This window comes from Ursus americanus, chromosome 18, assembly GCF_024610735.1.
Source record: "Ursus americanus isolate L20-20 chromosome 18, mUrsAme1.1.p, whole genome shotgun sequence".
Classification (NCBI taxonomy): Eukaryota; Metazoa; Chordata; class Mammalia; order Carnivora; family Ursidae; genus Ursus; species Ursus americanus.
In genome coordinates, this window is record NC_142144.1 from 2732557 (window position 1) to 2864206 (window position 131650).

The 131650-nt window shown below is 64.3% G+C and overlaps 1 protein-coding gene across 2 annotated transcripts; it reads right to left on the minus strand.

Annotated features, from left to right (window-relative positions):
* Positions 1-22040: 22040 nt before the first annotated feature.
* On the minus strand, positions 22041-121560 carry RXRA (retinoid X receptor alpha). 2 transcript variants are annotated; one of them, XM_045771285.2, is made up of 10 exons: positions 121408-121560; positions 49708-49952; positions 44057-44207; positions 43722-43901; positions 35517-35686; positions 32696-32825; positions 30923-31055; positions 29080-29171; positions 27365-27470; positions 22041-25740 (listed from the first exon to the last, which is right to left on the minus strand). In XM_045771285.2, the coding sequence occupies exons 1-10, from the start codon at positions 121433-121435 to the stop codon at positions 25593-25595; spliced, it is 1383 nt and encodes a 460-aa protein (XP_045627241.1). In that variant the 5' UTR covers positions 121436-121560; the 3' UTR covers positions 22041-25592. The 2 variants fall into 2 exon arrangements, with proteins under 2 accessions (XP_045627241.1, XP_087725345.1); XM_087869219.1 differs by lacking the exon at positions 121408-121560 and adding an exon at positions 64423-64555.
* Between the last annotated feature and the right edge of the window lie 10090 nt (positions 121561-131650).

Sequence of the window (131650 nt, forward strand, 5' to 3'; positions counted from 1 at the left end):
GCCCATGCTCAGGAGGCCTGTGCTTGGGTTCCTACTCTGCGGTTGCCCTCTTGAAATTCTTACTAATTTTTGGATGAGGAGCCCTAGGCCCCCCCTAATTCTGCAGCTGGTGCAGCTCCCGGCGTTCACGCTGAGTGCGTCAGAATCAGCCACACCCCCACCCCGGGCCTTGACGGCCCGTCTGTGAAGTGGGTTTATGCCCAGTCCCCAGGGCGGCCCGGGGAGGGGAAGGGAACAGACGAAGCTCCGGAGCCCGGGGGTGGATGGTGAGGGGTGCCCAGAGAGATGGAGCGGGGGGGCGGAGAGAGGCAAAGCTCTCTCTTTTCCACCTGGTGCCCCCCTTCCTTCTGCTGTGCCCAGTCCCACCTCACCCAAGGAGCTGGGAGGATCGGGTATGAGTCCCGTGGAAAAGAAGAGGCTGCACATTTTCCGAGACGTTTTAAACGTTGTTTTGGCAACACCGCCTCCTCCGTGGCCCGAGTCATCCTGACATAAAACAAGTCTGACCCGCGTCCCGGCCCCAGGCTCCAGCTCCCCACGCTCCCGCCAGCCCGGCCAGGAGAGGCCAGTCTGCCCTCTCCCAATGGCCTCTTTTTGGGGCCAAAATACACGTCTTGGTGCGCGGGCTCTGCGTGGCTAAGTGGCAATGCCGCGTCAGTGTGGGTGGCCCCAGGCCCCGTGTAGACGCCCGAGGCCAGAAAGGGGCCCAGCGCAACTGGTGTGACTGGGCCAGAGGCCCTCACGCTGCAGGAGGAGAAATTGAGGCCCAGAGAGGCAGGGGAGCTCTCCCAGACCTCCGAGCAAATGGCTGAACCGGAGCGGGTCCCAGGTGATGTCCCTGACAGGGAGTGTGGGTCATCGAAGGGCGTGGGCCTGGGGAGCGCGGGGCAGGCATCAGCTGGGGGTTCGCTGAGCCTCGCCTCCCCACCTGCCAGTGAGAATGTGGGCTGCTAACCCTGAGAGACCTCAGTGAGCCCCAAGTGCCTGGCCCAGGGCCTGACCCGCACAGGGCACTAGGAGCTCGGAGCTCGTGCGGGAACGGAGGTGCCTGTGAAGGGCTTGGACGGCTGACAGCTGGGGTTCGGGGACTCAGGCCACCGGTAGGCAGCAGAAGGGAGGCCAGCCGACCCCGCGCGGGGCAGGAGCAGGCCCGCCTCCCCTCCCCTCATCCCAGCTCCTCTCCACAGGTGGGGGCTCCAGGGACATCTTCAGTGCGGGAAGTAAAACTCCCCCATACCCTCTTAGGTTCAGAACTGGAGGGCTGCAAATTAAACTAACAAAAGTCAGATCTGTGAGAGAAAAGACTGATTTTTATCCACGTACGTACGTACTTAGGGGCTCACAAAACTATGATTCAAGGGGGCAGCTCCAGTTTGGGGCTTATGTACCATCTTAGGGGCTCTGAGAGGAGAAGAGGAGAGGAGAGAGGCGCTTACAAGGAAACAAGGGACTTTTGGGGAAGATAAATGGGCCTTAGGAGAATCAGGGGGGCCATGACAGTGTCGCGGTCTGTCAGGTGTGGGCGGGGCCTTCCCCCCTCATGGTCTGTCTTCCCTGGTAGCTCCAAGGAGGGGATTTATGACCAAGGTTCGGGCTTGCTCAGGTCACATGCCGGCTGAAGGCCACACTTGGCAGCACGGGCCGGCAGGAGGGGCTGGGCCCCGCGAGGATGGGCCAGGCCTTGGTGCTGAGACAGCAGGGCTGCAGGGGGTGGGGCCTCCAGGAGGGTGGAGCCATCACGGGGGGGGGGGGGGGGCAGTCCCCTGCCCCACCGGAATGACAAGCAACTGAACTCCTGGAGTGCATGAGTGCCCTGTCATCAGGGGGCAACGCCGGCTGCTGGCAACGGGGTTCCGGCACTTTCCTCACAGGTCGCATCTGGGCTCTGGGTCATGTCCCTGCATGCAAGTGGGGGTGGCAGAGTCCACATCCTCCTTTGGGGCCAGGGAGAGTGGAAGGTCAAGGGCTGCCAGTGATCCCCAGAGCTGGACTCCACTCCTGCCCCAGCCCCAGCTCAGCCCCTGCAGGGAGAGGCCTCAAGGTGGCCAGCACTGGTGACCCCTCCTGCCAGTTCCAGACCTGAAATGATGTGTGAGCCGAGGCCAGCAAGCCCGTCAGGACCGAAGCCAGGGACACAGGCTGGAGGTGATCGGAGTGCCCAGTGGCCCCAGCCTGGGCGTGCGGGAGGCCAGTCGAGTAAAGTGAGCAGAGTGTCAGGGAGACGCGGCTACGGCTCAGGGGCCTGGAGAGAGGCAACGGCTCTGACCTTCCAGCTCTTTCCCCCAGAGGCCCGCGGGACTCTCTTCCTGCCCAGGAAGCTCCAAGATGGCCCATCCGAGCTCTAGGCGCTGATGCCCTCCACACAGGTCAGGGCCTCATGAGCATGCGACAGAGCTGGGCCCCCCCACCACTGTGGTGTCCTCCTGCCTCCCCCCGAGGGGCCCAGAGGGGCACACAGTGTCACGAGCTATCCTCAGCTTCGCCCCGCGTTTCCCCCAGGAGGACTCAAACTTCCAACGCAGGACGGACGCTCTGCCAGGGGCCACCTAAGCCCCACGTGGGCCAGGCCAAGACCACCGGGAGAGGCCGTCCGCTCCTCCGAGTAAACTCTGGGTAGGCTGGATCGTGGAAATCAGCCCAACTTACTTCCCCTCACGCGTCCGAGCTGCCCCCCAGCCCCACCAGAGAGACCCCCAAACCCCACTGAGCTGTGGACACGACCTCAGCACAGGCGACCCGCTTACACCTACGCTGGCCAAGCCTGGGGACCAAGGCTGGAAGTAGACATTGTCACTGGCGCTCCGAGGGGAGGGGGACAGGGGAGGGGGCGTGTGGGGCTTGGGACACCTGCACCTTCCAAAGTGGAAGCAGGTGGCGCACAGGCTTTGAGCCCAGCCCTTCTGCTATCCTTCTGACCCTCTTTTCCTGCTTTGTCGTGAACAGAGGTGTCAAGGAACGAAAGCGATCGCTACGGAAATGTTTGGGAGACACTCACCAGCGACCTGCACAAATATGGAACCTTCTGGAACGTGGGGTGGGGCTGGGGCCCCACGCCCCTGGACGGCCCCAGGCGGCCCGGGGCAGGACCAGCGGAGGCCACCGTCTCTCCGCCGCTAGCATCCCCTCGTTCCAGCAACTCCGCAAGCCTGCGGCCAGGCCGGGCATTCTGCTGGCCAGGATTTTTATTGCCGAGTTGTTTTAAAGGTTTATTTTTTCACCTCACTGCACAAAACTGATGCCCACGCTCATCAGACTGCCGTCTGTCTTCAGGAAGGAAAATGCAACAGGGGAGCCCTGGGACGGTCTGGTTTGTCTCCGGGAGAGGAGAGAGTGCGAGCCGGCTGCCCTAAAGAGGCAGAAAACGCCCCAGCCACAAGCTCCGAGCGCTCACGAGCCGTCTGCCACGGCCCTGCCCCATTACAGAGGTGCCAGCCTCGCTCTCCCCCTCCCCCGTTGCCGAGCGCCGACCTGCCTCCAGCCCAGCAGCCGGCGTTACCCTAGCATCCCGGCAATGGGTCTGTTTCCCAGCTTTTCCCCAGCCACGGCCACTGACGTGGCCAGTAGCTGGGAAGTGAGTGCCCCTTCTCTGCCTCCGTCCTCCTGCCTGGTTCCCTCCAGGTCCTCCTCCACAGGCAGAGGCCAAGGGAACAGCCCTGGCTGGGAGCGAGCTGCCGTTGTAGCAATGCCCACGTGGGGGCTCCCGGCCAGGGGCCACGCTGGAGCCTCTGTGTGGCTTCTCACTGGCCGGGGTTCCTGATGGAACCCCATTTTACAGAGGACGGGTTCCATTAGGATCCTCATTTTACAGATGAAGCAACCAAGGCCCAGGGGAGCTCAGTAATGTGCCCGAAGCCACACAGCCAGGGTCGGAAAGCATGTGCCTCTTGACGGACACCACCATGTTCAACACCCCTCCCGAGCCGAAAGACGGCCCCCACTGGCCCTCTGGGACCCAGCTGCCCTGGCTGGGAGGCTCGGAGACCCAGTTTCATTGCATCACCGACCGAACGCACCCCGTCTGTTGGAGGCCGGCATCCCGTGGAGGAGAGGAGGCAGGCGTGTGAGAAAACAGGCCACGGGACGGTGCCACAAGAGCCATCGGGAGAACAACCACTGCTGGCACCCGGCTGAGCGGGAAGAGCCAGCGCGGCACAGCAGAACATGTGCAAGCCACGGTGTGCGGGGTGACCACGGGGCTCTGCCACTCTGCCCTGGCCGGCCACGGCGCCGTGAGGCCACTGAGTGGCGGGGGGGGGGGCCGCGTGCGGCTGGAAGCACCTCTCCCTGCCCTGGTGCGACATTCCGACCACACGGTGATTTTGGAACCCCTGCTTCCGAATCCCTGGCCCACGAGGGCTGTGGCAGCAGACCGCCGGTCCCATGGCCTCCAGCCACCAGGTGGTGGGTGGTCCTTACACAGGCCCCTCTTTCCTCCCTAGAGAAAGAAGGCGAAAGATCCTCCCCGGCGTCCCACCCCTGGGTGTCTGCACCTGCCCCAAGGCCTTTCCTCCCATTTGGCCCCCCCGTGGGCAGCCGGTGGGTCCCCACCGTCCCCGTGTGGGGTCAGGGAGGCAACAGGCACTTCCTCTGGCCTGACCAGGACCCAGAATGGCTTGGCCTGTGGGGAAGGGGGGCTGGCTCCCTGGAGGAGGCCACACCTGTGCCTGTCGGGCTCCCGCCTGACTCGGGGGGAGGACTCATTTCTTTAGGCCACGGGTTTTTAATGGGGGGGGTGGTTCTGTCCCCCAGGGGACATTTGGCAACGGCTGGAGACAGTTGAGGTTGTTGCTGCCAGGGGGAACGCCTGCTGGCGTCTGGCGGTAGAGGCCAGGTGCTCGAGCCTCCCCTGGCGCACCGGGAAGCCCGGCTCCGGACCGGCGAGGGGCGAGGGTACCTCCCCGCCCAGCAGGACGCTGCCCGCACGTGAAGAAGCAGCCGGTGGCCCGGGAGCCTGGAGGCAGGTGTTTGGTTGGGGGAGGCGGTGGCCCCGACTCCGGGAGCCCAGCGCCAGGGCTATCCACCGCAGGCGACGGGGGCCCCCACCACCCCAGAGGGGCTTCTCATTTTGGACTCAGGAAGCCCAGGGTGGGGGTCCGTGGCCAACTCGGGCACTACTTGAATCTCCTGAAGTAAGTTCTCAAAAACGGGGCCTTTGTTGTTTTTGGAAGTCCTGCCTCTGGGGACCTGAGTGTCTCCTCTGGACCCACTGCGTGCATGTCCCGCTGCCTGCTTTGTGCCCCGAGGCCCGGCTGCCCTCCTGCGTCCTGGGGCTCGGCCAGTCAGAGAGCCAGCGCGGGGTAGCCCAGCCCTTCCGCGTCCCCTGCCGGGCCGCACCCCATCCTTGACTCGGGCGCTGGTGACGGCGCCCCACGGCTCCTGGCCCGGCCTGCACGAGCCCTTGAGACGCCCCTACACCAACCCCCATCTTAGTGCATAGTGACCTCGTTAAACTTGCTTCAAATCACCCCAGTGCATGGAGGGTCCCTTTCCTGAAGGGACCCTACCATCTCCGGGTCCCCAAGGCCCCTCCTCAGAAGATGGGTTCTGCAGGCCTCGGTCCCCCCAGACTGCAGAGCGACAGCTCATTCTGGGGGACTATTTTTTGTTTGCTTTTAAAGAATTTATTAATTTTTTTGAGAGAGAACGAGGGCAGAAGCAGGGGGAGCGGCAGAGGCAGAAGCAGACTCCCCGATGAGCAGGGAGCCCGACATGCGGCTCGATCCCAGGACCCCGAGATCATGACCTGAGCCGAAGGCAGACGCTCAACCGACTGAGCCCCCCAAGCGCCCCTATTCTGGGGGATTCTGAAGGACTCTCCGCGCAAGCGCTTGTGGCCTTTGGGAAAGAGCAAAAGGGAGGTGGCTGCAGCTGAAGCCCTCACAGCCCAGAGAAGCAGGGCAGGTGCACGGCCTCAGAGCCACCACCGCCTCCGGCCACCCCTTCCTGGGCATCTCATGGCCTGGACCTGAGCGCGGTCACAGGCAGCAGCTCACGGATTCCTCGCCAGAACCCTCTGTGGTGGGCGCTGGCCCCATGGCACAGACGAGGAAAACTGAGGCTTGGGAAGGGTCTGTCATTGCCCAAGGTCAGAGAGTGGAGGACAGCACAGCTGGGTTCTTCCGGTCCAGGCCCAGAGCCCTTGTCCACCTGTCCTGACACCTGCTGCCCAGGACCTCCGCAGGGGGACAAAACAGACCCAGCCCGAAGCCCACGGTTAGCTCTCGGTGTGCTTAGTGACCACTGTGTGCAGGAGCCCCTGGACGCTAAAATTAACAGGCAAAAGGTCAAGAAACCAAGATATTTGCATTCCTAGGACACAGGTGAAGGGCTGAGGGCTGCACAGGGACGGAGGGCCTTCTGGGGGAGGGTGGGACCTGGATGGTCTGCAGGGCCCGGAGATCCATTACTGTTAAGTCCTTGCAATAACTCAGTGAGGCCAGTGTTGCTATGATCCCATCTCACAGAAGGGGAAACTGAGGCTCAGAGCAATGGGCAACTTGCTCAAGTCTTTGCAGGCTGTGGGTGGCATCTGTGTGCAACCCCAGCACCCTTTACAAGCCCACATGCCTGGCACCCACTCACCCCTCAGTCATCACAACCAGGGCTCATGGGGAGCCCTCCAGGAGCCAAGATCTCCAGACAGACAAGATTTCTATTCACAAAAACCTGGAACACATGAAGGTCAGACAGTGTGGTCTTTCTCCACAGGAGAAAGAAACTCAGACAGGCAGACATGGTTCAGGAGGGCTTCCTGGAGGAAGGAGCAGGGTCAGGGATGGTCACAGAGCTTCCCCGGTTGGAGCCACAGGGCCATGTTGTCAAGACTCCTTGGGATAATCCACTTGCGGTCTTCCCGAGGCCGAATCCACACCCAGCCAGGAGGCCAACCCCCCAGGCTGGACACCTGCTGCCTGTCTGCCTCCCTTCCCGCCTGTGCTACGGAGAGGACGAAGGAGATGGGGCTCCCAAGTTCAGCCACAACTGCTGCTCTCAGGTGACACCGAGCCACGGATCATCACTGCTGACCCACTGCCCCCTAGCTTGAGCTCCTCTGGCACCGAAAGCTCTGGGGCTCCTGGGGATGCCTGCCTTTCCCGGGGCGGGAGGAGGCCCTCAAGGGGCTTGAGGAGGGACTTCTGACTCACAGGTTCATGGCCAAGGCCCCCAGTGGAGAAGCGGCCGGGGTACCGCACAAAGCAGGCCGGTGTCTCTCCACCAGGGCTGCGGCGGGCGGGTTTCGGGCTGGTTGCTCTCGAATTCAGCAGCGTGGCAAATACTTACGGACCCACCAGCTTCACTCCCCCACACTCCGTCTTAGGACGGTCCACCTCCTGCCGCTCCCCTCCCACCCCACCGTCCCCTTGAAACGCCAACCAAGGAGTCAGGTCTGTCCCCTTCCAGCCAGACCCTTGACATTCATTGACCCACCTCGCCCCAAAGTGAGGTGCAAACAGAAAGCAAAGCAAAGGCTCAGAGGGCAGGCGCCCGCTGGAGGCTCACCCATGTCCAGAACCCGCCCGTCTGACCCCTGCCTGGCGCTCCCACCCCACCCCAGGCCCGTGGAAAGTCCGACAAAGAGAATCAGCCCAAGGACAGCCATAGCCCACGGCCAAGGCCCCCACAGGCGGTGGGAGGGGGACGGAGAGCTCCCTGCTTAGCAGAGAGCCAGCGGCTACTTTCCATGGAAAAAATGTCTTCAGACCCCCCCCCCAGAGGCCAGGAGGCCCCAGCCCATGACTCAAGGCTCTGCTACAGCCACCGCTGAATCGTGTCCCAGACAGACGGCGCCCCCCCGCCCCCCACACCCCATGTCCTGAGCCAGGCTCTGCCCCCCGCCCGGCCGGGCCCCCTCCAGGCCGAGCCCCACAGTCCTGCACAGGCCTGGAGCCCACCACCGGCACCCCACCGGCACCCCACCGGCGGCCCTCTGCCGCGCACCCCGCGTCCTCCGAGGCCTCAGCCTCCCACCTGTCGCGTGGAAGGAGAGCTGGGGGCAGTTTCTAGTTGGGCCCGAAGAGCCTGTGGGGATTTCTTCAGGGGGCGCCCTGCTGGGTGGGTTCCCAGGGCAGGACCCTGCTTCCAGGTCTGACGCGGGTCAGCTGGTTCCCTTGAACCTGAGTCGCTTCAGGCCCAAACGCGCCCGTCCTTGCTATGTCACTGGGCTTCTCCACGGGGTTTTATTTCAAGAATCGTTTCTGACGAAACATGGAGACGGCCCTAAGCTACCCCCTCCCGGGGCAGACTCCCGGCTATGAGGTCCTTGGGGATCGCAGGCCTGTCTGGGAGGGGTCCGCAGGTGGAGCTGTGGTCACCCTGGCTGGAGGCCTGGCCTCCATCAGGGTCTCCCCACCTTCAGGGGGGAAGACGTCTATGGAGAAGCCCTCAGATCATGAGGGCCGGCAGTTGGCACCCTTTCCCGTGCACCCATGCCCCTCCTGTCATGTTCCCAGACCCCTGGCTCTGGGCCCTGGTCCTCCGGAGACCCGTCTAGCGGTGCTGGGACAGGCCCGTCCTGACCCAGAGACTGGAACTGTCCCAGGGCGGGAGGCACCGAGGTTGGCTGCTACCCTCCCCCTACTCCAGGGCTGAAGGGCCAGGACCTGGGCACAGCATGAGGTCAGCGATCCTCGGACCCCCACCCCAGGGCACAATGAACTGGGGAGCCCTGAGCCCCGCATCCCAGGGCACCCTCCCGGGCCCAGGAGCCCTCCACACCAAAGGCATGGTGGGGAGAGCAGAGACGGCTCAGCCACGCCGGGGGTTCTGGGGCCCGTGGGCTCGCCGTGGGCCTGACGGAACCTGAACTTTGGCGGGGAGCCCCGTGGAGCGCTCCTCCTCCGTCCTCCCTCCCGCAGAGGGGCAGCCCGGCCCAGGAGGGCCCGGCCACGAGTTTGAGACCAGACGCCCCCGCAAGTCCAAGGCGAGGGCCCCTGTTCTGCTTTCCTCACTTCTGGAAAAGACCCCGCGTTTCATCAACTGTCCTGATTCGAAAGCCAGGAGCCGGCCTGGGACCCATTCTGTGTGTGTGTGTCACAAAAGCATCTCAAGCTTCATAGTTTCCCCCTGACGTCAGCGGCATGGTCTGAATCCGAGGTGGCTGGGAGGCCCACGGAGCATAATTGCAGTTGTCTTTGCAAAGTGAAATCAGATGGTTTTTCCAAACCTCCCCCAACCCCTGCCTCCTCCACTCCCTCTCTCTCTCTCTCTTTTTCATTATGTTCCTTGGACCACGTCCAGATGTTTCCTGCAAAAACAACCCTCCAAAAATTCACAAAAAGAGAGCAAGAGCGTGCAGCTTCCTGCCGGCCGGGTGGAAGTGGAGACGTGGCGGGGCGGGGGCGGCCAGCCACGTCTGCAGGCCAGGGAGGCGGCGGGCCCCAGTCCGGTCCGAGCCCTCTGCCGCCTCCACGCCCTGGGGCTGGACCCTGGGAGGACACCGTCTGGGGCCAAAGGCCTTAAGGACGGCCCCTCTCCCCAGATGCCAGGGTCCTGGCCACACTGGGGGCCCAGGGGAGGCCGTGGCCCGGGAAAGAGCAGGGCAGACCTTCAGGACCAGGCTTTGGGCTCAGACTGGCCTGCTGGGACTCCCAGCCCCGCGGCTGAGGCATGCGGCCACGGGGAAGCCACGTCTCCACGCGGAGCCTCTGCTTCCATGCAATAGAGCTCGTGTTGGGAGCTTTCGTTAAAAGCGGCCTCTGTCCAGTGCTGGCGCCAGGGAGCACCTCATCGAGACCGACTCACCTGGAGGCAGGTGTGGAGCTGAACAGGGAGGGCAGGGTGCAGGGCTCAGGGGAGAAGGGGCGTCTGTGCCCCGACGGGAGCCCAGGTCTTCCCCAGGCAGAGATGGGGGAGAGTGGTCAAGGCAGGGGAACCACGTTGAGCAACGGCCTGAAGGCCAGACAGACCCACGCCTGGGGCCTGACACCCCTCTGGGAGGGCTGGCACAGGAGGGCCCGTGGAGGGGCTGCACGATGAGGCCGGGCCATCCCAGCGCTGCTGACCTCCCCGAAGCCTTAGCGACACCAACGTGGAAGTATCCCCAGGGCCCGAGGAGAAAGACCCAGATGCTGCGGAAGCCCCCACCAGCCCCCAGCACCCCAGCTTCTGAGACGACACAAGTCTTTGTGTCCAAAGTTCTGCCACGCAGTGTCCTCTCCACCCTGTCCGCTTCCCTGTGCCCAGGAGGGTCAGAGCTGGGACGGGGCGGGGGACTTAGCACAGGCCTCCCCAGCCCATGGATGCCCCCCTCGCCTGGAGCACTGGGCTTCTCCCCGGGGACTCAGGGATGCAGAGGGGTGCCCTGGGGGGCCACAGCTGGAAAGAGGTGTCAAAGGCCCAGGGAAGCCTCAGCAAAACGTCCCAGGACTCCTGGGACAGGACTGCCCTCTGTGGGCTGGGACAGAAATGCGGGTGACCCTTCCCCACTCCCTTGCCTGCAGGGCCAACCAGCAGAGAGGCAGTTCTGGGGCCCCCCCGGCCCGACCTCAGGTTCGGAGATTCACTAGGACGCTCAGAGCTCAGCCAAGCAGCTGTGCGGTGGCCTCTAGTATGAACGGTGGTCAGGCCTCCCGAAACCCCGTGTAACAACACGCCTGGGGCCAAGCAGGGAAGCCATCTGAGCTGCGGTGTCCAGGTTCTCGCCAGGTGTCAGTCACATACATGCAGCTGAGTCTTCTGTCCCCCCAGAGCTGACCCCGTGCAGCCCAGGGGCCCCACAGATGCCATCGTCAGCAGAGACTCTCGGGCATGGGCCAAGGCCCCGGGGAACCAAGGCAGGACGTCTGAAAGGCTCAGAGGTTGTCTGCCAGGAGTTGGGCCAGGGCTGGACCTTTCTTTGGAAAGTACGGGCTGGGGGCACCCTGGCTCTGCCGCGTTAACCCTTTCCTGCACAGTGCCGCCACCCACCGTGTACTGTATTGGGGGGCACCGGCCCGAAGGAGCCCAGGCAGGGGAGAGTGGGCAAGAGAAGCGCCAGGCAGACGTCCAGCCCTGCCCGACACGGGGCCGACCCCGCGGGGGCCGGGATGCCTGCCGTTACCTCCACCTTACAGGTGATGTGTGGAGGCCAGACGGGGTCACGGAGCCCGAATCCACGCCCGATCTCACACCGTGCACCCACTCAGCCTCCCAAGTCAGGGATGCCCACGCTTCCTGTGGCTCGGACACAGGGCCGGGCGTGGCTGCGTGGGTGAGGCTTCCCCCCCAGTCACCCCTGGGCTGCTTCCTCGGCTTCAGGTGGAGTCTGGACTTGACAGGAGCACCGTTCACGTGGCCACGCTGCTGGGCCCTGCTCCAGCCTCCCCAGCCCCCCCACCCTGGAGGAATGCACGGGATCCCTTCCGCTGTGAAAGGTGCAGCAAGTGTCCGGGGGGGGGGCAAAGTTTATCCCCTGAATGAAGCCCCGGTGTGCACAGCAGAGGAAGGAGGTTTGGGGGAGGGAGAGGCCCGCTTGCTGCCCCCTCCCCACCACTCAGAACCACAAACCTCAATTCCAGAACAACCCCCCCCTTAACAGCAGGGAACGTGGACCCCTCCAGAGAGTGGAAGGGACGTGCCTCTGGTCACACAGAGCTGTCATCCCTCAGCCACCCCACGCTAGTCACCTATCCAGAGATGTCCCCAAAGCAGGCTTAATCTTTTGATTCTTTGTAGAAACATTTTGGAAGATCCGTATCTAAAGGTTTTTAGGTAGGCAGGCCACATCCGAGCAGCCTGGCCAAGCAGCCGGCCTGGGCCCCAGTGGCAAGGGAGATCTCAGCCAGACCTCAGGAAGACTCAACAGGCAGTGACTAGAGAATCCTGCCTGTTTACAGACATGCTTCCGGACTCCCCACCTGTAACACATAAACAAGGTTCTGGAAGGTTCTCAAGCACAGCAGTGGGACCAGGCCGTACTGTCCAGCACCCTGGCCAACACAGCTCGAGATTTGTGGGCGACCTGCCAGTAGCTGAGCTCCTAGACCATGGCGTTTGTACCTGGATGATGGGAACACATCAACACGAGCTCACGGGCAGAAATCAGAGGCTTTAAACCTGGGGTCCCTTCAGGACCGCCTGCTGGGGGCTCATCAAAGGTCCTCGATTTCTTCACACTGTGCTCAATCTTCGTGAGCCCTGCCCGGGGTACCAGGGATGAAATTAGATTTTGTGCCCCAAGAACTCCTATTCATCCTTCAGTGCCCATCTCAGAGGGGAAGCCATCCAGCCCCTCCCCCACCGGTTGCTGTCTCCTCTGTGTTCCCGCAGCACCTCGAACGTGCCCTCCTCCTGACACAGCTCAGCCCACATGTGCTGTCTGCATGCAGCCCTGTGAGAATGTTCTGGACTTTCACTGTCCAGTATGCCAGCTACGAGCCACATGTGACTTCGGGGAGCTTGGAACATGGCTCGCACAAATGGAGACGTGCTGCAAGTGTAAATATATACCATATCTCAAGGGCTGTGTGCCAACAACCAAATGAAAAATAGCTCATTAGTAATTTTTATATTGCTTGCATATTGAAGTCATTATCATTCACCATATTGGGTTAAATAAAAATCTATTATCAGAATTCACGTGGTTCTTGCTGCGACTGCTAGAACGTCTGTAATCCCATGTGTGGCCCGCGTCACGTTTCTGCCAACTGCTGAGCCAGCTCAGGTTTCGACCCAGTATTTGCTGAATGAATGAATGAATGAATGAATGAATGAACGAATGAATGAGCAAATGAATGAATGAATGGGTGAGTGCTCAGGCCGAGCGCCCCAGAGTCTCTGACTTGTCCCAGCAGGACTGTCCTGCCTTCATGCAGACGACCTGTGACGTTACCAAAGCACAACCCCCTCCTCTGGGATCTTCAGCCAACCCGCATGTCACGTACTCAGCCACGGGGCGCTGGGCCCTGTGCGGGGGTATCGGGGCACCCCAAGGAGAAGCCGGGGATCTTCAGGGAGGGAGGAGCCTCACAGGTTGCCTAGCATGCCCCTGACCAAGCCTAGAGGCTCCGAGTGGGCGGACGCAGGGGTACGGGGGGAGGCTCGGTGCTGGCCTTTCTCCCAGAGCCCGCAAGGAGGAGGGGAGGGGAGGCAGGAGGGGCAGGAGGAGGCAGTGGCAGGGACAGAGTGGGCCGAGCCTCCGGGCAGGACGGTCATGGAGGCTGGTAAGAGGCAGAGCCGTTTGGAAGGGGACTGAGAGGAGGCCGGTGGGGCTGTTGGGGTCTGGCTGGAGTGCGACAGCTTGGCCCTCGTGCCACCTGGCCCCGTACCGAACACACCCACGGCCCCACGCATCGGCTGCTTCTCTCCCCTGCTCTCACCTCCGAGCTGGTCCTTGAACACCTGTTGCACTACTGCCTCGGAGCCTTCACACCCGCTGTTCCCCCGCTGGGATGTCTTTCCCTGGGTCTTTGTGGGGAGGGTCTCCTCCTCATTGGGGCCTGCCCGGGGGTGCACCTGGACAGTCTTCCCACCTGCCGCACACCTTGACTCCTCAGAGTGCTTAGTTGGGACACACGGCCCGGCCCCCAGATGCAGCCCCGGGATGCCCAGCACAGGCTCCTGGCAGGTCCCACCTTTCCACAGCTGGAAATGTGCCCTCCTGGGGGCTTTCTGCAGGCTCTGGGGACAAGCTGGGGGTGTCACATTGGGGCCCAAGGGGGTCAAAATTCATAATCACTTCACATCTGACAAGGTCTGGCCACGGAGGGGGCCCCCATTGGGCCTCCCCTAGGACTGGCCCAGGCCCTGGATCCCCTGCGACCTGCATCCCTCTCCCCCAGCAGCCGGTGCGCCTGGCCCACCCCTCCCCACCCTCCAGTTGTAAGATGACCATCTGGGAGGGGCACGCAGGGGCTCTGCGGGGATGAGGCAGGTCACAGCGTTTCCACCACCTTCCTGCTGGGCTCTGAAAGCTCCCTCTCTGTTTTCCGTCCTGTGCTTCCAGGGTAGGATGTGGGAAAGACACGCATTTGAGGAAAGGGGGTCCCCTCAGACGAGGTGGAGCCAGAGAAGCTGGGACCGGGCCCCTCGACGCTTCCACGCTCCCAGGCGGGCAGCTCCTCGGCCCCGGCGTGGGGACCCGGTGCGGACCTCGGGCAGGCCCATCCCGCTGGCAGCGCGGGGCTCATGGGCGCGGGGCGAGGGCGGGCCGGAGACAGGGGCCAGGAAGACGGCAGGCTTAGCCAATCAGCAGGGGCCACCGCTGGGCGACGGGGAGCGCTCAGCGGGGCGACGCTGCCCTCTGGTGGCGGCGGCAGGTGCTGACAGCCGGGCTGTCGCGTCCCCAGCCGGGTGGGGGCACCTGCAGACGTGCGCCCTCATTCCAGGTGCATCACACCTGGCGCGCAGGGGTTTCTGCAGTTGTGGTGAGTTTCCCCACCATCCTGTACTCCACGGAGGTTACTTTTTGCCGGAGTCGGCCTCACCTGCAGCCCCACACGCCAAGGACAGTGGTTTGCAAGGAATAACAAGAGCTCATGAAACGAGCTTGACCCCGCCTCGGTTCGGTGTTGTAATCCGCAGAGCTCAGTGTGCAAATACAGGCTTTATTGAACTCGCTCGTTCTAGAGCTTATTTATAAACCCTAAAGCAGCAAAATCGAGGGATTTTCAGCTTGGAGTGGTTAGAGAGCGCCACCCACTGTCCAACCGGAGACTTGCAACCCAGCTTTACAAGGGGCTGTACCACCTCCTGCCCAAAGCCTCCCCCCCGCTGGTAGGGCGGGGTGCCAGGGACCCGGGGAATTTCCAGAGCCCTAAGAGGGCCAGACCAAAGTCACGGGGGTGGTCGCCGCAGGTGGCTAGCTCCAGAGCTTTAGGCAGGTTGCCCACTCACACCCTCACCCCCAGCCGGCCCCGAGAGCACACGGCTGCGGCCGGTCTGTCCCGCCGGCAAGCACGCCGCCCCCACCCGCCCGAAGCCCCGCAGACCCAGCCAAGCTGGCCTCCGTCTCCTGCGCCAGACGAGACCTCAGTGCTCCAGGCAGCCCTGCGGTTGGGTGGGACAAGAGCCTGGCCCCTCCATCCACACTGCGCTTCATGTAGCTCTTTACTTTTTTTGGAAGTTGCTTTTTTTCCTGAGTAAAGTATCACTTGTCACATCCAACATTCATTGGATGCGTCCTTACTGGCAACCCCCTGCACCCTTTCCTCCAAGCTGTCCCTGCCGCAGCCCTCTGGACCCCATGGCCCTCCCGCAACCCCGGTGTCTGGGTCCTCGGCCCCCTGGGCAGTTTTCACTGAGTCCCACCTTCCACTCCCGCATCGGGCTTAGACGCTGCCCATGGCCGGGAAAGCCCGGACCCGGGTCTGGGTGTCCCCCACCGGCCCGCATCACAGCACTGTGCTTCTGGGCGGACACACTCGGCGAGGATTCCCGGACGTCCCCTTGTCCTTGGTCAGGCACAGCTGCCCTCGCCGTGGGCTCCTTTGATGCCCGTGAGCACTGAGCTCAGCCCGGCTCGGCACATGCGGGAGTGCGAGGGTTGGCCCATTGTACGGATGCAGAAACTGAGGCTCGCCTGGAGAGCTGAGCGGGGGAGTTGACCGTGTGACTCCAGATCCCCAGGGTTAGGGCCTGGGCCTCCTGGTCCCCCAGACACTGAAGCCCAGCCACGAAGCTCCGCAGAGCCCACGTCTTCTGCTCCGTGTGGATGCCCTGCTCTGCCCTTCCATACCCACAGCTACCAACCCTGGACAAAGCACAACGCCCCGCCTCTCCAGTGGGAGGCTCCCTTCGGACCCCTGGCTCTGGGCCTCTGCACCCCCCCCCGCCCCCAGACTGGCTGGGCCCTGCCCCCTGAGGTCCCTGGGGTGTCCAGTGTCCACAAGCCTGTGCCTGGGAGCCAGGCCGCGGCCGCCAGGTGGGCCCCAACAGAGAGGGGCGGCTTCCCCCTGCAGCCCGGCCAACGTGCTCCTGGGCTGGCTGACCTCGGGGGTTTTCAGACTGCAGCTTCAAAGCTGCTCGGGGACCCGAACTTGCCACACGTGCTTCTGTGATTGGGCTCATACCCGTTCCCGCAGAGGTTTGCTCCTGGGGAAACTGGGGCTCGGGCACAAGGTGGGGTCCCTGTAGTGACCTAGTTAGTGACCCTAACCTTGGGGGCAGGAGGGAGCGAAAGAGGGCAGAGGGAGAGGTGCCGCGAGAGCCGTCAGCCTGGCAGCTGACTTCACACCCTTCCATCAGCAGCCCCCCACGTCCCCCCTACCTCCCTCCCTCCTCGCACCCCTCTCCCTTCCGCCACCTCTCTACCCCCTCCCTCCCCCCACCTTCCCCCCTTTCTTCTCTACATAGGAGATATTAATAAAGGCTTGATGTGGAATCTTTTCGGAAACACCAAGTCCTTATTTCCAAGAGCTGGACTATTCACAGTAAACATGGGGGTTTCCACAAGCAAATACTCAGACAGCAGTTTGCCACATTTTTTATGTATACACGCCGCTTCCATTTTCTAAATAAACGTTTGGATTTTAGGACAGTGTCAGACTGACCGCAGAGCACGGAGGTGGCGCCGCGCTCCCGCCCCCACGCCCCGCATTCCCCGCGGGCCTCCAGCGCCCTCGGGCACGTCTGTCCTGGCATGTCATGCCCACACTTCACGTGGGTTGTCTTTGTGGTCCCCCAATGCCCTTTCCTTGTCCTGGGGGCCCAACCAAGACCCCACGTGACCGGAGCCACCACGTCTCCTGGGGCTCCTCCGGACTGACGGTCCTTCTGTCTCATGACCTTGCCGGTTTCGAGGAGGCCTGGCCAGGCGTTCCGAGGACTGTCCCTCAGCGGACATCTGCCTGTGCTCCCTGCGCTTGGCCGGGTGGTGGGGCACAAGGTGGGGGGCCATGCTCATCGTGTGGCTTCAGGGGCACACGCTGACACCGTGGCTGCCCCCCGTGGTGATGGCGCTGGTCACTGGCCGAGATCATGCTGCCACGTTCCTCCACTGCGGAGTCACTCTGGTTCTCCCCTTGGACACTGTCCCCTTGATCAGGACGTCCCCCTTCACAGCCGCACTGGGGAGCGGGCCCAGGCACCCCGTCTTGGCAGCGCGGCATCTACGCGGACGACCGGGCGCCTTGCCCGACTCCGCATCACTTGCTCACAGGAGGACCCATGTTACACGGGCAGCGGTCCTCCAGCGCGACCTCATCCTGACCGGCCCGGCCTCGGGGACTGTCCCGTGTCCCTCCAGCACGCCCCAGGCTTGTGCTCTCGCTGCTCTGCGGACTCGCCCCCTTTCCCTCTCCAGCCCCACCGGAGGCCCCGGCTCCCCGACTCAGCCGCGGCCCGAGGAGCCGGGGTCAGAGACCAGGGTCTGGGCGCGGGGACTTCTGGCCCCCCCAGCCGGCGAAGCAGGCGGATCTGGGGCACGCTCGCCTGTACTGTGCGCGCCAGTTCCTCGCGTGGCCACACGCGGCCATCTGTAGGAAGGGACGGGGTGCACACAGACCTCCCCAGCTCCGCCCCGCCGGCCTGGCACCCCCACTCCGACAGGGACAAGCCCGGCCAGGGGAGCAGCTTCGTGGGCTAGAGAACCGCCTCTCCCACACTCACTCCCTCTGTCTTGACGTCTACAAACCCCACTCCTCTCCCTCCACCCCTTCAGGGAGGTTGCTGGTCTGCCGAGCTACACACAGGCGACTGTCGCGCACCCAGGCATCGGCCCTGGCCTTCTCCGGACCACCCGAGCTACTCAGTTTGCTCACAACGAGGCTCCATGTCTGCGTGGCCAAGGGCGGTGGGTTTGGACGAGTCCACGGTGTCCTGTCCCCACCGTCAGGGTGGCACACGGCATACAGCTCCCCCTGCTCCCCCCTGGGAAGCAGGCCTGCTCGCAGGCTCCATCTCTGGCCTTTCCCAGGACCTCCTGTGAGCGGAGTCACGCCCTGTCGCCCCCTCTCTAGGGCTCCTGTCACTCAGCGACCCGCGTTTATGACGCGCCCGTCTGTCTGCCGCTCAACAGCTCCTCTCTTCATGCGGCCGAGTTCCACGTCTGCGTACCCGTCACCTACTGGAGGGCGTCGGGGGGGCTCCACGCTCAGTGCCGAGGAGCGAGGCCGCCACCGATGTTCACGGGCAGGCTTGGGGTGGACGTGTTGTCAAAGCAGTTGTGTGAACACCGAGCAGAGTGACCGCTGGACTGCCTGTGCCCGTCAGAGCCGCGTGCCCCCCCCTCCGCCCCGCGGGGATCCAGAGCCTTCGGTGGGGCCAGGCAGCAGATGGGCAGGGGAGGTCGGCAGGCGTCGGGCCTGCCCTTCTCCTGGGGGCCGCCTGCAGGCTGAGGCCCGGGTTCCACTGCCGATCCGACCCTGAGCCGTCACCTGCCTTCCCGGCCTCAATTTCGGACCTGAGCACTGGCGAGATGACTCTCTGAGCCTTCACAGGGCACGCTCGCGACCGTGTTCACCCGGCCACGGACGGGAGACTGAGGCCAGGAGCTAAGTGTTGTGCCCAACACATCCCCAGCTGGGGTTGGACCCGGGGCCTGGCTTACCGACCCTCACGTCTCCCCGGACGGCCCAGGTCTGGTCTGGCGGCTGCTGGCATCAAAAAAACAGGAGGAAGTTCCAGAGCCAGAGCAGACTTCCCCAAGCTGCACCCCAGCCCTGCTGCGTCGGGACACCCTTGAGGGACAGGCGGCCTCGAGGAAGGCGCCATCAGACTGGTCCATTCTAGCCCCCGCCCCACGGTCCTTTCCGGGCAGCGGGCCGCACTGGCCTGGAAGCTGCCAGCCGCCCTCTGCTCATGGAGACAACCCCGTCCCTCCGTGGATGTGCCTTCCCAGCCCCAGTGTGTGCAGAGTGCCGGCTTCACGGGCTTTGGCCATGGATTCCACAGCCTTGCCAGGCTAGGTCAGGGCCAGCAGGTGTCAGGATAGGGCCTGAGGCTCAGGGTCAGGGACAGCCGTGCCCAGGCCGCCCTGCGGAGGCCGGGGTTGCGGGGTGCTACCCAGTGAATGAATGAAGTCCCCACCCTTCAGATTTCCCCCAAAGCAGCTCCAACCTGCCCTTGGATTTGTACCTTCAAGGGCACAGTGATGCCCCACCTCTGGGCCCACAGCCCGGGCCTTCTCGGGAAGTGGACCCCGGGGCTGATCTCTAAGGGCTCCAGCCCCCACCCCTGTCCGGGTCCGCACCCTGTGCTAGAGCCTCTTTGGAGCAAAACAAAACAGGAAGTGGTGACTTGAGAGCAGTTTTCTGGATTGAGGCCCCAGGCGGAGCAGACGGCGGCTTTGCTGCCCCCCCCCCCCCCGCACCGGGCACCTGCACAAGGGATGCAGATGGCAGCTCCACCCCAGACCTCCAAAGCTAATGGGCTGGGGGACGGCTCCCGGAGGTTCTAACACACCGGTAATTAGGACCCGGATTCTAGGGAGTAGGACTAGAAGGGACCAAGGGAGCAGGGAGGGCTGTGCCCCAGCATGTCCAGCAGAGGGCAGTGCGGCTCCACGTCCTGACACCCTGGCACTCGGGGAACAGTGGGGGGGGGGGGTACTGGGCTGGTCCCGACTGAGGACTCCCCAGGGGCTGTGTGCAGCGCGGAGGCTGACCTGGGCCTTCTGAGTTCTGTGGTCGGAGGTGGCTGGAAACGCAGGAATGGCTGGTACTCTGACCCTTGGAGAACACAAGGTCACCAATGTCACCAGCAGCCCCCATGTTTAGGGACAGATGGGACCTTTGGGGCACGAGGGGCTGAGCTCCTTACATGGCCCCCTTCACTGACTCACCCCTGCGCCAGCCCCTTCCTGCCTTCAGTCCCCCCAGCTTCCCTGAGCCCCTCCGTGGGTTCCTGTCACTCGGGGTGCTGCTGCCCTCATGCCCGGCGGTGCCACCAGCTCCCCTGTCCTGTGCGTCCGAGGCAGGGTGCCAGGGCCTCTCCCCAGTAGCTGCCCTCATTTCCCAAGCATGCCCATGTTCCCAGCACACTGCCCATCTGCTTGCTAATGGCAGGACCAGCCCCTTCCTGGCAATGGGCTCCCAGCAGCCAGGAAAGGACCTGCTACAGTGGGTGCTCAGCAATGTCCCATCCCAAGTCCCCCGGCTCCCACCCTCGCTTCTTGGGTTATAAACCCCAGCCCTGCTGGGCGGGCTGTCACCACCTGATCCTGCTGGTGACAGAGCTCTCAAACCCTGCATCTCTGGTCCAGCGGGATCACCCTGGGCAGGCGTCACCATGGCAGCCGGAGGCAGTGGGGAGGCCCGAGGCCAGATTACCATGCACGTTGTGTGCGCCCATGCGTCGCGTGGGGTCCCATTCCGGGGCGGGGGATGCCAGGGGCTCCACTCATCTCAGGAAGTTGGGGTTAGAGCCCCACCCAGCTGGAGTCACTCGCCCCTTGCGCACTGGCTCCGCGGCTCCCCCTCGCCGGGGTTAGCACACCTCCCCAGCTGTGCTCCCTGGAGCCTGCCTCCGGAGCATGCGGGGAGGACCCCGGGTTTGGGCAGGAGTGGCCCCCATGGAGGTCATCTCAGTCCCTGGCATGTTCTGGCCGAGGCCGCCCCTGACTGATTCAGACCAACAGACCGGGTCAAGCGGCTGAGCACTGCCGGCGCCCCCCCCCATGGCTCTTTAGGAAGACGGGGACCTGCCCTCCCAGCCCCAAGGCCAGGGCCCGGGCAGGGCCACACCCTGAAAACCCGTGAGGAACACTCCTTTCCTGGTATCCCCGCGAGACCCGAGCCGCCCCTCCTGGCTTTGCAGCTGTCCGAGCCTGCTCTCTGAAGGGGACACCCACACCTGGCACCCCCCAGCCCACCTGAGACGGCGGGGCACGTCCGGAGCACCGGGGAACCAGCGGCCCCACCCAGCGTGCTCAGCAGTGGCTTTGGTCATGCAGAAGGCAGGACAAGGGGCCCCTCAACGGGGAGGCAACCCTCCCAATTCCCCAGACCCCCAGGCCTGACCCTCTTTCCAGACCCAGGAAGCAGCCCTCGTGACTGGTGATACGTGCTTCTGACCGGAAAGCAGAGCCGGCCAGTCCGGGCCAGGCCCAGAGGCCAGGGGGCTTGCTGCGGGGAGAGGTGGGGCTCCCCGTGCCCACCCCCTTCCGGGGAGTCCAGGCTGAGTTCCTACAGGCAAGGACAAGGCCTGGACCCGGAGGAGCGCATGGCCCCCCATGAGCACCACCGGTGGGAGGCTGCTGCAGCCGCGGCCGGGGCCCCAGGGGTGTTGCGAGGCGTCCGGCCCAGCCTGCGAGGGGGGAGCACGGGGGGGGGGGAGTGTGCCGACCCCCCCAGGGGAGGCCCCCTGAGGTCCTTGCACACCGGGTGCGGACTGTGCTCCTGGGCGTACTGGTGTATGAACGGTACGGGTACTGCGTGTGCACACGTGTTCCCTGTACACGGACATTGTGAGCAAGTGTTGCAGGTGAGCGGGCCTGTCCTATGCCACACGCAAGTGGGGTGTGTGTGTGCACGTGTGGCCTGTGCGTGCACAAGTTGTGTGAGCACGCTCCGGGGAGGGGTGCGGGAGGGGAGCCGCTGGCCTACTACTATAGGGTCACCCACGCCGGCTGGGAGCGGCCCTCGCCCGCGGTCGGCCATCTGGTGCCACAGGGCAGGACCCCAGCCCTCAGGGCTCCCAGATCCAGGGCACCAAGAGCCTCCCTGCGAAGGTGCCCGCTGGATGGCGAGCACGAGAGGATACGGACACCATCACCAAACAGCGGCCGGGCCCGGCCAGCCCCCGGACGGCGTGGAGAGGACGAGCGTTTATCACCCGGGACGGAGCAGACAGAGTGTCACCACCTCATTAGGGACGGGGCGGCTGGATGACATCATTCACTCTGTGGCCCCATGCACGCCGCTTGTCTGTTTGGGCTCGGGCAGTGTGGGGCAGGGCGGGTGGCCGCGTGCCCAGTGCCCAAGGACGCGGGGGCCCACAGGGGCTCTGGGAGGGCTGTGGAGCCGAGCAGGCTGGGGAAGGAGCACGGCCGCGGGTCCGGCAGCAGCCGAGGTGCCCCCCCCCATGCCCACACCAGCCCGGGCAGCCCGCCAGCACCCCCGTGCGGCCAACTTCCAGACCCAGACAGGAAAGCCCCCGGCAGAACAAACGAGAACGGAATGGTCATCTATTTTTAAACGCTCATATTTTGTTTCTCCTCTCAGGTTTTTCTGTTTTTCTTTCCACGTTCTGACACCGTTGCTGGTCCGTGCCCGCACCTGCGGCGGCGATCGGAGAACAATCACGCGGGGAAGTAAGTTCACAGTCCGTCTCGGGAAGGCCGGCTGGCAACGCGGCAGAACAGAGCAAGGCTTTAAGAATCACTCAGAAGGGGAAGAAAACCCTTGACCGTCCGGGGCCACCCCTGCCCGAGGGGAAACGTCTACGCAGCGGTGCGTACAAAGCCCGTGCGCGGCGTCGGCGTCCGAGCGCTTCACGGAGACAGCGCTCTCCTCCATCTCTAGAAGCAGAAACAAAACAAGTCCCACCCCCCATCATCCAAGTATACATGAGGGATAAAATTACATTTGTACAAAAATAGATTTTTTTTTTTTTAACCTTTCCCGATGCTTTAGACATTTTCTCTCTACTCTCTGTGTACTCGTCGCCCTCTAAAGTGTTCGCTGCGCGTCCCGGCTAAGGCATTGCTAAGAACTGGGGACCGATAAAGCTGCTCGCTTCAAAGCATCTTAAAATAGATGCACTCCTTGCCTTGAGATATTCATTCGAACCCGGATTTCACCAAAGGAGGGGTCCTTACATACTTGCTTACACGAAGCAAATTTATAGGAAAACGGGGGAAAGTCTTGATTAAAAATAAAGACAGAATGTTGGTAACGGCCCCGTGTGTGCCGTGTGGACGGCGTGCAGCCTCACGCAGAGTCTCTGTACAGCATAGACGTGTGACGCCGCGCACCTGCGTGCACAGGGGGGGGCCACGTGCCCGAATTCCGTGATGGGGACAACATCAGCTGATTACCCACTGGCCACGCTTCCGGCCGGGCCCTGCTGCGGCCCCTGCAGACGAGGGGCTCCGGCGTGGTCGCCGCGCTTGCCACCAGCCCGAATCCTTCAGGAACACTGAGACTTGGAAAGACGGGGGCGCGGGGCCATCTCCGCTCGGGGACCGTGTGCCTCCAGGTGCCCAGGACAGGCCGGCTCCCAAGGAGATACGAGGCTTTGCCGCGCCCCTGCAGCCGCGGGCCTGGTCGTCTTCGCTCCCCTGCTGCAGGAGCCCCGTCCCCGCTGTCACGGCGGGAAGTGAGTCCGCGGAGCACGCACGGAGGCACAGCTCGCCCGGGCCCAGGCAGCACCCTGGCCGGGCCGAGGCGGGGACGGGCAAGAGGTGGCTAACGAGCTGATGTTAGTGCTATCTTTAGAAAATTAAAGATTGTCCCACCAAAATAATAATAATAATAAAAATAATTACAAAAATCACCTTAATTGAACCAGATTGATAACACTACTAACGGTCTGGTTAAATAAAACTCCTACCTCTCTACTGAGCCCCGTGCATCTCCCCACTTAACCACCTCCTCCAACAGCACTGAACGCGTGAGCGTGACAAGGACAGCAGACGGATGAAGAGACAAGGACAGCCCCACGCGCTCACAGTGCTATGCCCATGGGCCGGAGAGGCTGGGGGCTTCGGGCTTTCCAGGCCGTAGCCTGGGGGCCTCAGTGCTTTACGGACACGCATCCGGGGCCCCCGGGGCCCACAATGGGGAAGTTCTCAAGAAGAAGCCCACTCCCCAACAGACCCGGTCCTGGGCTTTTTCTACTGGAGGCCCCCACATTCCCAAGGACCCCAGGGAAATGGAGAGGGCTGGGCTGGGTGACGGGGTGCGTCCGGCTGCAGAAGGCACCAGGGGTGTTGGGTGTGGGGCAATCTACTGTGCCCACAACTGAGGGGCCCCGAGAGGGAGTTCCCAAGAGTGCCTGCATCACTGCCTGTCACAGCCGAGCCCCCAAAAGGCTGCCGAGACTTTCCGGAGAGTCTGGGTGCTGGGCAGGCCCTCCACGCCCGGCCTCTCCCGCCCACGTGGCAGGGACACCCCCGCACGTTACAGCGGCCAGGTGGCAGAGAAAGGCGGCTTTGCACAGTCTCTCGGCGCTGCCTGCTGCCTCACCTTCCGCTTGCCTGGGGTTCTGGAAGGCAAAGAAGGGACACCTGCCTGCCCACGGAGGCCTGGAGGCCCCTCCCTGCCTTGCCCCAGCTGGGGAACCATCTCTGGGGAAGGCACCCCCCCACCCGGGGCTGCTCGTGAGGGCCGCAGGAGGGAAGCCAGGGCTACAGGGCAACCCCTCGGGGGCCAAGAAGACGGGAGCTGCCTGCATCACCCCCACCTGCCATCCTTGCTCAGGCCCCCACCAGCGACAAACGCCGGGTTCATGGAGTATGAGGCGTAAGACCGGAAAGTACTCAGACCAAAGGGAGGGCATTACAGTGCAAAAGAAGCCGGTTCAACCTGAGAGAGCCCCTGCACGCCTGGAGCGCCCCGCCCCGCCCCCTCGGTGGAAAAGCTACAGGAGCAGCCGCTGGCCGGACTGGGGAGCCACAGCAGGCGCTTGACGGAGCCCCGCGTAAGGCTGCCCTCACACCACAGCCGGGCTGGATGTCCCGAGGCGCAGGCCCGAGGACACCAGCGTGCCACGGTCCCCGATTCCCAGTCTCCTACGCAGAACAGGCCGCCAGCGAAGGGGGCTCTCAGCCAACAGCTCCAGGAAGCAACCTGCCTGCCCCTTCCCGCCGGGCTGAGGGGCCCGCAAGCTGCTCTGGCTCTGGCTCTGCACGTCCCCCCCCCCGGGGGCCCACGGCCGCCTGAAGGCCCTCTCGGGAAAGCACCCTCCTCCCTCCATCCGTGCGGGCCTCCCAGGCCCAACCTCTGCCCACGACAGGTGAGCACGGCCCGGGACTTCAGGAAGGCCGGGAAGCGGGCTAGCCCTGCGGAGACGGGGGCCGGCCTGCCCCTCCACACAGACCGCAAGAGCAGACACAACTAGGGCGGGCCGTACCCGGGGTCTGCTTACCCTGGATCGCATGGGGCAGTGCAGGGGGAGAAGCTGAAGCCAGGGTGACGCGAAGAGAAAAGCAAGGTGGGGAGGTGGGTGACCCCAGCCCCTGCAGCCTTGAGGGGGCTCCGGAACCCTGCACGGAGGTCAGCTCCTGTCCTGCTTTGCTCGGGGGCGACATTGCAAGTCATCTTTGGAAAAGGGGCTGCTCACCCTTCACTGTGAGGGAAGGGAAGCCTACTGCCCCAGAAACCCCTCGTCTTCCCGGAGGTGGGTGGGGTCTTTTGCGCCCTGCCCCTGAGGCTGGGCAGGGTGCGCTGGCCGGGGTCGCCTGACAAGAGGTGATGGGGGTCACTCCAAACACAGGAGGGGAGCGTGGGATGTCCCAAACACCAGCGTGGCCAGGGGGCGGGGCCTGCGACCGGGTGAGCCGCCCCCACTGCCCAGGAGAGCCCGCAGGCCTGGCCGGGGCTCACAGCAGTTCCCGCCCCAGGAAAGCCACGGCCCGGCTTCGTGGACGAGGAGCACTGAAAACAGCGAGGTGGCAACGCTCTTAGGCTTAGCAGGCTGCGCCCCCACGTCTGCACAGATCAGCAGAGAAGGGGCGGGGGACGGGGCTCGCTGAGAAGAGCAGCTGGCGGCCAGGTGGGGCGGCCAGGCTGGTGGGCCTAAGTCATTTGGTGGGGGGCTTCCAGCATCTCCATGAGGAAGGTGTCGATGGGCGTGTCCCCGATGAGTTTGAAGAAGAAGAGGTGTTCCAGGCACTTGAGGCCGATGGAGCGCAGGGCCGGCAGGCGGAGAAGCAGCTTGGCGAACCTGCGGGAGGGCCGCGTGAGGCCGAGCCGGCCGTCCTCCCCGCCTGCCCCCTGGCGCCCGGCAGCCTCCTGCGCCCAGGACCGAGTCCCGAAGCCATAGCAGCAGGGCCCAGCCTGCACGGAGCCCGAGAGGGGGGCTGGGCCGCTCAGGCAGCGGAGACAGCAGGCTGGGGCCTGGGGGCAGGGGCGTGCGGGGTGACCCCAAAGGCAGGCCCACGGAGTAGAGACCTGGGATGAAGGACCAGGGGCAAGACAGTAGCAGGGCTGGTGCAGGCCCCGTAGGGCCTCGTGGGAAAGTTAAGACACGGGGGCTTTCTCCAAGGGCAACACAGAGCCACAGCAGGATTTTACGCAGTGGAGAGAGCTACGACAACGGATCTGAGTATCAGCAATGCCTCTGGCTGCAGCGGGGAGACCAAGGTGGAGCGGCTCCTGGGCCGGGGGGGCAGGTCTGTGCTCGAGCAAGCTCCGCTCCTAACACACTGGCATCCCACATGTGCCGGGCCAGCGCCCACCCCTTCCCCAGAAAGAGCTCTGCTGGAGCGGAGCCAGAGGCCCGATCCCCAGGCCCTGCCTGGCCCTGGGGGAGGAGACTGAATGGGGGAGGGCAACGGGAGGTGCTGGGGCTCTGGGAGGAGGGACGCCAGGCTCAGCGGCTCTGCCGCCAAGGACAGCACCCTGTGCCCCCCGGGGACGTCCACAGCCACCCCCTGCAATGGCGCGGACCCTTGAGGGGCTGGGGGACCTCGTTAATTATTCACGACGTCTGTATTTCAGGGGAGAAAGCCCTGTGGTTGGCCGCCATACAACCCAGGTTTTAAAGGCAAAAACGCAGCGTAGAGGCTGGACTGGGGCCAGAGAAAGCTGTTTTCTGCTGAGCTGGCGAGATGGGCTACGGCGGGGAGCCAGGAAAAACAAGCGGCCGGCCCTCCGTCCTCCTCGGCAAGTTTCACTTAAACCAAACCAGATGAGGGCTGAGGGAGCAGGGCACAGTCACCCGTGCGTGCAGCTGCACGTGCGCCCAGGGGTGGGGAGGGAGAGGGAGGTGCCCAGGGGTGGGGGCGCGCGCCCACCCGAGAGGGGCCCTTTGGAGGGAGGGGCCGGAATCAGGACAAGTCCTGCGATCGCACCAAGCCACCAACAGTTGCCCTTCTCACCTACCGTGTGCCCGGCACATGGCCCCGGAAATGAGTCCCCAGCCACTCCGGCACGCACACAGCTCTGCGCTCGCGCACAAAGCACCTACCGTGTGCCGGCGTCCGTCCCCGCTGGGGGTAAGCACGCCAAGGCCCTGTCTCTAGGGGCTCCCGTGCGGGGCAGAAGAAAGCCCTGGCTTCATTCCCGGGCTCTGCGAGGACAGGCACTTGCTGCCCGTGGGCCTGTGTTCTGGGCGGGCGGCAGGAGCGCCTGAGCGTGCACGCGTGCGCACGGGGGCCGGGGGAGCGCGCCCTCCCTGCCCCGTGCTCCCTGCCCCACACGGGCTCCCGACTGACAACCGAGGGAGGTGGGCGCCGCCTTCTAATTCACACAGAGGTGCCAGAAGGGCTGGGGGCAGTCTTGCCTGGGGCAGGGCGGTCACGAGACCCTGAGGCCTCCCAAAGGAGGGGGCCGGGCAGGGGGCTCACCTTCCCGGCTGCTCGGGGTACTTGTGTTTGCAGTACGCCTCCAGGGACGCGTAGACCTTCTCCCTCAGCGCCTCCACCTCGGCTGGGTTCGAGAGCCCCTTGGAGTCTGCAGGGGGAGGGGCCACAGGTCAGAGGCTGCGACCCAGAAAGCTGCACAGGGCACCCCCAGTGGCACTCAGGCCCGCCCCACACGTCCCCGCTCGGCTCGGGCCAGCAGCGGCCGGGCAGGCTCTGTCCCCGAGGAGGCCGCCCCGGACTTGAGTCCAGGCTTGCCACTCGCTGGCCACGGGAACTGCGGCCCGTTCCCGGACTTCCCAGCACTCAGCTTCCCCCTCTGGGGCCAAGAGCCACGGGCCGCCCTCACCCTCTCCTGGTTGAAGCTGGACCCTGGCTGCACTGGGGACTCAGTTCCTTTGAGAGGGAGGAAAGCTCAGAACCATCACCCCAAAGACAGCCAGCCCCACGCAGGGCAGTGGGGGAGAGGCCGACAGCCAGCTAGAGCCCTGGGACCCTGGGGCAGGAGCCCAGCCTGGAAGGGGCTCTGCCCGTGCACAGAGAGGCCTTGGACCTCAGCCACCAAAGCCTCCAGGGCCCAGTGGTGGGATCTCAGGAGGAAGGGACGGGCGTTCAAGGGCTCAAGCAGGTGAGCCATCACAGGGATTCCTGACCCAGTCAGAGCCCCCCGTGCCAGGCACTCCTCTCTGCTTGTCTCCTGAGGTTTCTCACGACCCAACAAGCTGACAGAGATGAACCCCTCTCTCTCCATAGCGGCCACCACATGGTGTCACACTAGGGCTCAAAGGCCCTGGGTCAGGCCCCAGCCAAATGTGGCCCAACCTGACGGCACAGGGGGCAGAGGCTGCCCACCTGCTGCCCTCTGAGGCCACCGGGCCCCACAGTGGCTCCGCGGTGGGACAGGCCTGCCATCAGGTCGCCTCTGAGCCAGAGACCGGGGGGCTCATGCCAGCATTGACCCCTGAGAGCCTGACATCCCAGCAGGTGTACCGGGGTCCAGTGCGAACGCTGCCAGGTGGCCCAGGGCCCTGGGCACCTTGGGAACGTGCCAAGCTTCTCCGTAGCTCCGCACCCCCAGGCCCTGCGGGGCCTCAGCGCCGGCCACGTCCTTCCAACAGCCCTACCCCCTCGGACAGCGAAGATATGCCAGCAGCCAAGCCACGCAAAACTGGAACGGGGATTCTAGCCAGCAGGGCTAAGACGCGCGGCCCCGCCTCCACGCCGGCAGGACCACAGGCTTGGAGCATAAACCCGGGGGACAAAACGCCCCCGGAAATGGGCTCCCCGCACGAGAAGACACTCATCTCTGCCACAGCCACATCCCTCAGTGCTGGAGCTGGTGGAAGGCAGGAGGTCAGGGCCCACCAGCCCTGGCACCATCCCGTCTTCCCCACTGGCTGGCCAGCTCCCCCCCCCAGAAACCCTCCACGCCCCCACCCACCGCCCGGGCTCCAGGACTCGCTCACTAGAAGTCACGAAGAGGCTGCCCCTTCTGTAGCCCAGGTTGCCGGGCAAGGTGGGGCCACACTGTGGACGCAGCGCCCAAACCATGAAGCGTGAGTGCGGCTGCCTGAGCCCCGCCGCGTGCAGCGCTCACAAGAGCCACGAGAAGTCGGTAGCCGGGCCGCCCTCGTGAGGAGCAGATGGAGTGCTCGGGCCGAGGCTAGAGGGCGGGCTGCGCGCCCGGGGGGAGGCCGTACCGGGGTTGAAGAGCACGATGGCGCGCAGGCAGCCCAGCTCAGTCTTGTCCATCTGCATGTCCCGCATCTTGGACACGAGCTCCGTCAACACCCTGCAGGGGAAGCAGGCCAACACCGCCGCCCGGTCAGACTGTGCTCCCCGCCCAGCCCGGGCTCCCCCCCACCCCAGGAGAGACCCCAGGGCCTCGCTTGGGAAGCCGGGCACGGACCTGGAGACGGCTGCAAGGGCGAGGCCACGCGGGGATGCTGCCGTCTCCCCGCCCGGCCTGGCCCGTCCCACCCAGAGAGGGGCTTGCTCTCCTGCCCTCAGGACGGTCTGCACGTGGGATCTACCAGCAGGGGGCCCTGTGACCACGGCATGGCAGGGGCGGGGGGAGCCAGCGACCCAGACACGGCGGGCAGAGTCCACGGCCGGGGCCCCCCCAGCCTGAGGCCGGGCCCTGGGGTGCTGCATCCACACTGCTCCCTGGGGGCCACGGGAAAGCCGTTCTCCCCAGGACGTGGCCCTCCTTCCTCCTTCCTAGCTGCTGGAGGGGGACACATTCTGCTTCTTGTCACCAGGCATTCGTGGCCAAGCAAGCCACAGCACTTTGTCAGAGGGCAGAACTCTGACCCAACCTCGGCTGGCCCAGCCCCTCCGGGAAGTGGTGTCCTGCCTCCCCGGCCTGTCTGCACACCCTGTGGCCTGAGCTCCCCAGCCTCCTCCGCCTGCTCACTGGCCCCCAAAACTCAACGGCCGTGCCCAGGGAGTGCTAAGTGGTCGGTGAGGCTGGACCAGAGGGGAACAAAGGATGGTGGCCTGGGGAGGGCCTGGACAGTCACCCTGAGAAGCCGGGGAGTCCCCGAGGGTCTGCAGGCTGCGGAGGGAACAGATCCCCAGGAGCCTGGAGGACAGAGTAACAGGGGATGGCTGCCCCAAGGAGTCCCCCATTCCATTCCCTCGGAGAGCAAGGAGGAGCTGGTTTTCTCTGACGTTGCTTGCTGGGGTCTAACCCCGCACCTCTGTCACCGTCACCTCTCTAGCCGCTGGACGCAGAACCAGAGCTCCGAGTGTGGTGGGGGCTGCGTTTCTAAACCAAAGCAGATCCAGAAGGCTGTACTCTCTAAAGGACACATCTGTGGACAGTAAAATGCCGCACTCCCTTTGGTGACATACCATTTGTTAGCCTGTTCAAGGCCCTGAAAAGTCCTGCAGCAAAGACACATCTATTCACTGTTCAGATCAGCATTTGCCAGGGGATGTGGCCACAACCCCCATTTGTACCCGGCAAGTCCCAGGGAGCTCAAGGGCCCTGCATTTACATTCGCGGGGCTGATGGCGGGGCGCTCTGCTCACCTCTGACTGCAGGGCCCCTCTACTCGGGGGTTCCCTGGAATTTCTGCCACCACCTTCTCCCCTTGGCGAAGGCAGACACCAGGCCCCTGGTGCTGGAGCGGGCAGGCGGGATGTGTTTTCTGGAGAGTGGCTAGCACGGAGACGCGGGGCCGACCCCCGCCCCAGCGCTGCCCCTCTGCGTGGGTGCTGGGAGCACAGGGGTGCGGCAGCACCCACGCAGCTCCGATGCCGTGGTCACAGCGCGAGAGACACGGTGGCCGACGCAAGACCTAACTATACTACAACCGCCTCCCGTTTGAACAGTGCAGCGCTCCTGCCCCCGTACGGGGTTCCAGAGAAAAGAGCCGGAGGAAACCAATCCGCATGAGCCGCTGTGCGTGGCCAGTGCCCCCAGCACACACTTGCAGAGACGTGAACCTCTGTCCTTGCACTCCCATTCCCACATCAACGGCCTCCGTGAACAGAGCCCGTGCAGAGCGGGCCGCGAATCCAGGCCGGGGGCCCCACCTGTCAAAGATGGCGCCCACCCCCGCGCTGTGGGCGCTGTTCCGGTGGACGTGCAGTCCGGTGGCCAGGAGGATCCCGTCCTTCACGGCGATGGACCGGTGGGAGAAGGAAGCGATGAGCAGCTCATTCCAGCCTGGAGGGAGGAGGGTGCACGGTCACGCGGCTGTGTCCCTTCCCCCAATGGGGCTGCCACCCAGCCCTCCACAGGCAGCGCGCTGTTGCAGAACACCCACAGCGGGCTCTGTGGGCCCCACCCCCACGAGCGTGTGTCGCAGAAACGAGGCTCCCGAGCACCTATGTTCAGGAAATGCCTCCTCCTTCTGGGTGCAGACTCGGGCAATAAAGGCCCTGAGAAGTCCTGCACATGAGCATCCTCTTCAGCTCTGTTTAATGCAGGTGCTCCCAAACCCCATGTGCCCAGGGAGGTGTCTTCCCACAAGGGCAGGACGCTCGTGCCACGGAGCGGCAGCGGCCAACCTGGTCCAAGCTGCAAACTCTCCAGTGATGGCATGCCACGTGGGGCGCCACAAAATAGTAAATTATTAAACCGAAATAAGGTGTGTCAGAGTCTCAGGCAAACTGGACAATCTCTCTACATGAGCTCCCCACAGACAAACCCGGAGCAGGCGTCAAAGGTTAAGAAAAAGTACAGAAGCAAAACTTGAAATAGAAGCGATTTCTGTGCTGGGTTCTCAACGACTCCTGTGCACGGGGAAGCCCCAGGCTACTTCCACAGAGACGGCCCTGGGCCCGGAGGCTCTGGGCTCGGGGCACACAGCATCACACCGGCTCTCCCACTTCATACTGACCACAATCCTAGAACAAGTAGGAGCCCTGTTTTCCAGAAGGGGAAACTGAGGCCTGGGGCAGGGCAGGGGTTACCCCATCACACGGTGAGTCAGGACCCCGGCCTCCGTCGCCTTCCCCTGATGCCTCTGGGTGTTGGGTGTTATGCCACCGCTGGAGTGAAGCTCTTCCAGGAGGCGCCCCCGCCCGCCCCCACCAGGCCCCCAAGGTCGGGAACGAGAGTTCTGCTGGGGGCAGAGCCGGCCCCAAGTGCATCTGTTCCCTCCACAGTGGGAGCACTCTCCCTGCCGTCCCCCACCGGGGCCTGCCCAGCCCCCCCGCCTCCGGGCCGGCCACCACCTCCCCCACTGCCCCAAGCACACCCAGGGCCCGGCAGGCGTGGGGCTGGGCTGCCCTCGGACATTCCCGCAGAGCCCAGCACATGCAGATGGCCCGGCGGGGCAGGGGTGCTCCTTGCCGGCGCCCCGTCTGAAGGCCCAGCACCAGCACAGCTGGCACACCCGTCCCTCCTGTCCCTCCGACAGGAACCTGCACTGAGGACCCCGGTCTCTGCAAAAACCCGTACTTGGCAAGCCTGGCACACGTCGGAGCCGGGCATGACCCGAACCCCAGAGCCTGTGCTCCCACCCTCCTTGCCAGCACTGCAGTCCCCACACAGAGCAGCGGAGGCCTTGGTGTGGGGAGAGGGTAGAGCACAAAGCCTCTGGGGCGGCCCGTGTTGGGCTCGCTCCCCTGTGCTCTCCAGAGGTCCCCAGACAGCCCTTGATCCCTCCAAAGGCCACGTGGAGACCCAAAACCAATGACCTCCTTATGGGTGGAGGGAGCAAGGCCAGAGGGGGGCAGGGGGAGGGCTCCCCGCACGGCAGGAGAAAGGGGCGTCCCCGGGTCCAGCCCATCCTAAAGCCCCCAGGCCCCTGGCCTCTCCCTCCTGTACCTTCCCCGGCCCAGGGCCACCCAGCCACTTACCTGCCCTCAGCAGGATGACCTGGTCATCCAGGGGCAGCTCCGAGAAGTGCGGAATCCGCTTGGCCCACTCGACCAGCGTGAAGAGCTGCTTGTCCGCTGCCTGGCAGATGTTGGTGACAGGGTCGTTGGGCTGGGGGGTGGGGAGAGGCACGCGGTGAGCGCCCAGCCAAGAACACGGCCCAGACCAGGCCCCCCGCCCCGCGTCCTGCACCTGCCCCGGGCTGATCAGCCCTAGAGACTGTGCCCTAATCCCCGGAGCCCGTGGCTGGCGAGCCTGCGGCTGGTGCTGCTTCACGCTTCCCTTTGCGGGCGTGATCGAGGGAGGGGTTCTGAGGTGGGAGGGACTCTGGCCAGGTGGGCCCAGTGTCCTGACGGGGTCCCTGCCGAGGGAGGCAGGGGTCAGAGACGGAACCCGTGAGCAGGAGAGAAGCTGCTGGCCTGGCGCTGGAGGGCCCGGGCCCGGGACGTGGTGCCACCAGCACCGGGAAGGGCCAGGGGGCGTCCTCCCCAGAAGAAACCGGCCCTGCCGACACCGCGACTCTGGTCCCTTGAGGCTGACGGTGGACTCCAGACCTCCGGGACCATAAGAGACTAAAATTGATGCTGTTGGAAGCCCTCAGCGTGGGGCCGAGTGACCCCTGGGCGCAGTCGGGGAAACCAAGGCACAGGCGTGAGGGCCAAGCTAGGGTGGAACTCTGAGGGTGGCGGTCAGTGCTGGCCCCTCCGGGCCACTTCTTCCTACTGGGTACGGAAATGGCACACAGATGGGGACATCAGAGGCCCTTCCAGAAGGTTCTAGCCAGAAGAGACTCTCCCCTCACCGTCACAGATGAGGAAACCTCATCAGGCCTCAGTGGAGCCCCCTCCCCGGCTCCTGGCCGGCGGACGCTCTGGGGCCTGAGCGAGGGGAAGGACGACAGCACACATGGTGGCAGGGCTGTCCGCGGAAGAGCTCCCCGCGACAGAAACCATCGGCCCTAAAGGGAGGTGCAGTCTGAGAGAAGGGCCCACCGAGGGCGCCCATGGGAAGCCCGGTGACAAACTGACACAGAGGCCACCGGGTTGGAAGGGGATGGGGTGTGCAGATGGGGACACGGAGCTGCAAGGAGAGGCGTCAGCCAGGGCTTCTGCGGCACACGGGACCCCAGCCCTGTGTGCCAGCACCCAGAATGCCCCCATCCTGGCCGTCACCCCGAAGTTCCTCCTCTGTCCCCTGGTGCAGACTCTGTGCAAGTACCACCCAGAAGCCTGGGGCCACGTGCCCCAGCCCAGCACCCCCCCACCCTACGATTAACGCGGGCACAGAAGCTGGCCTGCACGGGGCCCCCCCAGCAGCTAGCACGTCAGAGGCCAGGGCCGGTTCCAGCAGGCGCCACCCTGGCCGGGCTCTGCTCCTCAGAAGCTTGGGGCAGTCCCTTGAGGGGAGAGTCCAGGCCCAGACGGGTGGAGAGGGTCCCGGGGAAGCCATGCATGGGGGAGGCAGGGGATGCAGGGGAAATCTGGAAGAAGCCTCCAAGCTCTGCCACAAGCTGAAGCCCAGGGAACGAGCCTCCCTGGCCACTGGCTGTTGGCCCCCCAGGAGCCCACAAGGGGCCCAAAGCAGTGTCCGAGCCACTCCCGGGCAGGCTGGCCTCTGCAGCCAGGCACACAGGTCAACGCGTCCTGACAAACCATAGCGGGACCCCCGGCAGAGGCCCAGCTACCCTCCCAATGCCGAGTGAGCCACGCTGCCATCTGAGGGACGCAGAGGGAGCTGCGGCAGGTGCGGACACAGAAAGGCAGGCACGTGCTCACGAGATGACCCGTGCTCCCCCTCAGCCGGCCCCTCTGTGTCATCCAAACCCGGGGAGCAGAGGGCAGCTCTGGCTTTTCCTAACAACGCCCTTACGTGACATCTCCCGATTCTCATTCTGAAGTTTCTGTTCAATGGTGGAAGCCTCAAAGCTGGCCTCCCCTCCCCTCGTGGGGACCAGAGGGCGGGCAGGAAGGGTCGGGCCCGCAAGCACCTTCTCCCTGACGTCACACCGTGCGGGACTCCTGGTGGGGCCGTGGTGTGCAGGGAAGTGCGGGGAAGCAAGGACGGCCCACCACCTGGCCACAGCGGCCTCCCGAGCACACGGGACACTCCCAGCCTGGGGCAAAGGTGGCGTGTGAGCGCCCACAGGCAGGCGGGGTCCCGGCTGGAGCGGGGCCGTGAACGACAGCTCAGTCGCCACTCCCAGCCACGTGGCGGGGAGGGAGAATGAACACAGCACGCACCCCACTCCTGACCACCGTGTGGAGGGGACAGGAAGGAAGCACTAGGCCATGTCACGGGGCCAAACCCACCTTCGCAGGGCCATGAAGGCAGGCCGCGGGGGAAGGGAGCCCCCGGGAAAAGTGACACCTTAGGCCAGACAGAAGCCTGAGAACGAATCAGAGGGAGCCGCATGTGCAAAGGCCCTGGAGTTGCAGGGGGATGTGTGGGGTGTGTCCAGCACGGCGGCGGCCACTCTGAGCCAGGAGGAGGACAGAGGGAGAGAGGCCGGTGTGACCTCAGGGCTGGTCACAGCGCTCGGATCTCAGCCCTGAGCCCACATGGGGCACAGGTGAAACCACCCTGTGGCCTGCATGCCTGGGGCAGGTACGGGACCCCCCAAAACCCAGCGGAGCAATGGCCCGAGGCCACACGGAGCCGGACAGCACATGCTGGCTGTCAGCACGGCCCACGACAGCTGGGGCCTCCCATCCAGCAATACCCCCAAGGGGCCAACGGTCCCTGAGCAATGCTGGCCCTTGCCGCGCCTGGGGGGAGGCCATGGGGGCAAGGGGTGGCACTCACCGAGTTGGGGTTCAGCCCCATGTTCGCGTCCACATACGTCTCGGTCTTGGGCTCGACAGCCAGCTCTGCCTCCAGAATCTTCTCCACCGGCATGTCCTCGTTGGCACTGCTCGTGGACTCCACCTCGTTCTCGTTCCTGTCCTTGCCCCGCTGCCGTTCCTCCTGCACAGCTGTAGGGGTGGGGGCGGTGGTCAGCCCACCGTCAGGGGCCGAGCAGCGCCAGACGCAAGTCAGTGTGCCCGCCAGGGCCGCCAAGGGAGGCGCTGCTCAGAGCTGGCCGAACCCCCACCCTGTCTCTGCCCCAGGTCTGGCCTCCAGCAGCTGGGCACGCCCAGAACACAGAGCACACCCGCCCCTCATTAATTCACCCAACTAATGTCCACACCAGCCCCTATCCAGGGCCAGAAGTACATCGGCCAGAGCACACAAGGTCTCATGGAGCTGACGGTTCAGCAGGGGTCCCAATATGAAGTGAGAAAGGTTTCAATGGACTATGGACTCAGACAAAACCAGGAAGGCTTCCTGGAAGAAGTGGCAAGAAAAGACAAGGGTGACAATTCAGGCAGAGGGGGCAGCATGTGCAAAGGCCCAGAGCCAGAGCAGAGCCACTCCTGATGAATGGACCTCTCATGCCGTCTGGAAAGCCACTGCAAGGGGTTCAAGTGGGGGCAGGGGGCGAGTTCCTGGACAGGGTCTGACATGCCACAGGAGACAGACAGGATAGCACACACGTCTCCAGCTGCAGAAAGAAGAGGGGGTCCAGGGGAGAACAGAAGCTGGAAGCCAATCCCTAGTGTGAGCGAGGATGATCTGGGCTGGCCCGGTGGGTGTGGGGGCAGCACTGGGGCTGGAGGGCTCAGCGCGGGGGTGGTCAGGGGGTGGCCCAGTCCCTGGGAGCCCAGGGAGAGAAGCTGACAGAAGGAGGTGGACAGGGAGGCATTCACTTCCACACTGCCGCATGGAGACGCACGTGGACAGAAGGGAGGAGGCCAGGGCACCCCTGTGGCTGGGCGTTTACAGACCTCAGACTTCAGAGCCCATGCGGCTCAAGCTGCCCCTCGCAAGAGCCCCACAAGCACCCAACACGGCTCCTGAGGCTGCTGTGGCCTCCCAGGCCGACCCCCACCTCCACCCCCTCTGCTCTGGTAGGAGCAGCAAGGGCCCTGGACCAGGGGAGATGTGTCAGCAGCGGGGAGAAGTCACGGCCTGTGGCCTGGTGCGGGGCCGGGAAGGGCTGTCTACATGGCCCTGTTATAGCCTGAACTAGCTCGGTATGTCAGGGGCCCCCAGAGCCATCACAGCAGCACCAGGACGCAGGCCTCCCCCGAGCCCGCCCAAGCCCACCCTCCTGTGGTCCTGCTCTCCCAAGCCAGAGACATTTAGACATTCCCCTCCACCAGACCCCTGAGGGGGCCATGGCCTCCGAAGGGCCAGCTCCTCAGCCCCTACACCAGACAAGGCCCTCGGCTTCTTGGAGCCCCTGGAAACCCCATCAAAGAGTGGGAGCTTGGTGAGGTGACTTCAGAGTGTAGCCCTGAGACCTCTGTCCACAAGCCCATCCAAGCGGAGAGGAAGGGCCTGGAAATGGCCCCACTCTCCAGAGCCCAGAGGCCAGAGACCCCTGGGGAGGATCTGGGCACTAACGGGGCTGGGCCCACGCTGGGTCCAGAGGCTCCTTGCAAGAGCTGGGAGATTATCCACAGGCCAGGCCCGGGTCCCTCACAGAACCCCAAGTGGCACGGGCTGCTCACTCCCTTACGGGAAACCCCAGCGCTTTGAGAGCTGGGCGGGTGCTGGCAGCAGCCAGTCCTCAGGAGGCAGCCCCGGGCAGCCTCCTACTCCAAAGACCACACCCAGCAGGCCATTCTGCTGAGCCAAGCACCCAAGAGACCTCCAGGGCCCCGCAGAACCTTCACCTGGACAGAGGCCCAGACCACCCAACCTGAGCTCAGGCCACGTGGCAGCCGCTCACACCACCTCCTGGACCCTCACCACCCCACTCCCGGACTGCACCCCGAGCTGCACCATGGAGAAGGCCTGGTACCCAGCCCACTGCTGGGGGATGCAAGGGCAGAGCATGAAGAGAACACAGTGACGTCTGCGGGAAGCTGAACCTGCCCAGGGCACGCTCCCACACGGCAGCCAGCTCAGGTTGGCTGACTCTGACAGCTGCAGGGCCTCTGGCCCACGGCCCAGCTTCCGGCCAGCCTGGAGGTGCGGGCTCAGCCAAGGGGCTTCAAGGCCCTCCCAAGGCTGCCGGCCAGATGCTGGTACCTCTCTCCCTCCACCAGGCCTTCCTTAGGCCATCTCGCGCTCCCTATTTCTGACCCATCCCAGACTGACATCCCCAAAGCCAGATCGGCGCCCCCGTCCTTACAGAGCCTCAGCCTGGCACCCCGCCCTCCCCCCCTCACACTCTCGTGGGACTCCACGCTCAGTGCTCTCTTTCCTGATCCAATGTCCTGGGGCAGCACCTTCCGGACAGCGGACGGGTGCAGCCCCTCCCGGCACTTCCCAAGTGCTATGGCCCCTGGGCCTCGGATGGGGCTCGGCCTCCTCTCTAGGGGGCGACACACAGTTCCCCATTCTCGCAGATGCCAGCTGTCACGGGACCCCCTCCCTGAACCCCCGTTCTGACTCTGAGGGTCCTCTCAGCTGCCACTTCCTCCTAAGCCCACAGCTCCTGGGGAGCAGTCCTCTCCCGGGGCCGCAAAAGCCCTCACTCCCCTCCCTCCTCCAGACCAGGGGTGGGAGGGCTCCTCAATGGTGCTGGCCCCAGGGTCCCCCAAACCTGCCTGGTTCCCATAACAGGGCCCACAGCTCCTTAACAGTTCACACAAACACCTATCGACCACCCGTGGGACCCCCTGAAGGGGGCAGACCCCAGGTCCTTCTTGCACTGAGTGGCCGCTTAGAGCCAACCCCGTGCCAGAGGTCACACTCTCTGAGACCCAGAGCACTGACTCAAGCAAGGGACTCGCCATCCACGTAGCAAGTCTCAAGGACAGGGGCCGGCCAACGCCTTCACACCACACCAGCTGGGCCAAGGAGCCCGGCAGGAGGCCCCAAGTCAGAGTTCTTGCAAGCCTGGCTCTTCCAGACATTCTGACTGCAGGGGGTTCTGCAGGGGGAACTCGAGGCGGCAGGCAGGTGGCAGGAAGCTGGCATGGCTGCAGCCGGGCACCATTCGGCCCCTCTCCAGCCAGGCTTCCAGACCCCAACATGGGGTGGGGGGGCCGGGCGGGGGCAGGGCACCTCCTGTCGTCCCCTCAGCCACAGTGCAGGGATGGCAGGCCAGGAGAGCCACCCCAGCAAGGCACGGCAGCCAGGGTGACGGATCCCTGCATCCGGCGGGCCCCTGTCCCTGAGACCCTGAGGATGGGGTGGTCCCCGGGGCCTGTGCTCTGGGCAGAGCCAGGACACAGCAGAGAGGCGCCTTGTCTTATCAGCTGGGGTAGCAGGTCCAGAGCAGCAGAGGGGCACGGCTGAGCTCACAGGACAGTGGGCGGCTCAGAGCCGCAAGCTCTGGGGTCACACAGCCCGGGCTCCTGGGCCCCGCCCCGCCCTGGACAGCCGAGTGGCCCCGCTTCCTTGGCCCTGCAGGGGGAATCGCCGCACTGGCCCTGGGCCGGACCCACGAGGCAGTCACACCTCTGTGCCTCCCACTCACACGCTCCGCACACGCAGCCAGTCCCAGATCTCCTCCCGCTGCACGGACGGTATGGACGGGGTGGCCCCGAGGTGGGGGCAGTGCCCGGGGCCACGGCGGGTGGGGGTCCCCAGCACCTGTCTGCTCCATGGGGGCGGCACGAATTAATCAGCCAATGCTTTGTGAAGCACTCTGAAGCCACAGAGGGCCAGCAGCTCCGAGCGGCATCATTATAAATATGATGGTTTTATTTATAGACAGCGGAGGGAGCAGGAGGGAGGCCAGGGATTTATGTGTTGCCAGCTCAATCACCTCTTAGAAGTAGTCATGTTTGACTTACGTTCTGCCGGCGCCGGGAAGCCTCAGGCAGGAGGCGTCTGGGAACACAGGGCCTCATTATCCCCCTAGGCCTGAGCGCCGCGGGACCCCGGGAAGACCGGAGAGGCACAGGCGGGGAGGGGGGGGCTCCATGCCCAGCGAGACCGGGGTCCCCAGCATCAGGGGAGGTGCTGACGTGGGGGCTGGGGGGCAGCCACCCCTCGGCCAGAGCAGGCAACCCCCGACCTGCTGCAGTGCCCACTGTCACCCCTCCAGGCTGCCGGGGCTGGGCAGGAAGCCAGGAGCTGGGAAGCGGGAGTCTGGGAGGCAGCACCCCAGCCTGCTGCCGCCTCTGCTTTGGGCACCGCCAGCCAGCTGGGCCCTTCGTCTGTCCCTTGTGCAGCTGCCAGGACAGGCAGGACTGATGGTCACCGAAAGGCCCTGGCCCAGCGCCCCTTCTTCAGACCCAGGGAAGCGGTATCCTGCCGACCGGGCTCTCTAGCTCTGAGGACATATCCCTCCTGCCCTCAGGGCACTCAATCCAGGACACGGAGGCGGTACGGGGAGCGACCGCACACACTCGCACACTCTGTCCATGCCCCAACCCCACACCGCCAGGCACAGGGTGGCCACTGCCCTGTTCCTCCCAAGGAGCCCACGGGGAGCCCGCTGCCGCCCCCACTGTCAGAGAGGCTGTCACTTGCTCAATGTTGACAGGGCAGCGCGGGAACCCAGCTGGGCTCTTTCTCCACAGTAGGAATGTGTGGGGCGATTGCGTATGCACACGCACGTGCACACACACACACACACACACGCGTGGTCAGGAGACGGTGCTCGGAAGGCAAAGGGATGCAGGAAGGAAGCAGGGAGAGGCCTTCCTGGAGGGGAAAGAAGGAAGCAGAGAGGCGGGCATTGGGGCGACACTCCAGCCAGTCAGCGTCACCCCAGGTGGGGACCAGATCCCCCCATCAGACCAGCAGCACCCACCACCCAGCCCTGCCACCGCGCGCTCCAGCAGACAGGCCTGGGCTCAGCCTGGCAGACAGCTGGCACTTCCCACCCTCTCCCCCGGGAATGCTGCGGAGCAAGTCCCGGGTGGTGCTTGTGAGCACAGGCCCCTGCGTTGCCCAACAGAGATGCTATCTGCCTGCAGCATCCCTCAGCAGCCGGCACCGAGAAGGGGTCCCCGTCAGCTCTGAGTCAAAGCGAGCCCCTCCTGAGCCCTCCCTGCGGTCAGCCGTCCAGGTGCCAACCCCGTGCTGCTCCTTCACGCACTGCGTTGGGCGACGCCGTCCGGGTGCGAGCTCGCTTCCTCGCCGGTACCAGGGGTGTGAGCACCAGGCCAGCCTGGAAGCTAGCACCTCACAGCCGTGTGCTCCAGGCCAAGACCGGCTTGGCACGCCCGGCCCCCATTCCCCTGGGCTGCCACGCTGTCCCGTGGCTGCCAGGGGCCCCACCTCGTCTCCAAGACAACAGAGAGGAAAGGAGCGGTTTCAGGACCGGCTCTGGGGGGACGGGGCAGTTCCCGGCACCCAGCCACAGGCCTCTGGGCCTCAGAGACTGCGCAGCTCCCTGCGGGGCCGGCACCAGAGTCACACGGGGGCCACTGGTCCCTCTGCCCAAGACTGAGGCTGTGCACTGGGCCCCGTACATCAGGAAACGTGCCGCAGAACCGCACACCGGGGCATGTACAGGTAAGAGGCCCGGCTTCACGTGCTGTGTCCGAGGCACGAGAGCACTCCGTGGGACGGTTTTTAGTGCACGTTCGTGACTTATAAATCCAGTACGAGGCAAAGGGGAGGTGGGTCCTGACGGGATCAGGTATTTATCTAACGGCCCATAAATCAGGTCTCGAGGGCTGTGCGCTGCCTCGGGAACGCGCCCAAAGCACCAGACTCATTCATCAGACAAGAGAGCGAGGCCACAGAGACACACGGGCTGTCGCGACTCTGAACCAACCCCCCTCCCCCAAGTGCCCACCTCTGCAGCCCATCTGTCTGTCTGTGAAATTTAGGGCAGCAATCACAGCACCACGGGCAAGGCAGCCAGGGTGAGTGTGCCGATGGGACGGGGTGCCCAGTGAGGACCCGCACATAGCAGGTGCTTCTAACAGCCACTCATTACAAGACCCTGTCACTGTGGGCACCGGGGCGGGGGCCAGACCAGGCCTCCCCAGCCCTGGGACTCTGCAGCCCCACTGGGACAGCACGGGGCCGTCACCCGCTCTCTCCCAGGCCTGGGGGCAGGGGAGGAGGTCAGGCAGCTGGAGTCTGAGGGTGCCCAGGCTCCAAGCGGCCAGGCTGAGGGGGCCTGAGGAAGAGATCAGCATTGACTGGACCATCCAGGGACCCGCGGACAGTCACTCTGAGGCTCGGAATGGCATCCAGGCCTCGCAGGTGCTCTCTCTGCGATGTCCTCGGGCTCTGCATACGCTGGGCCTTCCGGCTGGGCTCACGGTCTGCTGACACCCTCCCATTCTTTAGGCATCAGGCTGGACATCTGCCCGCAGCTGGGTTCCCCGATCGACCCTGACCACACCTGGGGGCCCTGCCTGGTAGTGTGACAATCACTTTCAGTGGACGCATGCCTACAGCTCACTACCGCGTGCCCAGCGCCCAGCAGGGTGCCTGGCACCAGGAGTGCTGAGCTTGGCAAGTGAGCGGTCTCAGGCACGAACCCAAGCCCGCTCTGTGCTAGGGTGTCCTCCAGGGAGCCCGAGACTCCCCCAGCACACTGACACCCGGCCCTGGGCACACAGCGGTCTGCTGCCCACCACACGCTCGCCCTGAGTTCCCATCCCAGCAACAACGCTGCACCGACCATCTCCAGTAACCCTCCGATTACAGAGACATCCAGAGAACCAGGGCCAGGCGCACGCCTCCTCTGCCCCATGATGGCCCAAAGGAACGAGGACAGCACTAGGACCCAGAGGCCTGGGTCCCACCTGGCATGTGGCCTTGGACGAGCCGTGGACCCTCTGGGCCTCAGTGTCTCCACCTGCACGAGCACGAGCGGGTGAAGCAAGCACTACAGGAAACAGGCACCCCGATCCGGGAGGCCTGGGGGCACACAGTCCGCACAGCCCAGGCCAGCCCCTGCAGCGCCAGAGCCTGAGGCTCCCCTGGCCGGGAGCGGTGCCAACGGCAGGACGTCCCATGTCCTGCTGGCCCTTGTAGCCTCGAGCAAGAAATCCTGCAGGACCGCATGGCCCAGCTGGGGTCTCCGTTTCGCCACAAGAATAACTGGGGCTAAAACAGGAAATGAGACGAGAACCGCAGGCACCGCAGGGGACAGTCCTTGGGGATGAAGTGCCCGGGGACCCCGTCAGGAGCAGTGGCGGCACAGATGGGAGCAGACACAGAGCACCCAGACAGCACCTCCCCAGCCCCATGAGGCCCCGGGCACAAGAGCCAGCGAGATGGGCCGCCACCGGCCCGCTGCATTCCAGCACAGGGCAGACTGTAAGCCAGCGAATCAACTGGATGCAGGAGTCACCAAACCCGGAGATGGGGAAACTGAGGCCCACAGACAGTGAGGGGCTGGGCGGAGGTCCCACTGCCAAGTTGGGGCCTGGGGCTCAGACCCAAATCTGGCTGAATCGCTTGAGAGTTCAATGGCCTCAGGGGTGTGACCTTCCATGCCAGCTATCGCCCCACCCTGCCCCTAGCAAACGATAAAACGGGCACCCAAATCCAAGCCCAAGAGTCTGGCTGCTCTGAGGGCCTGGGTGCTGCTGGGTACCTCGGCCAGGTCCACAGGAGGAAGCAGGGCCTAGGGCGCCCCCGGCAGGGCGCATCCCGGTGGTCTCTGGAGCTCCCTGCTCCACTCCACTCCCCCCGCCCCGCCCCCGTCAGCGCCATCCCTGTCCTGGCCTCCTCGACCACCCCTCACCAGACAGCCGGAAGCAGCTCACATGCTCCTGGGCTGCTCCAGCCGGTCTCCCACCTCCTCCAGCCTCGTCGGCCCTCACTGTGCCTCCACCCTTGCCCGGGGCCCAGAGACCACGTGCTGGGCCACCACGACCTTGAGGAGGGTTTGATCATCGCGTGTGGGCCACAGGGCTGGAAGCATGGACGCGGGCCCCTCTGTGATCCCGGGGCCTGGCCTACAGCAGGTGCGCAGCGAGGGTCAGGTGAGGCCCACTGCGCAGCAGCGGCTCTGCAGGGAGTGAGCGCCTCGGTGCCGCTGTCCAGCAGGTGGGACACAGGGGCGCCGCCCCCCCGCCTGCCCCCGCCTACCTTCCCGCTTCATGCCCATGGCCAGGCACTTCTGGTAGCGGCAGTACTGGCAGCGGTTGCGCTGGCGCTTGTCGATCAGGCAGTCCTTGTTGTCCCGGCACGTGTAGGTCAGGTCCTTGCGCACCGTCCGCTTGAAGAAGCCCTTGCAGCCCTCGCAGCTGTACACCCCGTAGTGCTTGCCTGCGGGGAAGCCCCGTGAGCACGCCGCCCCGTCCCCTCCTCAACACACCAGGAGGTCCAGCGTGAGAGGCCCCCTCCTTGGCCCGGCCAGCCTCCCACCTCCCCGCACCCCTGCCCCCTGCCTGTGGGGGTCCCGCAGCCCCGCGGCGGCCTACCTGAGGAGCGGTCCCCACAGATGGCACAGATGTGCTTGGTGAAGGACGCCATGTTCCCTGAGGGGTGGGCCGGGACTTTGAGGACACCATTGAGGCCCAGCGGGGGCTTGATGTCCTCGCTGCTGCTGACGGGGTTCATGGGTGAGCTGAGCTGGGGAGGGGAAAGCAGGGGTGTCCAGGGGGCACGAGCCAGCATCCCCCCCACCAGCTCTACGGTAAGCAAGGTGCTGACGTACCCCCACTTTACAGAGAGGGAAACTGAGGCTCAGAGAGGGGCCCTGCCCGCCACAGGCCACACAGCTCAGGAGGGGCAGGGCCCGGCCCCGCTGAGCGGCGGGCAGGCTGCTGGAGGCTGCTGTGCCCTCAGCGCTCCACCCTCCCATGGCCTCCCATGGCCGACCCCAGGCCTCGGGGGAGGATCCCCCCCAGGCCCTGCTCACGCCCCCTGCTCCTAGCTCAGCTAAGAACCACCTCCCATTGCCGAGCATGCCCTGGGCAGGACCGTGGGAACTCGCGACCCTCCCCGCGAGGCAGGCACTTTGGGGACTCCAACCCACAGATGGGCACGGAGGCCCGGTCACAGCAAGCAAGGAAAGGGAGTCGGGGTCCATGTCAGCAGGCCACCCCGCCGGGGCCTCAGAGGGCAGGGTGGGGGTCTGTGGTCACGTGGCCCCATGGCCCCAGGCGCACACAAGGCCCCGCCCCGCCTGCAGCCGCAGCCAGGAGGAAGCGTGGGAAACTCACCAGTCACCCCGGCAACAGCCGCGGCAGTGACACAGCAGTTTTGGTTCTGCTGCGTCCAGCCCAGCGCTCCTGTCAGCGCCGGGACCCAGAGGTGCTTCCCGCTGCCACCCGCGGGCCGGCCTGTCTCCGCAGGCGCCGGGACCCCGGCCGCACAGCCCCCCGCACCCCCACTTCTGCAAACCCCTGCCAGAGGCGGAAACCGGGTGGTGCGGACATCCCTGGGGAAGGGCAGCAGGCGCCACGCTGCCCCCTGGTAGCCCCGGGCCCCTCCTGCCAGCGGGAACCTCGCCTCCTTCCTTCCCCACGGCCCCCAACACCCCCTCCCCGCCCCTTTTCTCACGGGGCAGGAAGAGCTCGTGCTCACAGCACATGAAGCAGAAACCACCCAAAGCCTCCTTCCACACTGGCCTCTGTGCGGCCCCCGGCTAGTCCTCGGGTAGGCCATGTGGCTCTGTGAGGACTTAACCCCCGTGGGACTCAGGTGGGGTGCCAGTGCAGAAGAGAGCAGCGCCCCAGGAGCGCTCCCTGGGGAAGACAGGGAACTGAGAAGGGGCACGGACAGCTAAGTGCTCTGCGCCCGGGCTTGGCCTGCGTGTGCGCCCCTCAGAGCGCGGAAAGCCCCTCCCTGTTTCCCAGGTGCGGACCTGGAGGCTCAGGAGGTCAGGGCCCTGGCAGAACAGCAGGCTAAGCTGGGCCTCCGAGTAGCAGGTGGTGAGCACCGAGGGGGCCCCTGCATGCTGCAGAAGGGGAAACCGAGGCCCCAAGAGGACAGCTTGCCCAGAGCCACTCGGTGACCCCAGCCAGCAGACTCGGTTCACTAGGTGCCCAGCCAGGTGCTCAGAGACAGCGCTTGCTCATGGGCCGGGTGGGGACGGGGAGGAAAGGGGTGGCGGGATGCAGCGGGGGGGGGGGGGGTGGCAGTGTGGCTACGGCAGGGCCTCCAGATCACACCTCCTCCATTCACTGTGACACTCCGGGGAAATCACTCAGTAACTCTGCGCCTGAGGTCCCTCGTGAGCAGGACTGAGGGCTGCCGTCAGGATAATGGGGCAGACACTGGGGCAGCCGCCTCCACACTTGGCCTCCACGAGGAGGTGCCGCCAGCCAGTCCCAGACAGAGGGGCCGCCGAGCCGCGGTGTGCAGGTGGGGAAACCGAAGGACTGCTTGGAAAAGGGCACCAGAGGGGTGTGGCTGGGGACAGGGGTGGGTCCCCAGGGGCCCAACTGCGGGGAGCCGCCCAGTACACGGGAGCAGGAGGCCTGTCCCCACACTGTGGGAGCCCAGCCAGGACTCCACGTGGCTGGGTCCACTTGGAAGCACCAGGGAGAGGGACCTGGGCATTTCCTCTTTCATGCCTGCCCACACCATGCTGGGCGGCTAGCGGGCCACCTGCCCTCCCAGCCTCCCGTGTGCATGCAGGCCCTTGGGACTGGTGCCTGCCCTAGGTAAACTGAGGCAGGGCCCCAGCAGTGAGGACGGATGGCCAGTGCCCCACATGGGAAGGAGCCACAGGCAGGATGGACGGTCAGTGCTGTGGCTCCCAACCATGTGCCAGGGGCATCCCTGCCCTCCCGGGCCCAGGCTTCCCATGAGCAGAGTAGTCGCACTGGCCTAGGAGACCCTGCACGTATGGGAAGGCAAAGGCTGGGCTGGAGACCCCACTTGCCACGGGCCTGGGACCACCCACTCTGCTTCTGTGCCTCAACTAGTAGATGGTCCCCACAGGGCCACCAGGACAAGGCTGTTGGGGTCAGGGGTCGCTCTTCCCCCCTCTCCAGCTCCAAGCTGATGGGCCTTGGGCTGGGTTCACAGCTCCCAGAACAGAGCACGGAGTGACCCCTGGGGCCTCGTTCTGCCTTGCACACACCCCTCCCCAGTGAGCTCTGTGGCGCCCCACCTACGGGGGACTGCTCCCCACCTGTACCCCACCCCACCCCACCTCTGGGGAGACCCATTGCCCCAGCAGCCCCTCGCTGGAGCCTGATGACCACGTGCTGTGGCCAGGGTGGGGGCCTGGTCCCATTTCCCCTTTCATATCCTTGGTATTTATTTCGGTTCCCGCCGGAGCCTACGGGACTTACTGAAATAACCACCGGCCTCCTCGATGTCCCGCCAGGGTCTCCTGCCACCTCGTGGCTCCTCTCTTCCGCACCCATCACGCCCTTCCTCCTGAGCGCACAGCAGGCCCCCTCCACCAACCCACGAGGGGGGCATCACCCACGACCAGAACTGGGGTTGAAGGCTCAGGCCCGCCACACACAAGAGCAGGTCCTTGGCCTCGCCGGCCTCACGCTGCCATCAAGGCAGGGGCAAACTCGGTGACACGCATTCACATCCCTGCGCCCCGTTCCAGAGGCCTCACAGCCACGGGCCCCAACAAAGAGTAGGCAGTGCCGGCAGCCCCGCTGCCCTGAGCCAACCCCGTACCGGGGAAGCTTTGCTGGGCTGGGGAGGCCTGGATGCTGTGTGCCCACGGCAGGCCAGCGTGGCGAGCAGGCTCGGGGACGAGCTAGGGACACTCCCAGGCCCTGCACTGACGGGTCCCCCAGACCAGGAAGAGACGCGGGGCAGTTCGGGTGTCAGCACCTGGGATCTAGCTTGGCTCAGCCCAGATCCCCAGGCAACCACTTCCGAGCAGGGTCAAGTGGGGTGGACTCGGCTGCTGATGGCCCTCTCTGGCTGTGTGGATTCGAGCAGGCAGTGCTCAGCAGGGCGCCAGGCCTTCCCCAACAACAGCAGAAGTCGGAAAACCTCGCTCGTTCCGGCAACCAGGACTTCGCGGTTGTGGTTTTGGGGCAAGGGGTGGGGCATGCCCCCCTTTGAACTCCACCCACACCCCCGTGAATATGGGGAACCCCAGGTTTCCAAGACAAGCTGAAGCCCAGAAGCACTCACTCCAGGAAGGAGCTACAGGGGTGTGGGGGTGGCGGCGGGGTTCACGAGAGACTGAGGCCTACCCGGGGAAGGGCGGCCAGAGGGAGGCCAAGCACGGGGGGCTCAGACTGCGGCAAAACACACTGTGACCCAACTGACCGATGGACACATGGACAGACGGGCGACTGACCACAGGGCAGTAATGACCATCTGGAACTCCCGGGGTTTGCTCCCCCCGGGGCCCAACTCCTGCCCTGACCCCCTCATCAGCTTTTCACACACAACCTGGGTTCGATCAGCACCAAGTGCCAGGAACCTGGCCGTGTGCAGAGAATAACAGAGAACGGGACAGATGTGGTCCCAAAAACCCCTCCCAGTACCGCCCCGCCCCTGCCCCCAGACGGGTGAACAGTACCAAGGGGCAGGCGCCCCCAAGGTGTGAGGGCCGTCGCTGCCACACCCAGACTCTGCTTAGCGCGAGCCCTCAGGGTGTCCGGGACAGGGGACCGGCCCGAGACCAGCAAGGAGCCTCGTGGGGCTGAGGGTCAGCAGGTGCCTGCGTCTGTCATGGTCCCCAGGGGGCAGGTACAGCCTCCGGCCTCACGTCCTCATTGACTCTCTCGCTCCCTGCACGGAGTTGTGCAGCCAGCAAGAATGGGGGTGGGGTGACAGTGCTAAAAATAATCCAGCCAGGCCCAGGAGGGCAGCCGAGCCTCCCCGATGCCAGCACCTCAGCCTCCTGCCTGCTCTGGGGCCCAGGTCCCAGGAGCTCTGCACTAATGCCCGAGGTCTTGGCTCTTCTGCCCCCCTCCCGCAGCCAAGGGCTGACACGGTGACTCTGGAAAAGCCAGAAAGATCTTCCACCAAGGCCAGCTCTAGAGGCCCAGCCAGATGGGCAAGGGGCTGACTCCAGCTCAGTGACACCCAGTCCTCCTGCACCAGGAGTCAGGCAGGCTGCCCTGCAGGGGGCACAGCAACAGGAGGCTTGGGAGCCCATGGGACGTGCCCGACACAACTAGATGCGCGGCTCTCGGCAGGGAAGCCTGCACTTCGAGTCTCTCTCCAGCAGGCTGTCCTGAGGCTCCGTGGAGACGGTGCACCACGCTCCCCACCACAGGGCCTTCATCTCCCGGGGGGAGGAACGGCTGAAGCCAGACTTGCACTCAGACCAGTAATGGAGCCCTGCCTATTTCAGGAAGGGCAGCTCAACCCCAGAGAGAGGAAGGGGATTCAGGTAGGTCTCCCGTCCACCCAGGTAGGTCTCCCGTCCACCCAGCTAGCATTCAGGTAGGATTCAGGTAGGTCTCCCGTCCACCCAGCAAGAAATCCACTGGGGACTCCACGGAGCTGGGAGGGCGAGGCCCAGCTGGGCCTGGGGGCCCCTTCACAACGCAGGGATCTTCAGAAGAGCTCAGGACATCTCTGCAGGGGTTTGGACGAGAGGTGCCCAGGAGAGGGCGGACCGGGCCTCCAGGATTCCCATCACAAGAACTGGACCGAGCCAGGCCCTACCGGGCCCCAGCTGCTTCCTGATTCAGAGACAACCCCAAAAGCCTGACATTCCAAACACATAACTGTGGAAAAGACCACCAAGTCCAGTAGATGAGCTGGGGCCACCATGTGGCCCGGGGCCTGGCCCAAGGAGCGTGCATCCGCATGATGCCTGGACGCATCCCCCTGGGATCTGGGCCCAGGGGCACTGAAACCATCTGGCGTGGGCTGAGCAGAGGCCAGGAGGGAAGGGCTCACAAGGAGCAGGGGCTCCAGGGAGGTGGGTTTAAACCTGAGAAACACAGAGCTCCCCCCACCTACAGAGCCAGGCCACGGGAGCAGGAAGTCCCCGGAGAGGAGGGGCCCCCCTGGGGTAGATGACCAGCTGCAGAGAGCTTGGCTGATAACCTCTGTGGGTCAAGGGCTGGGGAGTCGGCCAGAGCTGGACTCAAACCCAGGCTCTGATTCCCAGAGATAAAGGGTGGAAATGATAGCACCTGCCCCCCAGGGTCCACGGGAGGGGCCCCACCTCTGTACTTACCTGAGGGCTGCCGGTGCCGAAGCCCAGGGTAGGCGTGGTGGGCACTGACATGGAGTGGGGGCCCATGGGGGAGCTGATGACCGAGAAGGGTGGGCCCATGCCGTTGATGGGCGAGTGCAGCTGTCCCGGGGAGCCGAGTGAGGAGCCGATGCCGGGCCCCAGAGAGGGGTGCAGGGAGGGGGCAGCCATGGAGCCACGCCCCGTGGGGGAGTTGAGGGACGAGGAGTTCACCTGGGTGGAGAAGTCTGCAAGACAATAACCCAGAGGAAGGCGTTCAAGAACCCACACTGCCCGGCCTGCTCCCCACAGGGCACAGAGACCACAGCGAGGCCAGGCCCCGGCGCCCCCACGGTGATCCTAACAGTGCATGCTGCAGATTCCCACCAACACAAGGCCAGAGCACCGGGAGCTCCCCCTCCAAGGAGGCACCCTCCGACAGCCAGGCCCCGGCGCCCCCACGGTGATCCTAACAGTGCATGCTGCAGATTCCCACCAACACAAGGCCAGAGCACCGGGAGCTCCCCCTCCAAGGAGGCACCCTCCGACAGCGGCCGGCCCCAGCCGCGAGGCTTGGGCCGGGCCGGGGAGGCAGATGCAGGACAAGCAGACCGACGGCTCCCATCAGCAGGCTTTCCGATGCCCAGCCAGGCAGGGAGGCCGGACAGCTGCCTGTCCACCTGGAGGACCTGTTCACCACGGGCCGCCAGTCCCTCTGCCCGTGCACTCAAGGGACGGAGGTGAAGGTGTGGGGATACCAGTAAAAACCACGAGGCTGATGTTTTCTGAGTGCCCACCGTGTCCTTGGTGTATACTCACACATGGGGCTGAGAGCTACGTGGCAGGTTATCTTACTGCCCCGTTTTACCGACAGGAACCGAGGCCCTGTGTTCCTGCAGATGCCCGGGGCATAGCCCGTCGGCCACCAGGAGGCTGACCCTCTCTCTGAGCTCTGTGGCCTCAACCCAACAGCCCCCCTGCCCAAGCCTGCTCGGCGCCCCGGCGACCACGGCCCTTAGACCCGCGAGGCCCCAGAGAGATGCCTGCTTCCGAGTGGGCCTCGTGGACAGGGCCAGGGTGTGCGCCAGCCCACAGAGGCTGTGGGGAGAGGTGGGGACCTCCCACACACCGGCTTTCATCTCAGCGATTTCAAAGCCCCAAAGAGAGCTAATTAGGCCTTCCCACCCCACCCCGAGGGCTCAGGAGGAAGAAGCCTCCCCAGGAGGAAGGCTCTCAGGTGGTGAATGCACTGCCCACGGGCGGGCGGAACACACTGGCACACCAGCAGGAACTGGAGGAGCCCAGAGGCCAGAGAGCTCCACCTCCACCCAGCGGAATGCCCTGGGCAAGCCCGGGCCCCTCCTTGGGCCTCGGCCTCCCATCTGCACTATTCTCTCACACAAGGGACTGGCCTCTGACCGCAGACACCCCAGGTCAGGGGGCCCACCCCGGCTTCGCTCCTTGAGGCCCCCAGGACCACTTGCTTGCCTGAACCTTGAGAGCAGCTGTGTTCCAAAGGCCCCCCCTAAGTCTCGGGGGACAGACACCATCACGTGGGGCACAGCACTGCCAAGCGGCCCAGTTAGGACTTGACACACGTCACTCTGGCCAAACCCTTACCCAGGGACTTAGGACCTGGAGATGCTGGGGGTGGCCAGCCCAAAGGGTGGGGTGGTGCTGGAGGGACATGCCACCCTGCCAACGCCCTCCCCTGGGAGCATTTACCCGCTTCCATCTCGCAGCCCCCCGCCCGCTGGGCACTTCCTCCTCCTCCCCGCTCCACGGGACCAGGGGCACAGGAAGCCGGCCTGGAATCCCGCAGTCCAGCCAGGGCTGGGGGAGCCTGCCTGTACCCTAACTCCACTGGCGAGCAGCCTCCTCCGGACCATCTGAAACTCTAGCCATTCACAAAATTGGGGATCAACCACTTCACTGAACTTGAAAATGAAAACTCGGGGAATCCCAGCAGCGCTGGAGGGTCGGTGGGTACCGCAGATCCGCCCTGTTGGTCATGAAGTGCCCTGAACGCCGTGTGCCTGGAGGTCCGTAACCCCGTAACTTCCCCAAGAAGCCTAGGGGAGCAGCCAGGGCTGACGCGAGAGGACAGGCAGGGAGAGGTGTCTGAGTACGGCAGACCCAGGCCCAGCTGCAGGTCCTTGATCCACGGAGCTCCTATGGCCCTGTCCACCCGAGACAGACACGGAGATGGAGACACAGAGCACTGGCCTGAGACTCGCTCAAAGGCCTGAGCGCAGAAATCCACAGCTGCCCCGCTCCAGGCAAGCAGGGACCCATCGTGGCCTGCCTCTCCGGCCTGCAGCCAGCCCTGGACGAGAGACCAGCGCCGGCTTCACTCCTGCCCGAGCCTGGGCTTCCGTATCTGTGCACACCGGCTCTGCAGGAGCGGGCCATGGCCCTGACCAGCCAGGGCTGCCCCCTCCACGCAGTCGGAGAAGCGCCTCTCTGACCTCGGGGAGGAAGCAAAAGGGACTCTGCAGAACAGCTCCAGCGGACACCTCCGCGGGCGAGCGCAGAGACAGGGGCCAGGCAGCCAGGGCAGCCAGGCTTCCCAGGCTCAGGAGGGCAGCCCTGCACCCCCACACCCCTTTCTTCTCAGAAGTGGGAAGGAGATCGGGATGCCAGGGCCAAGCCAAGAAGCCACTCCTAGACTCCACCCCCTGCCCAGCTACTCCTGGGGGCCCGGGGAGCCCTGAATCAGAGCGGGGCATTGCGGGGCTTCTCAGGGGTGGCTCTCCTCAAGGGGCGGGGTGCAGCCAGCAGCCACAGCCGCTGGGAGGGGCCTCCTCGGCTGCCAGTGCACAGCTGCCGGGGCTGGTGCCCACTCTGCTCCCCACGGGCCTGAGCGGCTGCTTGTTTATTTGCTGCTCCCCCCAGGAAGGAGAGGGAGAGGCAGGAGAAAGCCTGGCCGGAAGGAAGGAAGGAGGGAGGGAGGAGGCCTGTTTGACTGCCAGCCGCCAGGCTGCACCCCAAAGCTCCCAGCCCCCCAAGGCACCGCCTGCACCCAGCCCAAGTCTGAGACCCAGGAGCAGGGGGAGGCATCCCGGCTCTGCAGCAGCCCCACGCCGACCGCGCCCCAACGGCACAGGCTCAAGTGTTCAGCAATCGCTCCTAACTGGTGGGCGCCCCCTGGGGCTGCTGGGTCCAGACGGGGCGGCTACTCCACCCCCCCCACCCAGTGCGTGCCTCCCCGGGACCCCTGCTGTCCCCAGGCCCCCCGCTCTGGGCGCTTCCTGTTTACACAGAACATCTACAGCAGACACTTTCCCGGAGCCTGGGTGACAATGGGCTGGCTGTGTTTTCTGGAGTCTTCCGGAGAGAGACACTCTGGCCAGGAAGGGAACGTTAGAAAGAAAAGGCAAAAAAATGCCCAAACATCCTCCACCCGCAGAGGGCCTGCCCACCCCCACCCCACGTGCTGCAAGCTCAAGCTGCCAGGCCATTCCGCGGCCCCCACCCACTGATAAGCAGAGGCAGTGATCAGCCTTATTCTTTAAAAGTCATACTTTGGACCTGCTGGGGCCTTGTCACGGGCTGGTCACCACACTTATCTGATCCTCGCCGGGCGGGGCTGCCGGGGCTGCAGGACAGCAGGCTCCCTGCCCAAGGGGGTGCAGAGGGGCTTGTGAGGGGCAAAGCCCTAACACTGAGTCTCACACCCTCAGCACCCCAGCACCTTACGCCCTACACTGTGCATGCACACACACGTACATGCACGTGCACACATGCACACACGTGCACACACGCGTGCACACACGTGCACATGAATGCGCAGACACACAAGCACGCACACACGCACGCACACACAAGCACGCGCGCACACACGTGCACATGAATGCGCGGACATACACAAGCACGCACACACGCACGCACAAGCACACACGCACACACATGCACATGAATGCGCGGACACCGACAAGCACGCACACACAAGCACGCACGCACACACGTGCACATGAATGCGCGGACACAGACAAGCACGCACACACGTGCGCACACACAAGCACGCACGCACACACGTGCACATGAATGTGCGGACACAGACAAGCACACACGCACACACACGCACACACGTACACACACGCACACACGGGCACACACATGCACATGAATGCGTGGACACAGACAAGCACGCACACACGCACGCACACACAAGCATGCATGCACACACGCACATACACGCATGCACACACGCACGCACGCACACACGCACACCCCCTTTGGGACTATGAGGAATCAGTGAGACTGGGGAAGGAGGCCATGGCTGGGGAGCTCAGAGGGACCTCCAAGAAGGACAGGCCCCTGTCCAGAGGGGATGCCCAGCAGCCCCAACACAGGCGAAGAGACCTTGAAGGGCTGCCAGATTCAGTCCAGGAAGGCTACATGGGAGAAGTGCTGGACAGATCTCTCTTTTGGCACAAAAAGCACTTCAGGCCACAAAACTGCCTCAAAAATGCCAATATCTGGAGGCCAGTATCAGCCACGGACCAGAGAGGGGATGCCCTGGGATCTCAGCCCCAGTACCTCCCTGAGCCCCAGAGCCTGAGGGTGAAGAGCTACACTGGGTGAAGTTGAGAGTAAAGAAGGCACTCCTGGTGACTGACAACGGCAGGGGCTGCTTCTTGGGGTGGTGAGCTCCCCGTCACAGCTGCATACAAGCAGAAACTACATCCACCATTCAGGAATGGCTGAGCAGATGACCTTTGAGAGAGGGACTCTCTCCACCACTCCAAAATTCCTGAGCTGCATGGGCTTCCTCTGGAATGGGGTTTTGGAGGGACCCCACAGCAGGAAGCTGGGGAACCCCCACCAACTCCTTTCCGGTCCCCACATGGCAGACAGGGGCAGGTGGCAGGAAATACCAGTCCCACTGCGGTGGGGTGGGGGTGCACCCTCGGGACTCCACCCCCTCCTGGGCAGCCAGGGCTCCTCCAAGGCCCTACTTTGCAGGACCAACCAGGGTAGGGTCCAAGCAGGCCACAGGCTGGGGCTGCATGTCCCGAGGAAAAGAAGAGGGCACTGGGCCAGCCAAGCAGGAACCTCAGAGGTGGGGAGGGACGGATGGTGCAACTGAGGGAGCGTGGGGAGGGGTCCCAAGGGCTAGCATAGGCCAGAAGCTTCAAGAGGGCCCGTAAGGACTGCACAGGGGTAGGAGAGGAGGTGCCCAGGAGGAAGAGGGGCAACAAAGGGTAAGGAAGAACCCTGTAAGAACAAGACTTGGCTCGGAGTACAAGCTCCCCCCACCCCTGCAATTCTGTGCCTCTGCCTGGAGACCACCCCTCCACCGCCCCCCTGGAACCGAAACCACACGTCAAGGAGAAGACAGGCTTCAGGAGCTTCCCGGGACACCCACCTTCGGCCCCCGCCTTCCGGAAGGACTGCTTCCCCTGCCACCGCCGGGGGAGGGAGAAGTGGCCGCCTGGCAAGGACTGTGGTGGGGACCACGGCGCGTCTGGGTTTGGGGGAAGCTGAGGGTGGCTGGAACAGAAAGAGGGGGAGGCAGGAAGTTTCCACTGGCCCTCCAGGGTGAGGGGCCTTCAGGAGCTGGGGCTGGGCAGGCAGACGTGCAGGGAGAGGCACCCTCCCTGGTAAGAGCAGACTCCTGCCTGCCCTCCAGGGCCAAGGGGCCCAGCGCTGCCTGGCCTGTTTCCCCCCAAGGCAAGAGGCTACCATGGTGCCCCTTCTGCCCTGTGCCTGCTCTCTACCCTGGAAAGGTCCTGCCACCTCCAACCCCAGGGAGCACAGCCCCCCATGGCCGCCCCGCCCAGTGTCAGCTTACGGCTCAGGTGGCTGGGGCTGAAATTACAGCTCCGCTGGGGTCACCCTGCCCTCTCCCAAACCAATGGTCCCAGCTCCAAACCTCAGCCCCTGCTGGGGAGGACACAGGTCAGCTGGGCCTTCACAGGGTGTCAAGAGAAACCCCGGTCTGCTCCTGCCCTGCATCCCAAGCACTGGGGACCTCAAAGCAGGATGGGTGGGCAGTGCACCAGGCAGGCAGCCTTAGGGACCCACCCTCTGCTAGGCTCAGCGAGCCCGTGGGCCCACAGGGGCCAGAACTCGGGACCTGCCTAGCTCTACACAGAGCCCATGGTGGCCCAGATCCACCCAGACCCCAGAGGAGAGAGGGTGAGCACAGTGAGTCAAGACACGCGTTCCTTCATCTGCCCCCGCCTGTGCACGGGAAGTGGCTTCCAAGGGCTTTTGGTCCCTGGGCACCCAACAGGGACTTCACCCCCACAGGTCCCATGGAGACCACCGGCCGGCCTCTCCAAAGTACTGCTTCCTGGCACTGCCCCACCCGGCCCTCTGCAACAGACGGGGAGGCCCAGGGGCCTGGGAGCAAAGGGGTGAGGAGGGGAGCAGGCAGCGTGGACACTAAAGGCCAAGGGACAGGCAGGACACTCTGCTAGGTAAGGGATAGACACCATGACCCCCCCAGCCCCCAAGGCCTTGTGGGGGCCCCGACTGACCAGAGACTGTGGATCTAGCAGGCAGAGGCGCCACCCAAAACTCAGGAAGGGTCTGGGGCTTCCCTGGGAGCTTCAGGCGTCCATGCCTTAGAGTGACCCAGGGTGGGCTGGGCCAGCTCGGGCCCCTGGACTCTGGTCTGACCACTGCCTCTGTGAGCTCAGGGCCCCTGGGAACCAGGCCACCTCAAGGACTCAAAAATGTCAAACCCATCTTTGCGGTCACTAACCCCCACTCAGATCAGGAAACCCGGGGGCTCGGCTCCTGTCCCACACCCCAGAAGCAGCCATGCAGCTGGGCTCTTGATCCTGGAACTCACAGCCAGTCCTCGGCCCGACCTTGTCCCGCTCCCCCTGGAGCCACCCTGGCCCCCAACATATGATCCAGGGCTGGTTCAGAGTGGGGGCACAGGAGACAGGAGGAAGTGAGAGGAAGTGAAGAGCTCCAAGTCGAAGGCAAGGGGGCCTGGGCCCTGACTCAGGAGGACGCACAGCATGACACACGACTGGTCAGGTGCTTGGACCCCCCCCCCCGGGGGAAACCGATACAAAGGCAGGGACAGGATGGATCGGCAACCCAGATCTATAGGGCCCCAGGCAGGCCCCTCCCCCAGGGCCCCTCATGGCCTCCCAGGGTGTGAGGATAGGAATAGTAACACAAGATTTGGACCTCTGGGTCCCAGCCAGAAGAGAGCAACCTAAAGCTCTCGGTACTGAACAACGTCAAACTCCCCAGGGCAGAGGGAACACCCCTTGCAATGCCCCTCATGGACACGGGCCCCATCAAGGCCCAAAGGGTCTAATAGGGAAAACCACTCTCCATAATAAAGCTTGGGGTAGGACAACATCTGTGCTGATATCCAGTGAGCACTCAATGACAAATACATCTATACTATTACTAGCACCATCATCACCATCACAGTCACAACAATCATCGTCACCAGCATCACCACCATCATCATCACCATCAGAATCACCACCATCATCATCACCATCATCACCATCACCACCATCATCGTCACCATCAGAATCACCACCACCATCATCACCATCAGCACCATCACCATCATCATCACCATCAGAATCACCACCATCACCACCATCATCGTCACCATCATCATCATCACCACCATCATCACCATCACCACCATCATCGTCACCATCAGAATCACCATCATCACCACCACCATCATCACCATCATCACCACCACCATCATCACCATCACCACCATCAGCACCATCCTCACCCTCACTACCCAAGCAAACCCCTATCCTGCCCCACCGCACACATGAAAGTCTAAAGCCCAGAGAGACTGATGCTAAATGGGTTTTGCCACAAGTAGTGAAAGGGACCATGTTTTGGGGTTCTGCCGGCCATACTCAGCAGGCCGGGGCTGGTGAGGTGCAGGGGAAGAACAGCAGTGGGGCAGCCATCCTTGCCCAGCCAACCGTACAGAAGGGGTGCTGCAGTTGGGCCCAGTGGCAGCAGGTGCAGCCAGAGTCCAGCCACTGCGGGGGAAGTAGAGAGCACCGATAGGATAAGGTGGTGGCCAGGAGAGGGTCCCTATGTGCAGCCAGCCAGTGCCTGGGCCTGGAAGGCGCTCAAAAAAGAGCTGAGGAGTGGCAGCACTGATGCCCAGGGGCAAAAGGGCCAGGGTCTTTGCTGGAGGCTGCCCTCTGTGCCCCTGGTTCTTGTGGCCACAGCCCCCACACCAGGCCCAGCTACAGAGTCAACCAACTGACCTGCCCCTTTCCCCTCAACTCCTGCAGCAGGCGCGGTCATCACCCACCAGGCTGGCAGCACTCTGATGGAGGCCCGTGGTGGGCACTCTCTGGGGTACCTTGGGGGCTGAGCTGCATGCTCAACCTGGGGGAGCACTGTTCAAACCATCACGGCGCAGAGGAGCACTGTGGGTCCCAGAGCAGCAGGCACCCCCTAAGTCTTCATAGCTCAGAGACACGCACAAGGAGAGGAGCACAGTGGAGGCACACGGCATACCCTGGCCTGGCACCTGGGTGGTGGGGCCAGACTCCCCCCCAGGGCCCTGCCTCTCTGGCCCACTGCATCCTCACCAGGCCACCCTGGGTGCCTGGGTGTTGCAGGGAGAAGACCCCAGAGGCCGCTCACGGCTTCAGGGTAACGGGTAACATGGCCTTCGGCACAGACACCACCCTCCTGGACCTGCACACCACACAGACGCCCCCAAACACTGGCTCAGGAAATGCCAACTCCCCACCTTCCCCTCCCTCTTCCCTGTGACTCCAGGGTCTCCCAGAGCTCCGGGCAGAGGAGTCTTTCTAGGAGAAGTTATGTGACCACAGGCAGGGTGGGCACCCAGTGAGAACCAGCAGGCAGGCCTGGCCCCAGAGGCCCAGGGCTGTGAAGAGCAGTGGTCAGGACTGGTGGTGTAGGGTCAGCGGCTGTGGGATGGGAGTCCCATCCTGAGTGCTCCACTGGGTTCGTGTTCCGGGTGCTATTTCTCCATCCATCCAACAGGCAGAAACCTCAAAGGCTGCCAGCCCCGGAGTGCAAGCCACACAGCCGCCACCTAGGGCCCCCAAATCTTGAGACCAGTCCTCTGAGGAACGCTCTAAGGCACAGACTTTACCAAGAGGTACGCCACCCTTCTACCCCAGAGGTGGCTTGTGGGGGAGGTCAACAAGGCTTCACGGGGCCTCATCGATGGGGCTACCCACCCATCCCAGGGACCCCGAGGTGAGGACAACCCAGCCAGCACCGACGGGGGGTCAGGAGAACGCAGTGATTGGCAATAGCCGGCTCGGGCCCCAACCAACGATGCTGTGTTCCCTGCCCAGAAAGATGCCAAAGGGTCCCGTAGAGTCCCCAGAGCTGGTCTCCAGACCTGTGGCCAGAGAGCCCTCAGCAGGCGGGCCGGGGTAGCCGTGTCCCTAGGCACAGCAGGCAGACCGCCCCACACTTCTGCCTGGCAGCTAGGCCACACCTCCCGCTCGGTGGCAGTACCCGGCTCGGCTGCCCGCCGGAGAGGCCGAGAAGCAGCTGCAGTTGTCATCCCTGGACCTGCTGGGAGCCCGCAGGAGGGGGGAGGCACCGGCACAGAAAGGGGGTGACAAAAGGAACACAGAGGAGCTGGCAGCCACCATGATTAACCTGCATCAATACTGCCACCACCCAGGGCACTGCAAAACGGAGCTCCCCATATCCACGAGCCAGCCACGTGACACCGCCGGGGGGCTCTGAAGCCCCCTGCAGACAGACGCCGTGTATCGCACACACGGAGCCTAGCCAGGCCTCCAGCGCACACCTACCCCACGCAAGTGTCGTAGCAGGAGCTCTCCGGGCCCCCCTCCGCCCATTCTGCAGGCAGGGAGAGGGCTCAGGGGGCGAGGCTCTTCCCAAGCCTGAGCGAGAGCCGGTCAGGACCCTCCACCCCCACGAGGACCCCCTGTGGCCAGCAGCGTGGCCGGGCACCAAGCTGCAGGTACCCCAGGATCCGGTGGCTGACGGCGATGCCCACTGTGGGGACGGAGGGCCGGGAGCGGGAAGCACGCTCACCTCTCCGAAGCCAGCAGGGGCTCCCAGGCGCCGAGGCCTCCCCTCCCCGCTGTCCCCTCAACTCTCCCCCACCCCTGCGGGGAGCTGCCCAGACGGCGGAGGAAGGTGGGTGGGAAGGGGGGAATTCCTGGTGAAAGCCCGCCTGCAGCGTGGCACCTCGAGGCGGGAGGGGCCCCCGAGCCCGCCGGCGGCTTGAGCCAGTTTCTCTTCAACAGGAAAAGAGATGATCCTTGTTTCATTTTGAGCTGTGTTGCCCCGGCTGGCTCGGAGGCCCTGCTCTGTCGTGGAACGCCTGTGCTCTCTACCCGCTCCAGCTGTTTTTCTCATTTTCATTTGCATCCCCGTTGGCTTCCGAGACACACTCGCCCAGATGCCCAGGCTCAGCCTGCCCACAGCCCACCCAGCTACGGAGGAGGGTCGGGGCCTCCGGGCAGGTGGCCGGCAAGTCAGAGCTTTCTGGGATGGTCAGGGACAGGGGATGCTCTGGGTGAAACTCCTCTAGGCCGGCATGCGCAGGTCTCACCTGGGGGCAACCCCAAGGCTCCCCTCTGCACACGGAGCACCCCCGTTCCACGGATGCTGGCATGAATGCTCAAAGCCCCCAGGATGTGGTTGCCCGGGGCCACACGGCAGGCAGGGGCAGGGCAGGGCCAAGCCAGGTGTCCCTGGAGAACAGGGCGTCTTCTCAGTTTCTGAGGGGTTCACGGAGGGCTCCCCAAGAGCCCCACCGCCACGTGCCATGAGCCCTGGCCACACAGCATCCTCCCCTTGGCAGCCCCAGGCTGCCAGTCATGTGGGGGGCCCAGCTGGCAGAGCTGTGCAGACCGGAGACGGGGCCTCACCCGTGAGACAGACCTAGAACAGGACGTCTGCCTGCCAGAGTGGGGCTTCCCCGCGTCAGCTGTCACAGCGGTGCCTCCCCTCCACAGGGGTGGGGGCCTCCACGGTGCTCACCTGGACAGCACAGCCGTCCAGCCTCGCCTCCCCACACGTCGGACCCGACCAAACCCAGAGCGGCCTCTTCACAGTCCGCCCTTGGCTCGGCACCCCTGCCCCACCCGGCTGAAAGCCCGGCCAGCTCTTCACGGCTCTGGGCAAGAAACCGCCCCGAAGGGCCCCCTCTGGGGCCTGCACAGACAGACGTGTGACCCCCACCCCACCACCCGCCGCATCCCTGGCCGTACGGGCTCAGTCTGCGATGCTGATGGCCTGGGCTGGATCCCACGCTGAGATCCAACTGCCCACCCAGCCACCCACTGGGGACCTGCCGTGTGCCAGCCCGTACCCTCCACTTCCTCCCTTGGGCTGCCAGCCAGCGCAGGGAGAGGGGAAACAGAGGCCCAGAGGGGGCCGTGCAAGCATGGGGCCCGGCCCGGCTGAGCCTAGCACTTCTGCCCTGTCCTCACAAACATCAAACCATGTTGCCAGGATGCCGACTCCTGACAGCCATGGGGGGTAGGGGTGTGGTCACGGAGGGAGAGAGGCAGCATCCATCCCCTGCAGCCTGCTGCCCCAAGAACCCAGGACGGGACCGCAGGGAGCACCCACACTTGCTCTCAGCCCACAGGGTCTCTGGGCAGAATGGGGGTGGACGGACAGACGGCCCGGGAGAGCCTCCTTCTGGGCTCTGGGTGATCACGACCTCCCTCCACACCGCACTGCACCCCGCCCCCCGCAAATGTCCCAGCAGCCCCCTTGGGACTGAGAGCTGCAAGTAGCCACGCCCAGATCTGGCCATAGCCAGGCCATTGCTGTTTCCATGTGCCCTGTCCGTGGCCATCCCTGCTGATCACTGGGCAGGACTGGCCATGCTAGCACCTGCCATGGCTCCCCATTAACACCCCCAAGCCCCGAGTGAGGCTCCCTTGCACCCCAGCACTCCTGCCTCCTCCACGCTGGCCGAGTGGGGCCGGGGCCTCTGCCCTTGCAGTCCCTGCCCCCGTTCCCTTTCCTTGCCCTCTCTGGCTCACTAAGGTCCATGTCTCTGAGTCTCATGAGCAACCCCCGGGGTAGCCGAGGCCGGAGTCAACATGGGGGAGGAAATCTGGGGAAAGTATGTCTCCGCTGTTCGTCCCTGTCCTTGGGAACATCAGCAAATAACTCCCGTGAGCTACAATTGACATACAGTTTGGAAGGCCTAGGGCGGGGGGTAGGGGTGTGGAGGGCAACAGGGCTGGGGGCCAGCCACCACAGGACCAGTCAGGTGACCAGCGTGTGCGGCCGGTGGCAGGGCCATGCTGAGAGGCCTAGGCGACCGGCCCCCTCCCCTGAGGAGCTGGGGCTCAGTGAGGCCCAGTCTTGGGGGGGGGCAGCCAGCAGTTAAGGCCAAGTCTAGAGGCCTGGGGGAGGCCAGCGCAGCAGACTGCAGCGTCCAGCTCTCACTCCATCCAGAGAGAGTGGGGACACCCCCTCAGCATCCAAGAGAGAGAAGCAGGGGCCCAGAAACATGCCTTCTAAGACTTCAGACCCACCCCAATTCCCAAAACCCACACACAGTGCATGGGGCAGCAGCCCCTGCCAAGTGGGAAAAAGGGCGTGGACCCCCCAGCAGAAAACACACCACTTGCCGGGTGCCTGGGGACCCTCACGGCCTGGCCCCAAGAGCACCCGGCTGTACTGCATGGATCCACCTCCCTCCGTCAGAGGCCTCGAGAACAATGCCCTCTCCTACCCAGAAGCCGAAGACCGCAGGTCCAGGTGCAGAAAGAGCCCAGACACCAGGACAAAAGCCTGACGGGCTCAAAACAGCTGCACGGATCCAGAGGCTAAAGCTTCATGCGTCTGACTCGCAGAAGCCGTCCTCGCTCAGAGCCTACTGACGCGGCATCACACACAGCGCTGACTGTGGGGACGACTCCAAGGAAGACTCGGGAGGAGCTACACGCGGTAGCAAGGGCTGACAAGTAGGGGACAGTGGGACGAGTCTAAAAAGGAGACAAACGGGGCGCCTGGGTGGCACAGCGGTTAAGCGTCTGCCTTCGGCTCAGGGCGTGAGCCCAGCGTGATGGGATCGAGCCCCACATCAGGCTCTTCTGCTGTGAGCCTGCTTCTTCCTCTCCCACTCCCCCTGCTTGTGTTCCCTCTCTCACTGGCTGTCTCTATCTCTGTCGAATAAATAAATAAAATCTTTAAAAAAAATAAATAAATAAAAATAAATAAATAAAAAGGAGACAAACGCCCAGCCGCCAGGTCCACGTTCCAGGCAGACCTGCGCTCCTCCGCAAGCGGCCAGAGCAACGTGCCCATGCCATCCGCAGGGGACACGGTCGGCATGCCCTGCCGCACGCTCAGGAAGCCTGGCCCGGTCACCAAATGCCCACGATGACCGCCTGCCACGCACAACCCAGTACCCCGCTCACATCTCACACCCCCGCCACGTCCAGCTGCGAGCCGCCCAGCCAGATGGAACGGGCCCCCCAGCCCCGGTTCAGGAGCCCAGAAAGGGGCCTCACAGCTCACGATACTTTCTGTGTAAGTCATTTTATATGATTGTAAACGTCTGTCATGACAAGAGATAAGCTGACCTGGGAAATCCTCTATGCGTCCATTTTACAGATGTGGAAACCAGAGCCAAGAACTAAAGGGGACAGTCCGGGGTCAAGTGTGGAGGCAGACAAGAGACACACGGTTCTTACCCTCAAGGAAGAGCTGCCAGGGGGGCGTGAACCCACCCCCACTGACAACTCCAACACCAGAAAGACCGAGCCCCTGGTTCCAAGACACATACCAGAAGGTTCTTTGCTATAGGAGGACAGGGCCTACCTCGAGTGGGCCTTCACAGTCACTCGGCCAGGACTGCCCAGCACCGAGGGCAAAGCTGGGTGCAGAGATGCCCAGGGTGGGCTCGGGTCACCAGCATGCGATGGCCGGCCCCAGGACGAGGGTGCAGGGCAAGTGCGCCCCGGGCCCCTCCCTTAGTTCCTGACATCGCGGAGTGTGGGAAAGGCTTGCCAAGGGCATGTTAGGGGCAGGCGGCCCCCAGTCAGGACAGCAAGGTGCCCAGCTGCGCACTCCAGGGCCAGAACCCCACGGTTCCCTGCGCTGTCCACACGGCACACAACAGGCCGGGCCACGGCTCCCAACACAGAGACACAAGCAAGAGCCTGAGACATTAAGGGTAAACATCCACAAATGGCCAGAGGACTTTAAAAGGCCCAGTGGAACAAGGTGGTCCGAGCTCCACCCCAGCCGGCCAGGTCTGTTTGAGTCCTTCCCCTGAGCCTCTGTGGCCCTGGGAAAGCCACTGCACATGGGGGCCTCAGCTTCCCCTGAACCCAGGCACAGGAGACCACGTCCCCCCAGGGGCATCTATGAAGGCAAGTCAGCCAGCTACACGGGCCCTGGCGCGGGCAAGCGCTGACCACACGGGCACCCCTGCTCCAAGCTGGAAATGCCAAGGGCCGGGACAGGCGGGGACGTGCCCCCCGCCAGCACAAGGGGTTACTCCAGCCTCTCGCCTCTCAGCAGAGCGGGACTACAAGCCGCCCCCCACCCCCCGCCGGCCTCCTCCCTGTCCACAGCCCCTCTCCAATTAGACTAGTCCCACGGCCCCCACCTCAGGTTTCCCAGTGCGAAAGGGGAGTGAGCCAGATCCCAAGAGGCCCTCCCCAGAGCTGGCCGCCCTCCTCACCCCACCCCAGAACCCAGAGCCCACACCCAGGCCAGGCTGCCCCCAGGCCCACCAATCCCAGCTCTCACCTGCCAGCCACCTGTGGTCCCCTGCCCGCCAGGCCAGGCCCCCTCCTGAAAGAGAGGCCAGGAGCTGCAGCCTCATGGCGAGTGTGGGCGACAGGTCCCACCACGGGGGCGGCCCCATCAGCCCCCGGCCCACCGGCTCGGGGTCCCACGGCCTCCGGGGATGCAGCGTGGCGGTACCCAAGCAGCGGAGCGGGGGGGCCGGGAGGGGAAGGAGGCACACAGGAGGACCGGCGTCTCCACGAGGCAGCCGCCAGCGTCAGGAGCAAGTGGTGCTCATGCTGGCCCAGCGGGCGAGTTCCCCTTTCCCAGGGCCCGCCCAGCCCACCACCCTCACCCAGACACCTGTGACCACAGGCAGCTCCCATTGGCTGAAACCAGCACTTCTTGGAAGAGGACAGGGACCCTGGCTTTGTTTCCTCAATCTGAGACACGACGGGCCAGCCTGCAGCTGGTGCACCAGATGGGCACGCCGCCTGGCCAGAGCCTGGGACAGAGGAACAGCCAGGGCGAGTAGACCTGAGTTCAACCCGCTCCCCTGCCAGCCAGCGCCCTGGCTGCAGGCAGCTCAGGTGACCCGGCCAGCCCCCTTCCCCAGCTGCTCACTGCTGTGAAGACGGGGCGCGCTCCCCGCAAGCTGACAGCCGGCATGCCCTCCAGCAAGGGCTCCGTGGTCCAGACACGCGGTGCTTGTCCCAGCCTGGCCTGCGATGCTGTGTCCTCCCTCGTCCCCAGCAGGAGACACTGCACGGAGCCCTGGAAGGCAAGGGTCCCGCAGGAGGAGGGGGCAGCAAAGGTGCAGGCCCAGAGGCCGAGAGTCCCAGGCAGGACAGAGGGAGGCCGGGGTAAAGCCTGACTGCAGGAGGCGTAGGGGAGCCTCGAAGAGCCCCACAGCCAGGGAAGCAGGACCTGAGCGGCCAGGATGGGCCCCGCCTCTGGGGGCCACAGGAACTCAGCCTCTGAGGGGAGAGGGTCTTCAGGAAGCAGGAGGAAGGAAGCTTTCACGGGCCCCCAGCCACTCTGCAGCCACACAACGGGTCATTCTTCTAGGGCACAGAATGCCTTTTGTGGCCCATCAGCCAACGGCCCCGGGCGGGCAGTGGGAGTGGGGGCATGGGGACCACAGCACCAGCCTTCAGCTCCACCAGTCCCTGCCAGACAAGGAGCCCGAGGCCCGACCAGGTCTATCCACGCTGGGCTGCGCTGCCCAGAAGGCAGGGGCCAAGGCTACGTGGGCGGCTCTGAGCAGCACACACACCCACCCCCACATGCTGCCCGCACAACCCCCGTGCCTATCACTGGTACTGGGGATGGGCCACCAAGATGTGGCCGGGGCTGGAGGGCCACGAGGTCTCCTGCAGCAGCCCCACACTCAGGCCCACGCCATCCGGAAGCCCTCTGCAGGCAGCGCTCCATGGCATGGTCCATGCACCTACACCCAAGGTGCCACTGCCCTCACTTGAGCATGTGGAACCCTGGGCACCCGCCGTGCCTCCCGCAAGACTCTTACAGAGGGGCCAAAGTCCTCAAGCCTGGGCCCAGACAGTCCCCTGCACCCAGGCTGTGCCAGTGCACCCCACACCTATCCACCCATCCGCTCATACCGCCCTCCACCTGAAACCCAGCCAGCTGTGGGACTGCGACAGTCCCTTCCCTCTGCCCACGGAAAGCCCACCGAACTCCTGATTCCTGGCCTCCCCCTGCAAAAGGCTCTCCTGGTGCTCACATCCCCCAACTCAATCCTGTCACCAGGGACCCACGTCACATCTCAGCCCCCTCTGCACCCTCGCCAGCATTTCTGCCCAACTGGGGTTCTGGGGTCATGAGGGAAGGCCCCAGCAGTCACACTGCAGAGTGGAGGGGCCCGGGCCTCCCAACTGCAGAGTGAGAGATGGCACTTCTGCATCTTTATCTGGTTTGGCGTTTATACCGTATGCACATGTCGTTTTCATAATAATGACACAAACCACCTGTGGGGCAGCCTGACTTTAGCAAGGCCCCGGCCGGACAGGGCCAGGCTGCTGCCGCCCATCCTCTGTGTTGGCTGCAATCCCTCATGCAGTCCTCTGCACGCCTCCCAGCGCCTGCCCGTCTGGTTCAGGGCCGTGACCACACCTAGATAAGCTCACCCGATGGACAGGTGGGGCGAGGTCCTGTCTGGAACGGGCACTGCAAGCCAGTCCACGGGAGGCTTTCTTCCCAAGAGGCAACGCCAGCTCAGCTGCGGCTTGTGGTCGGCCGTGCCCCCAGCTCCTCCTCAGCTGCCTGTGGCCTGGCCGGTAGGCCGGGCTGCACTCCCAGGGCAGGGCAGGGAGGTGTGGTCCCTGTAAGACCCCTGGCCCCCATCCCACTGGGTCAGTTAGCGTCTCCTCACCAGAAAGCTAACGCTCGCTGTTTTGGGTAGCCAGGGAGGAAAGGTGCTCAGTGCCACGCCCGGCTCGCCCTCAAAGCCACAGGTGACAGGCGGGGTCTAGGACTGCAGGGCCACCCCCCAGAGCCAACAGATTTATTCCTGCCCCTGCAGGACAAAGATCAAGCCCAGCTGACCAGGCACGGGGCCTGTCCCGACTGGTAGCCTCGGGTGGTGCAACCTGGGCACCAGTCCCCACCATGGCCCACCTGAGACCCGGGGAGGCCAGACCTCCTCCCACCCCGTCACATATGCACACGAGGCACATCCATGTTGGTCACAGGGTCCGAGAGTCCTACCAGCACAGCGCTGGCCCTGGGCATGGCCAGGTGCCTCCTGGCCCCTGGGGGAGGTCTCACCAACAGGCCCTGCCCTGAGCGGGCCCATCCAAAGACACTCAAATACTTAGCAGGTGCCAAGAATGTGCCAGGCGCTAAGCAGAATGGAGAGCAGCAGTGTGTGCCCCCTCTGGGTGGGCAGAAACACGGCAGGGGTGGGGGGGGCATCACCCAGGGGGTATTGCACCTGCTCGGGGGGCTGGCTCACACGAATCCCTTTGCAATCGGCCCTGAACGCCATCCCCAGTAGCCAGAGGCTGGCCGTGGCCAGAGCGTTCACAGCACGGAAACCGGGAACCCCCACCCACCGGAGCTCCCCCGCCACACCCGCCCGGAGCCGCGGGGATGCCCCCTCCCGGCCTCAGCTTCCCCATCTCTACCGGGAGGCGGGCTGGCGGGACCAGAAAGGCCCCTCCTCTCCCCCCGGCAGCCCCCAGCCCCACAGACCTACTGTGCCTTCCAAGTCAGTCCCCCGCCTCTGGTCCGCCCGGCCGGTCCGGCCACGTCCAAGATGGCGGCCTGGAGGCCTGGGGGGCGCGGGAGGCCTTCCGCCCCCTGCGCCCGCGCCCCGGCCTCCCTCTCCCGCCCACGGCCCGGCCCGCCCGGCCCCCAGCTCCGGGTCCCTGCGGCCCCCGCTGCACCCCGGCCTCCCCTCCCAGCCGAGGCGCCGGAGCCCCGTGCGGAGCACACACACACCGCCCGACCTCAGCTTCCTTCCTCCCCGCACGCCGCGGCGGCGAGGGGGCGGCGGGCAGGCCGAGGGCCGGGCAGGAGGGGCGGCCGACGTGGAGGCCGGCTGGCCTCCGCCACCCTCCCGGGTCCAGGGACAGGCCCCCCCAACGGCGCCCCCAGAGCAGTCCCCGCCGAGGACCCCCGTGAGCCCGGGGGCTGATGGGTGGGGAAGCTGCCCTCCGAGCCCTGCCCAGGGCCGCTGAAGACCCATAACCAAGAGCTTGGGAAACCTCCAATCTACCCAGGGGGCTCCGTCCATTACTCCCCCAAGGCCGGCCTACCTCCCTCTCTCTGAGGGGTCCTGTGGCCACAGGGGGCTCACCTGCCCCCACGCCGGCCTCGGCGTCCGGCCCTGCCCAGCCCCCCAGCCCTCTCCAGTCAGTCTGCTCATCCACCCCTCTTAGCCCCAGCCCTGGCCTTCAGAGTAGGCATGGTCATTCACTCTGGGTTTTTCTGCCAGGAACTCCTCCTCCAGGAAGCCCTCTCTGCCCCTGCCAGACAGAGCCCCAGCCCCAAAAGACCCTCCCAGAGCACTCAACCCCAGCCCTGCAGTTGCTAGTCTGAGCCCACCAGCCCAGACCATAGGCTCTGATGGCTGACAGGGTCATCCCCTGGACCCCAGCCCTCGGCCCAAGCTAGGCCCTTTGGTCACCACTCCCAGCCATGCTACCTCTTCAAAGCCTCTGAGCCTCAGACCTGCTCTGGCCGCCCCCATCTCCCCCAGGACCTCGCTCCACCAGCCCAGCCCACTTCTGTCCTTCTTTACAGTGGTACCCAGATGGCCCTCCGAAGGTCTGGGGGTTTGCCCTGAAAAGCTGTGCCCAGGTCACAGCAGGCAAGAGGCTCTGCCAGGCTCAGACTCCGGCTCTGACTCTGCCCACACCAGTCTGTAAGCACTCCTCACAGTGGGGAGCAGAGCCCCCCGCCCCCCACCCCCCACTCCTGGGGCTCTGCTGTCTCTGCAGCAAAGTGGGCCTTCAGCAGGTGTGGCTACCATCTACCTCGGGACACCTGCCGCTCTAAGCCCCCTGATCCAGGGACTGGTGGCCCCCCAGCCCTGCGGAGGCCCTTCCTCTGGCCTCTGACCCCCAGCACCGGGTGAGGCTAGGTGGCCAGTTCTAGCCTGCCAGGCACAGGAACAGGAGTGGGCCAGCACGGGGCTGGCAGCTGTGGGGGCTCGAGCACCAGAGGCTGCCCCTTCCAGCCCACCACACTGCCATACCTGCCCCCTGGCCATGCAGGGGTAGGACTCCACGTCCTTCAGCCTTCCTGCCTGGCCTTCTCCCTTCCCCACGGGTGTGCTGTCCACTTGTAAGGTGGGCACTGAGGCAGCAGCTGCTCCTTGGGGAGCACTGACCTGGGGAGGCACCAGCTTCTCATAGCCACCCAGCCTCCCTAGCTCTATAGGGCTGGGCCCCAAAGAGAGAGCCCCCCACCTCGCACAGCACAGGCCGGTAGGAAGCTGGGTCTCATAGATCCAGTCTATGTCCCAGCTTCTCCAGGAGGCCCCAAGCAGGCCCCCAACCCATCCCGCTCCTACTCCCCAGTACCAGGCCAATGGCATGTCTTGGCATGCCACCCCACAGCCAGGCCCCTGCCACCCCCGCTCCGAGGATCGGTGTGACTCACAGGGCCGGAATGCCGCCCGGCCCCCACCACGGGCAGCCGCCCCGAACACACACACCTGTCCAGACTTGATGCTGGCAGACGTCAAGAGGGCCTGGGAACTGGGTGTCCCCAAGACCGTGGGGCCAGCCAAGCACTGTGCCTCGGAGGAGCTCCCAGGAGGGACCCAGGAAGGTCATTCTCGGGCAGATGGCTCAGGAAATGCAACCCTATAGGGCTGGGGCCCCCATCCCAAAGGCCCCAAGGGCCCAGTGGAGCAGCTCGGAGAAAGGCCTCAGAACTCGGATGGGGTCGCAGCCTCCTTAACGAACACGACCCAAAGGCCAGCATGCGGACCGACCAGGGAGGGTCCTGGACCCACCAAATCCAGGTTCAGGGGCCGCCGCCTCTCCCCACAAGGCCGAGCTTCACCCTGGGGCTGGGCAGGTCAACAGGCCCCAGTCCCTGCACGGGCCTTCTGCTCGGGCCAGACCAAGGTCTCAGCTGTCCATTGGGGGTGTCTGTGTCTTGTCACCTCCCACAAATAAGGGGTGCTGAGAAGGGGGCAAGAAACAGGAGGGCAAGGCCCCGCCAGCCGTCAGGGGAGCGTGGGAAACGCCTCCAAAGGGGCAGCTCCATCTTGGCTCAAAGGGCCGGAGCTGCCCTGTGACACAGAGCGGCCCCTGGCAGCAACATCCACCGCCCCACCCCAGCACCCCGAGGGCAGGGGCCTCCTCAGACACCCCCACTGGCGCCCCCCGGACCACAGGTCCCAGAGGCCATCCCCACAGATGGCCAGCGAGCAAGGGAGTCCCCGTCCCAGGATGCCTCTGGGAGCACAGAGTGCTGGGTACCCACGTCTCCCATGCACGGGTCACAAAGGTGCCTCAAGATGGCCTGGGCTTCGCCCTCGGGGAGCCCACAGAAGTGGGCAGAGATGTTGGAGGCAAGGGGCCTCCCTTAGTGCAAGTGAACAGGGGCAGAGCCTGAAGGAGAAATAAAGAAAAAGGTCCGGGAAAGAGTACAGCAAGGACAAGCAGGTAGGACAGGGAACACGTGACGTCCAGTCCCGCTGCACGGAGGTGTGCAGGGTAGGGCCAATGAAGTCGGAGGGGCCCAGGGGTCTGGCCCCAGGTCCCTGGAGCCATGTCAGCAGGAGAGCTAGGAGGTAAGCGCTGGCAGCACGGAGGGGAGGCCAGGGGCTCGCAGCCCGGCGCAAGGACAGAAGCAGGCCTCTCTTCCGGTCACAGGATGGAGTAGGACAATCTGACTCGAGGAAACAAAACAAAGTCACAGCCAAGGGCAGCCTGGCTCCCACCCTACGCTCCGCTTGAGGGGCTCACACAGACCGCGCGGGCCGGGGGCCAGGAGGGCTGCCAGTGTGCAGGACGTCCAGGGACTCCAGGCCGGGCCACCTCCGGGCTCCAGAGCCCTCGGGGTACAGAGAACCGACCTCCCTCGGCAAACCCCAACTCTGAGCGGAGCGGCTGGGCAGGGCAAGCCCCCGGGGGTCAGAGGCCCCCGCTCCCTGCCTGTGACCAAGCTGTCGGCCGAACTTGGTGAACCACAGCCCGGAGCTGGAAGGGGCGGCGGAGGGAGCCACGGGGCGCTGCCACAGTCTGGCCGGGCATCTACCACCCTCCCAGAAGACGGCACCACAGGCACAGGGAACGCGCCCCAGAGTCTGGCTCCACGCAAACCAGCCAGCAAGCATCCTCATTCCCTCGAGGCCACGGATCCCCCGAGGGCAGGCTCCCTCTTCCTTCTCCAGCTTGAGAAGATAGGACAGTGCCACCTACCGGGGGGGGGGGGGGGCAGGGTCCTGGTGCTGGGCCCTGTGCACAACCATCACACGCAACACCCATGGTGGCCGGGCACCCCCGGGAGCTCAGCCCTCCTCACTCGCACTCTCCCCTCCTCCCCGCCCCGGCCTCGCCCGCATGGCCCCTGCCCACTTCCAGCTGAAGGCACCCCTAATCCCCAAAGGCAGTCAGCACAACACCCCGGCCCCACCACCCTGGCATTGCCCCAGCCCTGTGCTCACCGTGCTCAGCGCCCCATCGCCCCCCCAGAAGTGAAGCTGTGACCAACACAACACTCGCACACGGGAGCGGAAAGAAGGGAGGAAGCAGAGCCCCGAACAGAAACTCTAAATCCTCAGAACAGGGCACTGCTTGCTACCAAAATCCAACACAGGGGGAGACGGTGTGTGTGGACCGGACCACGTGGGACCCTGCTTCCTCTGGTGGTGGTGACACTGGGGGCAAGGCCCCCACCACCCCGTGCTCCCGCAGACACCTGTGCTGGAGAAGGTGGTGGTGGTGCCTGGACCCTGGGTGACCCAGCTGGCACCCAGCGGGCCTCACCGGGCACGGTCCTGCTTCATTACCAAAACGCTCACACACCACGCAGGCAAGGCTTCGGGAAGGACGGGTCACTCGAGTGACCCTTGACATGACATCCAAGAAAAACCAGAGAGACGGAGCAACAGCCGTCAAGACAGGTGATGGGGTTGATGGAGCCACGTGGGGTCCCCAGGCCGAGGTCCACAGAGCTGCACACGAATGGGAGATTCCGTTTATGGCCAGCACGTTCTGCCTCGAAGCCCAAGGCAGTGCCACACAGGGGCCTCCTGCCAGGGGGCCACACAATGGGGGCCCCCCCGCTCAGCTGGGCCCCACCCGGACAGACAGCCCCAGAGCGAGTGGGCTCCTTGGTCAGACAGTCAGGAACTCGGGTCACCACCCCTGCACTAGGAGATGGCACAGGGTGACTGGGGGGTACCCAGCTCAGCCCATCCGTGACCTAATGACCCCTGGTGCTGGCCAAGAGCAGTCACCGCCAACACTGCCTAGGGGCCCCAGGAACAGAGGGAGGGCTCCCCTGGCCCCACAGCTCAGAAGCAACGAGCCTGGAGTCCTGTCTCCCATGAGGTCCCAGACGCTAAGCAAGGCCGGCCAGGGTCCCTGCTCCCCAGTGCCAGCCCCGCACTAGGCTCACCCCTCGGCCAGGGGTCTCAGGGCTTCCAGGGGGAGCTGCTGGCCCATCCGGAATGGCAGCAGAAAGTGTGCCTGGGAGGAAGGGAGGGTGTGGGGCCAGGACACACAGACCAGGCCCAGCCTGGAGGTAAGCTCAGCCCAGCCCACCCGCGCAGTGAGCCCGGCGAAGAACGCGCGTCCTGCACCCACCCACTACAGCCCTGCCCGGGCTCCCCAAATCCAGTGCCATTGGCCCCCACTGTGGCTTCCTGCCTCCCTCAAACCCCGCAGCCCATACGGACTCAGAGCCCAGACCCTTCGGTCTCTGGTGCAGGAAGCTGGGCAAGTCCCTCCCAAAGGCCGTGCATCTACAGACAGCAGAAGGCCCCTGCCCGGTGCCCAAGGGCTGTAAACGCCAGCCGGGGAGGGGCGCTGCCAGTGTCCTCTGACACCCCCGACACGTGAGACCCAGCACAGGGCACTTCACAGCACACAGCTCATCAAGGTCACCGTCTTTTTACAGACAGGGAAAGTGAGGCCCCATCACACGCAGTTCAACCTGCCCAAGGCCACACAGCTGGTCAGCGGAAGCCGGACAGTGAGGCCGAGGCTGCCTGGGCGCAAGGTGCGGGGGGGAGAGGGGAGGAGGCAGCTGGAGAAGGAGGGGCAGCAGAGCGGGGCAGCAGGGATGCTGACATCAGGGGCCCTGGCGGGAACCGGCACCCCCGCAGCGGGGTGGGGACCACTCAGGCAGGGGAGCGCAGCTGGACGCACACCAGGGCACGCAGCACACGCCCGCATGCACGCCCTGGGGGGCCCAGCAGCCACTATGACGCCCCAGCCCGGGGGAATGCCCCCAGGGTAACAGGAGGGCACTGACCAGCACAGGACCCCTGGGGTCCCGGGTCCTCTCCAGGAGTGCTCTGGTCCTGTCCTCCGCTGGCCATGAGAAGGCCTGGCCAGTCCCAAGAGGGCAGGTCCCTTCCTACAGGAGATCCCAACTTTGACAGAAACCAAAAACCCATACTGCATTTTTGTTTAAAATTAAATAGTGAGACAGGCCACTATCTACCTGCACTCGAGAAAAAGGCCGTCCCGCAGCAAGAGGACAGGAGCACCAGCCGGGGCTGGGTGGGACGCCGTGGCTGGGTGGGACGCCGTGGCTGGCTCCCACGTTTCTTTGGCTTTGATGACAGAGCTACAGGGTGCTTGGTTTGGGGGTTTCGGGGGGAGGGGGGTTACAGAATCTCAGCATCTCCCTGTCAGCCCCTTATACAAACTTCCCCACCTAAAGCCCCCTCCACGCCAACGCAGATCTGATTTTCTCCAAAACTCCACCCACCCCCCAGAGCCCCTCCATTGCCCCCAGGTGAGCTGGAAGGAGCAGGGGGGGGGGGCAGGAGCTCCCTGCCCAGCACCAACCCCCCCGCCACCCATCTGCCTCCAGCCTGTGTCCTCGGCTGTAAGATGAGAGGTCTAACCTCGACAAGAGGCCGCTTGGCGAACTCAAACGCCAGCCCATCCGAACAGTCCCTGGGCTGACCCAGACATGAACCAGGGTTTACTCTGGGCCGGGGCCTGCTGGGAGCCTCCACCAGCTGCCCAGAACCAACACCCCCAGCAACACCCCAGAACTCCAGAAAGGGCCAAGGTCCCCCCAGGGAACCCCCCCAGTCTCCGTCCAAGAAGCTCCCTCATCTCCCAGACCCTGACTGTGCAGCTGAGCGAGGGCCCAGGGGCCATTCTGGAGGGGGGAAGGTTTCCTGCAGTGCCTGGGCCAACCACAGCCACAGCAGCCACCTCCTGCCCTCCTCTCGCCCGTGTTCTCCGGGCTTGCCCACTCTCCACCCCCAGCCTTGGAACCAGGTCATTCCAGGAACACACCAGCTCTTGGGCCTCTCGGCTTGGACAGGCTGTTCCCTGGGCCGAAACTTCCCCTACGTGTCTCCTGGCTCACTCCAACCCAATTTAAACACCTCCTCCAGGATGCCTTCCTGATCCTCTCAGCCAGAGTAGGGACCTCCTCTACCACACAGCCCCGAGAGAGCCCCAAGCCAGCTTGTCTGAGGCTGCTAAAGTCTGGGGGCTCCAGAGGGCAGGAGCCCCAACTGGTTCATCAGGCATCCCTGGGGCCTGGCCTGGAGCCTAGCCTAGGACCTGGCATAGAGAGGTCCCACGTAGACTTAGCAAATCCACGCATAGGGTGCAGGTGAGAAAGGGAGGTACGGGCCAGTACAGACTGCAGGATTCACCATGATCCTTAAGAAGCAGCGGAGCAAGCACCAAGTTTTAAAGAGATCACAAGGCATTGGCAAGCTGTGAAGGTCAAGCAGTTAAGCCACCTCTCTGAGCAAAGGGATGCCGTCACATATGAAGAAAGTGGCCAGGAGGAGGCAGTGGAAGTGGACTAGGGACCATGAAGCTGGCCTTTCCTCACCCTTCCCCACAGGTGGTAAGCAGCAGGTGGCCCACGGCCAGCAGGCCTGGGCTCCACTCCTGGCTGTACGACTCCGACTCGGACTCCAGGCCGGGAAGGGCCGCAGGCATGGGACTCAACCCCGCTGGGTCCGAGGGCTCAGGTCCTCGGAAAGGCTCAGCTCCCTGCACGGGTCATGGAGCGCTCACCAGTAGGACACCTGTTCCTCCACTGCCCCTGTGCCAGGAGTAGGCAGATCACCAAGGCTGGGCCCTGCCCAGGGAGAGCTGTCCAAAGACAGACTGTCCCAGGAGCCCACAGAGCTATCACTGACGCACAGCAGCAGGAAAGGCATGCTGTCTGGGAGCGGACATCAGGGAGGGCTTTCTGTAGGAGGCACCACTCATCTTCCTCCAGCTACAACACAGTAGTTTCCTACATCGCCCCGCAAAACGACCCCTGCACTCTGTGAGGACGGGACAGACCCCCGGGCCACGGCCACAGGGAGGGTGGCAGACAGATGAGGGGGACCCTTGGCAGCAGGAAGCACTGAGACGAGGGCCCATGTCCAGTCCCACCCTCTCGTGGCCCAAGACTACAGGAAACGACATCACCCCTCTGGGCTACGATGCTCTCATCTGGAAGATGAGCCCTCCAGACGCAGTTGTGTGAGGACGTAAGTGGTTGCCCGGTGCCCGGCAGACCCACAGGAGCAGGCGGCATCAACCACAGCCCGGGCACAGGGCAGGTGCTCAATAACCAAGAGCCACTTCGGGGGTCACAGGAGTTCCCGCTGGGTCACTCCCAGCCCGAGGGTAACCCACAGCGTCCTCCCCACCCCGACCACGGAGATGTCCACCTCACCAGAGCGCGGGTCTCCCGAGGCCCCCTTCTCCACGGCCCCCGGCTTGGCGGTTGCCTCGCTGTGTGGCCCAGGCCCGGCCCCTCATCCTCTCTGGGCACCTGCTTCCTCCTCCGTAAGAGACGGTCTCCAGCGCCCCTCCCCTGCTGACGAGCGACAATCAGACGCCACAGCCAGGGCGAGGCCTGACCACAGGTTTCCTAGAAGCCCAGCCCCCCCGCCCCGCAGCAGGGGGCCTCACTGTCCTGTGGGCCCCTGTCCTGCTCCCCTTCACCCACAGAACCAGGTACTGGAAGTGTTCTCAACCAGCTCCAGGCCCAGGCCAGCAGTGTCCCCCTGGGGACCCTGGGCCACCTGTCCAAGGTGGGCCCGCTCAGAAGAGCAGACCTGGGATGTGCCCCCAAGAGAGCACTCTCCTGCTGGACCGTGTCCCCCCAAGTCTGACCCAGAGGAATCCCAGGGACAACGGTTCGCTGGACACCTGGGCACCGGTTCGCTGCACACTGGCTATGCGACCCCAGCAGGTCAGCCGGCTCTCTAACCTGTTTCTACCTCTGAACACCAAGCATCAGAACGCGAACCCCAGGGGTTACAGGAAGACTGCTTGATCCCCCCAAGGTCAGGTGCCTGGAGCACAGTGGACGATCAGTGACTGCAGCCACAGTGGCCATCTGTCCTCTTGCAGGGCAGTCCAGGACCAGGCCCTGCTCCAGGTGAAGGGAGAGGAGCGCCCCTCCCAGGGTTGCCTCAGGCTCCCCACTTCCCATGGTCTCCTCGCTAGGGGGTCAGTCAGGAAAGGGGCCCATGCCCGGCCAGGGCAGGCCGTCAGAGGGCACAGGGGCTAGGGCCCTTGGCTGCGCCATCTGCCACGAGACCAGTGCAGGCACACCGCGCCATGTCCCTGACCGCCTCCGCTCCTCCTTTCCCCTCCCTGCTCCTTCCTGCCCTGAGGGCAGCAACGGCACAGACTCCAAGCCCTGGGTTCAAATCCTACCCCCCCCCACTCCAAAGCCGAGTGATCTACATAAAATGGGCAAGTCACAAACACTACGTGGGCCCAGGGTCATGTCACCCTGTCCTAATGCCACAACCACCGCCATCAGCCTGGGCAGCAGTGGGGGGAGAATGGCCTCTCCTCATCTCCCCAGGGAGGAAGCAGGGAGCTGGGCACTCGGACAGGGAGGCCTAGGCTGGGCCTGGCACCCAGGCTCCTACCACTGGGTCCTATGACGGGCTGGCAGGATGTTGGGAAACCCATGAGCACTTGGATTTCAACACCCCTGGCCACGTCAGCGACTAGTTTCGACACGCAGCAGCACCCAGGAAAGGGCCACGGCCCTCCCGTCGGCCTGCCCGCCCGCCATGCCGTGCCACGCAGAGGAGAAACTGGCCTCGGGCACAGCGCTCTCAGCTCCCCTTGCTGTCCCCCAACTTGGGTGACGTCCCCTGTCCTCAGGAACATGCAGAGACAGGGTCGGATCATTTCAAAGGTGCCAAAGGCCACCCCCAAGCCTGTTGTCGCACACCCCAGGGCCGGGCTGCAGGCCCAGTGAGCCAGGGGGTACTGGGCCTAAAATCAGCCACCCGGCTCTGCTCCAGGCCCACGTGCCATGGCCATGCTATGAGCACAAGAGTTCTCTGTGGACCTCGCCCACAGCCTGGTGCCCTTGGGCACGCTGCCAGCATGGGCTCCCCTCACTGCTCACACGGCCCGCTCAAACCGGGCGCACACGTGCCCCACGGCACCGCCCAGCGAGCCCAGAGCCAGCCTGCAGCCCATGTGCCTTCATTCAACTTGAACAGCAGGGCCGAGGACAGCAGCTGCTACTCCGGGGGACCCCGTGCTCCAGTAACATGGTCCCACTAAGCTCTCAGGGCAGTCCCACCCCACAGAAGGGGAAACAGAGGCCCCATGAGGACAAGGGACTCACCCAAGGCCTCACCTGAAGGAGCAGGGCAGCCGGGCCCCCACTCTGACCCCATGCCCCGCTGCCTCCACGGGGCCAGCAGGGGGGAAGAGTTCTAGTTGGGGTGGGGGTCTGATGGGGTCCCTGGGAATAGGGACTGTCTACTCGCCCGGGGCCCTACCACCTGCCGACCCCAGAGTCCACCCAGGAGCCCCAGCGCCAACTGACCCCCCACCCCAGCTCTATCACCAGCTCCTGGGGAGAAGGGTCCCGGCATGGGCACCCCCCGGCCAGCATGACGCAGCCTCACCCCAGGCCCTTGGGAGTCATCCCAAATGAGCTAGCAGAGGGGACACTGCGCTGGCCACTGCGCTGCCACTGCCTCCCTCCATGACTATGGTACCCCGGACGCCAGCCACGCGGCCACCACCGCCCCTAGCACGTGTGCGTCAGGAGGCATCAGGGCTCCCTCTGGCCCACCCCTCCATGGTCCGAGCTCCGTGACACACAAGGCCCCCAGGGCCTGCCACTGCTGGCCCCAGCCACCCCGCAGCCTCACCCGGGGCTCTACCACACCACGGGCTCCCAGGGGCCACACTTCTGTCCAGGTGTCCCCACCCAGGAGTTCAGCACCACGCCCAGCCGACTGCTGGGGACAGCTCAGGGTGACGAAGAAGGACGACTGGGCCGTCACGCTGCAGCGGGCACTCTGACACCCCAAAACTCCGCACAGCCCGGCCGCACCAACATGGACACCGAATATCAAAGGAGGGGTGACCACGCGCCCTTTGTCAGACGCAGATGGGCCTGCCTTCTCACGCCAGATGTAGGGACACGGCAGAGAGCCCACTGGGGGAGACACAGGGCGAACCTGTATGCAAATAAGAGAGGGAACTGGGGGTGGAAAGGCAGGGAGGCCCAGGGTGGTCCTGGCGGCCCGGAAAGGCCTCATGGAGAACCCGGCCCAAGAGGAGCCAGCCAGGCCGGAGGGGGCCCAGTGGTCCAGGCAGTGGGAGCAGCCGCCCCGAGGGGAGCCTGCAGGGGACAGGGTGGGCTGTGCCAGGCGGCAGTGGAACCAGGGTTTAAGCTCAGTGTGAGGACATTCAAACCCGTCACCCCACATGGCCCGCTGAGGCCCCCGCAGTCATCCCCTGGTGAGGACAGACCATCCTCCTTCCTGCCCCCTCGTCGGGAGACCAAGTGCCAGGCCCAGGACGTGTCGCAGGGGGTCCGGCCACGAGGTGCCCCCACCACATGCCCAGCGACCTGCCACATCTTCAGCCCAGGAAGATCCAACACTTGAGAGGGAAAAGGACCTTGCCTTGCGCCGTGAGGCACAGCTGACTCCGTGCTCATCCACTCGAGTCGGGGGTCTGGCACGAGTTCACATGCACGCGCGTGTGTGTGGCTGAATGCAGCGGACACAAGCAAGGTTGCAGGTGCTGGGAAAAGGGGCCTCCCAACTCAGCCTCCCCCTCCCCCCTGAACCACGAGGCTGCAGGAGGCGATGGTACAGCTGGGGGATGGGTGCCCACCTGGCCCAAGAGGGGAAGGGGCTTTCCAGAGGTCACCCAGATGCCCAGGTGGAATCCTGAACCGGGCCCAGGACTCCCAAACCCAGGAAGCACCTGGGGAGCAAGGAGGCCCCGGACAGGGCCAGGTTGTGGGGAGCTCGCAGGGACGACGGGGCCCAAAAGGCCCTCACACTCACACATGCACAGACACACACACGCGTGCACCACCCACAGAATGGCACACCTGATCTCTCACTCAAAGCAGGACAACCAGCTCTCCAGAAACTTCCGCCGCCCAGGCCTTGTCACTCCACAGGGAGCATCTGTCCCACATGGCAGGGGCTAGCTGGCCCTGGAAGGGAAACCCCAGGCCCACAGGGCATCCTCACCGAGCCCTGGGACGCCAGAGTGAGGGTAGCTGCTGTCCTTTCTGGAAGGGGCCTCAGCTGCTCGTGGAGGCCTGGTCACACCCCTGTCACACCCAGACCAGCCCTCTGCTGAGCCTGTGGGGACACCGGGCACTGCAGGAGCCAAAGCCGGAAGCAGGCAGGGCCATACAGCCAGGCGTGTCCTCCTTCACCGGGAGGAGGCCCATCCAGGGACCTGGGCTCGCTCAGACGGGGCCCCAAAGATGGAGCTTTAATGTGACCACCCCCATGCTGTTTATCTTCTGCAAGCTGCTATTCCCCCGGACCCCTTGGCCCAGGCTGGGGAAGCCCCTGGCTTCACCCCTCAAAGAGTGGGAGGAAACCCCAGGGCCCAGGGAGGCCCCAGTCCGTACCCGCTGCAGCTCCCAGGGATCCCGGAAGCCAGGTGCCCTAGCCGGGCATCCCAGGCCTGGAGCACGACGACGCCAGCGGCACCTCGAGGAGGACAGAGATGGCTTCATAATGAACCGAGCAGTGTTTGTTTAATAACAAATTACACCAAGCAGGCGGGGAGCATCTTATCACTGAGTCTCTCCAGCAAGGCTGATCCCGTCAACTGATGTCAGGGAGCTCTGGGAACTATTAGCTTAATTAGCAGTTCCTGCAGGGTCAGCAAAAACTGTGGGCTGAGCCCGGGCCCAGAACCAGCATGGCTGCCAGGGACAAGCGGGGCGGGTCCTCGGTGGCACCCGCCGAGGGACAGGATGGCACAGCGCCCCGCGCAGTTCTCCATCTGCAGGTACTGAGGACGGCTCCGTGCCCCCCGCGGGTGCATCTGCCCCCACACGCTCGCCGCACTGATGGGCGATGAAGGCCTGAAGGCGGCATTCGGGGCAAACTCCATGCCCAGGACGCCCCTCGAAGGCCCCGCTGAGAGAAGCCCAGCACACACTCCCCGCATGGCCCAACAGCTTGGCCAAAGGCTGAGAGTCCGCCTGGGTTCACATCCCGTCCCCAGGCGGCGGGTTCCTGGACCACTCTCTGTGCCACCTGCCCACTGAGGCCCAAGACCGCCACCCCCGGCCGCCCCTCCTAGGAGCACAGTCTCCACAGCGCGCAGGGGCCGGTGTCTAGGAGGCAGGGCTCAGTCCTTGGTCCCAGGGCACTGCAGGGCCTCAGGCAAGGGACCCGCCTCTCTGGCCCTCAGTTCCCCACACACCGGGGACCGTCCCTCCGGGCCCTTCAGACCCTGACACTGAATTTCCAGGTGCTGGTTCTGGAAGCTGGAAGACCAGGCCAGCCAGAGACATTCTCCAGCCCCACCTGGCTCCTCACGGGGAGGCCCACGCCCACTGGGGAGGGACACTTCTCCCTGCCCTCCCACGGCCACGCTGGCCCCAGGCCAGCCTCTCCTGTCCGAGGGGGCCGGGCCAGGGGCGCAGCTGTGGCTGATGCCGGGGAGAGTGCTGCCTGCACGGCCCCGGAAGCCCGCCGCGCCGACACCCCGAGGTAATGGGTTCCAGATGTGGCCGGTGCGGGAGGGGAGCAGCCCCGCGCCCTGCTGAGGAAGCTGGAAGCGGCCGAGATAATGTGGGATTGTGGGATTCCTGAGCTCGTGCCAAGGCCCGTGGCCCCGGGAGGGGCGGCGAGCCGTGCAGTGGGAGAGGAGAGGCCGCTCCCCCTCCCCACACGTCGCAGACCACCCAGGCAGCACGATGCTGGAGACGCCCCCCCCCCCAGGACCACGGCCACTCCGCGGGGGCCCCAGCATCTCCGAGCCTCGATCTCCCCTCTGGGGCTGGCAAGGCACCTCTACAAGGCTGCCGCTGAAGCTCTCGGGGGCTGGCCTGAAATGCTGAGGAAGTGGCAGAAAGGAAGGGCCGCAAGCAGCGCCAGACAAAAACCCCACGGTCTTAAGGCTCCAGCCAAGACAGACATGCTCCTAGAAAGCACTCGCCTGACCCCCCACCCCGACCTTCCAACTCACAGAGGGCCCAGCTTCACTGCTGGTGTTTGTACGCACCTCCATGGCTGGCCAAGCCCCCCACCCCACATGGAACCCTTCTCCCAAATCGGGCCTGAGCTGGGCAGGATGACGGGGATGGGGGGACGCTTTCTGCCTGACACATCTTCCCTTCCTTCTATGGAGCGTGCCAAGTGCCCCTCCACGAGTCTGCCTGGCCCCTCGGAGCCAGCCCCAGCCAGGGTCTGCAGCCACCGTGGACAGACATAAAACCAGCCCAACTGGCCCACTGAGGGACAGTGAGGACCCAGTCCACACACAGCCCAAGCCACTGGGATTGGCACCCCGCCTCGTCCGGCTAGCAATGGCTAAGGCCGGAGGAGCAGGGGGCCTGGCCGCACATGGCACCAGGGCCCCCTGTCCGCACCAAGGCCGCTGTGTGCAAAGCCACAGATAAGCCAAGAACACTCAGGTCTCACGCGGGAGCAATGGTGCAGCTGCTTTTCTTAGGGGCAGGCGTACCTGCCAAGTTCCGTCCACACGGGCAGGGGCAGCCCACGCTCCGGGTACACCCAGGGCCTGGGACCCAACTGCCTCCTTGGCTCGCCCACCTGGGCACCACTGCCCCCAAAGGAAACAGCACACAGGCAGAGGGGCTTTGGCCAGGTGCTGCTGGGCTGCTGGGGTGTGGCCTGGGTCTCCATCTCTTCATCTTTAAAGGGGGTTCTTGAGAGGACCCCACAAGACAGCACACACGGATGCTTTCCCAAGGCCTGGTGCGCAACCGGTATCCCGAACCCGACCACGTTCCCCACCCAAACCTGCACAGCCATCACCGTAGGAGACGCCCCCGGACACTGCAGGACTGATCCCCTTGCACACGGGGTGACAGGGACAGGGCACGGCCCTCTCCAGCCTGTCTCCTCCTCTGTAGAACGCAGGGTACACAGAGGGGAAGGGATAGATGTCCTCATCTGTAACAATCAAAAGGCCAGGGCCACCAGCCAGGGCCAAGAGGCTAGCCCTGCCTTGGGCATCGGAGCCTACACGCCCAGCTCCTCTCTCCTGACCCACCAACACCAGGGGCCCCGGCTGGGTCCCAGACAGCCCCGCAGTCACCACAAGCAGAACTGGGCAAAGCACGGTCCCACAGATGGTCTTCCCCAAACTCCCAGACCACCCTACGGCCACCACCTCCCTGCCCCTGCCCGGCAGACCCCAGCCCAGGTCACCTCCAGCAAGAAGCCACCCAGAGGGTCTGGAGGAGGCCAGGTCCAGGTGGGCCACAGCTTCCAAGCTGTAAACTGCCCTGTTAGGCTGTTGCGACCCGTGACAGGTAGGGACCCAAAAGGGGCTGCTGTCATTACTGTCAACAAAGACACCAGTGCCAGGCCTTTCCTGGAGCCTCTGAGCAGATCGGCTGGGCCTCCCGGTGCCCACACGTCGGACACTCACCCTACTTTCTGCCCTGCCCACCCCAGGGCTTCTGTACCCTGTCCTTGATCACCTGGACTTCACGAACAAGACACTGTGGACCTCAGAAGCTTGGCTCAACGAGCTGTCTTAATTCACCTTGAGATTTGGAGGGAAAACAAGATCAGTCCCGTCACCACCGTGGGAGAGTCCAGAAGAGGGGGCAGGAGGAGAAGCATGGGAAGAGGAGAAAGCCACCCTCTCTCAGGATGAGCTGGGTTTTTCTAGCTGGAAAGTTCTGATAGAAGGCTCTCCCCACACGGCTAAAACAAGTGCAGATGACAGAAAGTCGGGGACCCAAGGCCCACTCACAAGTCACAGGGCCGCACCTGCCCGAAGGCCATCCCCCTGCCCCAGCCATCAGCACTGCCCCGGATGTGGGGCGCTCTGGGTGTCAGAAAGGCGCAGCGCCGACCGTGCTGGGGAGGACGGGCAGCGGCACTATCATATCGGCCAAGTGCAGACTGCTCGGAGTACCCGGCACGGCTCGGACACAGGGCTCCTGGCGGCGTCCTCGCCAGCACGTCGTACGGCCCTCTGGCCATGCGCACCACCTGGGGCCCTGCCGGCAATGGCACCAGCACGTCCCACAAGCCAGACAGCAGCAAAGAGCCACAGACACAGGCGCCCGTGCAGGGGTGAGGGGCGAGAAGCAGGCCAGCAGGCCCTCAGTCGAGAGCCTGAGTGCGGGGTCCAGCCCAGGCCCACCAGGGATGGGTGCTCAGATGGGAAACCAGTGAGGTGTGAAATTAGTTGATCCTCTAAATGGACGCCTTCCTCCCTGCTCCTGGCAGGGAAGGGGTGGGTGCGTGGCCTGTCAGCTCTGCAGGGGAGGGGACGCCGCCAAAGCAGCCCTGCCGCGGCGGCATGTGTGGGGACAGAGAGCGATGAGGTCCCACTGCCCACGGGCCCACAGCCACCACTCGGGGTCCATCCATCACCAGACACAGTGACCCCAGGAGGGTCTGTGTCCCTGGGCAGAGCACTGCAGCAGCCCCAGGAGTTCCCGGGAAGGGGGGAGGGAGGGGCACCCGCTTCACCAGCTCCATGGGAAGAGAGTGGTGCGGGAGGGAGGGAGGGTGAGGGCTCAGGTGTGCAGCGAAGTGAAGCGAAGCCCCGCCAGCCTGGCTCAGCCACAGATGACAAGGGACACACGAAAAGCAGTGGTGGGCTCGGCTCCAAGGCAGACCCTGAGTCTCACTCCAGCAGCGCCCGGCCCCCGCCACCCCGCCGCCGTCTCTCCTCCTCGGAGGAACTGGCTGCAGATGCATCCATGCCCAGCCCAGCACCTGGCTCAGGGCAGGTGCTCAGGAGCTCCGGAGTGCATTCACCCGGTGTGCCCCAGGGAGGCTGCTGGGCGCACTGTGGCCACGAAGCCAGCTCGGCTTCTGCGCTCTCCAAGCTCACGGTCAGGCGGGGACAAGCCACCCAAATCATGGAGCTTGAGGCACAAAGAAGAAATGCTGCGGGCTGCAGGAGCATCCAATGGGGACCCCAGCTGGGGGAAGGGGTCCAGGAGAGGTTCGCATCCCAGGCAGAGACCTCTGCCCGAGACACATGAGAGGAGCAGGAGCCCCCTGTGGGGGTGGTCTGGGCTGGGGGACGCCTGCACCTGCGCTGAGGCTCCAGGCCGGGCAGGGGCTGAGGGACGCAGGGTTAGCCCAGCAGTGATGGGGACCCACTGAAGGCAAGCACAGCTTACCCTTCCGAACCATGTTCCTTCCCTAGCCGACCGACAGGGGAGATGGGACAAAAGCCAGGAGAGGCGGTGCAAGCCAGGGGCGAGCTCAGGCTGGGAGAGGGCCACAGCTGGAGCTCCTCCCACCAGCAGGAAGCCGGCCAAGCTCAATGGCCACACTGCAGGGGCTGTCCCCACAGGAGCTGAGCCGTCAGCCCAGCAAGGCAGCGGGACTATCCTGGCTCCCGAGGGTGCTCGCTGCAGGGGACAGACACTATTGTCCCCAGTCTGCAGACTGGCAGGGGAAATCTCTGACCCGGGTCAGACCGGGAGGACACCCAAGGTACTCAGGCTCTGAGCTCTTGTTCCAGCACTTTCTACCACCACCTGGTCACTTAGGCAGATGGAGGGCAGCCCTGAGAGTCACAGGCCTGTTCCCAAACAAGGAACCTCCAGAGCCCCTTTGGTTTGAATCAGATCCATGAGGCGCTTGCCTGGCAGCTGGGAAACACACATCACAGCATGAAAAAGCTTGTCACCAACAGTTGATGGCACTGCCACTGAGGGCACGGGGTCCCTGAAGAAGTGTTGGGTCCCCAGAAGCCCCAACACCTCCGTGCCCTCAGCCCAAGGTATCACCCGCACCTGCCCGCCCCCCATCGGATGGACTGGGGCTGGACGGGGCAGGGAGAGAAGGACAGAGTGGGACACACAGGACAGTGGGGCAGGTCCTCAAACAGGCCTCTGCACACAGTGGACCCTCAGCTCGAGCTGGTCATGGAACCCAGGGCAGTGTCCAGGAGGGGATGGGAACACCATAGAGGCAGCCACTCACCTGGAGGGAGGCCTCAGTTTCCCCATCTGTGAAATGAGAACATTAAACAGGATTTCCAAGTTCCCCTCTAGCTCCGGGACCAGGAGCCTAACCCAGAGAAAGTTCCAGAATCACTAGCTGATAAACAAATCAGCAAAATGGTTACTACATTAATTTGATGAGTCAGATGGCAGGGCATGTGGGAAAGTCAAGTCTGACACTAAAAGGCCCACTCTCTCCCATCAGATAAGAGCCGAGCAGAAGCAGGGAGAGGACGCGCTTACCAAAGGGAGTTGTGGGCCCAGCCAGGCACAGTGTGGGGCTTCTCTGGCAGGAGGCACCCCAGAAACCCTGCCAGGCTTCCTGGATTCCAAGATCACCAGAGGGGGCTCCCAGACCCCAGACCAGGAAGACAGGGCTCAGCAGGGACTCTGACAGCCACCAGAGAAGGAACCCCCTCCCCACAGCCCTCCCTGCTACAGACAGCAGTCCTGGGGGGCTCTGACTTCCTGAGAGCCCAGCCCCCCTGAGGTGTGCCCCCGTCAGTCCCGTGTCTACCCTCCAGCCCAGGCAGAGGTCCCAGGCTGTGGCCCTACTGGGGGCAGCCCCCACTCACAGGGCCCCAGGACCTGGATTCGAGCCAGCACTCCTCTCTCAGTGGCCCCAATCCCAGGCCTGGCCCCACACTGTGCCCAGGGCCCAAAGCACCTCTTCCCTGCCCACGACCTGTTGCTAAAGAGCCTTCGGCAGACCCGGGCACCGCTGTGAGCCGCAGCGGCAGCATCTGGAGAGGCACCTGGGGCCCACACTGTCTCCGCGCCAGTCCTTCGGGAAAGGAAGCCGACTCAGGGGGGCCACCCTCGAACCCGGGGCTGGTGCAGGCCCACGGGGCACGATCCCATGATCAGCAGGGGTGGGAGCGGGAAGGAGCAGCTGCTTCCTGCCTGCTCTGCCCCCACCCCTGGCGACAAGCGAATGTGCAGCGTGTCACAGCTCAGGCGGCAGCCAGGCGCCGGCACAGCACCCCGTGGCCGGGTCGGCAAGGCCTGCAGCTCCCAGCAGCTCCCAGTCCAGCCCAGGGACCCTGGGACGCCCCCAGGCAAGACACAGAGAAAGGAAGGCCTTAGGAAAAGGCCTCCTCGGAGGGGCCGAGAGGAAACCAGCCCTGGGGATGACGTCACTGCGACACTGCCCTGCCTGGCTCCCTGCCCCCTTGCCAGCCCTGGGACCCCGGGCGGCTCCAGAGCCCTCCCCTGCCCTTCGGTGGGGTGACAAGGAGCCTCAGCTATGTGAGCTCCTTCCCTTCACAGGCCAGGCCTACCCAGAGCCCCTTCCGGGCTGCCCTGCCCAAGAGGGACACAGACAGGGCAGCCTGGGGCACGGCCCGAGCACGAAAGCTGTCACGGAACCTTCCAAACCCCAGTGGGAGTGGGGGTACAGCCTGCCACCTACTCACACCAGGGCTCGACCCTAGCTGGTTCTGGACCCTAGGACCACGTGGACCCTGCCCTCTCCTGGGATGCGGGCCACAGATGACTACTAGGTTTTTGACTGGGTTATTAGCAGAGTGAGTGAGGGGTCTTTATCAATCTTCAGGAAAAATCAATCCAGGCCCGCTGATGGGGAAAGGGGTGTTAGCCACCTCCTCCAGGGTCCCACCCCACAGCCCAGCACCTCCAGCAGACAAAGCCGTGCTCAGTGTCCCCTGAGAGGAGGATAAGGGGCTGGGGGGCTGGGAGGAGGGCGGATGCCCGGGCAGGAGCACTAGAGAGAGAGTAGAGGCAGGAGGAAGGGGAAGTGAAGGCAGGAGAGTAAAGTGCCCGGTGGGGGTTGGGGGGGGCAACCACAGCAACTAATTGGCTCATTACTGCCGGATAATTATGTCAGGGCATGCTCCAAAACATAAGAGGCCCCGGGGCAGCCCCGTTAAAGCCACTGAGCCCCGCACGCCCTTATCAGGCTCCGCACACCCTTGGGTGTCCACTGCCGGGCCTCAGTCTCCCCCAGTTACACAGTGAGATCAGTGGCTTTCAAATCTGGCCCTAAGGCACCCTCGGATGGAGCAGGGACCCCCAGAGCCCAACCCAAAAGGCACATTCACCCCCTCGCTCTCACCCCAGGCAGCCAAGGACAGCTCTTCAAGGCCATTTCTGCACCCCGGTCCTCGCCTGGCCTCCGCCCAGCCCCCCACCCTCTAGCTGCAGACCCGGTCTCCTCCTGGGCCTCACCCCAAGCTTCTATACCCAGGAGTGCTCAATAAATGCTCCCTGAACTGAACGGGCCCCTCTGCCGTGGCGGGGGGTGAGGGGGAGGCTTGGCCCACAAGGGCACCACCGACACCTCTTCCTTCCTTCCCTCCTGGGACCCCCCCACACACACCCTTCCCTGAGCTCACCATGGCAAATCGCAGGGCTCCTGGCCCTCCGCCCGCCTGTGCAGCGTGCTTTCACACGCAGGCCACGCTCAGACCTGCCAACACTCCCAAGGCGGCCGCTGCCATCTCCCGGAGACCCCAGCCCTGGCCCAGGCCCACACCGGGAACGGCCTGTCTCTGGCAGGGCTGAGCGCCCTGCCCGGTCCTGCTGACAGCCTGGGCCAGGAGCGGGGCGGGGAACAGCCTGAGGCAGCACTGCTCTGCTGGAACCACACCCAAACAGAAGCCTGGAAAGCCAGATTCCTGGATTCCTGGAGAATTCTCTGGAACTGGACCTTCTGGTTCCCGCACACAGTGCTCCCACGGTTCCCACAGGGTCCAGTCCAGACCTCAGACAGGGCCTCTTGAGACCCGCCTGGCCCCAGCTCTTGATCTCCCCACACAAACCCAGAATTTCTCTCTCAGCTTTGGGCCTCTGCATATGCTGTTCCCTTGTCTGGACATGCAGACTGTCGCTTCTTCCAGGAAGCCTTCCTGAAAGCTCCACCCCAGCCCAAGTTAATGGAGGCCTTTTCTCAGGACTGCAACTGTCCATATCCTGCCCCTCACCCCAACTATACCCTGCACGCTCACCTACCTCCTGCCTGAATGTGGCCACTGACAGTCTGACTGGCCTCCTGCCCAGCTCAGGGCTCATTAGGCCACGATTCTCATGAGGCCAGGACACCCAGGCTGGGCTGCTGGGCAGGGCCTACCATTTCAGCTCTGACCAGGGAAAGAGCTCACGCTTGGCCAGGGGCCAGGGGCCGGGGGCCAGGGCAGTGCACTGGGGTGGTACTCACAGCAGCGACTCAGGGCCTCCCGTGGGGACCGCTGTGAAGGAGATGACAACCAGGGTCTGTCCATGAAAACACACAGGAGCATCACACCTCATTCCAACCATGCCCCAGAGTGTCAGAAAGATCCCAGGGCCACCCACGCTCGGTTTCCGGGCCACATCCCCGTACTCCCCGGGGCACCGTGGACAATTGAGGCATCCCCAGCTTTCCACTGGGTGGCTCAGGTCACAATTGGTATTTTCTGCCTCCTCCTTGGCTGTCACTTCTCCCTGCTGAACTCGGGTTTGCTACAAACTGTCCCCAAGGTCTTGTCCTACGATAAGATAAGTCAAAGGTCACCAGGGCAAAACCGATAAACTTATTAAGAAACCATGATTTACATACAAGTTTCTTACAACATAGACTCTGAGCTGATGGAAGCCCTTTCCGCCTACTTCTGGCCCATGTCTGTGTTCCAGAAGATTCTGGCTCACAGAAATCTGACTTCTGGTTAGGTAAAGCATTTTCTACCTAAAATCTGCTCTTGATTATGTCCACCACAGCCAGTCCCCTGGACGCCAGGGCCACAGCTGGGGGCGATGGTCACTGGGGCCTCAGAAGCTGCCACCCTCCCCACTGACACAGCTGTCCCCGGGCCTGCGCCTCACCTGTCTGCACTCGCTGTGAATGGTCCTAGCAGACAGGCAAGCTCTTTCACCCTCCACCGCCAACCCTCCAGGGAAGCACCTGACATCACAGCTACAAGAGCGGGGCCGAGGCCAGACCCAGCTCGGTGCAAAGGCCCCTTTCCTGGGACCTGCCAGGAGCCCAGCTGAGCAGGCAAGAGGCTACCGCCCGCTCCTAGGCAGTGACCTCCAGCCAGGTTCTCCCCTCCATCTGGGGCAGGAACCAAACCCGTCGGACTGGCCCAGACACTATCTGTTGCATCGCATTTCTCCGCCGCACCAAGCAAGCGATTGCAACAGGCTGTGGGACAGATAAGGAGACACGGGGTGTGCGCTGAGGGCTGGGGGTGGGTTCTTGTTTTGTTTTGTTTCTGCCCTCGCTGTGCCTCCACTGCTCTCCAGCCCTGTGCAGGGCCCGAGGCTTCCTGGGGGCACCCTGCAGGGGCCTGGCCGCTGGGGCTCTGGGCCACCTGCCTGCTGGGTGCCAGGCTGAGAGGAGGCCGGCCAGCAGGGCCCCAGGGAGACGCCCTCTGTCACAGGGTGGGGGCTGAGCCGTCCGCGGGGCAGGGTGAGGCTGGGGCGGGGTGGCCGTACCCCCTGACAAAGCCGCTCTTTCCCAACTGCAGAACAAACCTGCTACCAGCCACACTGTGACCTGTCCTTCCAGCAGGACCGCGATGACAGAGTCCACCATTCCCCGTCCGCGGCTGGGTGTCCCAGTCCGAGAGCCCCTAACCAGGATCATCACCGCCATGTGGCTGGCACCCAGGGCTCTTAGGCCCTTCACTGGGGGAGAGGGGGAGAGGGACACGCGCCCTTGGGTGAGGCACTAACTCTCCCCCAGCCTTCCCTGGGTAGAGGGTGGTCGGCCCAGCCGCCCTCACGTGCGGGGCTCTGTGGCGGGTACGCGGGGTGCGCACAGTGGGATCCCTCAGCCCCCTTGGCCAGGCCATCCATCAGGAACCTTTCTCATGAGCCCAGCCCGACTGCCACGCCCTGTGTGTGTTCTGGGTGTGAGCTAGACGATTCTTTTCCACTTTACAAAAACCCAAGGTAGGACTTTTTCTCTGGGTTTCACTATGGAGGAAAGCCAGGCTCAGAGTGGCTGGCTGAGTAACTTGCCCAGGGCCCCTGCTCCCCTGTGGGGGTCACCCAAAACAGCCTGACACAGTCCACACGGTTGGGGGCTGGGAAGTCGGTTGGGGGCACGACCGCTTCCCAAGAAAGACCCCTGCCTGCCCCAGCCCCCCAGGGTGGGAGGGAAGAAACCAAGCCCAGCAGGGTTCACGCTCTCCCAGCCAGCTCCCCATGGGCAGCACAGCCCTGCCACTCTGGGGGGGGGGGGGGACATCGAGGCCCAGCAGCCATCCCAGAGGACAGGTGGCTGTCCCCAAACCTGGCCATGGTCAAGCCTCCCCCACCCAGGGCTTGTCTGACACCAGAGAGCAGGCCAGCCTCAAACCCTCCACTCCCCTGGGACCAAGGTGCCACAAAGCATGCCAGGACATGCAGAGCCCAGGGCAGGCAGAGCCCAGGGCCCTGGGAGAAAGTCCCCAGCAGCACTGCAGGCCGCATGACGGCTGGGTCCCTACCTGTCTCTGTGGTGTTGCCAGGACCCGGCGGCCTTCCGGGCAGAAGAACACAGAGGGCAGAAGCTGGGTACCTCCCCCACCCTCAGCAGCCCTCACCGGGCCCTGGCCACAGACACATGCTGTCTTATCTCTCCTTTTGGGCTCCACCGCCCCCCTCAATCTCGGCCCATGACTCTCCTTCCCCACAACCCCACCCAAGACAGTGAAGCCCCACTGAGAAACTGACAAGCAAGGAACCGTCACCCCCACCAGGCCTGGCTGAGCCCTGAGCACCGCTCACCAGTCCAGCCCTCCCGAGGGCAAACCAGGAGGCTGAGGCTAGGAGGGGGTGGGGCCAGGAGTGTTCCCCGATGCGTCTGGGACCCACATTGAGGGTGGGGCTGGTTCGGCTAATAGTGCCGGCCGGCCCGGACCTGCTGGACAAGGGCTCTTGCCCCCTCCAAGATGGACCAGCCACAGGGCCCTGCTGGGGAGCTCAGACCACCCGGCCCCCCCAGCGCTGCTCACACCAACCCAGGAAGCCCACATCACAGATCCTGGGGCCTGGGCCCACACCTCTTCCGGGGGAGGATGGACGCCGGAGGAGAAAAGAATCAGACGCAAGCCCGAGGACCTGCCAGTGCGCAAAGGGGAGCCAGACACAGAGAAGGGCTCACGGATGCCCAGCCACAGCCCCATCCGGACCCCAAGGCCAACCTGGGCAGATGAGAGAGGAATGCACGTTCTTCCTGGAATCATGTCTCCTGGGCCTTTTTTACAACGGAGACCCCACTCATGCAGCCTCCTGCGAGCAGCAGAGCCAGTCTCTGGGGGTCCCTCTGGTCCAAACACCCCAGAACTCTGGGGCAGGCTGCCAAACTCCCCAGTGAGACCTCCTTCAGCCCCTGAGGCCACCCAAGGCCATGGGAGCCGGCAAGGAAAGTCTGAGTGCACAGGTCTACGGAGGGAAGCCGCTGATGGAGAACTCAGATAAGCGCCGCCTGAGGAATATGGAGGGCCTGGGGCCCAGGAGGGAGGTCTGACCCAGATCTGAGACTTAAAGCAACAACAGAGCTCCTGAAGACTTAAACCTCACGCGACGCCCAACACACGCGAACATGTGCGCATGCATGGAGCCAGGGGGAGGGCCCCCGCTGATGCGGCCCCCACGCGCCTAGCCCGTGCGTCTTCACCTGATCACACATTAGGATCGCCAGGGAGCCGCAGAGAGGCCCCAGCGCCCAGGCACCGCCCCCAGGGCTGCTGATCTAGTTGGTCTGGGGTGCGGCCCGGGCGCAAGACCCTGAACGGCAGCCGGGTCGATGCAAGGCTACAGTCAACGGGGTCGACGCGTTCACCCCAGCACTCGGCAGACCCCACAGGCCTTCTGCACCAGGCTGCTCATGGAGAGAGCACGCAGAGTAACCCGGGCACACGCGGTGCAAAATTCTGCACAAGTTTCGACAAAAACAGGCCCCATCGTTCAGCTCTGGGTGGAGGAGTCCAAGTGAAGCAGCAGCGGCAGGTGGCAGACCTCGGCCACCCCACACGGCACGTGCGTCTTCCTGTCCCGTCCTCCCTGGCGGACGTCGCCCAGCCAGCACAGCACACCACACTCTCGGGGCCCAGACTCCTCGCCGCTGAGCCCCATCCATTCCGCCAATTGGAGCAGGAATGCCGGCTGCACACACCTCTGCCTTCCAGGGTAGGGGTGGGAGAGGTCTCTTCCAGGACAAGAGCGGTCATGGTGTGAGTCCTGGCCCCCTTTCTCCAGGGGCCCGGGAGCACTGCTCTCTGAGGCAGCACCTCACGTTCACCCTGCCCCCACCTGAACCACCACCTCTGGCACACTTTCCCCCAACCGCAGACCAAGCCTCTGCACTCACCCTCAGCCTGGCTTGGGGATAGGTTCCGAGCTGTCCCAGGGTCTTGCCAACATCACCTTGACCAACAGAGGTCAGGAAACTCAGATCGCAGGAGGCTTGACTTCCCAAAAGGGTACACCCAGCCCTATAAACGAATCACGTTCCAAAGGCACCCCCTTCCCTTCCCAAGGCCTGGCATCACCACACAGAGGGTACCCCGAGCCTCCTGCCCAGAGGTGGACTGAACAGACTGTCCGCTGACTCAGGGGAGGGGTAAGCCAGGCACCACCTGGAGGAGGACAGGAAGGCTCGGTGCGCGCCGGGGACAGACAGACTCCAAGAAGCTGATGGTGAATCCCTGGGCAGTCAGGACTCTTGAAAGCCAGTGAAGCTCTGCTTAAAGTCAGGAATGCCTGGAGGGAGACCAGCCCAACGTGCACAGGTGTGAGCACACCTGCACGCAGACAGATGTATGCACACACAGGCACGTGTGCAGGCGCATAGCCCGGGCCACCAGACTCCGGGGTCCCCCACAAAGGGCCGCCAGAAACTCCACCTTCGGGGGAAATTTGAGAACACGCCTCCAGAAGCCCTCTACCCCATGAAGAAAACGAGCCCACCTCCTCCCCAGCTGAGCCAGTTCAGTGGGTCCCCGGCCCCCAGGACCCCCAGCTACGGGCCTGCCCCTCCCAGCCCGCACAACATGGCCAGAAGCACCGCACTCGGCCACCCACGGCCGCAGGGTCCAGCCAGGTGGACACTGCCCAGTGATGCCCGTGCAGGGAGCGCGGTGGAGTCTCCAACGAGAGACAAAAAAGCAGGGAGAAGACGGCACTGCAGACCACAGCCACACGCCCAGGGAAGATGCGGAGAGAGAACATATGGGCCCCCACCTCGGGAGACTCAGCCCTCAGCTCCCCCCACCCCAGAGAGGCCAGCTGAGGCCTCACCTCAGCATCCCCAAAGGGAGTGGAGCACCCCTGCTCTCGCAGCTGACTGTACCCAACAGCGAGCAGGACCCTCTCTGCGCCCCTGCGGGACAGGCACGGGGACAGCAAGAACAGAGCGCAGAGCCGCCCCCCGTGCTGGCGCTGCACACTGGCCCCCCAGCCAACTCCGCGGCACCTGCGCCTGGGGGAAGGGATGCCCCGAGTCCAGCCAGCCTGCCAAGCAGCTGCTCAGCACCCGCCAGCAGCCGGGATCAGCTCTGATCCGCCAAAGGAAAACAAGAGAGGCCCAGCAGGAGAGTGGCTGGAGGCTGGGTGGTCCAGACACTCAGCCTTGGGCAGTCTGCTGCCTGGCGAGTGGCCACTTCTGCCCGCTGCTGGGCAGGAGCGAGGCTGGGAGGGGCAGGGCAGCACTGCCAAGCCCTGCGCTGCCTGCCTAGGGGCCCAGAGCAGGGCCCCTGCACCCTCCCTGGTGCCTGTGATGCACCCAGGGGCCCTGATGTGGCCTCTCAGACCCTGGAGGGCCCTGGCAAGCAGCCACCAGGCCTGGCCGGATGCCACCATCACCCTGTCCTCCTGACCCAGTGCGCCCGCCAGGGATCCCCACACGCCCACCTGGAGTGACACTGTCCATCCCAGCCCAGGCTCCCACAGGCCTGGAAGCCCGGTGTCAGCTGGCCTGCCCGTCTTGTCTTGCCAGCCATCCAACCACCCACCTGCGCAGCCCTGGGAAAGGGCCCTGTTTTCCTCCGCCCCAGGGCCCAGAACACTGTCCCCCTGCTGCACCCAAGACCTGCCTATCCTTCACACACCACTCCTGGGGCCCTGGCGAGCCCCAAGCTGCCTGTGTGACCTCAGGGCTCCAGCTCCCCAGGTACCAGGGACGGCAAGCACGGCAGGTCTCCTGATGAGCGGGAAGCCAGACCTCAGCCATCCGGGCCCCGCCCAGCCCCGCACGGGGGGGGGGGGGGGCGGGGGGCACACACGCACACGCGCACAGAGACCAGGCTCCCCCACCCAACCCTACACATATGCACGACCAGAGCGCCCACACCAACTCACATGCCCACTGCAACCCCCAGGCCCGGCCACAGCCTCTGCGTGGCCCCCACCAATGTCTCCGAGGCCCCCTGCACACCCACTCTGACCGTGCTGTGCCCCGTTCACCTCTCATTCTGATGGTCAAAAATTCATTCACGGCAGCTGATGGGTGATTACGTCTCGGCCTTAATTAAAGAAGGCCACAGAACAGCATTTTTAAACCGCAATGCCATTTCTAATTGACATGGCTCCGTCACCAAGAAGAATGCTCAAACAGGCCTGACACGGAAGCAGCGCCCCCCCTCTGCCCTCCCCGAGCAGCGGACAGTTCAGCTTCAATTTTTAATCGTTGATGAAATATTCACAAGCCGGGGAGGGGGTCACGTTTCCTGAGGTGTAGAATCCCTACCCTCTCCAGGGCCTCCCCGAGCCAGGAGGACACGAGTTTGGGTTGACAAAGTCAGGGCAGTCTGGAGGAGCAGAGCCCACGGAGCAGGGGCCGGACACCTGCCTGCCCCACAGCCAGCACCCTGCATGTCCCCGGGGCCACGGGCTCCTCCCTTCCCTGTGTCCCTGCTCTGGGTGCCTCGGGAACCCTGCTGCTGGTCAGGGGGCCTCCAGTGGGTGAGTCCCGGCAGAAGGATGCTGGGGCCCAAGGTCAACAGCCATGACCCCCTGGCCCCAGTCCTGTCACGGCAGGACCTCCAATGCTGGTCCAACCCTCCAGAAGGACCAGCCCTGTCCCCAGCACCACGTTTCTTGAGCAAAATGTCTGGGCGCCCGGCCCCTAAGGCCAGGACTGCCTCGCACGTGGGCAGTCACACTCAAGGCTACAAAGGCTTCTCTTGAAGGCTGAGTGGGCTGCCCCTGTGTCCCAGGAGGGGACACTGACCAGGAGAGGAGAAGCTCTGCCCACCCACCCCAAAGAATTGGAGCGTGGCCAGGTGAGAAAGGCATGTGACACCTGGCCTCTGGCACGCGCACCCTCGGCCTGTCACGGAGCCACAGCCGGAGGTGCTGATGCCAGCGGAGGTCCAGACGAGGACGCAGAGCCGGGGAGGGGAGGTGCTTCAACTGCCAGCAGGGGCCCAGGACCCCCAGTTCCCTGGAAAGTGTCCCCACGTGCAGTGAGAGCGGGGCCAGGACGCCTGGCCCACCTCCCTCCCACCTCCGCCTCTGAACAGAGAAGAAAACCATCCCAAAGGAGCAGCCCCAGAGGGTGGCCAGGAGACTCCCGCCCGAGGAGAAGGAGGGGAAGGACAGGCGGAGCAAGGCCCCGGCCTCAGCCAGGCTGGGCACCGAGAGCAGGGCTCCCCAGCCTGCAGGTGCCTTCCACTTCCCACACAGGTATGCAGTGAGCCAGGGCCACGGGCACCATCCTTCCGGTGCCATCGCCGGGTGCCCACTGCAGGGCAGAAACTACAGGCCTCCGAGAAAGCATGAGTCTCTTTGCAGGCAGCCCCAGGGAGCCTCCAGCCGCCCGCGCACTGTCCACACCGACCTGCACCCTCCTTTACACACGAGGGAACTGAGGGGCAAAGGCGCAGAGGGCCCCTTGGAGCCCCAGCTGCAAGTGGGGCCAGGGGCTCCGAGGCCGGAGCTGGGCTTAGCGCTCTGCTCCGCAGCACCGGTCCCCGGGGACCCCCCGTGGCCCGTCCCCTCCCTCACCGCCTCGCTCCCTCCCCGCGGAGCACTGGGCGGCTTCCGCGCGTCCTGCCGTGCGAGCCTGACACTGACCAGCTGCCCAGTCGCCCCGGACAGGTTGTTCAATCAAAGCGCGTGGCAGGCAGGACGCCTCCCGGTATCTTTGGGCCGAGAAGCCCGCCCGGCCCAGAGCCTGCTCGTCCTGACCCCAGGCCTGCGCATGCTCTGCACAGAGGGGTGAATGAGGGTCCAGGGCATGGCGAAGGGGGCTCAGCAGGGCCAGGGACCTCCAGGCAGGCCTGGCCGGAAGGAGAGGGGAGGGCTGAGGGCAGAAAGCGATGGCGTGCACTATCCACGCAGCTGCGTCACGGGCAGTCTGCCCGCCCCCCTGCCCCCTCCACAGCCCCCCCTGGGAGCGGCCTTCCCCAGTGGGCGATACCCACGGGCTCGGCCCCAGGGATTCATGGGCATGCAGCTGTAACTCTGGGGTCTACTGGAGCCAAATACACACTCAAATCCCAGGGTGCAGCCCTGGACAGAACGACAGACCCCCAACCCCGTGAGCCCAGATGGTGGGCCCAAGAGATCTGACCCAGCTCGCGCTCTCCTGACGTTGCTGGCCCTGACCCACCCATGCCCACCAGACGCCAGCGTCGATCCACGCATACTCCCGGCACATGAAGGGCGTTAGGGGCTGAGAGACCCCTGCCCCCAGCCCCATCCCTCTGGTCACCGCCACCAGGGGCAGGGACTTTGCCCCCAGGGGCACAGCTCGCTCAGTTCCACAGAACCTTTGAACCTCACCAGCACACTGGCACCCCCCTGGCCGCAGGGGCAGGTCCCAGCCCACCCACTGAGGTCCACCCACACACAGCCCGCCCAAGCAGCCTGCTTTCCTTCACTGGCTCCCAGACACCAGTCCCCTCCTCCAGAGCCCGCCGGAGGCCCTGTCCACACCCTACTGCTCCCCTTGCACCAAACCTGGCCACGCCCTGAGCCCAGGCCAAGGTGCCCCCTGCCCAGAGCTGGCCTCAGCAGGACCACCAACAGCGCACAGGCGACCGAGCACAAGCCGGGCCGGCGGGGGGAGAAAGGCCCCAAGTCACCGGCGTACGGGGCGGTAGCTTCAGGCCCGGCTGGGGCAGGACGCTGGGGGCTGCAGCTCTGGCCACACATCCCCCCTCCCGGCAAAGCCTCCACAAGGGTGCTCGTGAGGCAGGGGCGGTGCTCAGGGACACCCCACACCCCACCGCCAACCGTGAGCCCAGAGGCACTGCGGGTCTCTGCCAGGGCAGCGGGGCACGGCCCGGCACCCCCGCCTCCGCACCAGGCCTCCCTTCACTGAGTCTCCACCGTGCCTATGCCCTTGCCGGAGCCTCTCTCCGTTGTGAGACAGCGTCGCTGCCCTCGCACGTGGCCAAGCTGGCGTCAGGGGACAGCGCCACTCTCACTCGGGCCCGTGAACCCCCCAGGGCCCAGCTGCCTCCCTCCGTGTCTAGCATCCCAGGAGGCGTCCCTCACAGCGGACCCTAGGGCCGGGTATGGGTCTCATACGTGGGAGTGACCTCTCTCAGGAAGGGAGGTGACCATCTGAGAAAGAGTCCCCACGGCCTCTGAACTCGGCTGAACCTGGATCCATTGCGTGCGGCTCCGCCAGCCGTGACCCGCACCAACCTGCAGCAGGGTGCCCCCCGACAGTCCCGAGCTCCGAGGGCGGCCCTGCCACCCTCGCCCTCCTCGAGCTACTGCCGCATCCCCATGCCCCTCGGGCCCTGTGCTCACCACACCAGCAAAAGCCACTGTCCTCACCCTCAAGCCCCCGTCAGCTGACAAAATGCTGCCCCTAGAACATTCCGTGCTCTGACCATCGACCCCAGAGACCCAAGCTTCTCCCTCAAGCCCGGACATCAGTCCAGTCTCCACGCAGCCCTGTGCCGCCCCGCCATCCTAACCGCCCACCCAGAACTCTGGACTCTGCCCCTGCCACACCCCACAAACAGCACGACCCCCCAGGCCCAAACGTCCCAGGCAGCCCGAGCTCCTGGAACCCCAGCCTGGCCTGTCGCTTGTGGCTCTGACTACGCCCAGGTCCACCAGCACGCCCCCACCTCCTCACGGCTTCTGGACCGTTCTCACCCGTGACCAGGGTCTCCCAGACGCCACCAGAGGCCATGCTCCTCACTGAGCCCCATAAGGGCTTCCCACGGCTGTCAGGACAGGCCCCGCAACCCCAGCCCAGCTGCAGCCCACCTGGCTTTTCCTCCTGCCGGCCCCGACTCCTGCCCCCACCTCGTGGCCAGACCCTCGCAGGCCGAGGTCACTCCCGAGTCAGGGCCTTTGCACACGCCGCCCCTCAGCCAGGAACGCTCTTCCTCCAAGGCTCTGCCTGCTACCTCACCTCAAACGTCAGCCCCACGTACCCGGGACTTGACCATGGTCACCGCAGGCGCCAGGTCATCCAAGCCTAGCCCCTGAGCTCCTCCAGAGATGGGGGTGCAGGAGTCAGAGGGGAGCCTCCTCCCGGGCCTTCCTCCTCAGCAGACACCCTGACACCTCTGCGGCGGCGGCCCCCCGCATTCCAGCTCCCCATCCGGCCAGGCGGAGGGCGCCGCGTCTGCCCCACGCTATCCAGCCGACGGAGGCACCAGGCTCAGGGGCGCGGAGACAAAGGCAGGCTGACCACCAGGAGCCCGCGATTAATCTCGGTCAACACCGTGGTGAGGTAGGTTGTCCTCCAGCCCAAGATTTACATTTTTATTAAATCACAAGGGAAAATTAGAAACATTATGACTTCCCTCGATCTGTAACCCTTTATCTGCCAGGCTCTGCCCCCAGCTGCCCGTGCCATCTGTCCAAGGGTGATTTCTCGGCTCCCACCTCACCTCTGCCTGTCACCTCCATAGTGACCACCCAGGGCCCTCCCCCAAGGGTCCACCCTCAGGGCCAGAGGGGCCCTCCCACCAAGGCCTAGGATCCTCCCCCAAGGACCAGGTCTAGCCCAATAACCCCCCAACCTTCCCCAGCGGCCTTGAGTCAGGAAGAACAGCTGCCCTCAGACCTGTTTTCCCTTCCTGTAAGATGAGAAGAGTCAGAAGGTGGTGGAGCCTTGGCCAGAACCCCCACTGTCGCCCCCCTACCCAGACACTGCCCCAAGCACCCAGGGCCCCCCAAGAGCTCTCACTATGCAGAGTCCAGCCATGCTGCAAGGACCGTCCCCAAGAGGCAGGACCTTTCCTCACCCCTCCCTAAGGGTACCCTACTGTCTCTGCAAGGTTATCAATGGGAGGAGACAGAGGGCACGGGCAGCCTCAGACCCCAGAAGTGGGGGCTCAGCCACATTCTTCCTGCACCCCCTGTGCTGAAGACATGAGGATGCCAGCAGTCCCTGGGGCACCCACAGTCCCAGAGCTCACACCCCAGTCAGGGGGCAGACAGGAGCCCCAGCAACAAACCCTCAGAGGAAAACAAGCAGGCTGAGGTAGCCGAGGGTGACCGTGGGGGAGAGGCCACCAGCAGTTAGTGGGTCCATGAGGGTGACACCCAAGTGAGATCAGAAGGAAGAAAACGGGGGCCACGGGGCGATATGAGGAAGAGCATTCAAGAGGCACAGCACGTGCAAAGGCTATGAGCAGGGAGAGGGCTGGGAACATTCTAGCAACAGGAAGCAGATTGGCACAGCTGGTCCACCTCCCCTGCAGGGACCAGTGCCAGGGCCAGAGTTGGGACTTCACCCCAAGGACCATGCCAGCGTGGGAGAGATCTAAAAAGGACAGCACGATCGGGGTCGAGCGTTCTGGAACAAGTGAGTGCTGCAAGCAGTGGTCCCTGACAGCAGATCCCACTGGGCTGTCACCCATGCCCCCACGTGCCCCACCCCAAAAGCTGCTGCCAGCCCCCAACATGGTCCCTACAGGGAAGGTGGGGAAAAGACAACATCAGACACAGAAGACACTGGGCCTCAGGCATGGGAAAGAGCCTCCCAAGGTGGGGGGGGGGGGGCATGTAGGAGGGCTTCCTGTGGGGGGGGCATCTGGGCACAGCACTCAATGCGGGTGCAGTAGCACTGCCGTTGTCCCACCGCGCGGCACCCACATGCGCTTATCTGTGCCAGGAGCTGACCCAGATTTAGTCATGAATGAAGCGGGTGAGTCGAGACTCTAATTACTTTTCACTTTCCCTGGTCATGCATTATGCATCCACGGTGAGTGGGGGGGCAAGACGAAAACCGTGCGGCACAATTAATTTCAGCTTCAATTGTTCTCTCTGTCCTCGCGCTCCCCCCACCCCCTGGGGAAGCACCTTTTTTAGCTCGTGTTTCACAAATACCTTTAGGGCTCAAGCAGGCAGCTGGCACCTGGTGGGGGGGGGGCACATTAGACGCTGAACTGAGACCCGGCAGGAGGGACCGGGCCAAGAACACAAGGTCCGAGTGACAACAACGTGTACCCCCCAGACCCCAGCGCATGGTGGTGGTCCCTGCTGTCCCGAGGCCACTCAGACCCAACAGAAGCTTCTCGACCCCAGGCTCCACACCCCGGCCCAGCTGCCTGCACGCTGGCCCCGGGCTGGCCACGGAGGGCCACAAGCCCACCACATGTGCCCACCGCTTGCAGCCAAGGGGATGCGAAACCCCATCTCTGCGTTCGACCCAAACTTTCAACCCCCTCCCCAGCACCTCCGCCCCCAGGAAGCAGGGGCGGCCTCAGGCAGTGCAGACATCGCCCCGAGACACCCAGTGGGGGCTGGTCTCCCCACCTGACCGTGTGGAAACTGAGGCCCTTGCCCCAAACCGCCCCCTACCAGGTGCTCCCTGACGGCCTCTGGGGTGCAGCCCCTTCCATCTCCTCCACAGGCCCTCTGCACTAGGGCAGCCGGAGCCTCAGAGGGCGGGAGGCGCCTATCCAAGGAGCTCGAGCAAAGGCCCTGTGAGTGCCAGCCCTGACACCCCGCCAGGCAGCCCCCAGCCCCCAGAGGGCTGGCCCCTGCCGGAGGGCTTCAGTGCTCCCTTCCACGACCACACCCAACTGTCAGGCCCACAGTGACATGGAGCGAGGCTCCGAACCCCGTCCTGCCACCGCCGCAAGGGCGATGGGACACCAGGCACTGCCGCCAAGGGGTGGTGGGGACCCAAGCCAGGAGAGCCCTTGGTGGAGGCCGCAAATGTGAAGTGTGGACAGAGCAGGAAGCTGGCAGGTGAATAAGCAGCGTGGATGGGAACCAGAGGCAGAAGTCAGCCCGGCTCCTGAGAACTGGGGGGTGTCCCGTGTAGTGGCAGGAGGGGCAGGGGGGCAGAAGGAAAGCCAAGCCAGGAGGCACTGGGGAGCTACAGAAGGCGGTGCACTGGGGGAGTGCAGTCTGGGGTAGGGGATGGGGAGACACCCCCAGGCTGAGCCCAGAGCCCTGGATCGAGCCCCATCCCCAAGGTCCTGCTGGGAACCCAGGGGCAGGAAGCAAGGCTCTACTTCCCACCTTGGAGAGAAATCTGGGCCCTGTGGCAGATGCCCAGGGTTGGGGTTTTGTGGAGAAACCTCTGGTTTCCCCCACCCTGTGGCTGCTGAGTCAGGAACACAGGGGTGGGACCCGAATCACAGACCCTTGCAGCAGCATGGGCAGGAAGCCAAGTCCGCTGGCCCCAAGCCCTGCCAAGCGCCTACTGCATACCAGCCAGATCCTGGCAGAGTGAGCCAGCTCCTGGCCCCCTGCCACCGCAGCAGCCCCTCCCAGGACCATAAGCCACACCACCCTCACTCCCCAGCGCTGGAAGGGACCCCCTTGGAGCTGGGGAAAAGAGGGCCCAGGCATGTGAAAGTGGACTTGTCTGTGTTTGTCCCAATCCCCTCCTGGGGTATGGAGCAGATGGGGGTGGAAGGGACCCTCAGAGGACAGGGACACCCAGCTCAGGCCTGGGGACCAGCTTCAAGGGGACAGAGGCCCAGTGGAATTAGGCTGCAGGGATGGAAGAGCAGCAGCGAGGAGGGTGCACCAGGCAGAGGGCACCGTCCACACGCAGGCTCAGAGATGGGAACACACAGGGCACGCCAGGAACGCCAGGATCGTCTGGAGGCCCCACTCTGCCCGTGGGGACCCCCACGGGAGACTGCCAGGTCTGGGATGAGAGCTGCTTGGGCATGCCCACCCCACCCTGCTGGGGCCAAGAGGGCTGGCAAAGGGCCGGAGGACATTGCAGGCAGGAGGGCAGAGAGCAAGAGGGCGGGGGGACGTCATATCTGCTGACCAAGCCCCCGCCCCCACCGCCTTCTGGGAGAAATGCTCTTTCCCACAGTTACGAAAGATCCTCTTTGCTTGAAGGAAGAAGGGGAACCCAGAGTCATTCTACTCCAGGGCTCAGTGTTCGCTCACTCAAGTTGGGGGCTGGTCCCTGAGACCCAGGGATCCCTCCCAGATAGAGCCCACCCACCCAGACACCCATCCCTACCCAACCCAGGGAGAGGCCCGCGGGGACCAGACAGGAAACGTAACCCCCCAGTCCACGCAACCCCCCAGTCCACGCCAAGGCCACACCTGGCAACAGGTCCCACTTCCTGACCCTGGAGATTCCTGGTCCCCAGGATGGTTCTGGAGCCAGCTGCCCCGAAGCCACCCCTCCCAGGAGAGCAGAACTCTCATATCCTCTCCACACTGCCCAGCCCAGCACTGAGTACTCCCCACCTTCCAGGCGCCACTGGGCGCTGACGGGCAATCTTCCCCATGTCCCAGCACCAGAGCAAGAAACTCCTCTCCCCACTGGGCAGATGAAGACACTGAGGTTCAGAGGGGCCCCAAGCCACCACTCCTCCCTGCTCCCAGGCCAGAACTGAAGGTCTGGCCCTACTTGGGTTCACCTTCACACCCACCAAAGAGCAAGTGTCATCACCCCACTTCACAGAAAACAAAGTGTGGGCTCCGAGAGGGAGACGCTGGCCCAGGCCACACAGCTGTGAAGGCCTGACTGTGAGTCCAGCTGCCCCAGCACCCCAGAGCCACCCAACCCACACGTGGCTTCCTCGGCTACAAAGAGGAGCCCCTCCACCCTGTGCTAACAAGGCAGCCCCACCGGCCAGATGCCCCCTGCCCACATACGCCACCTCCCAAGGGGCGGGGACAAATCCCGTAAGCTCTGGGCCTCTCCAGGGAGGAGGCGGCCCCCCACCCACCTCGGCTGCGGGATTCGGTTTCCTGGCCTGTAATCAAGGGATTACCAACAATCCCGGTGCCCACACGTGCACACATGCGCCAACCGCCTCACTCCCACCGCAGGACTCTGGCAGGGGACTACGGCTGCCTGCCCTGCTCACCTGGGCCAGCCAGGGCCGGAAGAGCCAGGAGGGAGGCCGGGCGGGTTCGTCCCCCAGTGCTGTCCACCACGTCCTAGGGCCAGAAGCCCCCATCCTCACCAGACAGGCCTGAGCGCTGCCAGGGCTGCCCATGTCAGCCCGGGAGACCACATCTGCTGCCCTGCAGGAAACGGGGGCCTGCAGGCTGTACCTGGGAAGCCCACCCAGCACCTCCAGGATGGCAGAGGGTCCCAGGTACCAGTGGGGCTCGGCAGCATGGGTTCAGGACCAATGGCTGCTTGGCACCTGCCATTACCGCCAATGACAGACAGACACAAAGTGGGCCTCGCCAGCGTGGAGTGGGGCAGGCCAGGCCCAGACCCCCTCACCAAGTCTGCGTCCTTCATCTGTCCTCAGTCACCCTGGCAGCCCTCCTGACCCGCTGAGCCCGCATCCAGACCCACCCGTCCGCGCTCCGGTCGTTGGCCATCCGGCACACAGCATGCGCCGTAAGTATTGGCAGGGTGGGCCCATCTGTATCCCATGGCCCCATCCAGGCAAGCAGCTCCCTGACATCCAAGCCATCCAGGCCTTCCATCCGGACACTGCAGCCCCCCACCCTGTGCAGGGCCCACGGCGGGTCCTGAATAAACCCTGCCCCCCTCGCTACAGGCTCCCCCCGACCCTGTTCTGCCCCGCCCCTTTCCACTGAAGGCCTGGAAAGGGCAGCACAGGGCAAAGTCCCACGTTGCCACCTGTGGGGCCTTGGCAACAGTATTCTGGCTTTCAGTGACTCAGTTTCCCCGTCCATGAAAGACAGGGAGAGGGTGTGGCATCAGCCACCCCATACCCCAAGCTGTGTGACCTTGAAGATCTGCCTGGCCTCTCTGAGCCCAGGCCTCGTCTGTACATGGATTGCCTCGGTTTGGCAGAGGCCACACCGGGGACCTGGCAGACTGCGGTGAGCTCATCCGGCACCCCAACCCCACTAGAGCCCAGGAGCACCGGGGGTCTGGTGCTTTCTCCAGCCTGCTTTCACAGTTCAGGACCAGATGCCGGCACGCTGCCTAGCTGTGCTCACACAGGCAGACCAGGTCCCCAAGACCCCTCACCCCGGGCTGGGCCATGAGCCCTTAGGGAGTCGCCCCCAACCTGGGGTCTCCACATGCCCCACAGCCAGCAGCACCCATTGGGAAGACCCCAGCTGGCCAGCCACTCCAATGACTCCCGCCCTGGGGGTGGGCTTTGCTGACCCCACAGCAGAGCCAGTCTCTCAGGGGCTTGGCCCAGGGCCCTTGGTGGCCATGGTCTAAACAAGGCCAAGTCCAGCCCTGCCCTCAACACACCCTGTCCAGCCAGGTCCAAGGCAGGAACACTGCATATTTATCTACGTGCATGGCCACGGCCCACCCCACCCAGCACCTACGCCTCTACCAGTCACCCTTTCTCCTCTGCCATGCCACCCCAAGCCTCAGCCTCCAGCTGAGAACCAGGGAGCGGTGTGAGGAAACAGAGTCATGCACCAAGACACACCCACTACCAACACCCCGCCCCCCCCGGCTGGTCCCAGAGGATGAAAAGAGGCCACTGCAGAACTATCTGGTGAGGGAGTGAGCTCCCCGTTGCCAAGTGAGTGCAAGCCAAGCTGCCGGGTCCTCCCTGGAGTCACATATACTCATCTTCTCTGAGGCCCCAGGCCTGGGCCAGGAAGCCGGGTGGAGACTGGAGGGCGGGGGCCTATCTGACCCAGAGTTGCTAAAAAGAGCCAACGGGGAAGTAAAAATAGGAAATAAAAATAAAATTGCTCCAGCCAGCCCTGGTTGTTTGTGTAGGAAACAAGGCATCTAACGCCCCAAGGCGGGCTCGCACCGGGCCCCTCCCAGATGAGGAATGTCCCCCCCACCAACTGCCACCAAGACCTCAACTACACAGCGGAGCCTCAAAGAGGAATCCCAAGGACCTGGGTCGAATCCCAGCTCTGCCGCCAACCAGCCAGGTGACCCTGGGCAAGGAGCTGAGCCCCCCCCCCCCATCGATGGGGTACAAACCCACCTCCTGGGTACAGAGGGAGGGAGGGAGGGGTGCAACCCCTCAGCCCACACAAGGCTTCTGGTGCCCCCACATGCCTGTCTGCCAGGTTCCCCTCCGGGCACGTTCCCCTCTGCCAGTGCCCCATCCGCATGCTCACTCTGCCACCCAAGATGGGAAGTCAGAAAATAAAAGCACCGGACTACAGCGAGAGACAGGATCTGGCTCCCGGCTGGCCCCAGCTCTCTGTGAGGCAATCAGACCTGAACTTCCTCATGGAACAATCAGAGGAAGCCTTCCTTCCTATCCTTTCCTGTTGGGCCTGTCCAGGATTAGCACTAGGCTCATTCATACTAAAGTGTGCATGACTGACCCTGGCTTCAGGTCTGGCTCATTCTCCAGGGTGTAGAATTGTGCAGAAGAGAGTGAGCTGATCCTGGAGCTGAGACACCCAGACCAAGGGCAAGGAAGGTCCACATGGGCCCAAGCATGCGTGCCATCCCCTCCCTACCCTCTGCAGCATGAGGACCCTCCACTTCTGGCCCCGTTCAGTAAGGCACCTGCTGGGTCAGCACTCAGCCTGGGCCTGGAGCAGTGGGCGTGTGTTGTGGGTGGGCCCCAGCAGCCCCCATGTGCTACAGCAGAGTGCCCTGTCACCCCAGGAGCCTTCGCAGGCCACCCCTGGATCTGACGCTCACGGCCCCTCCCCAGGGAACTGGAGTGGGCTATAGGGGTTGGCCAGGGAAGTCTGGGGATGACATAACCGGTCTGATCCGGCACCAGTCGGCCACAAACCACCCTCCCCATGACAGCCGGCTGTCTTCCTAGAACACACATCGGCTCCCAGCCTTCTCCATCCCCTGGCCCTCACAAGAAAACCTCAGTTCCTCATGTAACTCACCTGCCCGCCAGCCCCTGCTGCTTTCCTTAGCACTGCCTGGCCCAGACCTGTCCAGGCCTGTCTGTGCACACACCCATCTGCACGGTCCCCCCTGCGCACACACCCATCTGCACGGTCCCCACCGCACACACACTCACCTGCACGGTCCCACCCCCCCCGCACACACCCATCTGCATGGTCCCCCCACCCCCGCACACACACACACCTGCATGGTCAGCTCGGCCCTCACTGAGGGAGCCAGCCCACAAGACAGCAGGCCCATCTGCAACCTGGACATGACTGTGCTGGCCAGGGCATACAGAACACACGTGCATACACACACCCAGGCTTGCACGCTCACACAGGCTCACACACACTCACACATACACTGGCTCACACGCTCACACACACTCACACAGGCTCACACATGCCCAGGCACGTACACTCCCACAGGCTCACACGCTCACACACACACACACACACACTCACATAGGCTCACACAGGCTTGCACACTCGCATACACTCACACAGGCTCACACAGGCCCAGGCACATACACTCCCAAAGGCTTGCACGCTCACACAGGCTCACACATGCCCAGGCACACATGCTCACACAGGCTTGCACACTCACACATTCCCAGGCACACACGCTCACACAGGCTCACGTGCTCACACATACTCACAAACACTCACATTCACAGGCTCACACAGGCTCACACGCTCTCTCACACACTCATACAGTGCACTCTGGCTCCAGACAGGAGTGAGGCTGCCAGGTCCCTTGCCCGGTGTGCGTCTGGCTCCAAGCCCCCGAGGAGAGTCTGGGGAGGACGGCCCCGAGGGTGGGGGCAGGGGAAAACACAGGAGCAGTGGTCCACGTGCCCACCACCCAGTCCTGGTCCTTTCTGCCCAGCACCCTCCAGCTGACAGACCCTCAGAGCCTGCCAGAAAGCATGAGGTGGGGGTCCCCGTGGCTGGGAGCCGAGGACAAGAGGGAGACTCTGGGCCCCCTGACCTCCAGGTCCTGGGGCCAAGCCTGAGGTCAGAGACTCCAGCAGCCCACCTGCCACAGGCACAGGGCCGCTGGCCCGGATCGCAGTTCGCAGCCCCGGGTTCAGGCTGGTGGGGGCTGCCAGGCACCAAGCATGAGTCCAGGCCGCCAGAGGGACAACAGTGACCTGGTGACTACAGTCCCCTAGTTCTGTGAAACTGAGGGGAGGCGGGGTGTGAGAGAATGGGACACCAAGAGGTGAAGAGTCAGCAGGGCAGAGAGGCCCAGGCCCAGGGCAGGCCAGCTCCGCACTCTGGGGTCCCTGAGACACCCCGCCACAAGGCCTGATCACTCCCCCAAGGCCATGATCTGCCTGCCCCCCCCGCCCACAGGGCTGGACAGAGCACGGGGCCCGGCTTGGGGCTGGACTGAAGTGCTGGCCGAAGGGGTGAGGGGCACTGGCGGCCCCTCTGATAATGAGCTCTGCGGCTTATCAGCTGCGTCCAGGGCCAGCGTGGGCTCTGGAGCCGGCCCCTCCCCGCTCCCATCCGCCGGCCCTGCTGCCCAGTGCGGGAGACACAGTAACTGCCCGCAGGCGGATAAGTCTCAGGCTCGGACTGCAGGCTGCGCTCGCGGGGAGCACGCCTCCCCCAAGAGCTACAGCCGCCAAAGGCACTGGGAGACGTGACCTTGTGCCGTGACCCCGGGACTGGTCAGAGGGCCCAGGCATCCCTAGTCCCTGGGTGCGGGCGCCAGTCAGCCTGGAAGCAGAGCTGCCCACGGGCCCGCGGCTGGGAGGACTCAGACCGCGCCCTGATGCGAGGCGGCCGTCTGAAGGCTGCGGCATGTTCTCTTCGTAAATTCCATCCCACTGCAGCCAGAAAAAGTCGGCAGGAATCAAACGCCTGGCGGTGGGGGCTTCCAGGCCGAGGGCCATGCCTGCATACCGGCCCACCCTTCCAGCCCGAGGAGGGAGGCCCAGAGAGGCCCTGCACATCCAGGCCGTTCCCTACCTCCCGCGATCCTCAGGCACCCCAGAGCTACTATGAGCCAGATTGGTAGGTGCGGACACTGAGCTGGGACCCACGACCAGACTGCTCGGCCAGGTCACGTGCTCCGCACTGCCTGGCTCCCTGGGCACAGGGAGCAGGCGGCAGGAGCCCAGGACCAGCCTCCCGTGCCTGAGGTGCCTCCCAGCGTGCACCAGGCAGGTGCCCAGGGAGGAGCGTTCCGGGCGCAGGCGGCGGGGGGGCCCGGTCTCCAGGCTGGCGATCTAGGACACGCCACCCCCGGCTGTCCCCCAGCTGCAGCAGGGGGCCGGGGGTGGAAGGAACCTCTTCCATCGGCTGCCAAAAACATCTTCCCACAGACCATCCAAGAGCCGGGGGCCAGGGGCACAGTGGGAACCATCCACGGGAGCCCCAGGCCAGCAGTCCCCACCACAAAAAGCAGCACCGAGAAATGAAAAGGGAAGGTGAGGGGGGGTCTTGCCTCCAAAGCCCAGCTCCACCACCCTATGGGCACAGCCTGCAAGGATCCCACTGACCGGGCCGGGGCCCTGGCCTGCTTCTACCTCTGCCCTCTGTGGGGCCGGAGGGGTGACCTCCTCCCGCTGCCAGGCATTCCTGCCTCCCCCGCTGCACATCCCAGCCGCACATTCAGCCCTGACCTCTCCCCTGCCCTCCAGCCCCACACGGCCACTGCCCACCAGACCTCTCCTGGGGGGTCAGAACGCATCCCACACCAAAGTCCCGATCACCCCCAAAACTGCCCCTCTACAGCTCTCTGCATTGGGTGAAAGGCACATCATTCTTTCAGGCACTGAGGCCATGTCCATCTGGTTACCACTCTCCCACCCTGCCCTCCAGCCCTGCTTCCCACACAGCAGCAACAACCGCTCCAAGCTCCTGGAGCTCCAGCTGTCCCCTCTACCCAGAGGCAAGGAGCTCTGCTCTGGGGTGGCCCCTGACCAGACAAAGCTTACACACCAGTCTGAGCATACAGACACTGACCTCTCCCAGACAAACTCCTATGCATCCCTCAGGACCCAGTGCAGAAGGCCCAACCCACCAAACACCAGGGCAAGCTGGTAACACTCCTATGCCCTGCCGGCCTTCAGTATGCCCTCCTCCCACCACATTCACACTGTCTCCTCCCCCAGAGTGAGAGCAGGGATGACATCAGACTAGCCAACCTCAGCTCCACACTCACTATGCGTGACCGCCCTGATACGCCATCGGCCCCACTTTATACATAAGAAAACCGAGGCCCAGAAAGGTTTTAAAAATCTGGCCCAAGGTGACCCACTGTCAGTTCGCAGCACTGGGTCCAGCTCTGCTCTCTGACTCTAAACCCCACTCACCCCCTTGGGGGCTGGGCCTCACTCAACTCTGCCACCCCAGCAGAGCCAGATGTCTACGGACACACAGCCAGTCAGATGGACAGATGGATGGATGAACAACAAACAGGCAGGCGAGATGTTTGCTCTGAACCTCTTGGCCAGGCCTTGATCCCCGCCACCCCCTCCGACCCACACTCAACAGATGTGCTCAGCGGCAGAGGAAGGAACCAGGTCCTGACATGGGTGGTCCTCTGGGGCTGAGGCTCCGCCCCCTGTGCACCTGGGCGTCTGAGTCCAAGGGACGCCAGATCTCTCCAGCAGCGGGGGGGGGGGGGGGGGGGGCAGCGGCATCTAAAGCAAGCGGGGGGGGGGGGCGGGGGGGGCTCGCCCCGTGGGCAGGAACTCACACTGCCCCAGGCACCCTCACGGGCCCCGGGGACCCTCCAGGGCGGGCTCCCGGCCCATCGTCCCGGACTTTCCCTGCTCTGCTCCCAGGAACCAGCACCAGGCTGCACACTAAGGGACTCCCCTCCCTCGGAGGTCGGCAGACCCCCAGAAGAAGGGTGATTCTGCACACGGGTAACAGCTGTAAAAGCCAGCTTGGCGAGGGGTAAGCTCCCCCCACGGCCCCTCTGAAGTGCAGAGGGCAAGAGAGCATCTGCAGGGTGCACTAATTCAATCAACAAACATTTCGCAAGGCCGGGGCAGCGCCTGGCACCGTGGCTTCGGCCGCAAACAAGACCTTGGAGCCACCCCAAGGCGGGGGAGGGGCGGCTGCGGTCTCAGGGACCCACGGGGGACAGAGCCGCGCCCCAGCAGCCATGCCTGCCAAGGGTCCTGGCCAGGAGCAGCCACACGCCGCCGTGCTTCCCACCTCCAGCTCCTCCAACATCCTTCCTTCCACTTGACCAACGAGGAAACCGGTAAAGGGGGAGGAAGTAACGTGCTCCAAGTGGCAAAGTTCACGTGGCAGAGCCGCAATGGGACAGTCAGGGGGCCCTAAGCGTGCCACTGCTCTCCCAGGCCCACAGTCTGGAGGGGTCGGCCTCTGGCACGGAAGGCTCCCTGGGGTTCCAGCCTTCGCGCCCGGCTGGCCAGGAGGGCTGGAGCCCTGACCTTGTGCCCCCAGAGACAGAAAAAGGAAGAGGAAGGCCCTGGCTGCTCTCCTGCTGTCCCTCCCCTCCATGTGGGCCCAGGAAGGCCAAAGCCGGCACTGCACTGCCCCAGGGGTCACGGCCTAGCACCCGATGCCTATGGTCCCCACCTCTCAGCCCTCCTTCCGACCTTGGTCCTGGGCAGAAAGTCCAGGGGCAGGGGTGGGGTGGGGGCGGCTCCACCAGCTCCCGTGGACTCTGGCCTCATCAGCTTTTTCCTCAGTGCAGGGAGGAGACAGCCCAGGGCTCACACAGGAGGCCCCAGGGCAAATGACACCTAGCTGCCACCGGGAAAGGGACAGGGGCTGCAGCAGGGGGCACTGCAGGGATGGACCAAGGATATGGGGACAGAGAAGCAGGGTGAAGAACGGACCCCCCACCCCGGCTGCTCCACCCAGAGAGGGACCCAGCAATGGCCACTCACCCCAGGAACCAGAGCTCTGAGCTAGTCTGACAGGTGGGGGGCCCGTATGGGTCATACTCCAGACCAGGACATCTCAGGGCCTGGGAAGTAGAGGGGACATCAGGCCAGCAGGCAACCAGCTCGGATGGGGTCCGCCAGGTCAGAGCCAGGCCTTCTGCCACCCTAACTCCTCACAGGGTTAATTATTCCCAGACCAGCTGACTACACACACCACCACCACCACCGCCGGCCAGGGCTCACATGCTTCCTCACCAGCACAGACCTATACCCAGCCAGCGAGGCAAGCCATGGTAGCCTGGCCATGCTGTCAGATTCTTCTACAATCCTCCAGGGAGGACCCCTACCGATACCCACACGGGCATTCCCCTCCAAATCCTTGGCTGGGGCCAGAAATCCCCGGGGAGGGTCCACCCATTCTTTCTACCTTGATTCCCTTTCCACAGCCCACCCAACAAACTCCTATTCATGCCTCAAAACCCAACTGCCAAAACAACTCTCCCGCGAAGCCTCCCCAGGCTATTTACAGGAAACTGAAAGCCAGACAGGTGAGTCTGCCAACCCAGGGCCACACAGATTCCTACTCAGAGCCAGCACTCACTCCTCACCTCTCCCGTGAACACGAGAAGGCAAGGAAGAACAGTAAGTGGTGCCTCGTGAGGCAGGAGAGGCTCCAGGGCCATGTGACACAGAGCAGAGGCCTGGCCTCCACACTGGGGGTGATGGAAAACGACGGAGAGTTCCAGGCGGGGGAGGTCAGAGCCCAAGGAGAGAGGAGGCTGGCTTGGCCTTGGGTGATGGCAGCATGCCCCCACTGCCACCTACAATGCCAGGCCCCCATCCATAAGGTTCACGATTTCCCCATTACCCTAACACTCCCAGGTCAGACCCAGAGCTAGGCCCCGCCAGAGTGACCCCATGCCCCACCCGAGCCGACTCAGAGCCCGTGGCTTCCTAGCACATAGGCACCTCACCTCCAGCCCAGGGCCTGTCCCCCTCAACCCAGGGATGGCACAGAGCCATTTCCCGAGAAGCTGGTCCCCAGCTGTGACACCCCAATCAGACAGCCACCAGCTTATGGGCACCAGGCCAGGGTACCAGGAGGGAAGGGCAGAGACCTCTGGCAGCCAGAGAACCCCAGGGAAACCGAGGCCAGGAAAGGAGGCGCCTGCCCAGGAGTGCAGCAAGCTAGTCAGAGAGCACACCTGGGCCGACCACCCGCCCTGGCCTGCACCTCCACACAGAAGCAGCTCTTCTGCCCTGCACCCAAACAGGGCAAGACAAGGGGCCCAAGGGACGCCCCCCACCCAGAGCTCAACTGTACAAGCCTCTCCCAGGAGCAGCAGCAACAGCGTCTGCTGAGAGCCCCCCAAGGCCACTCCGGACAAAGCCAATCCCCAGGGCGGTGCACAGGAGGCACCAACTGTCTCCAGGAAGGACCCCGCCTCGGCTTAGATTCCAGAGGTAGCCTTCAGGGCCTTCACCAGCCAGAGCACCTTGGGCACGTCATTCAACCTCCCTGAGCCCGAAGCCTTCATCCCAAAACTGTGGCCAAAACAGCCCCACTTGTGGGCCTGTCCACACAGGGAGCTCGGCTTGGGGACAGCTCAGTACATGGCTACCACTGTGGCCGACACGGTCACCTCGACGGTCACTGACCAGTGCCGCCCAATGCCGGGCCCTGCCTCTGAGCGGCAAACGATGAGCAAAGTGGGTCCTCCAGACACAGGGCCTGGGTTCCTGGGGAGCAGGGACTGGGCCAACCCTCCAGCCCCCTGCTGGGGCACTGGGTGCACCGTCCACAGTGCGGGTATCCAGCTGTCACTGACAGCGCACAGCCGGGCGTGGGGTCTTCTCCATCCCAGTCCTGACTCAGCCAAGCATGGCCTGGACCCCTGTGCTGGGTGCTGCACGATCGCACACTCTTGAAATGGGCCGCGCCCTAGGAAACCTCGGAGCGAGGGAAGGCAGGTGGGCGGCCAGCACATCAGACGCGCGCACGGGCCAAGCCCCCGCCCCACCAAGCCAGCCTCAGCGAATCCGCACTGGTCCCCACAAGGCAGCACAATGACCCCATGGGTGCACGAGGGCACAGCAAGGCAAAGGGCCGGCGGATCTGACAGCGGCGCCTGGCACCGAGTCCAAACTGCGCCCACCGCCCCGTGCCGTGCACTGCACACAAACGGCCGTGGCCAGCCGAACCCGCTCCGGCTGGGGAAGGGAGCCAGGCCCCCAGAAGGACGTGGCTACGGACAGAGCTTTAGAACCGATGCCACGGACAGTGGGGAGGGGAGAGAGGGGGTTCCAGGCCCCGTGGGCAGCTTCTCCAGAGAGCTCGGGACAAGGCGGTCGTCCATGGGGAGCCCGTGAGCGCGGCGACTCTGGCCACCTGGGCTGTCACTGCCTGACCTCTGCCCGGGGCCGGTGCGGACACTTAAGCTAAATTGGTCAATTATGGGATACTTAGATCCTTCCCCGGGGCTTCCCAGCCTCCCTCGGTTCTGGGCCATAGCACCAGGAAGCCTGTTGAATCAGTAACCTCATTACAGCCAGGAGGCCACACCCGGGGCTGGCTTTGAACTCCACGGGGTCTATCCACTGTGCTAGAGGACTTACACACCGCCTGGCTCAGGCCCAGCTCCGCACTCCCTTCCCCTCCCCTCCCCTGCACGCTGGAGGCTCCCCCTGCTCAGACCCATCCTCACCGGCCCTGCGCCCCAAGCACAGCAGGGAAACTGAGACACGGCTGGAAACCACTGCTGCTCAGAAGGGTGCACGGAGGTGCAGGGAGGCCAGGCCCTGGGTCAACCCAGAAGCAGGGTCTCAGACCAAGAGTTCCCCTGTTCGTCCCCAGCCCCAGCTAACAGAGCTTAGAGTCACCTATCTCAGGAACTCGGAGCCTAGGGCCAGTTGTGAACGTCCCAGAGGGGAGGAACTCGAGTTCATGCCTCACACTGAGGCCCTGTGGTTCCAGGCCCAAGGCCAGTCCCAACAGGGCCCTCAGCTCCCTGCTCTGACCCCAGGACGCCCAGCCTCCCTGCCCCCTATGGACAGCCTGTCCCCCCAACTTGATCAGGTGCCCTGGGTCTAGGACTCATCTTCCTAGACCTGGGCTTGAGCCCCTTTGATCACCAGATTGTTTCGTCATCGTTCCCAGAGCCCCACTAGCACCCCAGGCCCTAGAATAACTCAGTTACCGACAGGAGGGGTGCACAGGCTGGACAGCATCTCCCCCCCAAGGACAGGTCAAGGGCCCGAGGACCAGGAAGGGAGAAGGTGACAGGAGGAAATCCAGGGACTGGGAGGGAAAAGACTACTCTCCCATCCCCATGATCAGGGACAGCAGTGATCCCTGGTTTGGCCCCCAGGGCCTGGCCTGACCCCCCACCCCAGCCCCAGGAGGCTGCTGCACTGACTGGCCCAGCAGCCCAGAGTGACACCTACCAAGTCGGGTTCCAGGCCCACCTGGGACCCCTCCTCCTTCCAGCTCCTGCCTGCCTCGAGCCCACCCGCTGCACAGAGCTGGAGACCTAACTCCCACTAGGGACACCACCCCGCGCACGGCCCCCCGTGGCCCCCGGGCCCCCACACACCTGACCTGCACCCCAGGCACTCACGCAGACACACTGCACTCTGCCTTATAGCGGGCCTCCTCTCACACACCACCGCCTCTCCCAGCTGCAGCCACGCGGGCCTAGAGCCGGGCCTCCGGACCTCGGGGCCTTTGTCTCCACTGTCCCTGCCACCGGAGGACCCCTCCCCCCACCACCTGTTGCAGCCCTGCCTCTCCTTCAGAGCCCATGACAGAAGCAGCTCCAACGGGAAGGTTCTCCAGCCCTCCGCTCCTCAGACCGACCTCCGTGGGGCGGCAGGACCAGGCCAGCACCCAGCAGCTGTATCCTAGATGCCCCCAGGCCTGGGTCCTCCTGAGGAAACGCTTGTCAAGGCTGCATTAGGATAGGCTGGGAAGACCAGGCGTGTGCATCTGTGCCTGCACTCGCAAGTGTGTGTGTGTGTGTGTGTGTGTGTGTGTGTGTGTGCACATGTGTGTACACGTGGGTGTGGGTGTGTGCACGTGTGCGCACGCATGCGTGTATGTGGGGGTTCGTCTGTGCACGTGTGCACACGTGCACCTGTGTGTGCATACGTTCATGTGAGAGCTGGGAAAGATGAGCACAGAGACAAGGCCCCGCCCTGCCCTGGAGACCTGGTGTGGCCATTCTAGCCACCTGTCACCTAGTTCCCTCAGGAATTTGCTGCCAAACACGCAGTCCTGGTGGGGGAGGAGGTGCGCACCAGGCCACAGGGGTCCTCAGGCTGGGCCTCTGGCTGCTGACCCAGCCCATGGCTTTCCAGACATCAGCAGCCCCCACCCTCCCCCCCCACACCAAAGACAACCCTGGATAAGGATCAGGGTCTCCACTCCCCAGAAGCCCTCCAGTGGGTAAAAGGGGACAGAAGGGACACAGTGAAACTTCAAGCCTCCACTGAGTCCTACAGAACAGAACACTCATTCACCCGTGGGCCCAAGATCCATACAGGGCTCCCAGGGAGCCAGGACAGGGCACAGATCCAGGCCCCAGGAGGCAAGTGGCTTCTGACGGTGCTCCCGGAGGGTCAACAGGCCTGGGGGAAACAGCACTCCCATCCTAGGGGGACAGTTCTGACCCAGAGGCTCCGCGAAGGCCGTGACAGGCCTCGCAGAAGGGCTCCGTTTCCCCATCCGCTCAGTGAGCCTGCCTCCGTTAAGCCTCGTGAGGTCTTGCAAAGCAAGGCCACGGCAGGCGCCCAAAGCCCGCAGCCATTGGCGCCCTCAAGGAGGGCAAAGCAGAGCCCAGAGCAGGCTGGGAGAGGCTTAGACAAACGGGGTGGGCAAGGACCACGGGGGCCCGCCTTGATTCTGAAGATGAGGAAATCAGGCCCCAGGAGGCCCCCTCACTCACCCAGAGGCACAGAGACACGGCGATGCGGGGACACTGGGAAGCAGGTCTCCGGGACAAGAAGACACAGACACAGGGACACGTAACCAACACCTCTGGGTAGAGCGCCAGGCAGGGCCTGACGGCAGGGGCCAGAGCTCGGTGCGGCCAACGCTGTCTGAGAGGGAGAGTGTGAGGGTGCATGCACCCAGGCCCATCACACTCGTGTGCACGCCCCCACTCTCCCCTGCACCGGCCCTGCCAATTTCAGTTAGCTGCTTTCTGCCCCATTTCGCGCTCATTCCGCTGCCGAGCGCCGCAACTGCTTTGTAACTCCGGGGTGCGACGTCCCCGTCTGCGAGGTGCTGGGGCACAGCTGCGAGGCTCAGCACACCTCGCACCGGGCTGGGGGAAGGGGGGCGCAAGCGAGCCCCTTGTCCCGCCCGCCTGTCTTGGGCCTCAGGGAGAGGACTTGCAGTGCAGACCCAGGAGGGGTGAGGGCACCTGCGGAGGGGCCACCTCAGTGCTCTCTCAGCTCACAGAGGCTGGGGGCGCCCTCCCTTCCGCGTCAGCACCCCAGCCATCCTCTCTGCTTCAGGGTCCGGGTCCGTCCAGCATGCCAGACCCGGGCCACGCCCCGACCCAGGCAGGAGGGACAGGGAGCCCTCGGCCACAGACCTCACCTCCAAAGAGCGGCCGCCAGAAGAAAACCAACTGTCCTCCCCAGCACCCGGCAGGAGCCAACCCCCGAGTCCATTTGACGGAGGCACAGCTGAGGCTCTGAGAGACAGGCAGGCCCCACACGGCAGCAAGGAAAGGACTGGACCCCTGACACTGGACCTCCGGCACGGGACCACCAGCCCAGCAACAGAACACAGCCCTGCACGAAGGTGCCACTCCTCGTGCTCGTCCCCCCATCCCTCCACCCCAGGGATGGCAGGGTCATTCCAGAGGCGGGGGGTGTGGGGAGCAAGTGACGAAGGGGCGTGACTGGAGGGGGCGGAGGGGAGGGAGAAAGCTGGAACGGCATCTCCCAGAACATAAACGTCACGCACAGGGCAGTGCAGGGGAGGGGCTGGACAGGAGGGACTAGGCCTCTCCCCCACCCTTCCGTAGCATCCCTCAAATCAATCCGCTTAATGAGCGTCAGGACAAAGGTCTTGAAGGTGATCCCCAAACGGGCACCAGCCTCACCAGCCACCAAGGCTCTGAGTCCACACACCCAGAGTCCCGAAGGCCTGGACCCCTGCCCCATCCCTAGCACCGCCGATGGCCAGTTCCCAAGGGAATGGACACCTCAAAGCCCTGGCCTCCAAGGCCCGCTACAAAAGACAAAAAAGACAAACTTGGACGAACTTGAAGCCAGTGGAGAAGGGAAGGTCTTGGCTTACAAAGCCTCAGCCCGATGACAGGGCCCGGCCGGAGCCAGCTCTGCAGCCCCAGAGCCAGCTCTGCAGCCCCGGCTCCGTGTCCGGTGGAGAGTGGCTGAGCTGGCCCGGGGCCTCCTCTCCCAGAGAATGGGCCTCATTTGCCACTCGAGACCGCAGCCCTGAAACACACCGACGGTGGAAAGAGCCCGTGCCACCCAAGAAAACGGAACTCTGCAGGCGGCTCCCGTGGGCTCCGGGCATTTAAGGCTTTTGCCAGGCCAACCTCTGTGCAGCCAAAGTCTGTGCCACCTAGAATCAGCGCGGAGCCGCTCTCCTGATGCCAGGGTCCCGGGCATGCACAGCCAGCCCCTCCCAGGCAGGCGACCCACCCAGATCACCCATTCTGTGCCTGCACAACTCCACAGCTACCCCCTCCTCCTTTCCCAGGAGAGGACATTGGTGGGGGGGAGGTGGGGGCCAGGGAAAGCAGGCAGAGGGCCTCCTGGAGGAGGCACAGTTCCCCACAGGCCCTGAAGGACAGACACCGCTGGAGGCACAGCCCGAACTCCCCGGCAGCCGCCCCTGGGTGAGCAGGGCGGCTGGCTCAACTCTGCCTAACCCTAGCTCCCAGCCGCCAGCCCTCCCAGCACGGCTCTTCCTGGGGCCAGCTCATTCCACCCATGTCTGGGCAGAGCGGGTCAGGGCTGCACGCTGGGCCCAGGCACGGCAGCTCGGTCCAGGCAAGCCTGCAGGCTGCAAGGCCTCGGCCACGGTCAGGCCGCAGCGAGGGCTGTTTTTCTCGCCCCGACACTTCTCCTGTCAACAAACAGAGCCCCCTCCGGAGTTTACCAAAACAAACGCCCCAACAGTCGGCAGTGCCCAGGCCGAGACAGAACTGCCTCAGCAGGCTGGACTCCAAGCCCAGACTCCAAGCCCGGCCTCCCATGAGTCATGTGACCCTGTTATTTCGGGAGGCCCCGGAATGTGCTCTATTTTGGGTCCCTCAGGGCTCTGATGTTACCAGAAGCCCCTCACCAGGTTTCCAAGCTCACTCAGGTCCCAGAGAGTCCCCCAGAGGACGGCCAATGGAGCTATCACTCTGCTACTGGCCGCCCTTCCCCCCAGGCAAGTGAGCCACTGCCAGCCCAGCGGGGTCTGGCCAGGCCTGAGACCTCCAGGCCTCCCTTGCAGCCCCAGCCTTCTGGCCCCACCACCCAGATGGGTGCCAATGCAGGCCTCCCCTATTGGTGTGGGGAGTACTGGGGAGGAGGGGCAGGAAGCAGGGGGTGCCTTGGGCCACATATTCAGCCCCTAGATCTATACCCTGGGCTCGTCCCTGCCCCTCACCAGGCGGCTCAACGGGCAGCAGTAGGGAGACTCTCAGGTGGGCGAGAGCAAGCGCCCAGATCCACCAAGCCCTGAGGCAGTGGGTGCTGGGGGAGGAGGCCCTCTCTGCCCAAGGCCCCGCGAGCCCAAGAGGCGGGCGGTGCGGCCTTCCCAGCAGCGCCAGGGCTGGCCTGCGCTGCCAGCCGGGCCCCGGACGAGTGAGCGGGCCTTCCAACACTCACCCCCATGAGGGATTAGGCTGTGTTTACAAAAGAGCTTGGTCAAGTAGCTGCTTAATCGGACCTTCAATTCTACTGCACTTCAGAGCCGGTCACAAGCTCAGAAAAAAATAAAATGTCATCAGAGCCCAGGACTCTCCACTCAAGCCCGGGGCTTGGGCTGCTGGGAGGCCACCAGCCTGGCACAGCAAAAGCCTCTGAGTCTCTGAGGGACCCATCCAGGTCCCTGGGACACTGGCTCAGAGGCAGGACCTCTCCTTTCCACGGGGCTTCAGCACCGCCAGCCTGCAGCCCCGGCCGTACCTGTGCCGTCTCCCAGGACGCTCCCAGGACGTCAGAGACAGAGACTCTTCCTGCCCCCGGTACCCAGCCAGGGCCCTGCCACGTCGGGGGCGGGGGTCAAAGACAGAGCGGCGCATTCTTGATCCAGAAGGCATCCTCTGGGAGAGCCCAGCTCCACATGCGTGTGTGCCTATGAATGCGCAAAGCCTCGGGGGGGGGGGGGGTAAGGAGAAACAACTTAGCTCTCTTTTCTCTTCCACACACACTGGCACCCACGGACTGGAGGTTCAAACCAAAATCCACCACTTTGCATTCTGTGGCTTCAGCTTCTCCCAGCCAGTTTTCTCATCTGCAAAATGGGCGTGAGTGCCCACCCCTGGAGGCCTTGGGGAGGACCGGGCTCATGCAAGGAGGGCACTGAGCGTGGCCTTTGGAGGTCTTCATCTTACAGAATCAGAGAGGGGGTTTCCTAGATCTCACAAACCTGACGAACCTTGTTCCAGTCTCCCTTTGGCACCCCCGTTTGTGAGTGGGCTGCGAGGTGTCTGCGGGTGCTCAGATCCTCACCCTGACCCCTGGGGGGGTGGAGGGCAGCTCGACGCTGGCTGCCCTCCACCTCCCAATCTCAGCAAACGTCCCTGCAGCTGTGCTGGGTCCTGACTGCCAACGTGGTGGCCAAACTGCGCCCCAGGCTGCAGGGAGGTGGGCAGGCGGGGGGGGGGGGGGGGGGACGACTGACCGAGGGGTTTCATTCATAATCAGCTGTTTTAATTTCCATTCAGCACAGATCCTTCACACAGCCTGACAGCCTGGCTGCCGGCCCCACCACCAAATTAATATCCTTCCCGGCGCTCGTTCATAAAGTCTCCCCACCCCCTCCCCCTTCCCTGCCTCTCACTGGCTCCCAAAGCCTAGGGAGGGCAGCGACTGGGGGCCCCTGGCCAAGCCCCTTCCTCCTCCTACGTAGGTCGGGGCCTGGAGTCGGGGGGCAGTCTGGGACAGGGAAGCCCCTGGGCGGGATGGCACTAGGAGGACTGGAAAACGGAGCCTCCGCGCCTCTAGGGTGTCCTTCCCCCAAGTGCAGGGCCAGCACCCCCCCCCCCGCCCAGAACGCCCCGCACAACACCCCGGTGAGCCAGAGTGAGGGGCCCCCGTTTCTGGGATGGGGCCTCCCCGGGTCTGATGTTCCCGTTGCTACGGCCCCTGGGTGACCCTGCCCACCCGCGCCTGGGCTGCTCTAGGGGAGGAGGGGTCCCGCGCGTTCCAGGGCCGGCGGCCTGCTAGCCTCGGCAGCCCGGGCGGCGGCGCACAGGCCGTCCTGGTGCCAGGGCGGCCGCAGGCTAGGAGCGCACAAGTTGCTCCGCCCGCCCCGGCCCGGTCCCTGCGCAGCCCGGCGGGAGCTGCGCGCCCGGGGCCGCAGGCGGACCAGCGTAACCGAGGAGGGGGGGTGGGGGTGGGGGGTAAGCCGGGGCGGGACCCCCGTCCGCAGCCGACCGCCGCCCCCACCCCCGCCCTGCCGCCTCCGCCGCCGGCCCGCTGCCCGCTCCCGCCTCGCGACCGAGGGGCGGCCCGGCACCCGCGCCCCCCGCCCCGGCCGGCCCGGGAAAAGTTGCCCGGCCGCCCGCCCCGGGCCGGCGCCCCAACTCGGCGAGGGCCGCGCGGAGGGCGCGGGGCCGAGCGGGCCGGGCCGGGCGCCCCGCGCGCCGGGAACGCGCCCCGCCGCCCCGCCGCCCCACCGGCCCGGCCCGCGAGCACTCACCGAGCGGCAGGAAATGTTTGGTGTCCATGTCGGCGGCGACTGCGGCCGGCAGCGGGACGGCGGGGCGACCGCGGCGGCCCCCGGCGCGGCCGGCCGGGCCCGGGCGGCGGGAGCCGGCGGCGGCGGGGCGGCGGCGGCGCGCGGAGGCCGCGGCGCGGCGAGTTGTTGCAAAAGTCGCCCAACAATGTAAACTACTTGCGCTGCGCGCCGCCGCCGCGCGCCCGCGCCCGCGCCCGCGCCCCCGCCGCGCGCGCCCGCGCCCGCTCCGCTCCGACCGCGGCGGCGCCGGCGGGGGGGCGGCGGGGGGCCCGCGACGGGCGCGGACTCGGCGCAGCGCCGCCGCCGCCGCCCCGCCCGGCCCGACCGCCCCGCCCGGCGCGCGCCCCCCGCGGACCCCCGCGCCCCCCCCCCCCGCCCCCGCGAGTGCGCGCGCGCCGGAGCGCGAGCGCGGATCGGGCGCCGCGCAAACTTGCGAGTTGGCCTCGGCCGGGCTTCCAGGGAGCCGCGCGGGGGCGGCGGGGGAGGGGCGGGCGCGGGGTTCCCTCCCCGCTGTCCCCAGCCCTCCGCTCGGAGGGGGAGGCGGGCGGGCGGCGGAGTCCTACGCGGCCGGGCCATTGTCTGGGCGGCCACACAAAGCGGCCGGCCGGCTGCGCTGCGCGCGGCCCCCGCCCGCCGCCACGTGGGGAAACTGAGGCCCGCGGGGGCCCGGGCTCGCGCGGGGGCACGGGCTAGGCCTCCGCCAGAGAGCCCTCTAGTTTCTGGACATGTCCCCTGGCCGTCCCCCACTTTCACGCCCAGGGGAACCCGCGGTCCCCTGACACACTCTGCCCTGCCCCGTGGCCGGCCCCACTGGCCAGCCCGGAGGGGCGGGAGTGGGGGGGTGGCTCGAGCTCACTGCATGCTGGCCCGACTTTGGGGACCTCTCTTTAGCAGCACTGGGCTGGGGAGGAGCTGCCGTGAGTTGGGCGCTGACTTTGGGGGCCGGTGGCTACTTCTCTCCCCTGACTTTTAGATTCCTGATTCGTTTGTTTAAAACCGAAAGGAAGCACGCTGGCCCCGGGACCGCTCCGCGGCAGGAGTTGGGTTTCATGAGTTACCTGCGTGGGGTGAGCCTTGCTGAGCAGATGTAGCCCAGGGGCGCCCCCTCCCCACCAGCCCCCACGAAGCTGGTGCTCTGCTGCACCCGTCTTCAGCGTGGAGACCCAGGCTCCAGGTGGTGGAGGGCCTTAGCCGGTCACGCCGGCTGCACATGGTGGTCCTGGGGCCAGAGGGGCGATGTCGTAGAGGGAGGTGAAGACTGAATGTGGATGGCCTTAATGCCCAGAGACCCCCAGAGGCTGAGGCCCTTGACAAGGAAGGGAGTCCTACTGCCTGGCTGCCACCTGTGTGACCCTGGGTAAGCCTTGCCACACATCTGGGCTTCACTTTCTAGTCTGGGAAATGGGGAGTAGCAGGACCCACCTTCCACCTGACGGCCAGGAGCTGTATCGCAGGAGGGCCACTGTGAGCTGTCCTGGAGGGAGGCTGTCATTCCACGTGGGGCAGGGGCATGGGGGTTGGGCAGGAACAAGGCCTGGTTGGAGAGCTACCCCCCACACCACCCGCAGCCAGCACAACCATAAGCCATGGCCCTGGCTTGCACTGTCCCCCCTGGCTTCTGCTTGATCCACCGTCCCCTCCGCTGCTGTACAACACCTCCCCTTCGCTGGCTCTTGGGCCCCCTAATGACCGTCCCCCCGCCCCCCCATGCAGCTCCCTGCCTTCTCTCCAGCCCAGCCTGTTTAACTGCAGCCCTCAGCCACTATCATCACACCCTTCCTCACTCCCCAGGGCACAGCTTCGAAAACTGATTTCCTCCTGCAGGGGCTGGGGGCAGGGAAGCACACGGGGAAAGTTCTGACGAGGAGCAGAAACGAGCAGCGACGCGTGTGCATGGAGAGCCTACCCAGTGCTAGCCCCAGGTCTCAGGCCCGCCTCCGTAGACCCCGGTGTGCCCGTGGCTATGGTAGGCCATCAGTGCCCCTTCTGGAGCCGGGCCTACTGGGCACCGTCATCACACCTTGCCCTCCAACTACAGAAGAGGCCAGATGCCCTTTTTGTGCAGGGCCCCGACTGGGCACAACTGACAGGGAAGAAGAGCCCCCCAGGACCCCAGTGCCCACTCCTTTGCTTGACAGAGTCACCCAACAACCCATGGCCGTGGACACTACAAGCCACCTGACTGGGGAGGACACACAGGCTGAGAGGTGACGTAGAGGAACATGTCACACAGCAGTGAGGGGGAGGGCAGGATTTGAACCCAGGTCCTGTGCTTGGACCTTCTGGGCCACCAAGGGTGCAAGCCTGCACAGGCTGGTGACCATCAGTGAAGCTGCATTCCTACCGTCCTGTAAGGACAGCCTATCCATAATCCAAGGCCCTGGGTCTGGGGACAGAGAGAATGGGGGTGAGGCTGGGTGGGGAGGGGCAGGAGAGAGGTGAGTAATCTTGTGGATCATTCAGTCATTCAACAAACATCTGTGGAGCCCTAACTCAGGGGGAGGTGAGGTCCCAGGTGGACAGGCATAGGCCAGATCCCAGCTCTGCCCCTCTCCAGCCCTGTAGCCGGGCCAGGTCGATGCCCTCACTGGGCCTCAGTTTCCTCACTTGCGAAGTGGGGATGACACGCCCTCCTCCCTGAGTCACTGTGCGGATGAAGTGAGATAACACAGGAGAGTCTGGCACCACGTGGGAGGGCCTCGGTGAGCTCAGCTCCTCCGTCTACCACTGCTACTATAATTACCAGCTGATGACTGAGGCCCTCCGGGAGCCCCCGCCCAACCAGAGACAGGACATGTCTACAGGGGCCTCTGGTTGGAGGCACAGCGCCGTGGGCACACAGGAAGTGGTGCGGACACCAGGCCACAAGCAGCCGGGGGCCCCAGGCACTTCCGGGTACTGCTGGTCCTCGAGTTGGATTTTGAAGGAGGGAGTTTTCATTGGGCAGAGGGCAGGCAGCAGGACCGGTGTGAGCACTGGCCGGGAGGTGGGAGTTACTCAGCTTCTGGAAGGAATAGCAGGCAGCCCGCTTGGAGGGCAGGTCGGAACTCGCTGGGCGCCTGTAGGAAAGCCGGTCCTGGAGGCCTGGAAGGCTGGGCTCAAGCATCTGAAGTCACCTCTGACAGTGGGCAGCCTGGCACCGGGGGCTCCAGCCCCTCCCCAGCCCCACCCCTCCACGGAAAACTCTGGAATCATCGGGGCCTGGAGACGGAGCCACACGCAGGCCAATTTCCACATGGGCTCCCGGCCCCCAGGGAAGGCACACAGGCGACGAGGCAAGGGGGTGAAGGGCCCTCTGTTCCTAAGAGAGATTCAAGGAGCCGTCACCCAGCCCCCTGCCTCTCTCCGGGGCTCCTGCCTTCACATGAGCAGCGGAGCAAATGCGGGGTCCGAGACCACAGACCCGCTTAAAATCCAGCCTCAGGGCCCACAGACGCCAGACTGGCCACAGGTGCCCGCAGCCTCGCCTTCTGGTCAGGGGTGCGGGGTGCAGGGCGCCCTAGAGCCACCGCCGGCGGCCAGGGGGGCCTCGGCAAACTCAGCTCCTTGATGGAAAATGCCCGTGCTGCTTGTTATTTCTATTTTTCACTCTCCCCTGAAGCCGGGGCTCTTTGTGGAAATGCTCCCACAAGACACCGCCCGGGACGGTGGCTGCCCCGTTTGGAGTGGCCAGGTCTCAGCTAACCATGGAAAAAACCGCCCCCGGCCTTCCTGCCATGTGCTTCTGCAGCCAAAAATGTTTTTATAGTAATATTCATCTATTTACAACCTGAGATCTAAGAGGGTTTTGTTTTTTGTTTGGGGCTTTTTTTTCTTTTAAACCATCCCTGAGGGATGCTTTTTAAGGTACTTTGGCCTATTTCATGTGCCTGTCTCGGCACAGTCTTGTAAACACTCTCGGGAATCACTCGGTGAATAATATTTTTCAAGGCCCACGTCTGCGGGGCAGGGGCCCCTGAGGCTGGCGTCTGGGTGGACGGCTCCCAGCAGTTCCTGGGGCACCAAGGGCTACCTCGGCTGCTTTTGGTTCCTTCCCCTAAAGAGGGTCCATGTGATCCAGAGTGGGGGACCAGCAGGACCTCATAGGGGCTCAGGGCCCTTGGCCCCCCAGCAAGCAGAGCTGGGGCTTGGGCACCCACACCTATCCTCATGAGTGCGTGGCCTTCTTCTGTCCCCAAACACCCAAGCCAGAGGGCCCTTTCTTACCGACTCTATGGCTCCTCTGGGGGGAACACTTTCTGTCTGTGGTGACAGATGACCCAAGCTGGGAGGTGAGGACGAAGCCCAGAGAGGCAAGGGCTTGCCCAAAATCACAGTGAGGCCTGATGGAGCTACCCCTGGTGATATCCTGTCCTTCCATCAGTCTGGAGATCACGGGAAAGCTGCTTGTCCACACCCGGCCTCCAGCGTGTTCTGCTTAGTGGAGGGAAGGAGCAAGGATGGGAGAAAAGCAGAGAGGGGAGGGGACAGCAGGGGGGGAGAGGAAAGGGGAGAGGAGGGGAGATGGAAGGAAGGGAAGGGGAGGGGAGGGGAGGGGAGGGGAGGGGAGGGGAGGGGAGGGGAGAGGAAGGGGCATGGGAGAGGAAAAGAGGCTGGCTCTGGCCCCCTGTGAAATGCCTGCAGCTCTGCAGTGCCCCCACCACACCTGTTAGCAGCTCCTGGCCTCAGAGGTCAGCCGGCCCTGTGCACCCAGTCCTGCAGGCAGCCACTTACTTCCATCACGGGAGGGAGCCCAGTTCCAGACCTCCAGGAAGCTAAGGGCAGTTTGGGCGAAGCCATTCAAGTGAGCCTAAGGCCTAAGGGGATAGGGGCCAGCTAGTGGAGAAGGACCAGGATGTCGGAGAACGGCGGGTTCCCTCCAGGGCCCTCCGAAGAGATGCTCCTGGAAGGAGCTGCCTGGGGGGAGGGGGGCAGCCAGGAGGCTGGAGGGGGCCCATGCTTCCAAGAGTTCCGAGTCAGGAGAGAACACGGATGCTTCCTAGGAGCCTCTTGGTGCCAGGTCTGTTCGCACTGCCAGGCACTGCCCTCCTTCCAACCACCTGACCCAGCAGACGGAGACTCTGTTTCCCCATCTCACAGACGGAGACACTGAGGCTGAGGGAGCAGTGACTGGCTCTGGGCTGTGCGGTGGCTTTGGCACCAGGGGCCCAAGACTCATAGGGGAAGCCTCGGGACAACCACTGGCCTTGGACCCCGCCTTGAGCAAACGGCTCCAGCACCCCGCTCCACACAGTGTGGGGGGTCAGCTGGGCAGGGCGGAGGCCAGGCAAGGCCAGACTCCAGAGCGAAGGGCCAGACAGCAAAACGGGAAGACTGGGTGCTAGGCTGGGTCCCGGGAGGGGAGGCCACCGCCTGGCTGGGCCACCAGCCCTCACGTGACCCTCTCTGATCTGTGGTCCCTGATAAAGTGGAAGAGAAGAACCGCCAGCCACGGACCCTTCCTGGCACATGAGGAGAACCTGTGCGCAGCAAAATCGATCACGGGAGCCACAGGAATCTGCCACGGGAGCCGAGGAGGGGCCCGCGCCCAGAATCCCAGCCTGGTGCCAGCCTTGACCGCCTGCCGGAGGCCAGCACCCCCTCCCCGGCTCCGCCCCCCGTGCCCTCTCCAGACGCCGCCCATCCGCAAGAAGGCAGTGTGTTTTATCGGGGGCATTCATTATCGACAATTGCTCCATGAATCTCCCTCTACACACATACCTATACAGAAGAGGCGGATAAATATTCAGGGAGAGCCGCCGTGCCCAATCTCACTGATGGAGTCAACTTGCCCCCATAAAGATAACGGGGAATGATTCATAATATTTATTTGACAGACATGATATGAACCGTAATAGCCTGTTGGGATTAAAAATATCCGTACGTCTCTGTCACCCACCAATGTGGTTTAAATATTATATATGTGGCCACTGCGGCAACAGGGAGCGGGAGCCTTATTGATAGCGGCCATAAAAAGGAGTCATTTTGCACTGAAGAATGGGAAAAGTAACCAAGGAGTTTGCCCTAATGCTCCTTGGTGCTCGCATCCGGAGACACTGTGCCGAGAGCCGAGGCTCCCGCCCGCAGACTGCCAGCACGTGGGGGCAAAGACCGGCCCTTGGCTCATGGCATACGTCGGCGGGGAGGGGGGGCGTTGGGGGGCCCGGCCTGGCTTCAGGCTGAGGCTCAGGGTCTCCGCGGAGGAGGCCACCGCAGGCCCGGGCCCCACGCTCTCTGGCTGGAGACCCCGACTTGTCAGCCTGTCCCCAGCCTCCACCCAGCAGAGAGCAGCATCCTCTGTCCGCTGCCCCCAAGTCAGTCACTCCCTGCTTCAAAACTCTTTCATGCTCCCCACTGCCGAGGGATAAAGTCCAAACTCCTAAGAAAACCGGCCAGGCCCTCCCCTCCTCCAGCGGGCCAGCACCCAGCCCTTCCCACAAGCCACACCCCCCAGGCCAGCCGGCAGGGCAGGACGGCTCTTCTGGACCGTGGCCCACAGCTGGCCAGCCCATAGTACAAATGAAGGCCCCACTCCGAGGGGCCCCTCTGGGCAGTTTGACGACCACCCTCCCCCAGCACACCCCCCCAAGTCTAGCTAGGGCTTCTCTGTGCCCCATGGCAACCTGTACCCCATGTGCCTCCATGTGTCTATGTCTTTGATGTTCCCAAGGCCAGGGACCCAGGATCACCAGCTTTCTATTCCCCCCCCCTCCCGTGGGAGCTGGAAATGGTCACAGAGAGAGGGAGGGAGGGAGGGAGGGAGGGAAGGAAAAAGCACCCCCTCCTAGCCCTGGGGGTGGGTTCTCAGGATCCCCATTTCTGTCTCCAGGCCTGGTCCTTCTAGACTCAGAGAAGCATCCTCTCCTCCCAGGACGTCAGCTTATCTACCCCAGCAATGCGCCTTCAGCATGGGGGTTGGGGGAGTCAAGGCCCCTCGAATACCCAGAGGCATTTATTCACATGAAGCTTTTTAGGGTTTGCTTTGGGAAATGCCCAAAAGAGGATTACCCCCCTCCACCACCACCCTCCCTCACCCTACCCGACCTGGTCCCGAGGGCAGCCCCCAGCCTCGTCAGGGAGCCCCGTCCCCAGGCCTACGAATTACCCTTACCGGCTCATGGTGACAATTGGCCTTTGTCCCACTAATGAGGGTCCCAGCTCCCCGGAGGAGGAGCTTCCGAGCTGAGACACCGGCGGGAGGGGCAGGGCTGTCCTGGAAATGAGGTCGCCCAGGAGGAGGGGCCCAGACCCAACTGCTTGCAGTGCCTGGGGTCTGCACCTGGCCTTAGCACCCCGCCACCCAGGGAGAGGAGGCTGGACTGAGGACGGGAAAGGTAAGCAGCAGGCCTGAGCATCGCTGATGAGCCGCAGGACACACAGCACGTGTTTCCCCCGCTGCTGGCACAGACCTTCACTTTACCCCTTTCGGGGAGACCTGGCTCCTGCTAAGGCCCCCCTGCCCCTGATATTCCCAGCCTCCTGCTTTGTAAGCAGTGCTGGTCATGTGTGGGGCTCCTATCTCCACCAATAAATACCGGACTGGACAGGAGTCCCTGCTGTCCACGTGGTGAGTCCCCGGGCCTCTCTCAAGCAGTGGACCCCTGTACTTCGGGCTCCTTCCACTTCACCCACAGACCCTGCCAGTGCCCCGCACCCAGTGGGCACTCATGGAATGGGCTGGCTGCCCTCCCCTGGTGCCGCCCTGGCCCCCTTTCCTCACCCTCTTCCCCAGGATGTAAGCAGCAGGGTCCCCACCCACCTTGGGGCAATGGAACCTCAGGAGGGATGGAAATGGAGACCCAGGGGGTCACCGGTCCCATGCACAGGCTGGACAGCTGCCCGGGACCAGCAGGCTTCAGATGCACTGAATGACATTTGACTATTTTTTCCCCCTAAAAAGATTTTCTTTACCGTCATAAAGTATTTTCATGGAGAAGTAAGCCAGCCAACACACACTCTAACGTGCCTCTGGAAAGGACCATCTCCTCACCCTCACCCCCACTCCCACTGCTGGAGACTGGAGAGATGAATACAGCAGCTGGAACCAAGAGAAACCTGCAGAAAGGATGGAGTCTAACATTTTGCTCAGTTACATTTCCTCAACAACCCTGGTGTGGGAGGGTAGGTGGAAGACAGGGAAGGGGCCACACCCCAGGTAGGGCCAGCTGGGGGCCCCCGAACCTGCCCACCACCCCCTACTCCTGAGGGGCCACCCCGTCACGGCAGAGTCACAGACACCTGAAACAGGAGGGAACCCCAGCTGAGGGGGGGTGATAGGACTGGCCCTGTGGGGTTCAAGCGTGGGTCAAAGGAGATAATGTCTGGAAAGCCACCAGTCCAGGCCTGCCCCGGGCTAGCACTGAATAAACGGGGCAGCGAATAGGATTATCAGGCCTGGCTGGGGCGCAGTTCCCCACACACCTTCGGTCAGGGCACCTCTCAGCCGAGAGCCCAGCAGTTGTCTGGAAAGGCAACGTGCCCAAGGCCAGGCCGCAGCATTGCCCAGTGGAAGCCACGTGGCAGAAATTTCCAGATTGTGACACAGTTTATATGCTGGTCCCTGGTATTCCAGGTCCATTCTAGTGCAGTCTGCCCATGGATGGGGCTCGGGCCCCTTCGAGCTGAGCTGGTTCAGGGCTTTTCCCCACCAGCTGTGCCTTGCTGGCTGGGCTCCTGGGTCTCAGCTCTAGAGAAGCCTGACTCCAGGAAAGGCAGGAGGGGACAGACTGAAGGGCCTCCCCATGAGCCCTTGGGGCCGTTCCGAGCCGGCTGGAGGGCACAGGGACAGCAGCAGTGAGGCGAGCTCTTGCCGACCGCACACCGCAACACCCGTGCGCAGACGGTGCGGCTGAGAGCTCCTGGGGGAGCTGGCTGTCCCTGCACCACATGACCCACGCCCGGGACTGCCGGTCCCAAGTTGCTGGCTGGCACGCCACAGCCCAGCTGCTGGTCCTCTCAGCTCACTGATCAGAGAAACATTAGCTGGCGGGAATGCTATCACCCTGAGAGTCTGACTGGTGTCGCTTCCTGGGGTTCAGACTCAGTGAGGTGTCCCATCGTTCCGCTCCCCCAACCTCGCTTCCCTCCTCCGTAAAATAAGCCCGCCTCCCCACCGGTGTGGGGTTCCAGAACTCTCTCCTGGGGATGCCCCGGTCATCAGCACCTGGGCGGGACCTGGAGCAGAGCAGGAACCTTGCCCGAGGCCGAGCCCGGTGTCCCCCAGGCCGTGCGGGGTCCTAAGGACGCAGTCTCAGAGGAAGGCCAGGGGTCGAGGGGAGGTGGCATGCTGCCTCACAGCCTTGGGGTTGACCTGCTAATTACACACGTGTGCTCGAAGTAACGTATTGCCAAGTGAAAAACAGCAGTTTAAAGTTCCATACGGAAGGACCCCAGTTATAAACGCAAACACAGAAGTCGGGAAGGAACCCCCCAGCCTCCGCGCCTGCTCACAGCTCTGAGCCTAGTGATGGAGCTGGGGAGTGTTCACAGCCTCCTTTGTACTTTTCCTCCTGTTCCGTCATGACCCTTTATTTCTTTACAATCAGAAAAAAGTAGGGTCAACAAAGGCCTGTCTGAAACGTGTCTGAAACCCCAGCGCGGGTCCTGTGTCCCCCCCTCAGAGCCCCCAGCCCGCCCCCACCCCCGTGGCCCCCATGTGACAGCCTCACGGCCTCATCCGTGTCGACTTTGTACGGATAAGAACACGATTACCCTCCCCTTGATTGGCTGCGAGCGTATTTATCTGATCTGCCCACCTGTCACTGGGCCAGGCAGGATTAATAACACACTTAATTTCACAAGCACGGAAGGTTGTGTCTAAATGGCCAAAATATTTGGACCACAGAACGACAAGTGAGATCATTTCAGTGGTTTTCAAAGCTGACGCAGAGGCACTTGGCTTTTGTTCCCAGCTGTGTGTTGCCAACACAGTGAATGGTTGGGCTCGGCCAGAAGTTCTGAGCCACAGGACGGCGCCCTGGACCCCAGCACCCCGCAAATGCCACCCTCCCTCAGCAGGGCCTCCTGTGAGTGGGGTGGGGGGCAACGAGGGAGAACACAGCCCAGGACCCTCTTCCCTCCAGCTCCAGGTGACACCCAGGTGTGACACATGTCCCATGAGCCAGATCCCACGGTACCAGCCCGTGGCCACCCAGGGAGGGGGCAGGACCCAAGATCAAGGAGAAAGAGATGAGGGTCAGAGACACCCAGAAGGCATTCTCGGGCC

What these genes read in the sequence shown, in the direction of transcription:
- RXRA (XM_087869219.1), bottom strand. Translation starts at nt 64,540, where the DNA reads ATGGGGCCGCCCCCGTGGTGGGACCTGTCGCCCACACTCGCCATGAGG. An exon ending in TGGGGCTGAACCCCAACTCG is followed by an intron (nt 32,826 to 35,516) that starts GTGAGTGCCACC and finishes CCCACCCCCCAG; the next exon opens with CCCAACGACCCTGTCACCAA. An exon ending in GTGGGCGCCATCTTTGACAG is followed by an intron (nt 29,172 to 30,922) that starts GTGGGGCCCCCG and finishes CTTCCCCTGCAG; the next exon opens with GGTGTTGACGGAGCTCGTGT.